Source organism: Cupressus sempervirens, chromosome 11 (genome assembly GCF_028749045.1).
Source record: "Cupressus sempervirens isolate cs-2001-9-10 chromosome 11, ASM2874904v1, whole genome shotgun sequence".
NCBI classification, from domain to species: domain Eukaryota; kingdom Viridiplantae; phylum Streptophyta; class Pinopsida; order Cupressales; family Cupressaceae; genus Cupressus; species Cupressus sempervirens.
In genome coordinates, this window is record NC_143128.1 from 713,479,184 (window position 1) to 713,623,362 (window position 144,179).

At 35.3% G+C, this 144,179-nt stretch overlaps 1 protein-coding gene across 3 annotated transcripts; it reads left to right on the forward strand.

Moving 5' to 3' along the window:
• The first annotated feature begins 17,149 nt into the window (after positions 1-17,149).
• LOC149531673 (lysine--tRNA ligase, cytoplasmic-like) lies at positions 17,150-102,108 on the forward strand. Of its 3 annotated transcripts, none has more exons than XM_089810282.1 (17): positions 17,150-17,469; positions 17,597-17,672; positions 18,883-18,957; positions 19,534-19,699; positions 19,809-19,902; positions 49,394-49,479; positions 62,403-62,527; positions 62,612-62,692; positions 62,983-63,108; positions 63,218-63,500; positions 63,682-63,778; positions 63,903-64,059; positions 64,777-64,920; positions 65,190-65,258; positions 75,700-75,843; positions 75,923-75,974; positions 101,593-102,108. In XM_089810282.1, the coding sequence occupies exons 1-17, from the start codon at positions 17,390-17,392 to the stop codon at positions 101,595-101,597; spliced, it is 1,860 nt and encodes a 619-aa protein (XP_089666408.1). In that variant the 5' UTR covers positions 17,150-17,389; the 3' UTR covers positions 101,598-102,108. The 3 variants fall into 3 exon arrangements, with proteins under 3 accessions (XP_089666408.1, XP_089666407.1, XP_089666410.1); XM_089810281.1 differs by having other exon boundaries at positions 17,216-17,469; positions 101,051-101,748; XM_089810284.1 differs by lacking the exons at positions 17,150-17,469; positions 17,597-17,672; positions 18,883-18,957; positions 19,534-19,699; positions 19,809-19,902 and adding an exon at positions 48,763-48,987 and having other exon boundaries at positions 101,051-101,748.
• The last annotated feature ends 42,071 nt before the right edge of the window (positions 102,109-144,179 follow it).

Sequence of the window (144,179 nt, forward strand, 5' to 3'; positions counted from 1 at the left end):
TAACCAAAGAATCAATTCATCCAATTAATTTTGTTGTTAACCAACTATATTGAAAATTAGAAATCCAATCCAAAGGGTGTTATTGTATGATCAACTTAAACACATTTTAGGATAGCCACATGCATGTTATTATGAAATTTGTGGTAATCAAAGTACTTAAGAAGATGTTTGAACTTGCAGAAAAGAACGTGTGTGGCATAAGGTGGACCACATGGAAAGGACCCTACCAAATATGCATAAATACAAACCAATCTAAACGGTCAACAAGGAAAATCAGATGAATATAAAATAGACACACATTAGCATTGACCTAAAAGGATGATCAAACAAATGGAAATATGAAGCAAACAATCAAAAAAATAGTGAAAAATGAGATAATGATATATAAGAGGAAAATATAAAATATGTCATGGTGAAAAAGGTAGAATATAGTATAGAAATGATTACATGGATAATGTGTTAGATGTCACCCAAGGAAAAGTCATGGGTCCACATGGAAGTGGTGTGTGTTAACCAAGAATGATCAGGTAATTGTGGAATGTATTGTATTATACAAGCACAATTTAGTCTAAATCACTAAGAGGCATGCCTACATGGATGTGTGAGGCATGATAAATCTTCTAGAGTTATGTTTGTAATTGTAACACCCCACTCAAGAACCCAAAAGAAATAAACCTAATATGTTACAAAGTTTACCGAACTATTTTATTTTTTTCTAAAGTTTATACATCATGAAAATACCAATTCAAAAGCAATATACACATACACATCAAGTACACATAAGCAATTACAAATGTAATTCACATTCCTCAAGGGTTTCTTTAGGTTGAGTCACATTTAAGAAGTTTTGTATTAATTAGTTTAAGTCTCAAGTACATTGTCATTATAACAAGGAAATAACGAATACATCATCTCATAATAAAATACATAAAAATAGCTGATAAAATAAAATACATCTAATGATTAGCATCGACTGCACATGTCACAAGATATGCAAGAATATATACAAATACATCAAGAATATAAGATAATGATAACATTTACATATTAACTGAATATACGTCTCCAAGATAGGAATAAGAATGATAAAGGTACAATTGCATCATTGACCTTCCAACATCTATAAATCTTAGGGGGACCCAAATGGTAAGAAGTCACTATCTCCCAATTGTGTGGTTACCTAGTCAGGTTTCCACTCCCACCGTACAGGAAAGATAATGAACAATTTGCATACAACTAATCAAACCATAAAACATTCCTAGGTAAGGAATCCTAATAGTCAAATCTACCTCAAGAGTAAAACAAACTACTCAAGAAGAAAAGAAAACCAAAGTTGCAAGAACACTCATCCAATATCAACACCACATACCAAGTCAACATACATATACCACGTATATATCGAGTACCAAAATCATGATATAAAGTCTACAAAAGATATTCACCTCAAGTCAAAAGACGTGTCAAAATTACAATCACTAAGAATCACCAATAACCAACATGGAAGTAAACACCAATAATAAATACATTTAATCACCATTAATGGAAATAAATACCAACAATAAATACATCTAACAATAAGTACAACACGAATAACTACATCACTAGAGACAAATACAAAATCTATAGAGGAGACTCAGACTACATACTAGGGAGAGTCATCACATGGTCAACCTACTTGAGTTACCTTGGATTGGTCTCTTATTAGACCCCAAACCCTCGAGTGTTGAGTTACCCTGGACTAGTCACTCTAGACCCTAGACCATCGATGTGACACATGCAGAACCATAATACCCACTTATGAAGATGAGGAAAATTAGTCATACCTCTCACTAGGTATCATCCCATTCCCATCCCTATCCTAAAGAAGAACTCAAGGCATGGGCGAGGCACATCTCTAACTTGTCTTCTTAATGTATCTCAATGAAAATAGCTAGGAAAGCTATTTTAATTACTATATTATCACTTATTACACAACTTACAATAGGTTACTCTATTACTGACCACTTTGAGCCACATACCCCTATTGCAAGCCACTCCTAAAGAAATATACCTAGACAATCTCCCCTAAGCACATAAACCACAATTGTGTCTCATATCGCAACACTCATCATGATGGAATTTAGTTCCTTAATAGATAACCCAAAAATAGTTTGGCTCTCAAAACCCAAGTCATCATATATGCTCACTAAAAAAATATCATAAATACAAGCCTCAATTTTGAATCATAAAATACATCCTGACATCTAGTCAAATAACAACCATAAAAGAAATCTTAAAAGATGCCTCTAGTGCACATCCTAATTTGGTCAGCTAAATAGTTCACATAAAATCCATCACAAAATAAAACATCACATTAAAAGTTTCAAAACCCATTGCAAAACAAATACCATGAAACCTCAAATAAACACACATCAAATAATACAAGGTTCCATTGAAAGTTGGATTAGATTGTTTTCAAAAGTTTTGTTTGATTATATAAAGGGTATATAAGTGTAGATACATTTAGTATGTTAATTATCCAATAAGTTTAGAATTAATAATAATAATTTTTTTAATCAATAATATTTAACAATAAAGATAAAACATTTTCAGAGTTCATAACATTGAGTTTTTATGTATTTTCTCTATGTAAACTAGCTAGTAATTTAAATGTTATAATCTCATATGGAATGATAGAGATTAGCAACCTATATTGATAGAAAGATAATTTAATTTGACACATTTTATCGTTATTACCAATCCAAAATAAAATGTCATTTGAATGATGTAAAATGTAAGTCTTCTTAAAAACACTATTTAGATTTGAAGGTTACCAGTTTAGAAAGAAGGAGCATAACTTTTGTTTGAACTATTGGATCTTCGTGAAAATCAAGAAAATTATTCATAGTAGATTTATTTACAATCACAAAGAATATTTTCTCATAACTATATATTTAGCAAAAGTTATAAGTGATTATTCATGTGTCTAATTGAAAAATCAAGCTCAAATAGGCCTAGTTTTAGCATGACAGTCAATATTTGACCATGTACGTACAAAACAATCATATATGATTTTTATATATGATAAATAAAATTCAAATGGATGTCTGGAAGTATCTTTACATTTTTTATAAAATATATAAAATAAAATGTATAGCAAGATCACATGTTTCAAATCCTCAAACTGACACATAAGTAACTACAAACAATTTTTTTCATAATCAAGAATATAACTATAAATTTTAATTATATTTATATAAAAGAGTAAAAAATTATTATAAAATTCCAACACCATAATTTATTTTAAACCTTCTCTCCTAAGGTTTCCAAACAAACTTTCTCAAAATATCAATTGTGTCATAAACACAATTTGTAATAAAATTCTATTAATCTCTATTTGTTAGAAAATCAAAGGTCCTCATTCAAATTCAAAATTATTTTCATAATAAAAAAAAGACAAAGAATATAATCTTTCCAATAGAAATTGCAAAGAGATTTGAAAACCCCTACCTTCAAAGATCAAGTTGATTTGTTAAGAAGATAAATAAAACCCAATTGTAGACTTCACTCTTAAGCTTTGAAAAAAATCTTTTAGTTCAAGATTAGAATGCATAACTTGTAACTTGTCTTCTAAAATCTATAATTTGTAACTTGTCTTCTAAAATCTATGTTCTAAATTATCTTATTGTTATCTAAATTTCTTCTCACTCAAAAAGACTAGAATGACCTCTTAGTAAAGGAAAAAAAAAACTAAACTAATATAACTAAAGTTTCTAAAATGAATAAACTTACGAAAGAAGGTATTTCAACTAAAATAAAATAATAGTTTTTCTTTGTTTTCTTATATTTTTAAAAATAAACTAAATCACTTTACTTTTTTTTAAGAAATGAAATACATAATTTCAATTTTTGTTTCTTTTAATAATAAATAAATAAATATTATTTATTTATTTACTTTCTCTTCACAAAATAGATTTATCCTTTTATAATAAAATAAATAAATATGCCAATAGTGGCATGTTGTGATGGTTAAGTTGTTGAGTTGTTATCCTTGCCATCAAGGTTCAAATCTAATGGGGATGAGGTCCCCCGTTTGTGGCCTTACTAGTTCATAGCTCCAGGTCAAAGCGTTTACCCCTCTTTAAAAAAATAAATAAATAAATAAATATCATTTCTTTTTAATTAAATAACTTGTTCTCTACTCACAAATCTTATTTCAAATTTATTAATTAACAAGCAATTACATTGTATGTAATTAGTTTAATCGTTATTAATAATTAAAGCCCACTAATTATGCGCAACTCTAATTTTATTATCATTGATATAATATTCAAGATAAATCAATACTTAGTCTTTAATATTTTAATTTATCCTTTTTCCAACTTTCATATTTAAACTTTTTAAATAAGTCTTTTAAATAAAAAATTAAAATTTAATTAATTTAATTTCCTAATTAATTAAATATCATGATATTATGATTCTTCCTTTTATTTAAATAATATATAATAATTATAATATTATGTGATTGATCTAAATATCATAATTAGACCTTTTACCAAATAAATAACATAGTCAAATCTACATAAGCAAAACCATTCAAAGCCCAAACTCAACAACACACTAAAAAATAAACTCAAGGGTTTAAAAAGGGGTAGAGAGTCAGATACGAGTCCTTAAAGGACATGTGTTTAGGTTATAGTTGAGATTGGACCTAATCATTATCTTCTCATTCTTATCATTGATTTATTGTGATAGAGCACGTTCGTCATGGCAATTCAAGGAAGTTGATGCCTAGTACCTACAATCTGCATAAAAGATGAGCATGTAATATGCGTATATATAACTAACCTAGACGTGCAATGACTGAGAGTGGTATATCGTGTAGATCCCAACAACTAGGTGACTACAACTCCCTCCCTTGACCACATCAGACATGTCGAACAAAAGTAAAATAGTCGCACACACCATACACATGCAAGTATGGGGTAAGTACCATAATGAATTATGAGTCAACTCATCAAATGCTCAAATATAACAATGTATTACTATGAATGTAAAATAATCATCATTAAAGACATATCATCTGCCATCATTATCAAAGTAATCACATTTACTAACTAAGAATCATCGAAGTAACATTGACACGTAAGTAATCATAATCATTAGACAAAACGCAAAATATAATCAACCATGCAATCATAAATGATATTTTGAAGTCATGAAATAACATCATACCATATATCTTTGAAACTAAAACATGTATGAAATAGGCCTAAAAGAGTTCAACGTATATAATATAAAGCAAACTATGGGTGAGCATTACAACAATGCTATCCTATTCATTTTTAAACCTTGGAACATACGTATAATATATTAAATAAGCAAGGTAAAGCTAGATATGCAAATAATACATATCTAATAAATCATGATATATGTGTGTAGAATAAATAGTATAATCATACCTTAATTTAAATGATATTATACACTCAACATAATTATTCAATCTAAAATAGGATCTCTCTCTCTCTCTCTCTCTCTCTCTCTCTCTCTCTCTCTCTCTATATATATATATATATATATATATATATATATATATATATGTATGTATGTATGTATGTATGTATGTATGTATGTATGTAATGTCTTCTAGGTCATCTAAAATTATTTGGTAAGCTCAAAGATATCATTATTAATATAGATCATACAAGAGTTCGTTTTTGTCTTATTGCATAATGGATAGGGAGTGTGCACATGGGGAGGAGTAAATCAATCATGCTAGGGCAAGAGAATCCCAACATGGATAGAGATACGAGGGAGCCCCAAGCTGAGTATGTCTAAACTCAAGCAACTATAAATCCACCATCTATTACATGATTTGACACATAATGAGAAACCGCCTTATTCAATGTCACTAGTAATATTAAATGATAGAAATGTAAGTTTCTCCAAGCTGTTAGGCTTCTCCTGGTGAGAACCTAAGCTCTGATACCAATTGTTGAAATGTTCAAATAGAAAGAGTAATTTTGAGAGGGGAGAGGGGGGTGAATAAGAAGTAACTAGTTTTTATCCTTTTAAACCCTTATTAATACATAACTAAAAACAATTTACATGCATGTAAACATATAAGCAAACATGAAATGAAAGCATGCATCAACACATAACACAAGAGATTTGGTAACACAGAAACCCTCCAGGAATAAGAAGGTAAAAATGAGGTGGGGATGACACCCACAAAAATTACTGCAACAATATGTTCAACTACTTCTGATGGTCTACCCTGTGAAAGGCCTGCCCTATTAAAGGCTTTACACTGTGTCAATAGTGACCTCATTAGAGGATTTACAAACACTTTACATGAAGTGCCACCCTGTTAAAAGATTTACAATAGGTTGTTAAATTCACCTAATACATAGGATTTTCAATCACCTTCTCCAAAGGATCTCCTGCCTAGCTGTTAAACTAACCTATCAATATAGGATTTCAACATCTAATACAATGGTAAGAAAGTATTAGAACATTTGACCTGATAGTATGCAGTCTCTATTTGCTAGATTCAGGCACTTGATCTGCTCTCTTCTGATCTTGATCCTCTGAGATCTGATATCTGATCTTGTCCCTTGTCTCTTGTGCTATTCTGATCAACTGGATATGAAATTGTTGCTTTGTTCCTCTAAGTCTTTCCTTCTTCTCTTGAAATTTTGCTATAATCTCCCCATACACTGTTCTCTTTTTCTCCTAAAAATGAGTTTTCGACCTCCTTTTAAAGATTGTAAAGACTTAGGGTTAGGTATGGATCTACGATCCACATTGAATCTCAAATTCCCGCTCATACCTTGCATTTTTCTCATTGGTTGCATGCCTTCTCCATTTTTCTGATTGGCTGCATGCAAATCATATAGGGAATGTAAATGATTTGTCCTTATCCTTTTTCTCCTTCAAAATCTCTCTATGTCAGCTACAAAAACGGTTTCATCTTAGTTTGTGAAGGCACAAACTAATATGTTGATTCTGTCTTACTCGGCACATATTATATTGCTGATGCTCACCACTTGAATGTTCCTGTATTGCACGACACATGTTATATTACTAGTTTGCTCGACACCTATTATACTCTGTGTTGCTCGGCACATGAGTCTTCTTGAATCACTTGGCACATACTACGCTCTGTCTTGCTCGACATCTATTACTTGCTCGACACCTGAAGTCACTTGGCACCTATTAAGATTCTGACTCGGCATCTACTATTATTCACTCAACATACATAGTGACTCAACATATATTGTGGAATTGGTTAAGTGTGTTGACACTCGAATGTCAAGACCATTCTAAGACCAACAATGAAGACTTAAAGTTGAATCTTGGAAGAGATAACTTTAAAAATAAGTTGAAAACATGAAAGTCGGTGTATAGAGTTATGAAGGAGTTGCGCAATACAAGTGGGTTTGCTTGGAATGAGATAATGCAATGCATGGATGCCAAGGATAGTGTATGGGATGAACTTCTGAAGGTAACACCCTCTTCAAAGTCATGTCTCGCTCTAATTTCAAACAAATATCTAATTATTTAAATTTTCCAATGTATGGAGAAATGAATTCATGGTTGCAAAAGTGTATAGGAAGCAACCATTCACCTATTTTAATGATCTAGTGGTCATTGTGGGAAATGACATTGCGAAAGGAAATGTAGCTACAATGGCCCAAGATGCTGAAAATGGTAACCTCTTTGATGAGGTTGTTGATTTGGGTGATGACGAGGAAATTAATACGCCTTTGAATGTGGCTGATGATTTAGATGAAGATTACCTTTAGTCAAATTAGTCCACCACATCCACTAGAAACAATCCTTCCCCATCAATGTCAAGGAGGACAAAGAGATAGAAGGCAAGTGTGGCCTCTTCTTTGGATGTAATATATGCAAACATCCATGAGATACAAGAGGGAATCAATAAGTTGCACACCATCAAATTTGATAAAGAGGATACTAAGAAAGATGCTGCAAATTTGTTTTCTACCTTGAAAGCCATCCTTGGAATCAGTCGACAAACTATGCTTGTCACATCTGATAATTTTATGCAAGAACCAACAAGAGCTATTTGGTTCTTAGAGATGGATGGCTTAGCGAGGGAAGATTATATTGGATATAAATTTGGAGGAGTGTAATGGTTTTATTCAAAAAAAACATTTAAATGTCAGCTTTTTTTTCTTCTTTCGAGCTAAAAGATGTTGTCATACTTTTGTATTGAACTGCTCCTTTTCTTTCTTAATTGGATTCCATTAAGAGGGGCACCTTTCTTATGATGTCTACTAAAATATAGAAAGAAATGATAATTGCTATAGAATTTTTGTCCATTGACTTCATTTTTTAAAGCTTTGGTTGATGGCTATATTGTTTAGAAACTCCATAAAGATAATTTCAGTCTTTGTGAAAGTTTTTTTATTTGTGGAAACTTTTCAATGTTAACAAATAGAAAAAGAAAACTGCACTTAATACTCTAGTACATGTAACATCCTTGTATGACAACATGCCATATATTAGTTGACAAGTGTTATTTTCTCTTCACCTGCCTTCCATTGCTGTTAATCTTCACTATTGTTGTTTCACTATTGGAATAGTTGTGATTGTAACAATAAACCTTTTGTCGAAGTGTTTTGATTGTTTTTAATGTGTTCTACTTGTTGCTCCATAAAATATGTGAATATATTAGCTATTGAGCAGAGTTTGTAGTGTTATGTTCTATTTGTTGAATAGGTAAAAATTGAAGGAAGCAACTGGAAACTTTGCTGCTATTTCACAGGTATTGGACAATATGGCCAAGTAGATTTATAAATACCTTTTTCTTTGTGGGTTTTCTTCTAGCTATTGTGATGCTAAATTGACTTTTTAATAGCTTTTTAGATATACATGAAGCTTAACTCATGGTACCGTTAAAATACATATGGACTACAACTTGTAATCAGTTAGATACAAGTTGAAAGATTATTGTTTTTGAGCATAATATGAATATTATGTACTTCCAGAATTATATTCTCATTCTTGTATGTATTCTCTATGATGGTGGGAATATTTGTCTTCGAAAAGTTAATTATATATGTGGTTCTGATTCATTTTCAATTGCATGCATAATTTACTAGAAAACTTTCATTTTAATAAGAAAAATAGTGTTTTGTACTCAAGCTGTAGTAGTTATACTAATTCTGCCTTTTTTTACATTACTTTTCCTCCATGTATAAAGAAAGCATTTTCCATACATTCCATCATTTTGAGGTAGAAGCATTTCAATGCTTTGAACATGGGCCCAGGACTCGATATTATCTAAATTATACTATCTTGACGAAGTTGATATTTCATTTTTGGTACTATATGCTTGTTGACATTATTGTTGTAGGTTGAAAACCAGATTATTAATCAAAGAGGTTTAATAAAACCATACTCTCCATAGTAAGGCCTGGTACAAACATTTTGTTGGACTATTGATGGTCTCTCATCACTTCATAGGTAGTATGTGTATATATGAATTTGTTTGATAGTATTTCATTTTTGGTACTATATGCTTGTTGACATTATTGTTGTAGGTTGAAAACCAGATTATTAATCAAAGAGGTTTAATAAAACCATACTCTCCATAGTAAGGCCTGGTACAAACATTTTGTTGGACTATTGATGGTCTCTCATCACTTCATAGGTAGTATGTGTATATATGAATTTGTTTGATAGTTATTCTTTTGTAAATAGACATGGCTTTTTGTATAGAAATAATAGTTTTAATTAAATAAGAAAAGATCTTTTTGTTGCTGATACATTATTATTATCTTAGAAAAGTTGTGAAGGTTGTAGTTATTATTAAGATTTAAACTTTATATCTTTCATTTACAAGCTTCATAGATGACATGGTAGGCTCTAATGGCTCTTATATCCATAGGCTCTAATGTTTTAATAATCTGCTCTGTTTCAGAATTTGTAAACAGAAATTGTGTATAATTTATGAAACAATTGCATTCTTTCCTTTGAAACAATTGTATTTTTTCCTTTTCTTGTATATGTATTAGCTTGAATGATATACGGTACAACTTTACATTTCAAAAATGTTTTAACTATCAATTGTTTCTTTATCCCAGTCGGTAATGATGTCTATGAACAGTCACTATAAGAAATTACATAGACTGAATGGTTTATTTTCATTTTATATATAATACGATGTGCTTATATGCTGATGTTGTGACCTGCTCATTAATGAAAGGGATCTCTTGCTTTGTTTTGAGTACCTTTCTATAAACTGTGATTGAAATGATGAACTTAAATTTATCTTCTCCACAAAGTGGCTTTCCAGTGTCATGTATGCTGAAATTGTTCAGAACATCTTTATTTTCTCTGTTACCACTTTTACCTTCATATTTAACAAACATGTTAAATAAAAATGGTTCTTTTTGGATTCTTGTTCTTTGATATAACTGAAAGTGCACTTGCTGATTTGTTTCTGAAGTCATGTTCTTTTCTTATCATGAATAATGTAATTGAATGTAATAATTCAACTGTTTATACCATGCAGAGTATGTAATTGAATGTAATAATTCCATGTTCTTTAAAATTATTTATTTTTCAACTGATATGTACAATTGAAAACATCAAAGCTAAATAGTCAATAATAAGTTTTTTGTTTTTTCACTTGATTCTATTGATGGATCATGAATATGATTTATATACATTGCATATATTTGAATATCAAAGAGATCCATCTTAGAACCTTGGAGAATTCATCTACTTGTAGATGTTTGTTTGGGGTTTCAATGTTCTTTTGAATTATCTGGACTTTTTGTTTGATTTCTGTATTGATTTGCATATTTCCCTTTTTACAGGTTTTTTGTATTGGTCTTTTTAGAGTCATATTTTATATAGGTTTGATGGATTTAAATTTGCCAATGTATGAGTGTGGTGCTGGCCATGTAGTACTGAAGACCTCGCACACAAAGGATAACCCGGAATGTAAATTTTATTGTTGTCCAAATGCAAGAAAGGTTATTACTAATTTTTGTTGTATGAAGTTACATTTTTGTACGAACTAATTGTTTTGGACACTACTAATTTATAATTCGTATTGCAGGGGGATAGTGGTTGTAATTTCTTTCAGTGGGTCGATGATGTCCCCCCAACATCTGTCATAGCTAAATCCGTAGCACATGAAAGTACTGATTGCAAGTTGTGCAGGATCCAAGAGAGTGAAAACATGTTTCTTCAAGGCATGTTGGAAATTATAATTATTTCAATCATACTAGTCTTTTGGGGCCATACGCGTAAATGCAGTTAAAAGCCAAAGCAACTATTGTAATTTATTTTATGATTTTGAATAGAAATGGTGGACATATTTAATAACGATTTGACTATTTTGTTGTTTGAAACTTGTTTCTGATCGTATTGTGGTGACTAATTCTATTAAAATGATGACTAAATTATACTAGTTTCATTACTATTTCAATTGATTGACTAATTAATTTTTATTTATTTTTTCCATATTTTAACTTGTGTAGTGTCTGCCCCTAAGTCGCATTTCAGTCATCCTTGCCAAACTCTTTTAGGCCAATTTTATGTTTGATGATTAGTATTATTATTTTAGAGATTATCAGATGTTGTTTTACACTCAGTTTATTATATGATGATATTACTTGGTATTCTATATTTCATGCATGTATGATGATTATTCAATGTTTTCAATTATCGATGATGATTAGTTAGATGGTTTATTATCACATGTGCTTTCTTATGGATACTTACCCCATACTACATGTGTATGGTGTGCGTGTTTGTTTTCTTTATGTATGGTGTTTCTGATGTGGTTAAGGAAGGGAGTCGTAGTCACTTGCTAGTCGGGATCTACACGATGCACCACTTCCTGCCATTGTTTATTTAGCTTAGAATATTGTGTTTGTACATGCGTGAATTTTATGCAGGTTGCAGGTACCGGGTATCGACTTCCCTGAATTGCCAGGATGAGCATACCCTATCGCATTATCTCAATGGTAAGAGAGGGGAGATAAACTCTTAAGTCCAAATCCTAAACCCTTTAGCTGATTGTCCTAATTGATAATTAGGACAAGTATCTGAGTTTAGTACCCTCCGAATGCATCAAATGATGTAATTTTGTGATTATAACCCTTTTGTTTGATTTAGTATGTGTTTTTCTATGATGGGTTTTAGTATGTTGTTTTATGAGTCCTTGGTGTACTTTCTATTAATTAAGTTTAATTAAAAAGATTAAATTAATGATTTAATTTAATGTGAATTATTATGACACTTAATATTTAATGGCATTTAATTAATTGAGATATTAATTAAATAATAAGGAATTAAATTTGGAGATAACAGCTTTAAGTCTAAATTTAGAATGTGATAATATTTAGTTAATTTAATAATAATATATTTAGAGTTCATTTTTAAATAAATGCTAAATATTATTATTATTTGAGTTAATAAATATTTTATCAATTAAGTTTCTAAAATAATTTAAAAAGTGAAAATATAATTATTTAATAAAAGATTCTAGTTCGCATGACTTGTGCATAAGATTAAATATAAGAAATAAATAAAAAAGATAAACTAAGAGAAAATTATAATGTTATTTTAATTTCATAAAGTGCACATGAGATTAAAGTAATTAATTAATTTAAAATAGAAGTCAAGTGGAATATTAAATAAAGTTATTTAATAATTCAACTTAATGTGCATGATAAGATGAATGCAAAATAAAAGAAAAGATAATAAGGGTTAATTGGGGAGTTAACTTAGTGGTGCAAAGAGTCTTCTCGGGTGAACGCACAATTAGTGCCCCGATTTGAGGAGAAGACTCCTTATCACAACTTTGGGGGGGTTCATTTTTTTTGGGGACACGATTTTGGACAGGAATTTGGAGACGAATTTGGGGGGGAGAAAATTTTGGAAAGGGAAATTTTGGGAAAGACTATTAGAAAGAAGTTCTTGGATAGAAGCAAATTCTTCCGCAAATCTTCTGGGTGTTGCAATTTTAGCATCAAAACCAGGTAGGTTCTTATGTTTTGAATCGCACAGTTAATTACGCTATTTAAATAATTCTGTCTTCTTCGTGCCTGTGGATTGTAAATCTAAATTCTCTGTGATAAAACCCTTAAAATGTTTCAATATTGTAAATTGTTAAATACTAGCCAATGTCTTCTGCATGCGTAGAAATTGGATAAGTAATCAGGAACCCTTGTTACGTAGATTAAAGAAATTAGAAATTTGATTTGGAAAGGGATTGAAATTGGAAATAAAAATCTTAGATTGAAAATTCGAATAATTGAAAGTGTCTCCTCCATCAGACTATATTTGCAAATTATATTAAAAAAATTAAAATCAAAATCAAAATAAAGAAATAAGTTAATTAATTAAAATAAAATATAATTATATATATATATATATAGAAAATTATTTGTAAAAGAGATTTGTTGTGGGAATGAAAATTTAATATAATAAAATAAAAGTTATTTATATTTTACACACATTTTTATTGAGGGAAATTTTGTTTTTTTAAAGTTTCTATAATAAATAAAATCTAAAGTAATAAAATTAAATAATATTTATACATATCCTTATACATTTAGGGGTGAAAATTGTTTAAAGTTTTAATTTAAAACAAATTTCTTTTAAAAAAAAATTAAATATAATAATATAAGACACACAAAACTTACCTCCCATTGGTCGGCGGTGGGCTTGTAATCACAGGGTATGTACCTGCAATGCGTACCATTAAATGGCCGAACGGCTATGTTATTAAGTCGGCAGCCTGCGATTTCATTAAATCGCATTTGTTTTTTTTAATTTTAAAAAGTGCTTTATATTTCAAAAGTGCTTTATACGTATAAGATATTTTGGAATGTTTAAAGTTTTCTTTTTTAAAAAAAAAACTTATAAACTTATTACGATTGTTATGTATTATTAATGTTTTAAAAGTCATATAATATAACTTTTTAATTAATATGATTTATTTATAAACTTTATTATTATTTAATAATTTTTATTAATAGATTTTAAATTTAAATTTATTATTAATTAATAATACTTTATTAATAAGTAAATCTTATTATTATTTAATAATAGTTATTGATAGATTTTATTATTATTTGTTAATTTAAATATTAATGCACTTTAATATAGTTTTTGTAATTATTAATTTATTAATAATTTTTGGTCAAATATTAATAAATTGATAATTAATGGAGATAGTAATATAAGTTTTTAGATCAATAATTATTAATTAATTTAATTAGTTTAATTAAAGTTAATTAATAATGGATATTATTTAATAAAATTGTAGAGTTATTGTATTGTTTTAGATTAGGCTGGAATTTCTTATAAAAGAAAATAACCAATAGTTATTATTTTGATAAGTTAAGTGAATAATTATCTTGTGGTTAATTGTAGAAAATTGATTTACAACACGATGGGAGGATAATTTTAGTTTCATTCGAACAAGTGAATGTGTCAACTTGTAGAGTTTTATAGAAATCTTTTGAACTTGAATCATACCTGGAAACTAAAACTAAAACATTACATTAACTCAATAGTATATTATCAATCAAACCAAAACTTGATACTTATGTTATGTTTTATGTATGTTGTTTGTGTTTTGGGGTTCTTGGGGTTGTATTAGCTTGACCAGTCCTAGGTCGTTACCAGAGGCTCGGGGGTTTGTGAATGTGAGGTTATGATGATTTGTTCTCGATCTTTTCAAACCAACCAAGGTAATGTAATAGTATGCTCTATGATGGATGTATTTACTGTTTGTTATTACTTTCCAATTTCTTGATGTGAAGCTGAAGTGTATGTATATAAGATACTTGACTTAACCATTTTTGAGTCATCGATCAGTTATATTGGATAACCATTTTTGAGTCTCGGTCAGTTATAGTTGGATTGCTTTTCAGTCGCTTGAGAGGACTGAAGTGTTTGTTATGTTCTTGATGATGTCATGTTGTGACATGTCTTGACTTGACCATTCTGGAGTCTTTGATCAATATTGTGATCTATTATTGGGATACCTGTTGGTTGCTCATTGGAGAACCATTAGATATTGTGACTTATCATAGATGCCTTCACTTGCTGATAGAGAACTGTTGTGATCATTATGATTATCATTTGATGCTTCCCAGTCGCTTGTATAGGGCTGAGGTGATATTTTGTGTTTTGTGATTTCATGAGCCTAGGGTAGGTTATCTATGTGTAGTGTTGGGAAGTGGCTTGCAATGAGGGACGAGAGACCCGAAGTGGCTCTGGGGATGACTCATTGTAAGTTGTTTGTTTTAATAAGTGAAAACATCTCACCTAAATACTGACTTAAATGAACCTAATAAGATAATTGTATGTTCTCTCCCATGCCTTGAGTGCTACTACAGATTAGGATGGGGTAGAGAGAACGCTTGGTTGCGACCTTGCATTCCATAGTATGCCTCGTCAGTACGAGAGGATACTAATGGCCGCAGGATTACTGGGGACCCGAGATTCTTGAGGGATTGCTCGAGTAACTTCCAATGTGATTCATGTGATGACACTTTCCCGCTTGCATAGTAGGTTTCCTACGTGTCTTTGTGGTGCCTCTGGGTCTAGATGTCTATCTTTGTTGAACCTTTGAGTTAGTATACTTTTAGGATTTCTCAGACTTAGAGAGTATTTGTGTTTTGTGTTTTGATACCTCGTTTGGGACTTGAGACTATCTCCTCAGCGCGGTGGGAGTGGACCATCTAGGTTCCACGCGGTCGGGTGGTAGTGCTTTTACTCTTACCATTGAGATCCATCCGAGACACCGTGGTTGGAGTATTACTATTGGCTTATACCATCATTCTGTTCATGGATTATTATGATGAATGGTTAGATTTTATGGTGGATGTTTTATCTTTTTACGATGGATGGATGTATCATGTATGGTATATAATTTCATTTATTTTACTGTACTTTGTATCATGGAATTGAAGATGATGTATCTTTATCTTTATATATGTATATTCTTTTAAGCCTTTCATACCCTGTGACATGTACAGTGGATGATTGAGCATTCCGAATTAATTTGCCAAGAGGCATTCAGAATAAATGTATATTATGGACATTGGACTTTCTGATTATTCTTTCATATGTATGTGGTAGTTGTTAGACTTAGAATTAATTAAATTTAAATGTGACTCCACGTCTTGGGATCCTTAAGGAATGTAACTTGTGATGTATGTTTGTTGATGATTACATGTTATTGCTTCCGCTACTATGTGTTTGATGTGTATGTTATACATTCTTACTTAAAAAAAAAAAAAAAAAAAAGTTTAGTAAACTTAGTAAAACTTTAGGTTAATTCTTTTGGGTCCCTTGGCGGGGCGTTACAACTTGTTTCGTCATGTTTCCTTATTTTGGACAGTTGAGTTTTGATTAAGAATTTGTTACATTGGAAAGAATGATTTTTTATTAAAAAGAATTTAATGGAGGATTTTATTTTTCATAAGGAACAAAAAGGTTTCACATTGAATTTAATGGAAAAATGGTGTTTTTAAAAATGTTTTATTAATAGAAGAATTTGGTTAAAAATTTCATTGTTTTAATATAATCATGTTTGAATCACCCAAAATGATGTATATGTGATCTTTGTGACTTAAATTTAAAAATTGAAAAACATAAAAACAAAAATTCTGTAAAAATAATCTAACTCATTCAAATGTATAATGAAAAAAATTTAAATAACAATTAAAAAATCTTATTCCAATTCCGCTTTTGCACAACCAAATATAAGTTATACATATTCCCTATCAAATTTTGAGTGAACCAAACAGAAAATAAGTATACGTATTCCATTTTTGTATTCCCGAAATAAAAAACCCGGATAGATTTCTATTCCTATATTCCTATTCCGTATGCTGGGAACCCTATCAAAGCGGAATTTTAGTTAAACGCATGTTTTTCTCCGCTGGTGAGGTGGAGGTAGAAACGCCTATCAAATGTTTAACATGCGGTAACAGCACAGCTGATGACGGCGGAAAACGGCCGGTCAAAATTAAAGCCAAAATAACCCAAAAAGCCGGGAGACAAAATCAACGGAAATGCAAAAAACAGTGAACGAGAAAATAAACGACCAAATTGGACGGTTGAGATAACTTAATATCATCCTGTACTGTCTACAAATTAAATCAACCATTGATTTCCCAGCTTAGCTTGTCTGTCTCACATTAAGGACGCTTTAGGCTCAAGCAATCTCATTCAATTTAATATTGACTCTAAACCCAGGTCTCTTGATGATTAAAACCCTATACTTTTAATGCGACGCGAGAAGAGTTGAAGCGCCATTTTGCAACTCAGGTGTTCTTCACCACACCCATTTGACTGCCGCGGAGGGGAGGCTATCTCCGAGGAAATAACAGGAAAAAACGAGATGGAAACGACGGCAGATTCAGCGGTGCCCCAGCCACCCAGTTCATCAGCACAACCACAAGCAGAAGCTCCCAGCAAAAAGTCAGTCTACATCTCCCCGAATAGTTCTACTCAAAATGTTATAATTTTTCGATTATCTGATTGCAAACATATTATATTGAGAACTTTTTCTGATCTTACCTGTATTCAATTGATTTCGCTTTTTCAGCGCTCTAAAGAGGGAAGCGAAACTCAAGCAGAAGGAGGAAGAAAGGCTCCGGAAGGAAGAGGAGAAGAAGAAGAAGGTAATGTTCTGTATATTTTTGACGACACCGCTTATTAATTGTTTGATATGTATCATTTATGGTAAAACTATGCTTTTTAGAGGTAATGTGCTGCATTTATTTGTCGACGACAATGCTTGTTAGTTGTTTGTTATGTGTATAATAGGTTTGGAAATGATCTCTGCAGGGCATTTTCCTTTTTGGAGAAAATGCGGTTAGCAGCCTTTCTTAAATATTCAAGTTGTCCACTTTGTTGGGTGACATCAAGGGGTTTAGAGTCTCTATTGAGCTCAAGTCGGGTTTTGTAGCTTGATGTAGTTAATCGCAGGACTACGGGCAATTTGAGGATTGACAAGTTTTTACCAATGTTAAGTGGGTGGTGAATTTTTTTATTTAAAAAAAGAGGGAGTGTATGCACTGCATCATATGCTTAGGAGAACGTAGAATTTACAATAATTATATGCATATTTTTAGGGAATCTCATATATTCTGTCACAATTTGTGAAAGAGTAGCAATAGTAAAAAAGCGCCCATAAAAATGCTCTGCGTAGGATCTCTGGAAACATCATAGGCTATCAAAATGGATAACAATCAAAGGTCACATACACATATCCAGCATCTCATGAGACAGGTTTCATCGGTATCTTCTTTCATGCAACCCTTATAAGGTCTCTTCTTTCATCATACACAATTCGTATTGTGTTTTACTCCTGAGATTAGTTATAGATTGGCACTTAGTTATCAGGTTGCACTTCTTCTGTCTGCCTACGCATGGCTTCATCTGCTGAGTTTAGGAGCCCAGTACAACTTTTCTACCCTAGTATATAAGGTCCTATTTAATGTTTCGATTGGTCTTGACATCATAAATCATGTTTACGGATTTATCGTTTTTTGTTAATTCCTGGATTGGCCATGAAACCAAAATGCAGAGTTTGGAAAAAATTGTCAGGTAAATGGAAATAAATCCTTAATTGAATTTCACAAGAGGGGTCTCGTTGGCTTGGCCATGAAAGAAAAAATAGCTTGCACCTTTACTTATTGAATTTCCATCCCATTGCAAAATAAATTTATCCATGGATTGAAAGTCTTTTATTCTATTTTTTTGTTTCTCCATTTGTTTTGTTGTTCTTTCTCTATTTTCATAAAGCTTATGTGTTTTTTTACTAAGACTATTTGAGAAACAAAATTCTACCTGTACTAATTTTAAGGTGTTCTTGCTTCATTAATGCAGGCTGCAGCTGCACAGAGTGTGAATGCACAGAAGCATCAAGTCCTGGACCATGAAGAGGAGGATATGGATCCTACGGTTTGTTTCAATTCCTGAAAAGTAATATTTATAATGTCATTCTACTTACAAAATACTTTTAAAATTCTTGTTCACAGCATATACACACAAAACGCCAGGAAGCAGCCAGAATATTTTACTCTCTTTTTTCTTGAGAAAACCAATCCAAAATTTGAGGAAAAACATTACACACAGGGTGTGCATCCTTATAATGTAATTGAAGGCTCAGATTTTATATGAGCTCCTCATAATTGATACTTGAAGTGCTTTCTGTTGAAAAATTTGGACAATAAATATTAGAATCTTTACAATATTTATGAAGGGAAGATGGAACTGATTAGGTTAAACAATCAATGGGATGAAGAGTTGAAAGAACTGTACATTAGTTGTCAGAACCTTTGAATCTTGGTGAAGAATACCTTATGTGATGTAATTGCAATATGATGAAATTTAGCGAGCAGCCCCAGCATTTCCATGGAGAAGAGCTAACATGGTTACCTCTGTCAATGTTTCGAAGAAATTTTAGGGGAGAACCTTCTTTGTATTTTGCATAAGTGAGAATTACTCACCAAACTGAAATATGTTTTCTCTGTGCAGCAATATCTTGAAAACAGATTGAAAGCTTTGGCTGCACTGAAAAGCACTGGAGTGAATCCTTATCCCCACAAGTTTTGTGCCAATCTTTCAATTCCTGATTTCATAAGAGATTATCAGAATATAGGCAAAGGAGAACATCTTGATAATGTAGAAGTGTCGTTAGCTGGTTGGTAGAGTTGCAATTTTCATTGTTGTCATCCTCTCTTTTGTCATTGTCACTGCCAATCTTAATGATATTTTCTGTGGGTATTATAACAGTACTCTTTCTATTTTAGGGAGAATAATGAGTAAGAGGAGCTCAGGAGCAAAGCTGAATTTCTACGATTTGCATGCTGATGGAGGAAAAGTACAAGTAATGGCTGATTTAAGGTACATAGAGTTTATTAAATTATTTTAGGCCTTAATTTTTTTTTCATAGTTAGTGCTTCTGATTTTATCTTAGGGTAAATGGGTTTGCATACCCGACAAAAATATCGAAGGTTTCTCTAAATGCAGAAACAATTTGAATAGATGATCTATTGCATATTATATATGTTCTTTCAGAATATCAAGTTAGAGCTTCTATTGGGGTCTTACCCTTGAATACCATGGTCATGCACACGTCTGGAAAATACCATTAAAAAGACCTGTTTTTTTATCCCTAAAAAACAGTAAATATAAATTTGAGACAAGCTACAAATAACAGAGCCTAAACACTCTGTCTGAGGTATATTCCATTTGAATAGATCAGAAAATTCTAATCAATGACAAAAGATAGACTAAAAAGCTGAATGGTAGAAACATGCGAGACACACGGGTATGTAAGTTAAACTCTAGCCTGTGCAATTGCTGAATTGAGGAAGGATCAATAAAATAACCTAGTCTGTTATTGTACCAACTCCTCTGAATCAGATTGTACAACATCTGTGAATGCTGTAGCTGCTACCCCCTGGAATTGAATCCTTATCATCTAAAAGGGAAACATCATCTTTTCCATCTGTCACAGCACAAGAAGCTGCTATATGCCGATCCTCCTTATATCCAGAATAATTTGCAGGACAGCCACAAATGAGGCCACCCTGCCACCTGACAGAAGGTATGTGGGGTTTGGATTTGAATTTTTATCACCTAAAATGGAAACATCGTCTTTGTCACCTATCGTAGGACAAGAAGCTGCTATATGTTGACCCTCCTTAGACCCAGAAGAAGACGCAGGACAGCCACAAATGAGGCCACCCTGCCACCTGACAGAATGTATTTGGGGTTTAGAATTGAATCCTTATCATTTAAAAAGGAATCATCATCTTTGCCATCTGTCATAGGACTAGAAGCTGCTATATATTGACACTCCTTAGGTTCAGAAGAAGTTGGAGGACAGCCTCAAATGAGACCACCTGCCACCTGACAGAAGGTAGTTGGGTTTTCTCCATGTGAAATTCTGAATAGGAATGCCCTTTTTATAACCCACTTCTGTGAATAAATGCATCTAAGGAATTGACTACAAGGCATCAATGATACAAGCAATAAGATTTTGAGTAGTCCATACATACAGTCTAAGTCACAGGGTTTGCCAAATTTTGGCCACGAGGTTGGAAATTCAACAACTTGAAAAAACTTTATAAAGAATTTGTTGAAACTTGCCTGGAATTTCTATAGATATATACCTAGTACTGTCTTTTGGAAAATATTTTTAGGAGTTTCTGTATTTTTTCGTTCTTTGGATGTTTTTTGTTGTTGTTGCATTTTTCGGTAGCTAATTGCGTTAATCCTCTTAGTTTGGTGCTTATCATTGTTCCCTGGACAAAGATATGAAGGACTACTCATAGACACATGGAGATCAAAATATTAGGTGACAAAAGATCCATCGAGCAAAGTATTAGCGAGTGCCATGTCATTTAGAGAAAACAAATATGAACTGGCATTTATGTATTTGTTGAGTTGTGCAATGTATATCTGCAATTTAACTTTTATGTTATATATATATATATATATATATATATATATATATATATATATATATATATATATATATATATATATATAGTGTTTTCAATGAATAATTATCGTAGTGCCATGTTGTACATCTCTAATTTTTAATTTTCAGTGTTATTATCACTATCGATTTATAATGTGTTTTATTTATATAATATTATTTTTTAGTTTATTAAATATGTACATTTAATTAATTTATAATTTCTTTTCTAGTTAATAGATTTTTTTATTTTATTAATAAAGTTAAGTGTAATTACATCATCAAGCTAAAGGTTAAAAGTTTCTGCCAACCACCCCAAACTATAACTATCACTCTGTCTCTTGAAGGCTCATTACATTCTTGATCAATATAGAGCATTTAAAAAAGAACCTTAGCCCAAGTCCAATAACTTTCTGAAAACCTTCCTTGCGTCAAGTCGTTAACAACAAAGTTACAAGGAAGACCCTTGGATGCTCCATCAAAATTTGCTTTTCACCTTCCTTTGATCGGTCTTGACCAAACCACCTCACATCTAGCCCCTGTTGATGGTTCAACCCATCGAAGCCCATTTACGAGCATTTTTAAATTTGATAATATATATATATATATACATTGTTAAAATAGACTTTTTAGTCCTCTATTTGAGGAAACAAAAAAATTGTATTTATTTAAGGTTAGTTACTTCTCTCTCTCTCTCTCTCTCTCTATATATATATATATATATATATATATATATATATTTATGAAATTGTGAACTTTTTGCTAGTGCATAACTTCATCCAAATTTAATTGTGTCCAAACGAACTTGAACCTTGTAACCTGGCATACAGTGACCTAAAAACTCTCAACAACTCTGACAAAAATACATACTCAGCAAAAGGCATCAATCAAGAAATCGTTGATTTGATATGAGGTCCCATAGCAATGTGAACTTCATCCATTATAGATCTTATCAACAACTCATAGATAATAGCATATTAATTATGTTAACATTCACATCCATAATGACTATTGGATAGACATATGTTGTTTCTATGTCTATACAATGTTGCACGTATGTGGATACAAATATGGTATCGGATTTGGGTTCATTTGGATTAGAGATTCATAAAAAAATACATATATGTATGTTTAACATAATTTTCTAAGTTTTAGTTTGGGGTTTTAACAATTGTAAATGGAATATGGACAAATAATGGCTGCAAAATTCTAAATACTATATTTAAATAGAAAATATTTATTATTTAAGATAATTTTTTTTTTTATAGAAGTTATATTTGGTAATTAATTTAATAAAAAAGTGTAATTTTAAATTATTAATTGTAACCTATTATAGAGACAAACGTAAATTTAAATACAAAATAAGAACTGTTGAATATTTAAAGATTTACTCAGTGTAGTATATTTTAAATATTTATTAAAATGTCTTCAATTAAATTTTTTTTTCTAAGGCCTACATCATAGACACTGTTAAAGATTTATAAAATATATTTGTTTTAAATTAAAATAATCTTACGTTATAACATTATAAAATATATACACAAGATTATAAACCTAAACTAACCACATTGATAATAATAAAAAATATTATAATGCAACATATACTAAAGAATTGCAGACTACTAATTTTTTAATATTACAGTGTTTGCCAGGCATCAAACATTGCAAATATTACAAATATCAAATACAAATTCAAGACTAAAGCCAACACACATAATTTGGCTTTGCGTATGTCAAACTATGGCATAAATGCAAACATTAAAGAACATTATAAAATTAATAAAAATATACACCCAAATTTTATTAACCTCGTAGAACTAGACAAATGAAAATGAAGAGCCGTACAAAGTGGTTGAAGAATGTGCAGATGATGGAGACTTTAGATGGAAATCAAATGTCAACACAACTTGCAATGAAGTTGTAGATGGAATGCTGTAGAACTCACAATGAGTAAAGCTGCAGTTTAATTGCTCCCTTAAAAACACAAATACTTTTGAATGTTGGTGGAGGTGTTTTAATGACAAAAAATCAATTTCCATTTCATATATTTAGAAATTTCTAATATTTTGTTTTAAATTTTATTGTCATTTTTTTAAAAACGGGTTTTGTTAATTTTAGCAGCATGTCAAGAATCAAACACAATAAACTGTTTTTCTTTTTCCTTACATTGGTCAGCATTGCTAGCCTATATTTTTGTTGTACCATATTTGTATTAGTTTATGGTACAGTGTTTTTTTTCTGTTGGTAATAAGTTTTATATTTTATTGATGTAATTAGATATACAAAAGCATAAAGGTCCGAATTCAACTATCTTAAAGGACCATCATATCAACTACATTTAAATTGCACCTGTACTACCATTACAAAGGGGCCTCTTCAACAGTTTTATAAACTTTAATACACTAAAGCCTTGTAAAGTATTCATTCAATCAACCTGCTACCTAGGTCATGCTGACATCATCTTCCTCGAACATGGTAATCATCCACATAAACAAGACTCTGAAGTATGCCTTCCTTGATTTCGCGCAGGTTTTCAAAACTGCTTCAAACAACCCCCTTTGCTCTTCATCCTTTGTTAGCATTTTCAAACCAATGAGCATAATTCACCATCTGCATTCTCCAAATTGCTCTTGGCTAACTAGCTAACTAGACTACGCATAATCAACACAATGTCTTCCTTGTGGCAACAAAACTCCATTACTTACACCTTTAACTATTACTTTGTTTATGGTACAGTGTAAAGTGTACCAGCATAGGCAAACTATTGTTTTCGGAAGCTCTGTATGTAATGCCCCGCTTGGAGATCCTTGGAACTCAAGGATAAAACATGCACTGAATATATTTTTTTTTAAAAAGATAAGTTACCAACAACAACATTTATACAAGATAATAAAACAGGGAACATGGCTAAGCTCACATGCTCACTTACACCAGCAGAAGTCTAAAAAGCACTTCCAAAGATCCCCAAGCACTATACCAACTCAAAATCAATGATCTCACAAATCATGAGAATACATAAGGAGAGATGTTCTTTTTAAGCCCCAAAGAACAAGTTCCTAGCATGGTTAAACATACAAGTCCATTTCCAACTAACCATAACATAATCAAGATTTACACAGAGACCAACAATGGCCACATACAAGACGAGGGCTCAAAGTTACAACCACTCATCTATTGGACACCATGTTGAATCCTGAAATTTGGCTAAGTCTGAAATCCCGAAGTCCTGAAATTTCTTAGAATCTATAGTGTAACTCGGATAGGTTTGAAACCTATCTCAAATGAATCGTCGCATATATTAAAATATATCTCAAGTAACATACTTAAACAATATATTTTAAACCCCATAGAAAATCTGTTTTGAACTATGAAGGTGTGAAACCCAATAGGGTGTTCAAAACCAACTTCCAAACTTTCCTTCGCCAAGCCCAAATGTCCCACTATTTCTCATGCGAGGAAACAATGGTGTCCAATCTCGCGTGAGACTTTGCACTGCTACGCGTGAGAGAATGCATTACCAGATGTGAGTGAGTGCATTAGTTCGTGAGAGGAACTATATAGGTGTGCGTGAGGAACTACATAGGTGCACACGAGGAAGTGCACATGTTGCCGGAGACTTCGTTTCTCCCCATGAGGAAGTACATGCTGGTGCGAGGAAGTACATTCTTGCGCGAGAAACTGTCCTTCCCATGCGAGAAAACAACTGACATCATGACCAAAAAGTAAAGGAAAAAGCGTAAAAACAAGAAACCTCCTCACCAGGGAGTACTAGATCCACGTAATTTGAGGAATGATCACTCGAGAGCATTGAAGAGATCAAATACATCTAACATCTAATCCACAACATCTAATGTAATCATACGGAAAACAACATCGCAATGAACATACATGTGCATAAACCAAACATCAAATGAAGGAAAGTATAAACATCTAAGCACAACACAATTGAACTTGTGCTCGGTTCCTTCCAACCATAATAACATCATGAGACCTCAAGGGCCCTAGCCATCCCTCGAGTGTAACATCCCAAATTGCCAACTAGATAGTCGAAGCTATCTTATGAGGGTGTTACTACTACAATGTAAGTAACATCATAAGAACAAGAAGATCTAACATGCTAATCCAACAAAACATAAATACTCCAACTAGTAGTGAATCACATCATCTAACCATATGCTATAATATCTAATAAAGGAATGCATCAAATGAAACTAATATCATCTAAACACGATATCCAAGCATTCCATTTAAAGCATAAATCGCAAGGAAACATACTCCGGAAATCCGAAATACCAAGTGAACATCAAGCATCTTTCTCTATTGGAAATAGACTATCTCTATACATTGGTCCCTAGCAATGGTATAGATAGCTACGCCTCCCAACCATGTGGAACCCGTAGGCCCATTTCCGCCATGCTAATGGAGATAATGATCCAACCACAAACACACATAAAACAAACGTCCATGGCTAACACTCACGCCAGACAGTAAAGAGGACTGAAACCAAGATCATGAGAGAATGCAAGTACAACAGGTCTTTTTCAAACACTCTATGGGTCAACTATGTATGGAGTGTAAGTTGCTTGGCATCGGAAAGCCCAAGCTAAATCGGGTGCGGTACAAATCCCTTAGGAAACCATCACATTGGTGCGGAACGAATGCCTCAGGAAACCATCACACCATGCCTTCGGAGACATCGTACAAGCATTCACTTATCTGAGTTAAGTTTTATTACCCATTTATTAATTTAGTTATCACTTGTTAAAACTTCTTCACACTACCTTGTCAGAAAACAACCGGGGTATACGAGAGAAGCCACTCCACACGTCTACCCTACATACCCATGCTCATATCATAATGAGTGCCTAGAGGCAACGCAAGTTCCCAACCTAACCCCAAATGAACAATCCCTCAACCGGCCTATATTCGAAAGTTTGGGTCTTGCAAGATCTCGTCAAACGCACGTGCATGTGCTTGTGTGTGGGCACAACCAACGACATGAAAAAATCAAGACTAAACAAGGGTTGGATGAGAAACAAAAGACGCAAGTAAGCAATCACTCAATTGGCCTATATTCGGGAGTACGGATGTGACACGCATCCCAATGCAAACATAAAGACGCAATAGTGGTCAGATAGAAATCCTACAGATAATCTATCACGATGAACACCATGCCAAGAAAACTCGAGAAAACTGAGTGGCACACAAATCGAGGCAAAAACCTCAAAAACCCAATGTTGTCAAAAACCCACGAAAATAAAACACATTCTACCCTCGCGTAAATGAGCCACAGAAATCCAATAAAAATCAAGTTTGAATCCCATATGAAAAAATGACCAACATAACAGTGCAAAACCCCAAATCCCATTCCGAGAAATAGGAAAATGCTCATACCCGCCCTATTGGGTAGAGCTAGCAATCAAAAACGAAGGGTAACACTATTTCTCAACCTCCTAACAAACGACAAGCAAAAATAGAGTTGAAATAGTAAAACAGGAGAGCCCAACCTGACAACCAAAAGGGCAAATATGATAATCTGAATAGTGAAATAAAAACTTCGCAGAAATTGTCAAAGTCACGGCAATCCAAGGTCTTCTCGAGCTGAATCCAACGAGACCGACCTCCTGACGATCCCACGTCCGTAGCTCCTATAACAAACAAAACAATATTTCCTCTTGAAGAGGATTTGGAATTTGGTCTCAAATTTCTATTTCAAAAAATGAGAAGTGAGGAATAAAATTCCTTTTTGGATATACATTCACTTTTCGAGTGAATAAAGGATTAGGTTAATTAACTAGGTCACCTAGTTAAACCGTAAATCCACCCAAACGAAATTAGGCTATTCCAAGTAATTGGAATTCAACTACGGCAAAGTTGCCGAGAATTAAATTAAATAAGATAAAGCCCAAAATTCCCTTAAACCAAAAATCACAAAATTTCTTAATAACCTTCGTGACAATTGTGAACCTCTAAATGTACATACACACTCACAGGTCTAATCACATAATGCAAATGAGTCTGGATTTATTAAATCACTAACACCATGTGCCATTGTCAGGGACATAAATCCTGCATACTAAACAACATGATCAAGTGAAATTGCATATAATAATGTAGCCGAAGCAATAAATGCATTAAATCACCTAATTTAACCATTAATTTAATTGTACTGAAATAATCCATTTACATCACTCACTTTCGCATAAAACATCACAAAGCAAGAATGAAGTAAATATCTGACAAGTCCAACATATAAACATAAACAGAGTATATGTCCAAATACAGAATAACCAGATATCATCACAAAATATCCTGTCATATCCAAAAGGCATCATCATGCAGATATGATCGAACTGAACAACATAGTAATCTAACATCTATGATACTGGTAATCGAAATATAACATCTGACCATCAGGTCATCTCATATGTAAAATAACATGAGTGATAAAGTATCTCTTGAATAGATATAGGTACAAAATGCAAACACGGGAGGCACTACATTGTATATATGCAATGAATAAATCTATGTTGATTATCATATATCTTTATTAATGACTCAATTGCCTATGTTGACAATTATGTGAAGTGTATGACTATTTGTAACCCACCTTGTGAGAGAGGGCTTGAGGTGTAAGAGAAAGATAGGGAGGGGCTCATAAGAAGATTGTCTTAGTAGGACACGTGCGACCTAGGACAAATAGGGCATTGATAGAGTCATGTAGTCCCTTACAAGCTCTGTTCGTTTCTACAAGATGACAACCATCTGGAGGGAGATGAAACATGATGGTACAAGCTGCCAAGCAAGAGGGTGTAGAATGTTAGAGTAAATAATTATTTATTAATTATTTATTCTATTACTTAAGTTTATTTAGGTTAAATATATTTAGTTGTCATCTAGTTGTAGTTGATGAGTTGTTGACAACACGAGAATTTGTTCCTATCTAAGTCATACTTATCCTCTCACCTTGATCAACGATATTCCACCTTTTGTGGACGTATGTTTAATTGTCACACTTATCTCCTAGCGCTTTCTAGCTTGTCCTAGAAGCTTCCTTGAGTCCTTTATATTCGGGCTCTCTCATTGTAAATTCATCTCATTCACATAGCAATTTCATTTTTCTTATTGTGAAATATCTTTTCTCGCTTTGTTGAATTGCTCTAGGCTCTTGTTCATTCTTCTTCGATTTCTCTTTAGCAAGCTATTTGCATGCAGGTGATCTTGGCGCACTATGAAGTTGGCTTTCATCAACTTCTACATAGGATTGACTTTCAGTGGACTCATTCATGTGTTTCTCCCAACGTGTTTGTAACCCAAGCATGTAATGTAGTTTGACTTATCCTAATGATAAGTTATATATAGATACATATTGCATATGTTCCTTTAATGTTGTGATTGTAGGGTCCAAATCAAGGATCGTATTGTTGAGGAAAGATTAATTGGGTGAGATGTACCCCTAATTGTAAATTGTTACAATTGTGATTTGAGGGCAAATTCTAGGGCAAATGATATCATAGTCTTCCTTTGCCCATAAATTGATGTTATATTCTTCCTTTGTACAAAAATGATGTTCCATAGGGATGCATTACTACAACTAGAGCCCACAAACTTGTTCCACATGCTGTTTCGAGGACTATGGGATGATAGGGGACTACTCCTTTTTGCTTCCCTCACTTGGAAAATGTGCCAAAAATCCAAAACATTTGAAATATTGGAGGGGGACACTTGGTCATGCTTGGGATGAATGTGGATACTTAAGGGAAGGATTAGGTGCCATTGGGACTTTTCTTGATTGGCCCTAAAATTCCCAACTATGGTTTGGATTGTGCTAGGAAATGGAAATTTTAATCATCTACAGTAATGCCCTCAACTGGAATGCTACCAATTCTCAATGATTAACATACATCACAATGCATTTAAATGAGATTAAATTAAGAGACAATTGCTGATTTATAATACATTTAACCATAGTTGGAAAACTCGCCAAATCCAAAAACTCGCCGAGCCCCCCAAAAGTTTAATCGGGAAAAACTTGGCCATTTAAAAAAAAAACTCCGAAAAACTCGGGAACCTAAAAAAACCGCTAAAATTTAATTCAAAATACATTTTTTTGCAAATTTCAATGAGAAGATGCATTTAATGAGTTCATTATAGAGAACACAAAAGAAAGAAGCAAGAGTTTAGATATATATAAATGCATAGTGGGTACAAAATCACATTCTCACGCTGAATGCTGATGGTGAGAAGCATAATAGTAAATAATTTATGTCAAACTAGAAGTAAAAACATCATTACAATGACATTTTCCTCTTCCTAGCTCTACTAGCATATTGTAACTCTCTATCTTACATAATATATATAGGCTTTTTGCCTTTTGTTTTTAACAATTTTTTTTAAAAAAAAAAAAATAAATTTAAAAAAAAAAAAAAAAAAAATTAAAAAAAGAGTTTTTCTGAAAAACTCCCCAATTTTTTGCAAAAACTCGGCGATTTTTCACAAAAACTCGGCGATTAGTAGAAACTTGCCAATTATTCGACGATTATGCCAACTATGCATTTAACAATCAACATACATAAGGGCCCAATCTTGAATTCACTTTTAATCATCCTTCATAAGGAGGATGGGGATTTACTTGTCATACGATGCTTGGAAACCAATCTACAACTAGGCTCCCTCATCGCTTCAGGTTCCCACCCATATCCCATCTTGTAATTCATCTACCTTGTAAGTATTTACATTGCCCCTCCATATACAAAATCAACTTATCCTCATTAGGGCAATAGCAAGTGACTAAGGAACTGTTGATGCGAGTTTTATTCCACTACAACATGCAAAATCAAATATCTAATGTTTCTAAGTGAAACATTAAACATGCAATCCTCTCTTGAATAAAGTATTCTACCATGCTAAGCTTGCATTGTAAGATCATGCAATGACTCCATGATTCCTTCTATTGTGGACATTCACTTGGTGGAATAATGTGATTTTTTGGTAATCATTTAGGGGACTTAACGCTATTTATTCAATGGATATCAACCATTCGCCCTTCTAAATATTTGGCTTCATAGTGTGCAATGAAAATATAGTTTAGATCTTCCAACATCTAGTTCAACTTAAAACTTAAACTTGCTAAGTTTGATTACTTCTACTCCTAGCTATGAATGCAAGGGATCATGGATGCAAACTAAAAATCAATATCAATTGAAGCTAAGTGCTTTCAATCATTAGCTAATCACACAAGACACTCCTACCATCATGATATAGTGCAAGGCAGGAGAATCCCCAAAGGAGATGTCCTAGCCCCCAACAAATAACCACACAGTGGAAACACAACAACAGTGCAAGATTTGATACCAAATCACAACTCTTTATTCATAAAATAACTGATTACATGAAATGTGCTAGGCTGTAAGGCCTTCCTAGTTACGGCCAAATACAAAGCAAGTAATAGTTCTGCAAGATCCCTCAAGATCCAACCCAAACCCCAACTAGTCCATATTCACACTCTGTCAGAAAGCTCCAAGGAAATCTCAACTTCTGCCCGCAAGCCCACCAAGCAATCTTCTGGTTTACGAAGCCTCAACTACTAGCTTTTCAAAGTTCGTTCCTCCACTTCATCCTCTTCTTTAAGTTGGATGACTATTATCACAAAAAGACTCCACAAGAGCCCCTACTTATACCCAACTAAGCCACAAGTCGGCCTAGCCCTTTACAAATTAAAATAAACCCTTACATTAAATACCCCTGCAAGCCACAAGTCGGTTGCAACACAAATTAAATACCCATACACAAATTAAATGCACAAAGTCGGCCCACAGACAACTTGGGCAACATAGTAATCGAGTGTCAGAAACAATCTCTGAGCATCAACAACTTCACCAAGCATAACCGAGCTCTTCATCGATCGAGCCCCTCAGTCAACACAACAATCGAACCAGCTGAGCTCCCTAGTATATGCCGAGTCCTCCAGAAGCAACCAAGCCGCTTCAATAACCGAGCAACTCAAGCAACACCGCAGCCAAGCTTCACTGAGCTCCCAGTGTGTGTCGAGTTCTTGCAAGCATTGCCGAGCTCCTTCGACGACTAAGTGCCCCAAAGCCATTTCGAGCTCCTTCGACAACCGAGCACCTCCAGGAACACCAATACCATCTATCCACTGAGTTCTCAACCAAGAATTGCCAAGAGATGATTGGGTAACCACCTCTACCGAGCATCTCCTCTTCACCAAGTATCAATCCAAGCAACTACCAAGTCTCCTCCCATGAACTCCAAAGTAGCCACCGAGCAAACCCAAGATGCTCTTTTATCACAACAATAAGAGGCTAGTGACTTGAGCTCTTGTTTGAGTCAACAAGTAAACATCCACTTTTACTATCATTGAATCAAGGCAATTTTAAACAATTTGCAATGAAATCCTAATGTAAGTGAGAGATGAAAACAACCATGCAATACTCCAAAATGATTATACATATACACCATGAAGACCAACAACGAATAAATAACAATTTTGGCAACAATTCTCCAACAAACTCCCTTTTACAAATGATGTGAGCAAGCCTTTATGTAGAGGCTTCGATTACAATAAATGACTAAGATAAATTTGAAATCAAGGGCCAAGACCAATCCACATAAGCCCTAATTAGTGTTTCCATAACTATAGCTACAAACATTAAATGCCCACCCAATTACAAATAAGTACTGCCATATGGGCAAACTGAAAAAATACATTGCTGTCATGGTCAAATGAGAAAATTCAAATTCATAACAACTAGATAAGGTGCAATGACAAGTGGGCCAATGAGAAATGTCAAATGCTTCCAAGAGCTAATCAATAAAAGGCCATTTTGTCACCTTATCACCTTAACTTGTAGTGCTAACCACCACTTGTAAATAATCGTGAGATTTTAAATGATAATTTCAACATATCAAGTTAGTAAGACTTGGAAAATCATCACAAACTTGCATTTAATTTCTCATAACAAAATTTAATTCGGTAATGCAAATTGAAATCTTATCTCTTATCTTAAAATTGATTTGCAACCAACAATAATTAATATCATTAATTTTTTTAGCAACTAATTATTTAAAATTAAAGGACTTCTTGAATAAATCAAATTGAATCTCCCTTCACAACTTCATGTTGATAGGTAAATATTTAATTATTGCCAAAATGGTTTATTTTCCATGAATTTCAATTGCCCATTTGTTAAAATCAATGCCATTTGGATAAATTCAATGCCATAATGGATGAATTGATTAATTTATTTTAAAAATTAATTCATATTATGCAAAATGGAGGCAAATTTAATCTCATCCCAATTTAAAGCCCATTTTCATCTTTTCGTTGCACATCTATTATTCTCTAACTTTTTTTGGTGTTATTTGTACCATTGAAATTTGAACATGTTTCCCAATCTCCAAAGAAATTATAAAATTTCAAAGCATTTCATTAGACTTGAGGAGAGGTAGGGTGGTTTTGTGGTTGAGATTGCTTATTGATCTTGGAGTGAGGAAATCACTACCAATGTAGGCAAAACCATCAAATGCCAAGTAGAAACCTCTATTGACTTGGGTAGAGATTAAAAGCCCAAAAGTGGAAACCACTACACACTTGGGCAATATCATTATATGCTAAGTGGTAACCATTAGAGAGTTAGGTAAATTATTAATCAAGTGGAAATCACTATCCAATTAGGCCCAAAGTATACAATTCATTTGGTAGGAATCAAGGGTGACTTTCGTAAGTAGTGTGCAACTAATGTGCAGTGGGAATCAAGGGTGACTAAGAGGAATGCATCCAGTGTGCATCAAAATTGAAGTGGAAATCAATGGTGACTTAGGCAAGTGCATATAGAGTGAAGTGAGATTCACTGTGCACTTAGGCAAGTATATGTAAAGTGAAGTGGAATTGACCATGCACTTTGGCAAGTACATATATTTTGGTGTAATTATAATTTTAACTTCTCAATTTTTGCACTTGGCCAAAAATGAACCATTTTTTAACATTATCGGAATTTTACCAAATTTTCAAGTTCTTCACACTTGACAAAAATTTTGCAACTTGACTTTTTGGAAGGCTTGCAATATTCTTGAATTGTTGTGAAAATTGCTTTACTACTTAAACCTAAAAGCAAAAGGTGGGGAAGGAGGGGTCCCCATTTGCAATGGGCCGATGGTGTGAAAACCTCACAACATCTAGCACCCACCCAAGGAAATGTTCCTGAACATTTCAAGAGTATAACTTAGAATCAAGAACCTTTAGTTAATCTCCTCTTCACCTATCCAATGACTAGGAATTGTACTCAAAATGAGAGGAACCACAAATTGAGCTAAGAACCTTAATCCCAAGCTACTCACGTGTGTGCAAGTGATTTGTTCCCTGCTTGACAAGAACCTAGAAAGCTTCTTAATTTGAATTAGCTATTTTAGTATCCTTACTCCAAAAGCATCTTGGATTCAGCTGGCTGCCACTCATGCATCCATAGCCCTGACGAGGTTATGGCTGTGGTCAACCACAAACATTGCTCTCCGTTTAGTGATTTTTATTGAGTAGTGCCAGCAGAGTTATCCTTGCAAAGTTTCCTTTGCTCTTGATTGATAATGAGGGGCATGAAGTTGTTACATTAAACATGTATAGCACAGCTAGTGAAAGTAGCATTGGTATTACCTGTTTGAATGATTAATTGAGGATCTTGATGCTTTCAATAAAGAGTAAACTGGTGGTTTAATTTGATTTTTCATGCATATTCATACCATTTTGATGAACTTTGAGGACCAACTTTTATTCCATATTGAGCAAATGTTATAAAGATAATGCGAAATCCAATTCTGAGTTTCTTCAAACTGCTATTAAGTTGTCTTAGTTATGGTATTTTTCTTTTGAACAGGTCTGGAAATCTATATAATTCATAGACAGCAAATTATAGAGCATACAACAAAAAAAAAAAATCATAAAAAGTCTGGTATATCAGTGACAGTGCCAGAAGTATAGATTATGGTAGAATTTGCTAACATTAAGAGCAGAAGTCTATAAAGTTCATAAATAAATACAGACTGCAGATTGAGTGAAAAACCATTTAAACTTGGTTTGGATTCTTACTCTGTTGTCCAAGCGGTGAAGGTTTCACATCAGACCAACTCCTTATTTGTTGCAGCAGGCTGCAGCAATGATGCTTCCTTTCAACAATACTGTGGGTTATCACTCAGCTCACAAGGTTTCTGAACTGCTTGCAATGAATGTTTACAGAGTTCCTCGATATGCCGATGTAGGTTCAGCTTCAACTCCAGACAGAAGTAATGGTTGCCAACCATTGCCTAAAATATAATGTATCTGGTAATAGTTGGCCACAGTAATATTTGTGGCAGTCAGGAATATCTGAATTATGAACTTTAGGAGAATCCACAGGTTGCTTTTAGTATAATCCGCCTCCTTTTACTTACTGTGCTCAATAATTGAACAAATAACAACAATTTTTTTTTTCATGGCAAGTATTCTGTTATTTGATGTACAATTGATCTGGCACAAATCAGACATTAACCTTGGCCCAGTAATCTAAGCTGCTAAATATCAAATTTCTTTTTTCTTCATATTCGATGATGGCAGTATGCAACTGTAGTCTTTCGTGCACTGATACAGTGTGGTGATATTATTTAGCATGGTAATAATACTTGTCCCTCTTAAACACTATGTTGCTTGTCACAAAATCTTCTATGATTATAGCACTTTCAGCAGAATAATTAAACCCTCCGCTCTATAAAGTTATCAAGCTCCCTTTGTTTATTCATCATATTCAAGTTAATAATCAAGGCACAGTTTAATAATAAATATTAATAATCTCCAATGTTAAAAGAGAGCCACAAATACGAATCAGTTGCCAGATACATATCTTTAGTGAATGGCAATATTATTCAGAATATATAGTCTTAGTTTCCAAAGCAAATACAGATATAAAATACCTCAGTACTGGAATAGCTTATTTACTTCAAATTTGTCTCCAAGGCACATATGTAGATTCTGTTGTGAATCTACCTCTTGGAAGAACCAGGTTTTTTGTCCAGCTCTTCTATCAAACTCCGGAAAGTTTCCATCTCCAAATATTCCAAATTGTTTTCACCAGATACATTTTTTCAGTGAATGGCAATATTGTTCAGAATATATATAGTCTTAATTTGCAAATCAAATACAGATACAGAAAACTTCGGTTCTGGAATAAGCTTATTTACTGCAAATTTGTCTCACAGATGTAGACTCTGTTGTGAATATAACTCTTTGGAAGGACCAGGTTTTTGTTCAGCTCTTTTATCAAACTCCTGAAGGTTTCCATCTCCAAAAATTCCAAACTGTTTATCAAATCTAAGCATGCCTTATCTCCTCTATTCAGCCTAGTAAATAACTCCAAGAAGCATTTAAAACATTAAGTGGACTTGGCGACTTAAAAACTAATAATATTCTGGAGGACTTTTATTTATTAAAGTGACAATTACTAATGTTTATTATTTTATTTTATTTAATTAAATTAATAAATTTTAAGTCATTATTTAAATATTTTTTGACAACTTGATAACATTTAAAATTAATTTAATTAATTGTCACCTAATAACTAGGGACATCGCAAATTGTTTTGATTTATTGTTTAAGATTTGACTTTCAGTAATCAAAAGGATGGGCTGTTTTGTCAAACAACCTATCCAGGCAGTCATAGAACCACATGAATCTTCATACCACAATTTGCAAGCATATGAAATTGAAATTTAACTTAAAACACAGACTTCTTTGTAAACAATTCTTAAAACCCAGTGTGAGAATGAGATCTTCATTTAATTTAAAAATTCCATTGCAAAATTTACTTCTTGGCAATATAAAATCAGAACTAACTCAAATCAACTTCAGACAGCTGCAAATGCACTTTTGAATGTTTTGCAACAATCAGTTTTGGCGCTGGGATCTTCTTTTCTATCTCTTTCTGCAAATTCATTTCTGAAACTCTTCATCTGATTTTATCCTTTTCCATACTCGGGCATTGAATTTCCTCTTTCCTAGGACTACTATTTATGTATCAAACAGTTGCAGTAATGTTTTTGGATTCCCTCCTTAATGCATTTCTCAAAATTTGGCAGAAGTAATCAATTTCTATGACCTGCATCTTTGTTGTTAGATTTCCGAGGATCTGCCGCAAATGTATTAAGCACTGCCATTGTGTTTGGTATGTGTGTTCCAAATGCAACATCCTCTTAGATTTATATTGAGAATAGGTAATGAATAGACATGTCCCTTGAAGGGACATGTCTATTCGATAATCAGATAATTAATTTAATAATATATATATATATATTTCTTTCATATATTTACATCTCAATTATATCTCATATAATTATATATATGTTTATCCGAAAGAAGCTATCAAACATCAACACTCCCTCTTAGCTAGGAGGATAAACACAAGTCAGATATTACACCATTGGTAATATTAGGAATGACAAATTTTATGGATATCTCATTTGATATCTCAAAAGTATTCCACCATTTGATATCACATTTGATATCACGAGTATTGGTCTTCCAGAATATCAACACATGATATTCGCGAAGTACTCAAATAAGGTTTGATATCACAACTGATATCAAGAGTATTTGCCTCCCAGAATATCGATGATATTCACCAAGTACTCAAAAGGTTTTGATATCACATGCCTCTCAAAATATTAATAATATTCACCAACTACTCTTTGTGTAATGGCCTCCTAAAATGTTGAGATGCAAAACATTCACCATATACTCAATTTGTTTGATCTCATAATACAAGTTATTGCAAGATCGTCACCTTACAGTAACTTCTGCAAATACAAGTGACATCATTTGGAAGTCGTCACTTCCTCATGATGTATATAGGGGGTAGGCCCATTAAAATCATATAGTCACACATTTGGACTTTCAAACTCCCTCTGAATATCAATCTTCAGAGTTCCTCATCCAATGTTGCCTCAGATCCAGTGCCAAAGTCCCTCTGAATCTGATGTCAATTTCCCATCTCCTTATACCACATTAGATGCTTGACGCCTCTTTAACGCTTTATAACCTTGCACTTACGTCACCCTATTTGGATACCAAATGTACTTCTTGTCTTTTGTTTTACTTTGCACAATTCTTGGTTCATTGTCAGTGGGTGTAAAATAAGGTTTGATATTTCCCCTTTGACTATTTTTTTTAGGTGTAGTCTTCTCCACATCGGACTGTTGCAGTATTTACTGATGACTTAATAAGCTCATTGATGGTGGGTTCGTCCTCCATGTGAGTTGTCTTATCTGTTGGGCAGCGGTTGGTCCACTTCCTTACTCAGGTGTACTCAATTTAAATGTCTTCCTTTTTTTTGTATCGTTCTTCCTTCTTGACTTTCGCAGGGGGTTTGTAACTGAAGACTCTTAGAATACTGTATATTTCATATTTTTCACTTGCTCTGCTGCATTTGAGGCCATTCTACAATCTTTATTATGTACACAGTCTCCTAGACTTGACTCCCATTGGGCCTCTCCTCGTTTTACCCATGTCTCAATGGAGGGCATTAGACTCTTTCCCTCGCTCTCTCTATTCCTATTGCCCAGTCATACGTTGATTGGACCTGCCAACAGTGTGTCTTCCAGTGTTGAACACACACAACATTTCAAACTCCTTGCTTGTGCTTCTTCGACTCTGGGTTGTCATCCACAACAGCACCCACAGCCCCAATTCGCTACTGTACAGCTGCCTGTGACTTCTTCTCTGGTGCACATGGGGATCCCTGGTGTGTCTCCAATCACACTCTTACTCATCAGAGGGCAATGTTTTAATTTCTCCTCCTTTCAAAGGATTCTATGTCAATTATTTCCTTTTCTCTTTTCCTCATGTGTTGATCTACCTTCTAGCTGTTAGGCTTTATAGAAGGAACCAAGCTTTGATACCATGTTAGATTTCCGAGGATCTGCTGCAAATGCATTAAGCACTGCCATTGTGTTTGGTATGTGTGTTCCAAATGCAACATCCTCTTAGATTTATATTGAGAATAGGTAATGCATGGGACATGTCTATTCGATAATCAGATAATTAATATAATAATATATATAAATATATCTCTCATATGTTTGTATCTCAATTATATCTCATATAATTATATATGTTTATCCGAAAGAAGCTATCAAACAATAACATCTGTAACTCCTTCAGTAACTCCCAGCATGCTTGACACCCAAAAAATGGTTTATTGCTGTACATGTGTGTTGGAATCCTCTTCAATGCCATTATTCAATATATTATCACTCAGTATTCCCTACTCGCGTGTTGTATTTTCAAATTTAATTCCTTTTTGGCATATAAAAATTTGCATTTTAGAAATCGCCAAATTGCAAATTCTGCGCCAAAGTTTTCATCCTAGGATAACATTAACATTACAAAATACCCAGCCAAATGAATAAATAATTTTTTTAATGCTCTGAGGGGTCCAGAAACCACCTGTGGCTAAAAATCACTAATAAAATATTAAAAGCAGCATAAAATATAATAAACTTTGGTGATGTAAGACTGCCACACAGCCCTTATGCTCCTGTACCAGTTTTGTATATTTTTTCGCAAGTTATAGGTGTCTTCAAAAACTTTTTGTGCTTTCTATATTTGTCCATCTTGCTGTACCTGAATAGTTCATAAATTGGGCAACTTTTATTTTTCTTGATCTGCCATGCCTGAGGTCCAAATCCAAACCTGATTGATAATGTATGTTTTAATTGTTGTTTAACATTTTTGACCATGCAGAACATTTTGTGTTGAGATATTTGTATGCGATTATTTTTTTCATTGCCTCTTATTTTAAGTTGCCGATGCAAATGTCGGTGCAAGAACCGGGTGCATGCAATTTTTTTGGGGTTTTGGATGTATTTATATATATGATATTAGAATAGTTTAGAGACTGAATACAAGAAGTTTAGCTGAAAGTAATCAGCAAAGAGCACCTAACTTAAGCGGTTACTTCAGTATCTAGACCCAGCAGCACTATACATCGGAATACATATGGGAAAAGTATCACATATACCCAAAATGGGAGTACATAAAGTAAACAGACCTCAGAGCACCTGCACATGTTTCAAAAACAAGATCTCAAAATAACAACATATTCAGACATTTGCTAATTATCTCTATTCGGTCCTCATCCATCATTAGACTCCAGTGATTGCAAAATATCCGTATCAAAAGTTCATTGTTCCAGCCTGCAAGCACATATTCTTTAGGAATATTGTCACCAAGTTCTTTGACCTCTTTACTGCCACTAGTAGCAGTAGTAGAATGCTGAACATTACTGGAGATTTGTAGCTCTTCCATTTTCTTCTCAAGTTGATTTAACTCAGCAGGATCCAGCATGTCTTTGAACTGATCCAAATACTGAAAAGCCTTGACCTCGTTTTTGTGAATCAGGAGCATACTATCTTGAACCAACATCATGAATTGAGCCATAGAAATTTCCAAGGAAAGAGAAACCTGTGACATAATTAGAAAACAGGTCAGTTTACATGTAAACCCAGTAAGCCTTCTATCTTTCTGCTGAAAGATCTCTTCATTTCTCGCCATCGAAAGGAACCATAAGATCTCACAAGTAAGTATAGACCAAAACATATCATGTTTAGAATCAAAAGCTTCAACATATCCTGGCTAGAACTTCACTCCAGTAAAGACCTGGTTTAGATTTCCACACAATGGGGCTACCAAAAATATGGACCAGACCATGATGGCAAAATCAAATTGAAAAAATACATGTTCAAAAGACTGAATTGAATCACAAATCTTACAATATCCAGGACTAAGACCCAAGGAATCCATATTGGAACCTAAAGCAAGTTTTTAAAGTAATAGCAACCATCTAAAACACAACTTCTTTGGTTCAGCTTTTGACTGCCAAAAATATTGAAAAAAGAAACACCAATCAGAAAATGGAGAATGAAAACCTCAACCCTGGATTACTCTTTTTATATATATCTGGATCTGAAACAAGCATCTTGTATATTTGCCTTGGAATTACTTCATTGAGCACTGTGCCATCATACCCCAACAGTTGTTTAAAGAAACTATCTAAATCAATAACCTTAGAAAAGTTGCACTTACCAAGTGCCTTGATAATCAGTGTAGAAGTTTTTTTGTGAGTTTGAGGGATGCCAAACATGGCTTTAATCTCTTCCCAGGTACCCAACCGATTATCAATCATTAAATCTCTGATTAATGAAATACCAAGATCGTTCAAATGTTTTGTTGAACAACTTTGTGTAAGTGCCAATGGTGTTCCATATGATATAACCCCCCCCAATCTCATCTATCTGAGACAATATAAGGTGGAGAAGACCAAACAACTTTGACTGGGAGGAATATCTTTTTATGGGTCCAAGCCTTCCACAGGGTAGCAAACACATTAGAACCAAATGTCTTGATTTTAAAGTCCCTCATGAGCATGTCACAGAATGGGATATTCCTCCAATTTTTCCCTTTAGGATAGGGGAGCATTAAATATTATGTCTAATCAGAATTTTCAAAGGCTCATTGCCATGAATAGCCCGTAGTATCCATTTAGAAGCAGGAGCAATATCATGTTTCTTAAGATCCTTCAATCCCAAGCCTCCATATTGTTTGGGTTTGTAGCATCAGCTCCAATTCACACAATGTCTTTTTCTTATTACCCATGTCATCAGACCACAAAAAGTCTCCCAAAATTTTTTCTAGCTTATCTATTTGATAATTTGCCATCAACCAAGTAGAGGCAAAATATAGATGATGAGAGCAAAACACCTTCTGAACAACTTGAATAATACAAGCTAGAGAGAGGTGGTGTGTTTGTCATTTAGTATGTTTCTTCTGGATTTTATCAAATAGCCACTGCCATATGTCTTTAGCTGAAGGGTTAATAGCAAAGGGGATACCAAGGTATCTGACAATTTCATTTGAGCCTTTCCATTGCCAACCCATTGACTGAATCCAAGTAGGGTGAGAGTTAGACCAACCTAGAACAAAAGATTTATGTGGGGCAACTTTAGCACCTGACGCTAAACAAAAAAATTCTAGTCTGTCCAGGGCATTAGAAAAATCTCTTTCGTCGAATTCTAAGAATAAAGCAACATCATCAGCAAACTGAGAATTAAGAAGGGTATCTTCATTAGGAAGGAAGGGGTCTCTAAGGGTATATAATAGAGCACGAGCTGCTATCACAAAGAGGGAAGGGGCAATAGGGAAACCTTGTATAATTGATTTCCCAAGTGGGATGGGATTAGTGAGATTGCCATTCACATCAATTACTGTAGAAAAATCTTTAAACAATACCTCAATCCAATTACAGAAATAATCAGGAAAACCAAATGCTTTCAGCATTCCAATAACAAATGGCCACTCTATTTTGTCATAGCCTTTTTCAAAATCAAGTAGGATCATTGCCACATTCTGATTGCTCTTATGAGCCCAACGCATTGCTTCCCAACTTGTTATTAAGTTCTCCAAAATTTATCTTCCACTAATGAATCCTGTTTGTGTGACTGATATCAACCTATCAAGCATATTCTCACTTCTTTTGGCTAGCAACTTTGTAATGATTTTATAGGAAATGTTTAACAATGTAATCGATCTCCAATTCTTAATTTGAGATTTGTCACCATCTTTTGGGATCAACTTAATCATTCCTTTATTAATCTTCCCACCTAAAGATCCTCTATTGATGGAGTCTTGATATAATGCCAAGAGGTCACTGGATTCCAAACTATATTGGATTTGTAGAACTTTGTAGGAAGTCCATCAAATCCTGGAGATTTGTTGTTGGCTAGGGAGTTAATAGCCCATTTAATCTCTTCTAGAGTGATAAGTTTATGAGTCTAATAGAGTCATCATCTGTGACTTTATAGGAATCAAATGAAGACAATTATAAAGAGCCTCATAATTAATGGAAGTCATTTGAGAAGAAAGAAGCTAAGAGGAGTACTCAATGAAAGCTGATTTCATTGTTTCTGAGTCAGAAGTATATTGATCATTGATATGAATACTTTCAATAAGCTCCCTCCCATTCTTTCCTTTAATGATATTAAAAAATAAATTTAAATCCGATATCTCCTTCAAGGGTCCAATTCAGTTTGGATCGAGTCTTGTGTCCTTATATCTTATAATTTTGGATCTTTCTCAACGAGTTTTTGGTCTTAATCACAGTAGTCTCCAACTCTATGTCCTCAATCCTGACCTGGAGTTCCTTTTCCAACATGTTAAGATAGCTTGAGCCCTTGTTTCTTCAATACTCATATCATGCTTCTCTTATTTCCAATTATTTGAAATATTTTTTGCCATGATTCAACCAACTCATCCCAAATTTCTCTAGGTGAGGTGTTTAAACTAGTCGTTTTAACTAGAGAGGTCATATGTTGAAGTGCACCGGGTGTATCCTGATCCTTAAGAAGAGATAGATTTAACTTAGAGGATTTGCAAGAAGACATCCTAGGAGTTGGCTCCCCATCTTGAACACAAATCATAGCAGAAATAGGGAAATGATCTAAGAGAGAAGCACGATTAACGACAATGGGAGAGTGACCAAGTTCAGATTGAAAATAAAAGAAGGTAGATTCAACATAGATTCTATCAAGTCTACAGTAGACCCTATGAGACCCTTTTTGGTTACTACACCAAGTGTACCAAATGTCTTGGAAGTTCGCTTTCCTTCTTTCTATAGGGTCTAGAACATTAAATCTTCTCTTGAATTTATTCCAAAAGAATAATTCATTACCTTTCCAACTAAAGCAGTTACCACCTCCTTTATCTTCTCTACACTCAACCATGTTGAAGCCACCAATAAAAATCCAGTGGGTGTTGGGTAAATTAGTTATGGCCCATTCCCATAATGAAGCTCTATCTCTATAATTTAGGTGCATAAAAGTTGCAAATCCCAAAAGTTAGTCCATTCTTACTAATCACAATCCAAAGAGCTTCGTGACAAGGAGAGACCCCTCTATTCACAATAAAATCAGCACAGTTTGGTCCAACTAACATAGCCACCCCACCTACCTCTTTCATGATTAGTATAGAAGGCAATAGCTTGGTCCCATATCATTTTCAAAATGGTATGAGCCTGAAAGCCAACCACTTTAATTTCTTGAAGGAAAAGGAAATCCTTTTGTTTAACTTTATTACACCATCTTCTAACAATATATTTTCTATCAACCATCTCTAATCATCTAACATTCCAGCTATGGATGTTGATCATGTTCATGGTTTTTAGAGATGTTTTTACAATTATTATACAATCTGTTAAAACAATCAGAGATATCCTCGTTTATTCTTAAAACCATTAGAACTAGTGAAGCTTTGAATTATCATGTCTTTTCCTTTTTTTACTTCTTTTATTAATGACTTCAACAAAGGGGGGATCTTTCTTCTTCTCAGGAGATATCTCCATCACTGTAGGCTTCGAATTATCCAAATGCATATTCTTCATAGTCAAATATCGGTTGGCAATCTTAACCATCTTTGTCCTTTGAGTTAGAGTATTAAGTGCTAGTTGTTGGGCATTAAGTTTAGTATGAGTTTCAACCAAAGGCATTTGCTCAACATTTTCTTTTTGGCAAATAATGGATTGTAATCGATTGGGAACGATAGGGATGACCTCAGAGCCAAAAATGATGTTATTGAGAGGAGGGATAAGCTTTGAATCATACAAGGGATCGTTGGCAACTATAACAAATTCTTCTTCAAGGGGAGGAGAAGCACCCTTATTAGTATGAGATCTATGTGGCTCAATAGGCACAAAATTAGATTAAGTGTTAAAAGAATGTGCTTTTGTAATTCTTTTTTTTCCAACAATAGGAACTTTACTAACATTACCCTTTGAAACATCAAAATTTGATATCTGAGTTCTAATTAAATTTGGGCAATCTTTCCTAGCATGCCCATTCCTTTTGCAATGAAAACAAGCACCTAAATTAACAAGTCGAGATATACTCCATGAAAAACTTTAGAATCAATGGAAAGAGTTATAACATCTGTAAATAAAATTCTTGGTTCAAGAGCAACCAAGACCCTAGCATTCAAATGAAGAAGGGTAGTTTTAGTCTGTTCAATCTGCAAAATAGAGCTGATAGGCATTGACAATTGGTGAATAAAGGGCCAAAATTCCACATCCAATTTTTTGATTTCAACCCAATTAGGTGAAGCCCTAGCAGAGACCTCTACATTTCCAATAGGAGACCAAAGGAAGGCTCAAAAGAGGGATATACTCACATTCCAAAATTTCTTATTAAGAATTCTTTCTTGCATATTGTGGTTTTTAACAAAAAGCACAAAAGCCCATTTTGAATCATTTTACAAAATGAGACATGAATTCCAAGTTTCTTTCCTCAAACATTAGGTATCCATTCATCAGAACCTCTACATTTCCAATAGGAGACCAAACGAAGGCTCAAAAGAGGGATTTACTCACATTCCAAAATTTCTTATTAAGAATCCTTTCTTGCATATTGTGGTTTTTAACAAAAAGCACAAAAAGCCATTTTGAATCGTTTTACAAAATGAGACATGAATTCCAAATTTCTTTCCCCAAACATTAGGTATCCATTTATTAGAAAACTTACTCGAGGGTAAAAATTCCTTATCCAAACAAGTAACAAACACTGCAACATTTTTTAAATGTGATTGTTCTGCCCTAATGGCTATTACCATATCCTTATTCGGTGAGAGAGAAAGGCTCTTCGGTTCATGGGAAAAAGACTTACCTTCCTCCTCGACTACACACTCACCAGTTGTGACATGTCCTCCACCTCTGAGTCCACTTCCATTGATTGGGGGTTCATCGTTTCGACTTCCATCTGCAAAGATTTTACAAACTTTCCTAGAAAACCAAGCAGAAGGCGGGCAAGAAGCTCTTTGTTCCTTAGTAACAACGATCTTGTAAGACAACGTCACAATTTCATCCTTTGCCTTACTCTGCAAAACATCTTGAGCGCTAACATTGTTTATATTCCCATCCTCATTCATCATTTCAACAGATTTATCTCCTCCTCTGCTATCATTCGTGATTTCAGCCATCAAATCTCCCACGAGTGATCTATGGTGGGAGAATAATGGCAGAATAAGGGTATACCAATATGCGGAAAGGAGACCCAAGCGACACAAGACATACAAAGGCACAAAGATAGGCAATAAAGCAAGCCCAAAAAATGAAAGCATTAAAACCAAAAAAACAATAATGGCACAAAGAGTGATAAAATGTAGATATGCTAAATTGCAAGGTAAGGGAATTGAGGCATATAGGTCTTCGGCTTCCATACTTGATTACAAAGCGCTGAAATGTTATCCAAGCCTTATATATATATATATATATATTATATACATAAATATTTATTTACGGAAAGAAATGCAAGAAATCTACAAAATTAAATCATTTGATTGTATGGTACTTCACCATTGATCAATATATTTGTAATATGATAGTTCACAAATATTCAAATTGAAATAAGTAATAAGCCATTTCATATACATCTATGTTCACAATTCCAATGCAAATCAAGAAATCATTACAATTACAAAATAAAAAATTAGTTCATGATTTAATGTTTATCAATCAAGATTCACTAATAATATTTAGAATCGTAAGGATTCTCAAGAAAATTCACATCCTCATTATCTCCAACTGCTTCTTTGAACCCAAAACAGTTTCACTTATGCTAGATGCACAATGTGTCAACATCATCATCTATGATTGTTGTAAGATCCTTAAACATTGCATCCAAGTTGGCACACTCAAGGGCTATATCCCAAAGCTTGGATTCCCCTGTTTTGTAGTGATTCTCCTTATGTAACAAAAGATGCAATTTTGTATGAATGTAAAACAAGTCCGCTTTTTTTGAGCCCAACTAATTAGGCTTCACTGAGCGGATAAATAAGTTTGTACTTCAATTCCGTTCAACAACATAAGAACTTATAGTGTTAACAGAATTAAACATTCAACTGGAAAGCAAATTAAAGAAACAAAAACTATAAAAGTGTACTTGTGAGAGGATCTTGATTGCAACGAGTTGTAGATTCTTAAATGGTTGACATAGAGGTACCACCATGTGATAGGTCCCATGTCATTTTGGTCTTCTATTGTAATTGAACTAAGTTTTGCCTTGGTGGTAAATAAGCCAAATTTTAGCCCTAATTTTTTGTGCATTTCATTTTCTTGGAAGTCTTTCAAAAGCTCTGTAGCAACCATTAGCAACTTCTTCATACGCATTCAGAGTTACTCTATCTAGCATAGCATGATTTTCCTCGCTATAGTACTTCAAAGATAAAGAATATGCAAGGAGGTGCAAGGTGTTAATGTTTTGCTAAAAAATAATGATAAATAAAATAGGTACAAATGACAATGACTTAGCCAAAAAAAACCTCTCCAAATAAAGGGAAAAACCCAACCACACTAGAGAAATATCTCTTTTATTAATCATAGATGTTTAAATACAATGCTTTCAACTTGATGCCATATACAGAAAACAATCACATATATATATTGAATAGAGAGACTCTTTATATCACAACTCAAGGTCTCTTCAATTTCCAAAAAGAAGTCTCTTCATTTTTCCAAACACATGGCTTAGCATTTTGTATGCCATGCACACGTTCAATGACACATTGTGCTCACTTAATAACAACATAAATGTCTCCTTTAGCTGATGACACAATACAAAGGTATTGTCCCAATTTTAACATATGGCAAAATCAGAGATAAAGATCTCTATTGCAAGTACAATCTTCAATGCTCCCTCTTAGCAAAAGAGAGATCTTTAGTATGGCAGGCATAAATAGCTGCAATGAAAGATGTCAATAATAAATTTTCATCGCATAGAAAGCAATGTTATCTCAGCGTAAGATTATTCACCATAGTTACTTCATAGGAGCATAAAATTAAAGTCATGGAGTTGCACACAGGACTTCCACTGTGCCTACTCGTAGAGGGTTTTTGACCATACCTACTTGCAGTGGGTTGAACAAGGGCTTTCACCTTAGAGTTCTCCTAGAGAATGCAATTCAACAATGCCTACTCATAGAGGTTACTTATGACTCTTAAGGCCCTTTGGGGGACATTACATTCACATTAATTAGTGGTCATTTCTTGTATCTTTCCATCCATTAGACACAATAGAAACACCTGTTGTTTTCAAAGAATTTCCAATTGGTTGAAGAGATCTCCCTAGAGAAGTCTTCTCTTTTTGCAATAGGATGGTAGTCAGTTCTTTATTGATGGCTTCCACCATATTCTTCCAATATGTTATCTCACCAAGTTGAAAGGAAGACCATTGGCATATAGGCAATGTGCAATGGCTTGATCAACGATCTCTCTTGCCTCCATCTTAAATGTTGTGTCTAATGGATCTCTTTTACGGGGGCTAATTTATACTTCGTCCTCTTCTTCTTGTGGGACATGTACTTGCAAGAATGGATGTATTGAGGATAGAATTGGTCTAGTGTGTATTTACACTTTTTTTCTTTTTGGTTAAAAACTTTTTTTTTGATCTTTTAGCCAATTTATCAACAACTTCTTGTTCTTTTATACATCTTGCTATTTGTGATTAGACATCCCCTTGCCATCTTTGCCTTTGCACATTCCCATTCCTTGGCCAGCAAAACCCATAAAGTGAAGTTTGACTTGGGAATATGAGCTATTGAATGGTTTGCTTTTGCTACTTCAAACATTACACTTCGAAAGAAATGAGCCACCCCCTAAAACCTATGATAATCTTGTGGTATGTCTCCATAATGTAGATCCTACATCAATTTTTAAACTATCAACTCCTTGTTCTCCCATTGAACTTTGACTACTCGTGGCAGCCATTCATGCACAATACAATCTAATTTCTTGCTATAATAAGAAATTAAATAAATTTAAATTAGAAAAAAAAAAAAGAACATCAAGCATACAAGTGCGAGAAAATGATACAAAAATATTAAAAAAACAATGAAAAAAAGAGAAAAAATTCTTCCCAAACTTGAAAGAATTCATCAAGATCTCAAAAAATTCATTGAAGGGCTCAAGAATGGGATAAAATGCTTACCTTAGATGCTTACAACTCCTATGTGGAAGCTATCTCGCACTCCATAAACAATCCTCTTCGAGAATAATCACCTCATCTTCAAAATGCCAAACTGGAGCCCAAATGAGAAGAGAGAGCCTAGCTGCAAACAAAATGAGATGAAAAATGAATGAATGACCCCTACATGGCTGTTTTAGGGTTTTGAAACAAAAAAGGAATTAAATATGTTATGCACATGTTTGAATGAGCTTTAAATTGTATTTTGTTTGAAAATCACGTTTTTGCCAAATGGGACCTGCAGATGCTAGCGGAAGTGCCTGGGTGCCCTATGGATGCTCCCCGAGAGGAGCCTCTGGATATGCTGTGGATGCACAGTTCAGATCAGAATCAGCATCCTTGCCCATCTGCTTCTGCTTCCCCTTCCGCCTCCACCTTGCTAGGGCGCTGTATCCAAGCTCTTATCTGTACAGTGATATTGAGTCTTGTATTATCAGATTGCTTTGTCCTTCACAAATTTGATGTGCCAAATGTATTGCTGAAAAGTCAACCAGAGCTTATTGGAATGAATAAGCTTTTGTGATTATGTTTACACAAATAATGGTCCAGGTTCTTATGTCCTAGAAAATTTTAGTTTGACCATATTCTAGTTCATCTATGGTTAATCTATTTCATCTCAAAGATATTGGAGATTCCACATATGGGATTTCTCATATTTTAATCAGCATTGATTTTTTGTTCAATATTTTTTTCAAGTAATTGATTGATTGTGAATTCAATCTTGAAATTAAAATTTCTATCTTCGAATTCATCTTAGCATTGGATATACCCCTTCATTTTGTATTGACACACATAACGTGTTACTGTTTTCAGGAATTCAGGAATGGAAGAGGCTCAATTTGTTAAGCTCCATGCTGGTGTAAAGCGTGGTGATATTGTTGGCATTCATGGATTTCCAGGTGTGTGGTTCTCCTTAGTTAATTGAGTCACATTTTATTGAGGCCAATATTTTGGTTGAATTTTCATCATTGCAATAAACTTTCTGTGCCTATGTGAAAATTTTAGACAACAATAAAGTAGGGTTTCTGCTTTAGTGACATTAAATGTGATAGGAGTATTACAATCACAGCTTTTTACATTTTCAATTAAAGGAACGATGACAGAATCTCATCTATATGCATTCAGTTGCACAGCCCATTTTGTTTTTGTAAGCCACAGATTCGTACTCTAGTATGTATTTTTTCAACATGGTTCAATACACAATGGTTTTTATTGACTTGTATATTTTTATCAGGCATATTTGCCATATGGTTTATTTAAAGAAAGCTGGAGTAAATAATGACAAAAAACCATATGAAGGTATATGTAACATACCCACGAGGGAACTGTAATGTCGCCTGCTAAGTGAAAGCGCAGTCACTACCAGATTTTCATTTAAGTTAATTTAGCAAATATTGTTTATAGTCATACAACATATGAAATTGGCAATGAATTATAAAATTGACCATTTTTTAACGTATATTATGGGACAGAACTAATAATCCTTCAATTCTCGAGAAGGGATAAGACATTGGAGGCAGTTCCTGAAGTGGTTAAAGACCATTGATAGGCTCCCTAAAAGTTTATAGATTCAGCCTTGAACCTGTTTTGGGATTAAGCCCTCAGGGCTAAAGATAACGCTAATCCCTACCCTATCTTGGGAGCTACCCTATTGGATTTAGACTGCCCCTCTTTCCCCTCTCATAAGTCGAGCTATAATAGCATCTGAGTCTAATTATATGTTATAGTTCCATTAACAATTCAGATTGTAGATTCACATAATTGTGTGTATATGTATGTGTGTGAGAGACTGCTATTAAATGATTACTAGCCACATTAATATCAAATGGTACTGCTGTATTTGGATCGCACTGTTCCGTTATCATGCTAACAGCTTGGCTTGTTAGGATCAAGCAACACTGGCGGGGGGAATCAGTGTTGCAACACTTTTAATCAAATTAAACTTTTCGCCACAATACCTTACAATAACGGAAATGACAAAGCATGAAAGTAAAGCATATACAACAAGAGAATTCATTACACCATGATTTGTTCTTGAGGAAACCTTGGGCAAGGGAAAACCCCAATGGGGATTGAACTCACAAGATAATGCACCAATCTGAAAATGTCCCTGTTATTAGACTGAACCTATTAAGAAACTAGATTCTGTTAAAGGTCTGCAATCCTGTTAGGAGTTGAGAGAACAAAAAGGGAGCTCACTGCTTGAGGATGAAGGTTATAGCCACTTTCAAGGACCTACTGTCCAATACAATAAAGTATTATATCAAAAGCTTGAACTATACATAGCATCTCAATGCTTGATTAGTTCCAATGAAGTTCACATGTTCTCTGTTTTGACATCCAGCATCAAGGCTGGCACATCACAATAGTATTACATTTGTATCTCATATTCTCAGATACAAATTGCTTTCCTTTATACCACTTGATTTTCTATTCTAGTTATCTTTGACAAGGCTTTACAAAACATGTTCATACACTCATCGATATACAATATTAAACTGTGCCATCCAAGAGAAGTCCTGATATGTCGTCCCAATAATGCCGAGTAATTGAATTGCCAAGTCAATTCAATTTACTACGCCAAATTGCCCGATCAACAAAACTGTCCTGTAACATTTTCTTCTCAAACACGTGCCAATTTACACCATTGTAACTCAGTGCATCACATACTAACACAAACTATCTTCTAGAAGTTATAGACCCATCTGAAAAAATCCTTTTTCGTCACTGAATGAGACTGCCCAACTGTGCTCTATATTCCTTTCCCGTACTCATGCATTTTTCACATTCTTGACATACTAAAACTTATTGCCAACACTGGTGACTATACCAATGATGTATATTGCCATCAATGACAAAATCTGTACAATCGCCTTGGATTCACTTGCCAACATGATCTTCTTACTAAATCTATATTAGTCGATATTAGAGTGCTCTTATCATTGTACTACAACTGATTTAGATTATTGATTACTTGGGTAATATCAATTACGATTTCCTTAATGAATATCAATAGTGTCGTTCACATCAGCAATTGAATTGCATTTGTTTCATTTTTATTAACTCTCTAGAATAATTGTGTTTGCATGGTCTACCTCCTATGTGGCCTTGCAGAGTCATCAGACTGTGCAAGAGTCTCATTGCTATTGTCAACGATATACATAGCTAGTGTCGACGGTATAGATAGTTATCTATTTATTAATTATTATTTAGTAACTAATAATTATTAGCTTTATATAATTAAAAATTATTTGTTTATTTGAATATATATAGATATACAATATAATCATTTAATATTTGTTTTACTTATTTAGTTATTCTATTAATGACACATTGATGTTGGATAAAATATATATTTAATTAATATATTCCGTGAATTGGTTTATTTATTAAATACTTAGTACAAGTAAGGGCTATTACAGTCCGCCACTCCTAATTATGCTTGTCCTTGAGCAATTTAAGGTTTGGGTGCTAAAAAATATTTGCTCCTTCCCAAGTTGCATTTTACCTCAAGCAAGCCTTTCTATTTAATGAGATATTCTAAATTGGTCTTATTTCTCCACTTATTCTCCCTCATGTTGAGGACCCTTTTTGGTTTTAGGACGAGTTTACCCTCATCATCAAGTAGGGGTAATTCTTTACATGGATTAATTTGTTGGCCATGTATTTCTTTAGCCATGATACATAGTAGACATGTGGATCCTACTGTTGATGCAGAGCTTCATGGGATTCCAACAAAGATCCCCTAATAAACCATAGAGTTCAATCAACACATTGTCTTCAATATTATAGAGACATTAATATATGTTTCCCAATACAACATCAATCAAATTACCATAATCAAAAACAAATCAATCTTGAAAATATATTCTTCAATTATGCCATTCTAGATAGATCTACACACAGAGATTCACAACTTTCAAACCCAATCTTATTTATTCAATCCAACCATCCAATTTAGGCACAGTTTGGTCCCCAACAACATATCCAAAACTCAGAAACATCCAACGGTAGAATCCAAAGTTATGGTCTCTACATCGAGACCTATTTTTCTGTGACTCCATTGAAGAGGGTTAAAAACCAGTTTTCACTAAAACTATCATAACTTTTACAAAACTTAACAAAAACATATCAAACCAATTGCATTAGAAAGCTCATTCATCCCTGTTTCCAGAAATATAAGGTTCATCCCTTTAAGATCCATTAACTAATCGTAAACATTGCTTCAATATGATTGTATTCTGAAAATCTGAAAATTATTATCCATAGAATGCTCACAACTTTCTCAAATCTGCATGAAATTAACTCAAACCGAAAGAAATGGAAGGATTATTCATTTTCCTACTTAACCATATCAATAATACATCGTTTCCAGGCTGTACATGGCCGTACAGAGGCTGGAAATGATAAAAGAACTAGAAAAACCAATCAAAATAACAAGTACAAAGTGCTCCAAAAGATCTTAACTTTTCTTCCCTTTCTTGCTTGGTTCGAACTTACAATGAATTTTATAGTTTCTTCGTCAATTTAGACCTTACAAATGCCACCCTTGACGTTTGGACTTCCTTTTACAATTTTAATGCAATTTTGCATTGCTGCATTTTTTGTAACTCTTCATCTTCTTGATAACTTTTGAGACTTTTTACAAATGTGATGCCATGACTTTGCATAAACCTTCAAGACATATCCAAATGACCATTTAATAACCTTGTACATGGTCTTTACCCTTTCAAGGATTATTTTACAATTTTTGACATATTAAATCAATTGGGACCTCAACTATGACAATATGGACAACACACATTTTTGTTACAACTTTTCTTTTCAATTGTATTCCATTACATGAAATGACGTTGCAACATATAAGAATTAACATAGATCATTAAAATTTCCATTATGATCTCATGTAGTTATATGATGGCTAGGTGTTCCTGCACCAACTGTTATCGTGTAACTTGATTTCACAAGCTACCCCACCAATTTTTCTTAAATCTTTGTAGGTCCCATAGAATCATGGCTTAAATTTTTATGCGCCACTAGGTTTTATTGATAATTGTAAATAGGGTTGTAACCTCAAGAAAACCCAATTCCCCAAACTCAAATGCTTGTTCAGTTTGGTTCTATGCTGGTTTTGTGCATGGTGTAGGTTATCTCTAGTAACTCTCATAATGTTTATGTTTTGTTTGTTCAAAATGACCAGCTCCTGGTACCTTACTTTTTGGAAGAATCAAACTCCAAAAAGAATCGGCTTCATAACTATATAATGCCTTGAATGGGCTCATTCCAATGCATAGATGGTGTGTAGCATTGTAATAGTACTCACCAAGGTGTAGCCACTTTACTGATGCATTCAGTTGACTTGTAATGTAATTCCTCAAATATCCTTCTATCCTTGTATTAACTATTTTTGTTTGTCCATCGGGTTGAGGATGATAACTTGAGCTTGGTGTCAATTTAGTGCTTGCCAAATGTAAAAATTCCTGTCAAAACATGCTAAAGAATCGGCTAGCTTTGTCGATAACAATGTTTCGTGGAAACCTATGTAACTTGAACACTTTGGAAAAAATCCTCTGTAACTTGAGGTGCTCTATATTCTATAGATTTGGCCGTGAAGTGTGTATTTGGTTAATCAATCCATCGCTACGTGTATACAATCTTTCCTGGTACTTTGGGAAGGTTTACTATGAAGTCCATGAAGATTCTCTACCATTTGTGGCTTGATATTGGTAAGGGTTGAAGTAATTCGATTGCGTGTGTTTGCTTTATTTTTTGGGCATTTCGTACATTCTTAGACTTGCTTAACTATGTCTTTCTCATGTCCCTTCCAAGAATATTTTTTCTTATGTCCTTTCTTACATCTTGCTATGAGGCTGCCACGAAACTCTTTAATAGTGTTAACCTTCATTTTTGAACCGGATGAAAGATAGTTTATGCTTTTATAAAGGATATTTACCTCAACTATTTTATAATCTTCATTTGGTATGTGTCCTTCGATGATCTCATTGGCATGTGATAACATTATTGCAATTTTGCATTTTGAATGAAAGAAACAATGCCAAACAAATATTGCAGAAATTGAAGGAGGAGATTTGCTGATTAATTTGAAGAAATGTTCATTTACGAAGAAAGAGATTGTGTACCTAGGTTTTCTTATTTCAATGGATGGTTTGAAGATGGATCTTGAAAAGCTAAAACTTATTCTTGATTGGCCTACACCAGAGAATGTTAGAGAGGTAAGATCATTTCATGGGTTGACAAATTTCTATAGAAGTTCATAAACAAATTCAGTTCTATTTGCAATATTATGACTGAGACTATCAGTGGAGATAATAAGGATTTCAAGTGGACACATGGAGCATAGAAGAGCTTTGAACCATTGAGACAAAAGATTGGAGAATTGCCTCAGTAAAGTTTTTCAAGTTCATTGTGATGCTAGTGGAAGTGCTATTGGAGTTGTTTTGAGTCAAGAGGGAAAACTTGTGGCTTTCTTTAGTGAGAAGTTGAATGATGCTAAAAGAAAATATTCAATTTATGATCAAGACTTCGTTGCTATTATTCAAGCTTTGAAGAAATGGAGACATTATTTGATGCCTAAAGATTTTGTGTTGTATAATTTCCATAAAGCTTTGCAGTGTTTGGGGGATTAGAATAAGTTGAATTAGAGACATATGAAGTGGGTTGAGTTTTTGCAGAACTTCTCTTTCTTTTTGAAACATAAGAGTGGACAGTCAAATATTTTGTTGATGTAGTAAGTAGAAGGAATTTATTGACAGAGATGAGAGTTAAGTATGTGGCTTTGATGATTTGAAGTATTTGTATGACATTGATCTTGATTTTGTAGATCCTTGGAAAGTTTGTAAAGAACAGATGATAAGTGATAAGTTGATTGATTATTTCATTTAGGAAGATATGTTGATTAAGGGAATTCAGTTGTGCATACCTAGAGGATCTATGAGAGAGAACATCATGAAGGAGAAGCATAGTGGCAAACTTGCTAGACATTTTGGGATTGATAAGACAATAAAGTTGATTTTTGGTAGATTCTTTTGGCCGCATATCTATAAGGTTGTGCAAACAATGGTTAGGAGTTGCAGAGTTTGTCAAACAAAAGGAACTAGTTAGATTTTGAGAATGTTTTAACTATTGCCTGACCCTGATAAGTCTTGGGAAGACATCAGTATGAACTTTGTTCTTGGTTTGTCTAGAACTCCAAGAGGTAATGATTCTATTTTTGTAGTAGTTGACAAATTTTAAAAGATGGTTCATTTCATACCTTGTAAGAAGACATCTGATGTAGTACATACGGATGAATTATTCTTTAAGTAGGTAGTAAGATTGAAAGGTTTGCCTAAAAATATTGTTTTAAACAGAGATACTAAGTTTATTGGTTATTTTTGGAAGACACTTTGGAAGATGATGAATAATGGGCTGAAGTTTAGTTCTACATTTCAACCACAAACAGATGGGCAAACTAAGGTTGTGAACAAGAGTTTGGGTAATTTGTTGAGATGTGTTTAGTTGGAGATGTTAATGCTTGTAGCTTCAGTAGGATAAATCTATTATATATGTGTTTTTTTAATATATTTGAGATATAAGGTTATATATATATATATGATTAATTTTTTTATTATATTATTTATCTGATTCATGAATAGACATGTCGCATGAAGGGACATGTCTATTTGTGTCCCACTCTCAATATAAATCTAAGAGGTTGCATTTGAAACACACATACCAAAAAGCATGGTAGTGCTATTACATTTGCAAGTGATCCTCGGAATTCAATGTGTTATCAGAGCCTAATTGCAGATGTAAACAAAATGAAGAGTATAATAAAGGGATCATACTCTGTATAATAAGAAGGCACCAGTGAAGGAGGACATCCAGAAGTTGAGGGAGGATGGAGAACATCCATTGGAAGAGTTTCCTAAGAAACCCGTGGTACTTATACCACTTGTGTTAAGGTCATGGATCTTCTGCAAATATTTACATTTGTATAGGTGATTCTAATCGGGCAGATTGCTAGAAGAGAAAAATTATAGATTTCGGTGTGTCTTCTAATCTGCCATTTGGCCCCCCTTATACCTAACTCAAGGGGCATGTTCATTGAATGGACATGTCCCTCTCTAGGTTGGCCTATTTAACAACATAATGGTTTCCTCAAGATTGGCGCCCATTCCAAGATTACTAATGGTTAGTAACTAACTAACCGCATTAGTAAATAAGAAGGCTTATAAAAGCCACAAGGAAAATGCCAATCTGTCTAGAGGGGACAATATGTTCTAGTGACCAATACTTAGGGGAACTCATGCATCTAGATCAGATTGATCTGAAAATCAGAACACTTGTTTTGTCAAAGTTACAAGGAATTAACAACTTGCGCAGAGCAACCAAAATGAACATAGAATCTAAAGATTATGTGGCACACATCGGACAACGAGTATGGACATTCTTTAATGAAGAATGATTACTGTTAGATTGATTGTCAATAAGTTTGACTTCCATTCAGACCATGTATGCTATTAGCAGCGGCTAGACACATAAAGCTCCTTGACGTGGAATGGATACAGGAAAATAAATTTGAATGGTCTTTCATCATCCATCTAAAAAAAATAGCTCCAAAGGATTAATGGGTATTGCAGATTAGGACGGCATGGCCACAACATTGTCAAAATGAACCTGGCCAAGTATAGGCTTTTCGGGTAAGTAGATTGGATAGCTCTGAGCTTGACCCAACATCAACTAGTGTTGATTGGTAACAAATAAAAGAATGGCAAACAAAGTTTAGTTAGTGTGCCTTACATATTGTCGAGGATCAAACGTGGAGTTTAAAAGAACATTTTTAGTGTGCGTATACATTATTGCAAGATAACCACACTAACATTGATAGCAATTCTCCTTGCCAACGAATAGAAACAAAGGACACTTATCAGTCAATGTCTCGTATCTAAGGTGACAGAAAAAGACACAACGATTCACAAAAAAAATAAGGTGATCTTTTTATAGCGTTGCAAGATCCAAGCGAAACAAGCCACGTGGTTGGCAAGGGTCACACACTGCAAGTAAGACAAGCCAGTTTAGCACTGAGACATATCAAGGAGGTTGTTTAGGACACCGGGTCCCGATCCCATCAATGAAAGTATGGGGTGTATTATTTAAAGTCTTTTTTTATATTTTTTCAAGTTCCTTACATTATGGATATGTTATAGATATATGTAAGTATATAATTAAATATGAAAACATATGTAGATGCAAATATTTAAGGATAATATTTTAATTCACTAATCAGATTAAACAATTTGACATTGACAAATAGAAAGGAATAATTGATGTATAGAAATATATATAGATACATATTTGTATATATGTATTTATATATATACATTCAGTCAAATATGATATTTAGTAACCTGACAAATATAAAGAGATTCATTATGAGAGAACGAAAGGTAAGATGTGTTATCTTATTTCAATAAATGAAAATATAAAAATCTCCTTTAATTTAACGATTTGACTTTATTGAATGTAAGAGGATTAATTGATGTGCAACAAGATGGTAATATAATCTCTTATGAATATAGGTTACTATAGATTAAAGTGTATCATCAAATAAGATATTTATCTATATTGCATTGGACTGATCTTATACTATTATACATAATTATTTATTATCCTTGATTATTTAATTTAATCAATGAAGTCTCTTATCTTATTTGTATTTTGTATATACTATAAGAGCCATGTGCCTTGATCTTTTCCTTCGAGAATGTCCTTGCAGGAAAAAGAGAGAGATTGAGATTCAGAAGGAGACTGACATTTCATTAGAGGCAACCTTGAAAGAGAGGGAGCATATATAGGCTATGATTAAGTCAACCTTCGGTGATCTCGACCATATTGATTCAGATGGAGTCAACCATGATGAGATTGATTATTTAGCGATCAAATAAATTATAGTGGTCAAGAGGATTGTGATTCATGAATATACCTTATGACTATGTGATTTTAATGGGCCTACCCCTCGCCTACATCATGAGGAAGTGACGACTTCCAAATGATGTCACTTGTATTTGCAGAAGTTATTGTAAGGTGACGAGCTTACAATAACTTGTATTATGAGATCAAACAAATCGAGTATATGGTGAATTTCTTGCATCTCAACATTTTGGGAGGCCATCACTCAAAGAGTATTTGGCGAATATCATTGTTATTTGAAGAGGCCAATACTCTTGTTATCAGATGTGATATCGAACCTTATTTTGATTATTTGGCAAATATCATTGATATTCTGGGAGGCCAATACTCTTGATATCATTTTTTTGAGTATTTGGCGAATATCATTGATATACTGGGAGGCCAATACTCTTGATATCAGATGTGATATCAAACCTTATTCTGAGTATTTGATGAATATCATTGATATTCTCGGAGGTCAATACTCTTGATATCATATGTGATATCAAACCTTAAAACTTTTTGAGTACTTGGTGAATATCAATGATATTCTGGGAGGCCAATATTCTTGATATCGAATGCGATATCAAATGGTGGAAATGTTTTGAGATATCCTCAAAATTGTTATTTGTAATATTACGTTGAAGTAATATTTATTCTTATGTGGATATCCTTCTAAGCTAAGACAGAGTGCTAATGCTTATAGCTTTAGTCAGATAAACTTGTTATATATCCGTGTTATTTATATTTGAGATATAAGGTTATTGTTATATATATATATATATATATATATATATATATATATATGATTAATTTTTTTATTAGATTATTTATCTGATTAATGAATAGACATGTCCCATGAAGGGACATGTCTATTCATGGCCTACTCTCAATATAAATCTAAGAGGAGGTTGCATTTGAAATACACATACCAAAAAGCATGGCAATGGTATTACATCTGCAAGTGATCCTCAGAATTCAATAGAAGATAAGCTTGCTAATTGGGATTTGGTTTTGGCACAAGCGGAGTTTGCATATAATAATTCTTCAAATAGAAGCACTAAGAGGACACCCTTCGAAATTGTTACTGGATTGCATCCTAAGGGAACCACATAGTGAAGAGATTTACCTACTGAGACAAAAATAAGTGGTGAAGCTAATGAATTCACAAATTTTATGAAGACATTGCATGATGAAGTAAAAGGGAATTTGGAGGACAGTAATTTGAGATATAAACAAAAAGTAGATAAGAGGAAGAGACAAATATTTTGAGGTTGGAGATGAAGTTATGATCCATTTGAAGAAGAACAAGTTTCCAATTGGTAGATACAACAAGTTGAAGTTGAAGAAGTTTGGTCTTTGTAAGATTCTGAGAAAGTTTGACAGTGGAAATGCTTTTGAAGTTCAATTATAAGAAGACATGGATATTTCACCTATATTCAACATTGTAGATACCTTTGAGTATTTTGAATTAGACGATGAATCGACAGACAACTTGGATTATCCTAAGAACAAGGCAAATAGCATTGAGATGATCTTGAATAGTAGAATAAACAAGAGTACGAGAGGAAAAGACTACATGGAATACCTAGTTCAGTGGAAAGATAAGCCCGCTGAAGACAATTCATGGATTACACAAGCTGAGTTGGATTTTTATGATTCAAGTCAGAATATTAGGGATGCCTAATGTGGACACCAGTTCTTTATTAATCCCAAGTGTCTAATGTAGGAGCATCTTGGGTCTTTGAGCAATCTTGTATCAAGTAAAAGTATTTCTTATTTTTTGTACTAGTCTGCTGTTCGCGGAGTAGCTGTTGCTACTTCTGGTTTCATGTTTGGGCAGTTGATGTCATGTTGAAGACCTATCCTCGATCCTTGTTCTAAGTGCGCAAGTTCTAATGTTTTACATCTCTCAAGTTTTGTGTCGTTCTTTGCGATCTTTGTTTCAAACAGTTTTCTTCCAGCAAGGCATTCCGTTTCATTTGGCACAATTACCTATGCTTGCGTGCATCTTGCGCATTTTGGGCCCAACTCCTAACATACGTGTGGACCCCTTAAGTGCGTGTGATCTTATGTTCTCCTTTGCTTGGGTTTTGATTTACTCCTTATGGCTGGACCTAAATTGTAATTAAATGCTTGACTAGCAGACTTGTGCCTTAGATGTAGGAAGGTAGCATTCCTAGAGAAAGACTAGAAGATTGAAGATGCAAGCTTGGACTCTAAATTGTAATTCTTATTGTGTATAAGGCTGCAACCTGGAAGGCCTCACAGTCGGGCGTGCTGCTGTTTTGTATGCAATGTTAAATAATTACACCTATGAATATGCTGCATCTGGCCTCGTGTTCACTGTTGTTTAATTGAATTTTTGTATGATGCTTCTATGTGTAACTCTGAGGAGGGGTTTATTGGAAGGTTCAAGTTGAGTTTATTCCACCTCGTTCCCTTCCTTTCATTTTCCTTGTGTCAGGTTGTATTAGAGCGAGTTCTTTATTGCAGAATGGATCGGGGAGAACCTTATTGGATTGGTTGTAAGGTGGCAGATCTGAAATCTGACCTATAACTTGAAGAAGGTTACAATCTTGTAGGAACTATTGTCAAGATGGGTTGTGGTAGAGGAAATGCAGATAATGCTATGATGATATGTTGAGGCAGATTGCATATCTTGTAGGCAATGTCACACTAGGATGCAAACTCTCCAATGGATATCCCTGTCTTTTCGGTTTGCCCCTCCATATGCAATCTATATGTCTCAATCTTTTTCAGATGGGTTATAGCTTCATAACTATTCAACATTTTACTACCTATAAATGAAATATAACAATAATCTCAAGGATAGCTGCCCTTATATCCTTTGGGGGACATTTGTTATTTGTTATGCTTATCAACTCGTGTTATGAATTGCTATAGAGGTTTCTAGGGGTTACATGGTATTTTGCATAGGTTTTAAGCAGTTTGGAAAAAAATTTAAATGGATTTGAACTAGCTGGCCTTGGTACACTCCTTCGTTGAGGAACCTTCAGTGGCTGCCATATTTCTTATGAGTTCTACCTCTAAGTTCTAGGTCTATCTCTTTCTTCCATTTTAATCTCAACCTCCTCATTTTCAGTATTCTAACTGCATACTATGATTTTTGTTGGTTGAGAGTTTCAAAGAAAGCTGCAAGTTATAAAAGGAAAAGTAAATTCAATTTGCCCTTCCCATGTCTTAATTTTTTTGATTTAATCGAAGATAACTAAAGTATGACAAAGAAAACTTATCTTTAATGTAGTGGATTTGACGCCCTAACTCCTCTTATCAACTGTTGTATTTCACTTGCTGCTCATCAACAAAGTTTGTAAATGTCAAAATGAGAAATAGGTTTAGGTTTTGTTTGAAGGGGTGTGGAGGCCCAACCATCCCTGTGTTGAATCATGACTGGGCTGCTGGGGAGGACTGCATTTTTTTTGCATTTTGGGGATGATCTCAATTTTGGGGACTGATAGGGTATGGAGATGTTTCTGGTGTGTCCTGGAGTCCCCAGAATGTTCTTTGTAAGGGACAAAGCTAAAAACACAGGGGATGTGTCCCTGTGAAGCATTACTTTATATTTATGTATGGGATCTTCATGAATCTGATTGTAATGATTATAGAGTTTTTTCTTCTCCATTTTGCTTAGTTCTTTGATCATAAGAAGTATCATATATACTTAGAATTTAATCTAGGATACACAGTATGAATTTCAAAATATTGGAAAGTATTGAAATTTTACATTAATATTTAACATTTATTTTCCTGACTTTCTTGATTCCAAGTATAATATCATACAATGTGTTTCAGTGTGATTCTATTGATAATAGTCTTGGTAAGATGGATTGTTGATGTTGTGCTTCAGGCAAAAGTAAAATGGGTGAGCTTAGTATATTTCCTAAGTCTTTGGAGGTTCTATCACCTTGCTTACACATGATGCCAAGACAAAGAGCTCAGGAGAGGGTTAAGGATGATCGTGCTCAGGAAAAGGTTTAATAATTACTCCAAGGATTTTATTACCTACAAATCAAGAGGCTTTCACCCCCAAATCTAATGTTCTTGATCAACATGCAGGAAAGTGAGGGAGATAAAATTGTTGGCGTATGGTGTCCTGGTCAGACCAGAAACCCTGAAAAATATGTCCTGAAAGATCAGGTATCTTATTTCTGTTTATGTGAATTTGCTTGAGAACCTGTAATTGCTTGAATACATATTCACACTGCTAGAGGTTGTTTCTTATGAGCTAGTAGGTTGTTGGAATGACACACACTCTAATTTCTTATTGTTCTGTTTGGCTTCTTATTTAAAGTCCTTGAAAACCAATAAATATTGTCTTATGTTCTGATTGATCCACATGAAGAGAACTACAAAAATCCCACTATTCTCAAAAGTTGCAGTGTTCTGGTGAAGTTGTCTCTTGATTATCTTTTAATTTTGAGTGACAGGAAACAAGATATCGGCAACGCTATCTAGATTTGATGGTTAATTCAGAGGTTAGAAATATATTCATAACAAGATCAAGGATAATATCTTATGTACGGCAGTTTCTTGACAGGCTTAACTTTCTGGAGGTATTGATCTTGCCTAATTTGCTGATATTAGTTATATAAATTTTTTATTTATTTCATTACTGTTGTTTATTGCTTGATTTTGCCACCTGAAGCCAAATTTGATATTCAGGTGGAGACACCTATGATGAATATGATAGCTGGTGGAGCTGCGGCAAGGCCGTTTGTTACTTACATTAATGAACTTGATATGAGGTTATACATGCGTATTGCTCCAGAGCTTTACTTGAAACAACTTATTGTGGGTGGCTTGGATCGAGTATATGAAATTGGAAAGCAATTTCGAAACGAGGGCATAGATCTGACTCATAACCCTGAGTTCACCACCTGTGAATTCTACATGGCTTATGCGGACTATAATGACTTGATGAAACTCACAGAGCAATTGCTATCTGGTTAGGACAACAATGTTATTTATCAAACTAACCAACCATCAATTTAATGGTTTTCTGAAATGTTTTTCTTCACATAAAGTGAATTGAACATGATGAGTAGGGGATAGTCAGTTTCTACTTTCATATACAATCAAATCTTCGATATCTTCAGATAAATTGTTTCTTGTTTTCCAATTATCAGGAATGGTCAAGGAATTAACTGGTGGCTATAAAATCAAATATCATGCTAATGGTGTGGATAAGGATCCCATTGAAATTGATTTCACTCCTCCCTTCAAGTGAGTTTTTGGTTGTGATATTATCTAATGATTTGTTTTGTGGTATATATATTGGTTATTGTTTAGACTATTTACTTGAGATGATTTGATACTTTGAAAGCAAGCCTTATCTTTTTAACTTCAGGAGGATGGATATGATCGAGGGGTTAGAAGAAGTTGCTGGTCTCAACATTCCTAAAGACCTGTCATCTGATGAGGCAGTCAAGTATCTTATAGCTGCTTGTGAGAAGTTTGATGTGAAATGTCCCCCTCCACTAACAACGACTCGTTTGCTTGACAAGGTCAGTTGATGCATTGAATATAATCCTTTGAAAGTTCTATGGTATTTATTCAGATTCTGATCTTGCTATTTCTATGTTATGTTTTCCTTTCTTATTCTTATTTAATGAAAATTATTCTTATTTGATCAATTGAAGTTGTCTCAAACTCAGTTCTAGGATTAGGAATTAATTGTTTATAATGTTCTAAAACTGAACTTTTGCAAGAAAAGTTATGCTAATTGCAATAATGGAATGCACATATTTATTTGTTTAAGGTTAACAATGGTTTACTATTCTGTACAAGAACAATAATGCTCATTATTAATCCCAAGAGTGCCATTACAGGCTTTTAAGATATTTCAATCGGACAAGGAAAACTTGAAATGCTAATTTTCCTTTTTGATTTTCATACCTATTAATACCTCTCATAAATGTCGTTCTTATTATATGATTTTTAAGACGATCTAGACTGTTATGGATTTTGTGGATCAGTTCAGTCTTGTCTGTCTCACATAAGTTGGTTTCTTGGGTATACAGTAAATTTTAGTTGCATGTAATAAGGTTGTTATAATTCAATTATGGAATATTGAGCTTTGTGATAGTGCTATCAGGATTTAACTGTGTAGCAATATCACAATTTGACTTGCTGTGGAAAATATCTCCTACTTATCAATGTTAAGCTTTGCTATAATCATGGGTGCACCAGAAATTTTGATCCGTTTATAAATGAATTGGCAGCTTGTTGGACATTTCTTGGAGGAAATGTGTGTGAATCCTTCATTCATCATCAATCATCCCCAGATCATGAGTCCCCTTGCAAAGTGGCACAGAGACAGACCGGAATTGACTGAGCGATTTGAACTGTTTGTGAATAAGCACGAGGTATTTCAGCCAGCTGCTTAGTTTGAATTTTGGTTCAATAATTAATAGATTTCATTGATAGTGTGTGGATGGTCATCAGGTGCTATAAATGAGATGAGAAAAAAATTAATTCTCGAAGTACACAAGAATTAATGGTCATACTTTTGCATTTTGTTTAACCCTTGCATGTTTATCTAATGACGGAATTCTACAAACTAGCTGCATATGCGTAGGTTTGAAGCTTGCTTTTATGTCTTTGCTATAAGAAATGTTATATTTGTCTTTTGCAGTTGTGCAATGCATATACTGAACTGAATGACCCTGTTGTCCAGCGTCAGCGCTTCGCAGATCAGTTGAAGGTAAACAAGTTTTCTCCGACCAGCTTGCTTCTGTAATCATTGCCTTAATTTACTACGTTACCTTGAGAATCATTGATTTTTTGACTTATACTCTGTGTTGGTGAATACCAGTAAAATTTGGCTGCATATTTATTTTGCTTGACAATGTTGGGATTGCATGATAATATAAGCTATCAATTCCAATTCTCTCTTGCTCTGTATATTATTTAGTAGTATTTGTCTTTTAATTACTCTTAGAGTGCGTTAATTTTTATATACAATGAGAATATATTTCTCATTCTAGATTGTAACCTAATTTTGAAGGAAGGCATAGATACTTGTCAATTAATTGTCAAATACCATTGTCTATCATCTAAAGCAAGTTTCTGCAAAGTCTTTAGGCAGCTGGAGTGATTTGATTTTTTCACTTGCAATGTTTTAACATATCTACCTTTCAATATGCACATCTTGCGACAGGTTGATTTGCAATCTCTCTAGCATCATTCTTAAATGCTCTCTCTGACAGCCCATTGCCTCTCTTCGTAGTAATAGGTTCTTCAATTCTGTCCAAGAATGGGTGGCTATCTGCAACATCAGAAAAATCACTATGAGATGGAGAAGTTGGGGGCCTTTATCTACCTCCTTTTCCTTTCAACAAAGGATTGCTTGTGTCACGTGGGGCTCTTGCATATGCTTCCTCTTTCTCTAATAAATCCTGCTTTTTGATGAGGTGGTAATCCTTTCTTATCTGGTCCTACATGTATTTTGATTCTGTGCTGGAAAATGACATAGAATGGGCATTTAAACTGCTGTAGGTGCTAGTTTTCTTCCACTTACAAAAACTGCATGTCCAAATCAATGTTCCACTCCCTTTATTTGTCCTGTTACTGTTAACTTATTATCATAATGGCGAATTTGGTTCGTGGGTCGAGCAATAAAACCAACACTTCTTGCCTGTTTTCCCTCGTGGGTTAACAGAGATTAATTGCACACATAAGTAAGGTACTCAACAATGGATATAAAGAGAATATAACAGCATTGTATTCGTCAACTCCTTGCTACATACAAGTTTTCTTCATACAAGTGTGTCGCATTTTGAGAGAGTACATATCTATAGTGCCCAAGGGGATGCGAGACAAACCGTCACATCCATGTAACTTCCTCGGACAGACCAACTGTCTAGCTACCCGTTTTCCCGAAAACATAATCCTCCTAAAAAGAAAAGTCGTCTCTTGGTGACTCAAACTTACAAAATAGAAGACAGCTATATGAATATATCAAGAAAACTTACAAAATAGGAGACATCTATACAAATATATCAAGAAAATAGAGACTAATAGGGAGGTTGCGTCCCTGGGGTGTTCAGCAATTGGTGCTACTCGTAGACCTGATCCGTGTGGATGCGCAAATCCTTTTGAGTCCTTGTGTTGACCTCTACGACCTCTTCCAATAAGAGTCCGACTTCCATGGCCTGAGCTTCCCTTTGTTTACAGGCTGCTTTAGCCTCTTCTAACCCCTTTTCTGCTTGCTCCTTATCTTGTAACAGCATTGCTCGCTTTGCGGCCCAAGGTGCCTGTTGGCTAGCCAAATGAGTAGCTAGCTCCTCTCGAGCCTTTGCCTCAATCTCTTTGGACCTCTTAGCTACCACTCCGTCAGCCTTTGCACGCCGCTGAGCATAGTAGGTGTCCTTGTATGCTGCTACTAACTCATGTGCGAGCCTCTCCATTGTGTTGGTGACTGGTCCCAACTCGGGTTCTGTGGCCCAATTTGCCAGCATCTCTGGTGTCTCTACTGTTGGTCATCCTCTTGCCTCAAAGCAAGAGTGGAATTGCTCGGGGCATGTTTGCCTGATGTAGGCTTGGATCAGCTGTAGTTCCCGTGTTCTAGTCAAGGTATGATGTCCAATCATCCGTCCTCTTTCCAACACATTCTTCAGAGCTCTGATGTATGCCTTGGATCTCTCCTCATCCGACCCATAGGAAAATCTGTCCTCATCCACTGCCCAATCTGCTGATCTGACTCAACTTCCATACCTCCTACGACAACAACTTACACTTTTGGTGCAGCCTCCTCATCGGGTGCATCCTCAGATAGTGGACTCTCCTTCTAAGTTGTTGTTGCTGGTGCTTTGCTCAAACCCACTTCCCGTCATGGGGACTGACGTCAGCAAGAGTGAGTCGGAATTGGTGTCACAGGAACATACTGGCCTGGTCCATCACTTGGACATCCGCCATCTCTGGTTGGGTTGATTGCGCCATGCTCTCTAGTTCAGACAATAGGGGAGAAGCAATGGTCACGACCGCCTTGGTGCCAATGACCTCTAATCTGTCCTAGGGCTCAGAAAACCTCTCTCATTTGCCTTTGCCTGGTGGATTTCCATCTCACCTTTTGCTAGATCTAGTCTCGTCTGGTCAAGGACAAGGTTGACTATCTGACTCTAAGCTACCTGGGAGGGCACTTCAACTATCTCTGTCCCCATCACCTGCTCAATCTTTGTGGTCGGCTCCGGAGTAGGTGTCATAACAATTTGTGGCCTCCTTTGTCCGAATGGTGGAATGGAAGGAGTGGCAGTGGTAGGTGTCAAGTGTGCTGTCGTTGGTAATAAAGGTGGTGCAAACAATGACTTAGGCGGAGACATGCTTTGGATCACCTTTGTCTCATCCTCGGCTTGAGAGTTGTCACTCTTTGAAGTAGTCTCCTCACTCTTTGTAGTATTTTCGCGGCCCAGGGCAACTGAAATAGAGTCAAAACTTAAAAAAATAGAAAGCTGCAAAATCATTGCCCTAGAATGCGTATCACCAATAAAAAAGACATTTGTCTATTTAATACATTATTAGGCATTTTTTTATGCTTATGCATGATAGTCAGGCAAATGAGACTTCACAAGCTGATGATCAATATTAGATTTGCATTTGATCAAAACTGTTGATGTCGGTTTTGTACCACTACATAACATATAGCAATTGAATACTTGATATGGGATATCAAACACTCAATTCCTCTATTCTGTATTGGTTTCAAATGTGAAGGGCACCAGTGATTTAACAAATAATTGATTATGTCTTGATACCATTCATCTGGGTGCACATCTTCCAATTCATAAACTTGCTGCACAAGTCCAGGCCCCTCTGATGCCATGGTCTGCGCCAACCGTTGCCCTCTGACCAATTTCATTGGTTGAATTTCTATGTCATATTCCTGGATAGTGGTGACCCACTCGCCTCTTCTTTCTCCAATTTCGTTTTGCATTAAGAGAGTCTTCACTGCTATGTCAGCCACAATTGCATGTACTTTGCTTCTCAAGATGTAATGCTTGAACTTCTTCATTGCTTTTACCAAGGCATAAGCTTGTTTCTCCACATTTGGATAATTCAATTCGGCCTCCTTGAAAGGTGCACTCATGAATGCTATCGGGTGCTCTTCATCTACTTCATTCTTCTGTGTTAAAATGGCCGCACACGCATGATCAGAGGCAAAAGAGTATATATAGAATGGCCTCTCATAATCCGGGCTTACTAGAATTGGTGCATTAACGATAGCATGCTTTATTTCTTCAAATGCCTTCTTTGCTGCTGGAGTCCAATCCATCTTTGCATCTTTCTTTAACATATCATTCATTGGCTTTACAATCTCGGCGAATGCAGATATGAACTTTCTCATGAAGTTGATCTTTCCAAAGAATGATTTGAGCTCTTTCTTGCTAGCTGGGACGCCAAGTTTGAAAATTGCCTGCACTCTCTCTGGATCTATCATGATACCCTTTTCTGAAATAACATGTCCCAAAAGTTTCCCTTCGGTGACTCCAAACATACATTTCATCAGATTCAAAGAAACTCCAAACCTTCTACATCTCGTGAAAACTTTCCTCAAATCCAAAATGTGATCCTCTCCGTTCTTTTAAAATACTGTTATGTCGTCCATGTAAATGATAATGCACTTGTCTTTTAAGTCCTTGAAAGCATAAACCATGGCTCTTTGAAATGTTGCACCGACTCAGGGCAAAGGGCATCCTCCAGTATGCAAATGTTCCCCACTTCGTGGTGAAAGTTGTCTTCAATCTATCTTCAACAATTACTTGATTGTACCTCGAATATGCATCCATAAATGACATCATTTGTGCTCCATGGACAATTTGCAGGACCTCATCTAGTGTTGTCAATGGATAATTATCCTTTTTTGATGCTCTGTTCAAATTCTTGAAATCAACACAACCTTATTTCTCCGTTTTTCTTCCTAACCGGGACAAGATTGGCGACCCACATTGAATGCCTTACTGGGAAGATGATCTACACATTTAGCAACTTCTTTACTTCTTGGAATATCAATGGTTCTAACAAAGGATTGACTGGTCTTTATCGCTGCCTGAATGGCTTACTTCCTTCCTTCAGTGGAATTTTATGTGTGATGATGGAAGGATCATACGTTTTCAAATCTTTATATCCCCAAGCAATTACATTTGGGATTCCTTCATCAAACTCAGTATATCTGCCTTCTCCTTGGGTGTGCAAACTTTCCCAATATAAACTATTTTGGGACAATCCTCTTTTCCCAAATTTACTTTTTTGCATTCATCATCCCCAGTGGGTTGATATTGCACTTTGGTGAATTGGTCCATGTCGAATATTCTTTTTAGCTCAATCATTCCCTATGGAATAGTATTTGTCTTCAAGCTCATAACTCCTAAGTCGATTTTTGCTTCTTCATCCACTTCACCATCGATGATTTGTGCTGCAAAGACATTTGAATTAGTCAAGAATTTGAGGATATGTCTATCATCTTCAAACACCTGGAAGTTTTTGACATTATCTAGTATTGATGGGACCGATGCTAACTCAACTCTGAATTTCTTCAAGCCATCCAACTTAGTTGGTGCTAGTGAGCTTGCAGTTTGTGCAAGGGCATTAGCCACCTAATTATTTTCTCTATAGCTAAACTTGATATTGAAGGCATCGAAGTCCTCTATCAAATCCCAAACTCTGTTTCTATATCTCTTCAATCGCTTGTCATGGCAAGTGAACTTCTGCTTTATCTGCTCAATTACTAAATACGAATCTCCAAGTGCATGAAGTATCTTGGGGCCTTTCTTGATAGCACACAACAAGCCTAAAATGAAAGCTTCATATTCTGCCATGGGAATTGCAATCTATGTGCCTCCAAATATGTTGCCCTTGTCAGGCTAACTAACAAGCCTAAAATCAAAGCTTCATATTCTGCCATGGGAATTGCAATCTATGTGCCTCCAAATATGTTGCCCTTGTCAGGCTAACTAACTCAAATCCGGCTCTAGCCCCTTGCTTAGTTTTGGAACCATCGAATCTTAGAGTCCATACTCCATCACTTTCTTGATACTCCTTTTGGGAATTCTTGGACTTGTCTGTTTCAATACCTTTCTTCATTTCCGAGTTGGGTGGTGTAATTTGCTTCTTTGTTTCACCCATCATGCTACTTTTTGCTTCATCAACTTGTAAATTTTCAACCCTCTGTTTGCCATGTTGATCATCTTGTTTTAGTGCCCCTAGGATTCTCTTCTCTACTTGTTCTAAGGCAACTGTGCACAAGGAGCAAGATAATTCTGAATGGAAAGCACTGTGGATTCTGCACCTGTTGGGCAATAATAAGTCTCTCACTGATTTCGATTACCCAACTCTCCTCCTTGCTGTACAGTTCTAGTCACAAAGTTCTTAAAATTCTCGAACATGACTTCACTATAGTTTGATGAAGTGTTTGGATCCGACTCAATCAAGATCTCTGTGGAATCCCCCCCTTCACTTATGATATTCATTATCAATACTTCTGTCTTCTTTGGTCTATAGGTGTTCATATTTGTTTCTACAAACAATATTTCATTTGGTTCCCCATACTTAGTAACCATCAATCTCATCCTTGGGGTGCTATCGATTCTGATTTGGTTGGCCAGTCCTCTCCATGGAAGCCGCATGTGAGAAAAGTCAGTTGCCATGTATCCGTTCAACCTTCTGGCCCAATCTCTACTTGGGATCAATCCATAGGTATTGGCCACATCTACCACGGAAGTATCTACGATGTGTTCCATCCTCGGATTAGATGCCAACTGCATATGTATGTTGTGTAGCTCACCTACCACTGGCACTTCTGTCTTATCCAATTGAGTTACCTTTCTGTTTGATCCCAAAGGCGTGATTCCCAAACTTCTACAAATATTCAAAGGCATGACATTACTCGATGCTCTTGAATCCATCAAACAATTATGGAGAAGCTTTCCGAATATCCTCATTGATAGCAGGAATGGGGCTGGCTCATCTTTCCCTTGATAATATACCATTGGTGTCTTATGTACTTGCTTCGGCTTCACTTCGAAATCTGTCGGTTGCACTACTTCTTCTTTCTTCACCCTTTCCTTATTATTTACTGAGTCTTGACTTTTTTGAGCTTGTGGTTTTGCCGGGCTTAATCGTTGAGCCACATAAATTGGTTGAGGCCCTGGCTGTCTGTTGAACTCACTAATGTCGCCATATGCAATCCCTTGTGTATAGTTCTCTATTTCTCCATATGAAATCTCTTGAGATGAATTCATCATGTTCCCTCTTGGAATGTCTTGGATTACATGCATTGAGTTAGGAGGAGGCCTCCCTTGAGTATGCGTTATTGCACTTTGATTGTGAGTCCCTTGTGATTTGTTATCCTCAAGTTGTCAAGGAATGTATCTCTAATCTCCATTATCTTCAACAATTCAAACAAAGGGAGATTGATTTTGATCTTCTTCATCTCCTTTGTTACACTTTGTCCTAATCTTATCAACTCATCATTAATCACGACATTGTTCACTGTTCTTCCTTTATTTGCTCCTTGTGTTGATTGGACACTCTGTGATCCTCAAACATCTTGATTATTTTGTTGCGTACTTTGTTGGGAACTCTGTGTTCCACTTCTGTTGTTATGGTTACCATGTCTGTACTCGGGTGCATCCCTTGAAGAATTTGGTACGTTACTTGCATTGGGGTGTGGAGGTGTATTGAAATTGTTTGGAGGTATGGAGGACGTGAAGGGTCCATCATTCCTCTTATTGTTTCTCTGATAAAACCTTTCATTGCTAGCCGGTTGTTGAAATGTTTGGTTCCCACCTGTCTCTTGAACTAGAATGACGTCACTCAAAGGTGGGAAAGAATCTGACCCATTGTTATACCCATTTTGGTCTATTGCCTCACTAACTAGCTTGTTGGTTGACGCAGGAGGAAATCTTCCTTGGTGTTCTTCATATGATTCAAATTCTGATGGAAATGAAATCTCCTCAAAAGTCAAGCATTGATCATATCCCAAGGACGAGACAATTTCATACCCTGTGACCTTAATATCTTCTTGGTTGTTTGACTCATCTATTATGTTCTGAAACAGGTTGGATGCCCTCTTGAACTCAGCACATCCTAACTTCGAATGTTGATTGGGGAATCTGCAATATTTGGACACGACAGACTCAACTAGAAATATTCTATCCACCGGCCTACTATCCACTGAGGCTTGATTATCTAGTGGCAACACCACATTTCCATTGTTTGGGCCTGTGTTCCACGTCCTCTTTTGGTTAGACTGATTGTTATATCCTTGGTCCTGTGGTTGGCTATTACCTTGGTAATTGTTATTTTGATAGTTCCTTTGATAACCACCACTTTGGTTGTTTCTTTGATAGTCTCTGCCCTGATAGTTCCTTTGGTATCTGCTTTCTTGATTATTTCTTTGATTCCCTCCTTGATAACCTCTGCCATGATTTTGATAATTGCTTCCTTGATTACCTCCTTGATTGTTCCTCTGGAAAGATTGGAGTTGATTGTTTTGATTTCTCAAATAAGTAACTTCTGTAGATAGCTTCTTGACTTGCTCGATCAATTCCTTCATTTCATCCTTTTCCTCTTGCATTCTTGTGGATGAACTTGCACTTTGCAGATAAACTGGCGTTGATGGTGGTGACTAAGACAACAGAGGTCTCGGATGTACCATCAACTGATTTGTAGGTGCTTGGAATGCAAGCTGTGGAACTGGATTATTCGGATACCTAGCACTTGGAGGTTCCATTCGTTGTTGGCCCAATTGCTTCCCTAATTCAATTGCTTTAATGTAAGCCTCATTCAACGTTGTGGGAGCAGGATTTGCCATCCTTGTAAACATAGCTGTTTGACTATCTAAGGCACTGTAATATGCTTCTAAAGCGCCTACCTTCGTCATTGTGTAAGGGGCTTGCAATCTCGTGTAGGCCTTGTGGAAACGGTTGTTGAAGGAACTTATTGACTCTTTATCTTGTCTCCTAATATCCACAAAAATCCTATGCAACTCCAATGGTGTGATGGGCATGCCAAATTTTGCAATAAAAGCTTCTCTGAGCTGAACCCATCCTCTTATAGATGACGCCGGCAGATTAACGAACCAGTAGTAAGGGTCTTCCCCCAACGAATAAGGGAAAAGCCTGCATGCTACATCCTCATTTTGAATCTTTCTGTTGCACAATGCATCTTCGAACACTTTGATATGCTCTTTTGCTATACGATTAGGGTCATTAACAAAGAACTTGGAGCAGAATACTGCTGGATTCTTTGGTAAATCATGATATTGTTGGAATGAAATGGGTGAGGCATTGTTCTGAATCCATGATGGTTGAGCCATCATTGGTTGATTGGCTTGAGCTTGACCCAATTGACTACTTGAGGGGCTAGCTAAATTTGAGGTATCAGCTACCCAGCGGATTATTGATTTCTTATGGAATTCTAACACAAGTAGATCCTCTTCTTGGTGTGGTGTAGACCTCAGTATCCTCTACCTATTATCAGATTGCAGTTTCTCAAACCTTTTGGGGGAAAAAAATCCAATTCTTCTATCCAGCTTGACTACAATTCAGACCTGATTGATTTTCTAATTTGAGTTTTCCTCAACAGTAGCCCGAGCTTGTCTTCGTGCTTTCCTTTCTCTTTCAAGCTTCCTTTCTAGTTCTCTTTGGCGTTCCAACCTTTTTTGAATTCTCCTTTCAATAGCTCGTGCTTTCCTTTCTTCTTGATTCAATACGTCAATAGTGTCCAGATACTCTCTAGTGCTTTCACTTTCTTCCCAAGCAGTTGAGCACAAACTGGCTACAATATGGTCTTGGAGTGCTCCCCAAGTTGCTCTAGGTTGATTCGATCTAGGAAGCACCATTCTTCCTCATAGTTAAATACCAACGAGTCCTTAAATGAAACACTTTCAGGCCCTCCTTCTAGCGCCAGATAATGTTGATGTGGGTTTTGTACCACTACATAACATATAGCAATTGAGTGTTTGATACCCCATATCAAGTATTCAATTGCTATATGTTATGTAGTGGTACAAAACCAACATCAACAAAAACTTGGCAATATAATTACTCAGACTTTTTTTACAGATATAATGTTTCAGTATCATGACCGTGGTCTGGTATATAACCAAACATTAGAATAAAATGAATTGAATTTCAATTGCTTGGTATAAACAATTCATGGCTGCATGAATTCTAATTGCTTGCTTTGTGTGAGATCTGGCAATTATTGGGAGAAGAGGCCCAAAATGTAATTTTATATTCAGATATAGTACAAGGAATATTTTTACCTGCTTGCTGTAAAACTGTAAATCTTAAATAACCACTGATTCTTTTGACTGATTGACTCAAGGATCCACTTTTCTTGATAAGACATTTTGCTCCAGGGACCTGCTTACCCTCCAAGGAGTGCAGTGGTTTCCTATCTTGCTTCTATCTTAGCATTCGTTGTAATCCTCACTGGATTCTATATGGAAGTTCGTGGAACAATCTTTGCTTATTTAATTGATTTGAACCAGCAAGTTTTGTTCTTCACTTCAAAAACTTCATTTTGGTAAAACAAAATTAAAATACCAACTGCTTATTGTTAAAGGGATTATATTGACTGTCAGTGTCTGCCTATTAGCTTCTTGTTTAAATATCTATCTTCTGGCATATACCAGCTGTTTTTTCACATTAGAAAAGCTTATGAACTACTTAGAATTGATCAGAGAAGTTGGCTTCTCAAATGTGATGGACTTCAAGGGAGAACCTTAGAAACATTTATCTCAGATATTAATTTGGGCTTTGGCAGAAGCAACTAATACTTTTGTGACACCTTTCTCCTCAACTAATGCCAATAATTGCATCACATTTAACTTATTGCAGTAATAATACAGTAAATATTCATCTAACAATATTATTACTGCAATTATTAGTCAAAGAATTCCAATTAGTGATTTATAAATGTCAACATTTTAATATTATTATTACAATTTACAAAAATGTCAACTTTAAAACAAAGCACTATGGCAGGAACATGATGTAGCTGTATCCTCGTGTTAAAAATTTAAGATGAGGGATTAAACTCTGAGAAACTGTTCCAAAGCCGCATGTTTGGTTGCTGTAGATGAATATTTTATCTAAATGTTTTCTAATACTTTTCATTTTGCACGTTTTTAAATATTTCAGGACAGGCAATCTGGTGATGATGAAGCAATGGCTTTAGATGAAACATTTTGTACTGCATTAGAGTATGGGTTGCCACCAACTGGTGGATGGGGAATGGGAATAGATCGTCTTGCTATGATTTTGACAGACTCCCAGAATATTAAGGTCAGTTCTGTTTGCTTCATTGTTCATTTCTGAAGATACATAATTGATAGAAGAACTAATAACTGTACACCATTTTCAGGAAGTTCTGCTCTTCCCTGCAATGAAACCTCAAGAAGATAATTCCTCGAAAGGTTAGTTTTTGTTTATAAATCGTGGTGAAGCTACTGAGGCTTTACTAATTGTTTCTGAACATGAAAGCGAATTTATTGTTCAGTGTGTTGGATGCCAATTTATTTGTAAACTTACAATTGGAAGAACTTTTGGCTCCAATATAAGTTCTGTAGTGGAAAGTTGGCTTTCTTTTGGTTTGTGGTAATTCTTACTTTTAATTGAATGGCATTCCTGTAGTGCTGCTAAAGTGATGATTGAATGCTATATAGAATTTGTTCCTGTCTTAAGGGTGAAAGCAATTGGAATACAAGGTGAAATATAAAGGAAGCTCTTTAGATTGATGCCGTCTAGACAATAGTTCTTTAACTTGGACTTAGCTCGGACTTGGCAAGGCCGACTTGACGTGTGACTCAACCACACAAGCATATCAGAATGTGATAAATGTCATTTTCTTTTTCGATTGAGATTGCAAATACTCATGGAAAGGCCTATGTGAAGGCAAATTTGCTTCTGGAGGTGTAGGACAGTAGCTCCATTGATAGTGACTAGGATGTTTGACCGTCATTCAACTGCTATGCCGAATCAAATGTATCTAGGATTGTGTTGGGTTTAATCCCTTGAAAGTCATGGATTACTTTCCTCATTCTGTCAGGCAGCAAAGGTTTTTGTAAAAGTTTCATTCATATATGTTAATGGCTGCTTTTACCTATCTATAATGTATAGTGAACCCAGGGAAAACTCATATCCAAACTGACAACTTAGGTTTTAGTGTGTGTGTATATATATATATATATATATCTGTATATATATATTGGTAGGACCTAACCTATATGCATTTTAATATTCAAAGTGACAGTTAGCAGTTCAATAAATAAGAATATATTCGAATTCTAAGTGATGTGAATTTGAGTAAACTACGGAGAAAACTCCATAGTTAAGTGTGCTCAACTGGAGTTAGTACTGGGGGGGGTGACCTCTTGGGAAGTCTCGGTGCTTCACCTCTGCGAGCATCACCTAGATCCAAGGAGTGCTAAGTGTTCCATTTATTCTCATGATAGATGGATTCGTATGAATTACTATTCCTGAAACATGAGTCAGTGAGTTTGACTCGAAAACTACACAGTTAAATCCTGATAGCAATATAACAATGTCAAACCAGTTAGTCTGGTGGAACTTGTGCCCAATGCTCTACCCAAATGTAATAGACATGGGAAACAATTGATTTTGATCATACAAGTTCACAGAGTGGCCTTTGAATCTAATCCTGATTTTAATCTAGGTTGTAACACCAACGTGGGGGTATGTCGGACCTTGGGACAACTTTCAGGTGTGGGAAAAAATGGCCTCAATTTTGGGACGGTGGGGGTACGGGGTCATTGCATACTATACATAAATAGTTCTTGAAATGGTAATTATGAAATGACATGTCAACTTTCTGTCATGCCCAAAAATTGGGGCAAAAACACAAACAATTTATTTTATTTTTAAACTTAATAAACACATGATTAACACCTACTAAATTGAATATGTTACGGCAAGTTGAAAAAGAGACTGAAGTGAGTTTCGGTTGTATTTTATAATGATGCAGAGTCTACATCTCAACCATATCACACCATGACGAAACCTTAGGTTTTAGTGACTACAGGAACACTTAGTTCGAGTTACACAATTTGGTTGACTAAACCATGTTTAAGATGTGACATCAAATTCGAGGGGACATTAGGGTTCCATAGTTCTTGGATTAAAGTTGAATCAATATGTTTGACGAATTACCCAAGACACATTAGGTTTGACATGATTCCATAAATTCATTTCATTATGTCGGACAATTACCCTAGGTGAACTAATTCTGCACCTCCTAGGAAGTGATTCAGAATCTTAATACTGGTTCCCAATTAATCATAATTTAATGATAAAACTAATTAATACATTTAAATATTCATCATGCAAATACCTACGTTGCACATTTCATCTCTATAACACCTTCCTATTTCACTATCCCGATCTAACTCTAACTTTACACCTAAAGTTTGAAATCCTATAATAATTTTACATCTCATTTAAAAAATAAATTATATTCTAAATATAAATCTGAACTTTCAAATGTCGCATAAAAAGAAATATTTAAAAAAAATTAATGAACAAACTATAACATTAATCTCCTAACTATCTAACTAACCTTACTAACTAGAATTACTTTATATCCTAACACTTTCATTTTAATTCAATTTAATATGTAAATAGGAACACAATCATTTTTTATAAAAACCTATTTACTAACACTAAAGATCTTACACACATGGTAAAGGATAATGAGCAAGTGGGTGGAATAAGGATAAAGGAAGGAGTGTAAAACAATTTTTTTTAAAAACCCTTTTCAACTTCTGCCAAGTCAACATACCAGGTATGCATGGCAAGGACGATGTCATCAAATCTTCACCAAGGACAACGAGGATGAGAGGCCCAATGGGAGAGCTGCTCCAAAATGCATTTAATGTGGATTGTGTTGGAAGGTAGAGATATTTGCAAGATGGGGTCTTTGCCTTTTTTGGTAAAGTGAAGGGCATGTCGCCACATGCATATACTTAGGGTATTTTAAGGTTAAAGTGGTGAGGTGGAGGTGGGACCCATCGGGTGTCCCTTTCCCATTCACTTACTTTTTAAGAGTTTAATTCGTTAATTGTTTTAATTAAAATTGGTGTCCACTAATTTATGTCTACCCCTTCTTACTTAGCATTTGGGTTTGCACTAACAATACAATATGATAGGTGAAATATCCTAATGAGAGGAATATTGAAAGAATATTCTCTGTCACAAAAGAGAATTAAAATCTCCCCCATACATTCTCCAGAGAGCATTTTGGCTCTCCCAAATAGATGGAAATGATAAGTTTTCCATCTTTAATAGTATTAGATTTCCTCTTAGAAATTTTATAGTGTCATAGGGTATAATGTTTTGTTCATTCTATTGAGTGGATTGTAGGTATAATTTTGATGTTTAATTTTGTATCCAAGTTGGGAGTATTTTTAGGTAGTTTACATATTATGCACCATAAGGTAAAATTCATTGATTTAATAAAACTTATACAAACTGAGGTTTTAATATGCAAGTAAGATGGATGTATCTAAATCAAACATCCACATCATTGCACAATAAATTAAATCCAAGATTTTGTGGAGAAAGTAGAGAGTTTTCAACTTGAACTTTATGCAAAGCGATATAATTGAAAGTAAGGTATGATTTACAATCTAATAACACTTAGATCACATAACTTGCTTATTTCATACAATATGTGAATTCCTATTTATCAATATTGAAGATACAACATTTAATCCATTTCTTTCGTAATCATTCTCAACATGGATATACAATACAATAGGTGGTATTACAATGGAGAATCCTCCAATAACATGACATCAAGAACACCAATAGTGCCCCAAGAAAACCAGGATTGTTCCATCATGAGAACCTATCCAGACAATTTGCAAAATAGAAAGAACAACTATGGAGAGCTTACCTCCCATCCTAGGTCTCGAAAGGCCACCCACCGAGTTAGGAGAACTAGTAATCGACCAGGTGACATTCAAAGACCAATCACAATGACATAACTCATCATATAATTACCATCCAAGGTATGCACAACAGGTTTCATAATGAGGCTATGACTGGGGAGAAGGTGGATTTTTCTAGGTAGGAGATGTCACTCAAGAGCACAAATCATATGCCTTCTTTCAAGGCTACCAAACCACATAAACTTCAATTTGTTTCTCTCCTTATTTCCCAAAAACAAACTTAGTTTTGCACTGACAGGCAAGGGCCCATAACACCTTGCTTTCTCCCTCTCCTCAACATGGGAAGAGACTTTGCATTGACTTGAGATCCAACTAAGCCCTTCCCTCGTACATGACCACTTATGCCCTATCCGAGGGTGAGTAATGCCAACACACCCTTCATAGTTTTCCCAACAAAACAAGAGAAGAAACATGAAACAAAGCAAGTAAAATCCCACAATGCCCATCCCTTACATGATACAACACACACATACTATAGTATGCAAGAATTTTATACATACAAGCAATGAACAAAAAGGCATAACCATGGCAATGCAGAACCTACGTTCACAAAGGTTATGTCAATGAATTTTGAGTCTCCTTGCAAATTCCAAACTTGACTTCTCTAATATAGAGAATGAGTGAACAACCCTCAACTCTTCAAAGGGACTTTAAATAGCCTCTAAACTTATCTACCCAAAATAACAGTAACTCCAAACTTGACTTTAAGCCTCCTATGGTCTTCTCACTTCCCCCTATCATCAAGACAACCTTTTGAAAGAGTGAAAACTTGGCTAACCTTATGAAGATGATCCATTTTTGCAACAAAGAGAAATTGGGATATTTTAGGGGTCATAAATGTTTTTGATTAAGGAAAACAGGGTTACAGGGACCTGAAACTTGAAAGTTTTACAGCATAAAAGATAAGACAATAAAGTCCAGCAAAACACGAAACAACAACCAACAGCCAAAAAGAAACAAAAGGCTAGAGGCCAGGAGGCAAAAGCCAACCGCTAGACCGACAAGGAAAACCAAACCTAATGGTTCTCCTTATCTAGATCTTGCAGAGTTTGTACAGCTTCATTATCCTTTTGGTTGTCTGCTCCTTCCTGTTTGAAGTTCTAGGCTTCCTCTTGGTCCAAATGATCCACGTGGTCCCTGCCTGCATTTTGATCGGCCTCTTCCTTACCAATGTTCTGGCTAGTCAGCTTCCCCGTGTTCCCCCCCGACGCCAATTCTCATTAGAGTATCCCCCAGGTTGACAATGTTCTCGTTCAAAGTGTGCAGAGTGTCCACAATTTGATTAGTTAGAATCTGGATGATGTTGTCTAACCTATAGACTTTTTGTTCAACCCGGGAAAATCTATCCTCCTGATCATTTTTTGAGTCCTGGCCACTGCAGTGCTTCTGGATGTCATCTTGGTCGTTCATCCTTTCGGTGTTCTCTTGGACTCTGTGGGAGCTCTGGTTGCTATCTTGGATAATCTTTTCCTTTAGAGCCTCGATTTCCTGAAACAAGAATTTGATAGATCGGAAATTATCTATCAAGCCGTTCTTCGCGTTGTTTAGAAGGTCGAAGCCGGATTCCCGCGTGTTATCAAACAAGACCAGAAGAGCGTGGTCGATGAGCTCATCATAATGGGTTGTGCTGTCAAGGTCCTCCATCACCTGGATGTTCATTGGCTCTCTAACAATTCCCAGCCTAACAATATCCATGTTAAAATTCCTCCAAGCCCTCCTGTCCTTTGTTATCACCTCCCCACTTTTTACCACAGTCTTCGCCTCAGGCAGGGAAGAGGGCGAGACAGGACCAAGGGTCTCGGAGGTCAGGGCGATGGGGTCTTCTTGAAGTAGGGCTTGTTTTGCTTTTCTTTTTCTGGGGTTATTCGGGGGAGCAACGAGGGTATCGAGGGTTTCCTCCCTGTCTCTCCCCCACCCCTTTTCCCCATCCTTCACAGTGTCCTTCCCCTTCACGTTGTCCTCATCCTCTGACTCAGTCGCAGTCTCCTCTTCTTCTTCACTGTCATCTTTCACCTCTTGGGGCTCAAGCTTGGGAAGAATGGGGGGGAGACCTCTAGGGGTCTTTCTGCTAGGAAAGCGGGGGTTGAGGGCAACAGAGATGGCTTTGGTGAAAAAATCCCTGTCCTCCGATTTAACAACTTGAACATCCTCAGAGTCCGAACTGGCAGTGTCCTCCGAAGCATTCCCAGGGTCACCAAGGGTTTTTCCCTTGGTTTGAGCTTTCAGAAACTCATAAACCAAGAGGAGAAGGCCTTCGTGGAGGGCGGGATTAGTGATGGGTTTTCTCTTGAAACCCTCAATATTCTTAGACATGGAGGTGAAAAGAAAGAAAGGAAAAGAAATTTTAACAGCATGCCTAAAGTGGTTAAGCAACACAAAATGGTGCGTTCTTATCCTATCGAACCTAGAGTCAAGAGTGATATACTCAATGAGAATCTTGAGAACATACCTCCATAATTTTTTGATGGATTCCATCTCATAGTAAGTGTCTATCTTGATAAGATTGTTCCTCTCAGCATTGTCCTTGACAAATTCACTAATAGCATTGGCTGACATCTTTTTATCCCTGAAGAAGTTTATGCCAACCTGAGGGATTTCCGTCACCTTTGCTATCAATCCCTTAGTGATTTGGTGGGTGACCATCAATTTTAACTTTCCTGTTGTTCCATGTTTCGACCATCCCCTTGGTAACCCCAGCGTCAAAGCCATGAAGGTTCTCCATGAATTTGGTTATACCCCCTTTTTCGGGCTTGTGCCAAACCTTCCCCTTCCCCTTCCACTTCTCCATTTCCCCCCAAGGCTCTCTTCTGATCCTTTCCCCAACCATGGCAGACTTCAGCTCTATAAACCCTATTCCTCTAGCAGAAATGTTGAGCTCGGTTTTCCTTGAGACGCTGAAAAAAAATCGTAATTACGATTTTTGGTGGTTCTGTTCACACTAGCCCTCAAAGTGTGCCATCCGTCCGCGTGATTATGACTTGAAAAGAGCTCTGCATGACTTGTAATTACTCCCCTTTCGACATGCGATTTGGCGTATCTTTCCATAATTAAAAAGGGGTGATATTAGTACCCTAGATTTGATCATGCCGGAGTAACTCAATTGCCGTTGGCAGGATTTCGTCTCCGTTCGTCCATGTCATCACTGAGTTTCTGGTAACAGCGTCATTGGCGAACCAGTCAGCAACTGAGTTGGCTTCACGGTAAGTGTGGCTAATGAAAGTCCTTTTGAACTTTCCCAAGTCAGATCTAAGGTCCTCAATGATGTTAGCAATCGTTGAAGAGGGCGGGGCATGTCCTTTAATACAATTGATAATGTTTAGGGAGTCGCCCTAGCCATAGGCTCTCGATCCCTGACACCAGGGCGAGCTTAACAATCTGTTTGGCCGCACTGGCTTCAACAAAGTGATTGGTCTGGTGACCAAGAGGGAAAGAAACAGCCGCAATTCCTCCTTTCGAACAATTTCTGATGATGCCACCGCTACCGGCCGGTCTAGGATTCCCCTTAGCCACCCCATCAAAGTTGGCTTTGTGCCAGTCCTCAGGGCGGAAGGACCATCTTGCTTCCTGTCTTCTCTTGTCCCTGTCTTTCTTCCTGGCTTTACTATTCCCTCCTTCCTTCATGTTTCCTCCCTTTGTGATGGCAAAGTTCTCCATAGTTAGACCTTCAATTTTCTCAGCAATTATGAACTTAGGAACCTCTCTGTCTCTGAAGATTCGGTTGTTGCGCTCTTTCCAGATTCCCCAACAAAAGTGTGGGAGAATCTAGGAGCTAAAACGCTGAGTATTCAAAACAGAGTGGTGGCTTCTCCACTGGCAGAAGAAGTCCTAGATGTTGTCAGGAGGACACCAGCTGAAGCCAAGATACTTGGTCAAAAGATTTCGCACCTTAGAGGAATAGGGGTAGAGGATGAATAGGTGATTTACCGATTCTAGGTTAAGCTTGCAAAGGCTGCACCTATTGGGGATGAATTGGCCTTTCTTGGCTAAATTGTCCAGGTAAGAATTTTGTCTTGCAGTAGTAGCTAGAAAAAAGATATTAATTTTGGGAGTGAGGCCAGAAATCCAGGCACTGGCCCACAATGGCTTCGCCATTCTGGCCCATAAGGAGAAGTAGCCAGAGGCTACAGAGAAAAGCCCATCCAAGTTATCACCCTAAATGACAGAGTCCCTGTTGTTGTTGATGGGGGTGGCATTCAGTAAAATCATCAGAGGGATAAGGTCTAGGAATAGCTCAGTGAGGTCCTGCCAACCTTGACCAGTTCTGTAATCATTGACTTGCCTACCATAACTTTCAATGCACTGTTTTGCCCATCTTCCATAAATGGGGTGGTTGATAAGAGGTCCCTCACTAGTCCAGTTGTCTTGCTAGAATAAGATATTATCCCCTTTGCCAACTTTCCATTTGGCCTTTGACTTGGCCGGGGTCTAGCCTTTGAGATCCCATTCTAGATATAGGACCCCTGGGGAATCTCGGTCTCTTTTATCAGGAAGTTAAAGGGTTGACTTCTCATATATTTCTCGGTCAGGATATCCCTCCAAACACCGGTGCTTTGAAAGATACGCCATAGCTGTTTGGCCAAAAGGGCGTTGTTGAGGTGTTTAATCTTTCTGATGCCTAGACGTCCATAGCATTTAGGGAGACAGACAAGATCCCAGGCGACAAGGTGATATCTCTTATGGTCATCAACCTCTGACCAAAGGAAGTCCCTCTGAATCTTCTCCATTCTATCCGCATGTTTGGCAGGGATTCCAAAGAGGCTTAAAGCATAAGTGGGGAGGTTCTGGAAAATTGATTTCACCAGGGTACACTTGCCAGCTTGGCTAAGGGTAGCCCCTTTCCATCCAGCAAGTTTCTTATTGAATCTATCAATGATGCCGTTCCAGAAGGAGTTCGGGGGTCTGAAGCCCAAGGGCAGGCCAAGATAATTGGCTGGCAGGGATCCAATGCCGCTTCCCAAAATTTGAGCAATTTTCCTCTTTCTCTCCAAAGGGGTGTTGATGAAGAAAACTGAGCTCTTCTCCTAGTTAATAGCTTGGCCTGAACCCCTGGTGTAGGTGTTCAGAATGCCCTTGAAAGCTCTGGCTTCACGGATAGTAGCTTCTCCCCCCAAGATGGTGTCATCCACGAATTGCTGCTGAGAGAAGGTAGAGGGGCCCGAAGAGGGCTTGAGACCCTGCAAACTCCTGTCCTTACGTTTCCTCTGGATGAGTCTTCCTAGGCATTCAGCCAGAATGATAAAGAGAACAGTTACCCTGGCTCAGTCCTCTCGAAGGGAAGAAGAAAAGAGAGGGGAAGCCATTGACCAAAACAGATAAAGACGGAGAGGAGACAAGTTGAGAGATAATCTTACATACTTGAGCATCAAAACCAAATGCCTGAAGGACCGCCAAGAGAAAATTCCAATCCACCCTATCATAGGCTTTAGACATATCCAACATTAGCAGAAAGCCTTCCTTCTTGCCAGCCTCCAGAGAGTGGATGACCTCGTGAATCGTGACAATAGAGTCAAGAATCTGCTTGCCAAGGACAAAACCAGTCTGTTGGGGGGAGATAAATAGGGGGAGAATGTTGAGGAGTTTGGTGGTAAGAACCTTAGAGATGATTTTGTAAAAGGAATTGCAAAGACTAATAGGCCTGAACTTGTCCAGCATATCAGCCCCCAGAATCTTAGGAATGAGAACCAGGAAAGTGGCGTTGAGCTCTTTCAAAAGGTTTTTGGCCCCAAAGAATTCTTGGACAAGAGGGATGAGAAGAACTGAACAGCTTCATCCGCAATCTCATCTTCCTTGGAAAGGTGGTCCTGGCCTTTCTTAATGCTTGCGATCTTGTTGTTTGTGCGATGTTTGAGCATGGTCAAATGGAAGAAACAAGAGTTCTGGTCACCTTCTTTCAGCCAGCTGACTCTAGATCTTTGTTTCCAATAATGTTCTTCCTTAGATAGTATGTTGTGGAGGTCAGAGAGGATGGCCCGTTCTTCCTGCCTGTTCTTGTCATTATATCCATTGTGCTGAATTTCTTCCTGAATGATACAGAGCTGGTCTGTCTTTTCGTCTTTATCCTGGAAAATGTGACCAAAGTCAGACTTGTTCCAAACTTTAATGTTTCTTTTCACATTCTTCAATTTTTGGGCAACCTTGAACATTGCGGTGCCTTCAACCTCAATATCCCACTAGGAAGATAGATTCCAGATCCGGGTGGGAAATCCTCATTTTCTCAAAATGGAAGGGGAAAGACCTTTTCACTGCCAGGGGGCTAACAGAGAGAGAAATAGGAGAGTGGTCGGAGCCAACTCTGGGGAGAAGGGAGAGTCTACAAGAGTGAGTCTGTAGCCACCCAGGAGAGATGAGAGCTCTGTTGGATGCATTCCCCACCAACTCTTCTGTTAGACCAAGTGAATCTTACCCCCAAGAGTTCCAGATCCATGAAAGCCAGGTTGAGGATGAAGTTGGAGAGGTCGAGCTTGCTGTTCTGATCCAGGGCAAGACCTTTGCTTTTTTCGCCATCTGTGAGGGGAGAGTTAAAATCTCCCATAACTATCCCTTTGTTAATATTGTAGTTGGCAAAGAACACTGAGATCTTGTCCCAGTAAGCTTTCCTTTCCCTTACTGAATTAGGGGCGTACAGGTTTAAAATGAACCAAGAGTCATCACTATGGATATGGGACACCTTGCAAAGGAGAACATTCTTTGCAACAAAAATGGGGGACAACTTGAACGCCCTACTGTTATAAAGAATCATCACCCCTCCCGAGGCTCCTTCTGAATCCGTGGCTTCACTATTCATGGATTTACTAAAAGAAATCTTATTAACTAGATCCCTTTTCATCTTAGTTTCCTGGATTAGCAAAAAATCGGGTCTTTGATCTCTGATCAAATTTCTGATAAGTTCCTGTTTATGGCCCCCATTAAGGCCCCTAATGTTCCAAGAAATGACCTTCATTTCTTGCTTCCTGAGAATTCCTTGATGGTTCTCTGGCTCCTGTCTGCCAAGTTTCTTTTGGTTTCTTCTTGCAATAGCTGGTTTGATTTCTTCCTACCAGGTTGCTTGGGAGTTATCCCAACATCAGCCTTTACCTTGCTCCTGGTTGTCGTTGGGGACAACGGGGGGAGGTCACGAGGTTGGTGCTTCCTATGATATTTTTTTTTCATACACCAGCCATCTAGATTGTCCAGAGAGCAGCTGTCTATCCACTCTTCCCAATGAGCAACCTGGTTAGGGGAAGAGTTGTTGATAAGTTGAAGGAGTTTTGCCTCCAATCCTTTAAGAGCTAGCATAGTCTCCGCCTAATCAGAACCCGAACCTGGAGGTCGGGTCAGGGGGACCATAGGCCTTGGGGAGATCTTCTGAGGAGAGTCCAGCCTACCATCTGAACAGGGGGGCTCAATCCTCTGACCAACGTTCTCTTTAGAGCAAGGTGTTTCGTTTCTCTAGCCGTTTTGCTCTGACCCTACCACCTCAGGACCGTCCTCTGCATCAGGGGATTCCACCACAGGATCAATGTGGGCTTGATCCTCCAAAATGGTGTCAATCTGCCTGGGGGTAATCTGCTTAACTACCTTGCTAATCCACGTCTCTGAAGACCTAGATGGTTTACGCCTCCAGATCAGTTTCTTCTTCCCCTTGGCTGCTGGGCGAAGGGGAGGAGGAAGCTTCTTGGAATTGTTTGAGGTAACAGGGACCATTGTCTTCTGCTTGACCACCGTAGGGCACTGGTTGGCCTTGTGACCTGCCTTCAGGCAGAGAAAGCAGGCGAAAGGAATAGTTTCATAAACCAGTTTCTAAATGAGCACTCCAAGTTTAGAGTGAAAGGCCACAAACGTAGGCATGTCTGTGCCTTCCCTGACTCCAATATAGATGCGAGCATAGTTGAGGTGGCGCTTGGAGGCAGTGATCGGATCTGTAGATAGGAGTTCACCAAAAGTCCTTGCAAGCCCCACAAAAACATCTTTGTTCCAAAACTCTAAAGGCAACTCGGGTAATCTAACCTAGATAGGGGCTTGGACAAAAAAAGAGTCGTTCAAGTTCAGATTGGAGGTCCACTTCTGGAGCACCAGGGTAGAGCGACCAATAGCCCACTGTCCCTCACAGAGGATGTTGGACATATCTTCCATGCATGAAAAAGCAAAAGACAAGAGACCCTTCGCCATTGCCGTGACTGAGACATGACCTTTCAGAGCTCGATTCTTCTTGATAAAGGACCTTACATTGTCTATGTTAGGTCTCGGCCCTAGAAATTTGCCAACCAGAGTAGAGGCCATGGATCGAATGCTATGATCCACGATTTCGTTTGGGATGGCGATAGCACAGGTACCTTTCTCAGATTCCAGAATAGTATTAACAGGCGGGAAAGATGATTTACCTAAAGGTTTGACCCTGAATAGAGAAGACCATTTTGTTGGCAGCTCTGCTTTGGGAAGCGGAGGAATCTTGACCACCTCCTTGGGGGGGATAACTGGGTCCCCATCCAGGATCTCCGACTGGTCCCTAGTGCCAGAAGATGCCTGTCTGTCCCCCGCCTGTGACCCGTGTTCTAGACTAGGGATCCGATCTCGACATTCCTTCAGAGTCCCGCCCTTACCTAAATTCAATTTTTGAAAAACACCGCTTCCTTTGCTCTCGCTCACCATTTTGCTAAGAAGTTCTAGAAGGGTTGAAAAAGTTCCTAGCCCATACACATACCACTTGGGCACTTGAATTGCATTAATTTTGGCTTTTAGGATTAATTTATGACCTATACGAGTGGCTTGAAATATTTGATCTTCAAAAACCCTAAGGATGTAACCTTTCCACTAAACCCTAATTAAGGGGAACTAATTTAGGTTACTAACTAATCAGTCTTAGATTGATGGGTTACTTAGGTTACTAACTAATCAGTCTTAGATTGATGGGTTACTTTGCTAACCCTAAATTGATATGTTAGTCCACATATGCATATGATGGGTGTCAAGTGACACCATAAGATTTATTTTTACATAACATTTGACATGTCACAAAATACAGAATGATGCATACAATCCGATTATGATACAAATTAAACACTAGACAACGAGGTTCGAATCACTTTATTGGATTCAACCTTAGTGTTACAGTTTGCACATAGGGTCAATTACCGATACTCCGATTAATTCCATGGTTAATTATCCTGCACACTCAATTCGAATATCAGTAGTTCGATAACATCACATTCATATTTTAAAACTACATTTGCATAATCACATTGGTTAAAACATTAAAATTTTCATTTAAATAACTATTTCTCATTTCTGCACACATATTTAATCATCACTAATTGCATAATTAAGGTATTAACACATTAGTGTCTCAAACACATTGAGTCATAATATGTCAAAAATAAAATGTATCAGATGTGATACGATGGATCAGAGCAAGGCCTCACACTTACAGTATAATAGACCAAATGCTTGAGATAGAAAAATTTGAACACAAACCAAAACTTTTGAATAACCAAAAGAGTAACAATGTAACATAATGATGAAAGTGTTGGACTAAACACTGACGTTCCCCTTAGGGTTTCGTCACATGGCTTAACTGCTTTCTGTTTTCTATAAGTATAGTGGTATCAGGCACTGACAGGGTCTTTTGGTGCAATGACAACTCTAGCTTGTAACAAGAAGTAAGTTAGTTTTGTTGGTTCCCAAAACAATAGATTGGAAATCCAAGAGCCTGCTACTTCTCCAATAGGATTCCACAATTAGTTCAGGCCAACAAACAAGAATCACCTTGATTCCCTTGCACTTCAAGCTCTGCTACACTAGGCAGGTAGATCTTCTCCTCGAACCTGATCACTTGGTTTAGAGCTTTTCTATAGAAAATTTAAGCTTTGGGAGTTCTTCGACTGGCAAGGTCGTTGTACTCGATTAACATGGAGTTACATTATAGTTTTGAAATGAATGTTTTGTATAAGTTTTTTAACAATGGATTTGAGGCATGTAACAAGGAAGTTATAGATTTTACGACTTCAAATATAAATCCAATACTTCAATGATAAAAAGACTAGTGCTTTGGCTTATTCGGGCAACAAAGTCAACTACAATGAAGATTATAACGTACAACTTTATGATGTTCTATGCACATAAACTATAAATAGTTTAATAATCAAGAGGTGACAGATCAAATATATATACACAATTCTAAACTAGTCCAGATTGTGCTTTAATTCCTAAGGTCGGGGAGACAGATTGGACACAGATTCAGAAACAATTAAATGTTTCACAATATTTGTGATGATCGAGTTTAAAATGCCATAGATAACCTTGTCCACTTATCTGACCAAAATTGTTTATAGAATTCAAAAATGATTATAAAGGACGAATCAACTGCACTTTAAATCTCCTCGCCTTTTAGAAAATAAATAAATGGCCTTCTATTTTATTACAAATATTTGACTTCATATTACAAAGCCATATTTTTGCTCCTTATTCCTTCCTACAAATATTTATAAATGGTTCTTTTTCGAATAATGTGGTTTATAATCTCTGCCCCTATATATATCCTATTTTTCTAAAATTGTGACCTTTCAAAAAGTCATATTACTCTTCTTATTAATTAATCCCACCTCTTCATAACATAAACTATTATGTCTTTTGCGTTATAATGCATAATCCATATGTTTGGTTGATAATTGGTTATGTTGTTTATAGCGACCACAAAAGACGAACCACACTTAAAGCGTTGCTATATTGCCTTTGTTACTTGCTTCCAATCACCTCTGAAGATTTTATACATTCGCAGATGTTTGAGTTGCAATGATCCCGCACTGTATGCACAGCTACATATTTGGACTTGGAGAAGATGCTTTTGATAGCCTTATGATGCCGTAAATATCCAAACCTTTCTGCCACCGGTCATTGTTCATGTGCAATGTCTTCATAATGATAATACTGGATACGCCAAACCTCTTTATCGCTGATTGGTACTCTTAAATCTGGGTTTTTATCGTTACTTTTCTTTCAACCATATTGATGTTGCATACAGGTTTTAAGCATTATTTGGACCCTCATATTCCCTCGTCCTGTCTGGACTCGTATTTCCTGCTGATGTCAACGCTTGTATGCTGCTTAATTATATTTTTATTGAATCCTCCAATTAGGTGCGGTTGTCATGTTTGATGTGGATGTTATCTTTTGGTATATACAGTCAAATTATTTATCATTACCTTCTTAGATCAGAATGATGATCGATACCTTGTATGGTTCATATAGACTTCTATCATAACCATTTTATGCTTGTATTCAAACACCTCATTCCAGTTGTCTCTGTTTATTCTTTAGAACTATATGTTTGACTGTATATTTTGACGTTAATAAATTTCCACCAGTAAGGATGTGTATTTCTGAAGCCTTGAGGGACTGCAGGGGTAGGCTGAGAAAGTGGATGTTGAATTCTATTTCCATACTTTTCAAACCAGCTAGTAATCAGAGTTTAGATACAGTAGTTGGAAGTGACTGAATAATTATTTGCCAGGTTTTCTTGTCTGAAATAATTATTGACTGGATATATATAATCGCCAAACTTTGTTGATAGGATCAGACCTTTTACCCTGCTACTTGCTATGTATGAATTTTTAAAAAGCTTTGTTCTGCTTTCCACACTCATTTTTCCAATTCAACTGACCCGGTCACAATTATGTCACCATTCAGTAATGACACTCTATTAATCTATTTGTTCAAAATTCATTGTTCAAATATGAAATATAGTAATTCATGAAGATGATCATGATAATGAGTAGAGTAGCATGATATGAAATAATGAATCATAATCAATACCAAAATGCTAGGTTGCACGGGTACCTCCCTGCCCCCCCCCCCCCCTCCGAACCACGATCTGGTTCGAACCGGTTCCAAGTTCGGGTCCGGTTCAAACTTGGTTCGACCAGGGTTCTCTTTTAAGTGTTTTATTTGCAATTTTGTATAATGTTTTGGCGTCCATGGAACCTAAAAAGGTGTTATTAATAGATAGATCATTAGATAAATTTTAATGTCCAACAAGAGGCCTAAGGGACTGCCAATGAAAGAGCAGAAATCCAGCAAACAGCGGGAACACATAATAGTGTCCAGACAAAGACAAAACAACAAACAAAGCAAAGCATACTATAGATTCTAAAGCATTCACTTCTCAGAAGACTTTCTCAAGGAGAATTTACACCCATCATTTCCCTGACATCTTGCCAATAAATACATCAGTACATAACTTACAAGCGAAATAAGGCAACACAGAATCAATTGATTCCCCATTTTGGGTCAACCTTCAACTTAGATTACATGACAAAGGAGTATCTCTTCCATCAAAGTCATCTGTGACTTGCATCTGGCCTTGATGATTGAGACAACTCTACACCTTGTGTGTTTATGTTACTTTATCCAAACTCATCTTTTGGCCTCAGCCTTTGCTTTGAAAGCCCTTTTACATGTTCAGTGCATCCTGATTGGCATTATTTTCTCGAGACTTGAATGTTTAGTGATTTGTTTCCATCATTAACCACCTGTGAAAATCTAAGAGAAGCTAAAAACTAGGTATAAAATTGCAAAATGGAAAGATTAAACAAGATCTAAAATAAGTTCATTTTCTCAGTTTCAATCATTTAAACCAACCGACCCTTCGACCCCACCCTTTTTGAATGGACAAGGAATCACACTACAATTCTATGGGGGGGGCCTACCCCTACTATTTAAGGGTAAGGCAGTGAGTAGGAATCAGAGATGGGTCCAACTGGCTCATTTACCATAATAGGGGAGGGGCGATAAGAAATTAAGTTAGAGCCCTGCGTTGCTTTGACAATAGATTTTCATTCCATTAGTTAAACCATGAATGTGAAACAATGATTACTTGAACTTGATATTTTAAATGTTTTGAATATTTGATGTTGAAGTTGATTGAACTATGTTACTATATGATGGTATGATCACTATGATATGTTATTGTTTACAGTGTTTTAAAGTTTTTGTTGTTTAAATGTGTTTATGCTTCTATGCTACATTCTAATTTTAACTCATGCTTCATAAAAATGTATATATATATATATATATAAATAATTTTTACATGTTTTTGTACTAACAAACCCAAACGAACCCAAAACCCTTTCCAAAATTTTTTCAAACCAGCGAACCGGTTTTTAAATTTCGAACTTGGAACTGAACCCAAACCGGCAACTTAGCCAAAATGAGTACAAAATCATGTCAAAATGTAAGAAAGGGAGGCCTCTAATCATCACCCCAAGCCGAAGTCCTCTACACTAGAACTATTGGACTCCTCATGGTCAAGTTCTGGTAAAAAAACACTAACTAGCACTTCATTGACTTATGCTGCAATCTCATCCTCATCAATTTGAGATAGCAAACCAATGGTTCTTGTGAGAAAATCAGAAAAGTACGATTCTTTAACTTAAAATTAAAAATGATAAAATTTAGAACTTGAATAGGTTCTAAAAATGAGGAACTACAAACCTGAGATAGCAATCGATTGGCTAGATTGGTAATCTTTGCCCTCTGTGGTATATGATATTTCCATCACAAAATTGAGTGCTTGTATGCTATTGTTCTAACGCCCATCTGTGCCAAATCCGAGTAAAACCTAGAATGTTAAACCTAGAATGTAATAAGTTTGAACATAATGCCATAAATACACTTAATAGAAAAACTGAAGTTACTAAACTAGAGATAGTAAATATTAGTAATGAATATTGAATTAGCAATTACTTGTAAGAGTGTCAAATTCCGTCTACTCTGAACAAATCTCACCAGCAATCTCAACATTAGACGTCTTACAATGCACCTAAGGAACCTGGTCTTCACCTCATCATCCTGCTGTGGTGTATCTCTTCTAGGCCTAGGCATGTACCACTTAGGATTCAATGCATAGGCAACCATGTGCAAAGGATTGTTCAACTTCTTCTATCTGCAGTGAATGATAGGCCAAATGTGCTCATTGTACAATGCTAAATTGGGGTCCCTCTCACGCTCAACCGCCCTTATCTGGCCAAGCATGGAATCAATGCACTCAGAAACCTCCCCAAGGGAGTATCATTGGGGCGTTTAACCACCGAACCATGGATCAACCTGAACCTCCTTTGTACACTTCTAGTTGGAGTGTGCCTGGTCCTTTGCAAGGGAAAAGTACGTGGTAAGGGATCGAGTCATTTGGAACTGGTGTTACCCTACAACCTTAGTCGGTAACACCCTAAAGCTTCTGCTAACTTGGCATAACTCCTGACGAAGTTGTATCTGGGAATTAGAGATTGACAAGCACCGACAAGTTCTGTTGTAACTTGGCCAAAGATTTATACTCATGGCAAGCATGGAATCAGTCCACACATTATCGACTTGCACCATCTAAATTCAATTGTCTAAACTACAATTATTAGGTATCCACTGAGCTTGGATCACTAGCATTACTCTTATTAGGTTAGATTGCAGCTATGAATAATTTGAGACTTTTCTTTTACATCTGACTCACATAGATCAACTTTTACAGCGTATGTGAAGTGACTGACTTGTTTATGGTTGGTTTTCCCAGGGTGTCCTAACTTGGGCTTAGTGCTTACATTGTGCATGACCTTTCTAATGTTGTAGGTTTGTAAGGTTGCTCTCTACAAGTGTTGATAGGTATTCTCTAACCTGGAGTACCGTCCATAAACTGCATGTTCTTAGTACATCATTGCTATTGTATCATGCTTTAGATATTGGTCAAATCGAACCTATTGTTACAGTTCCTACTTGTCTGCTGCTATGTTGGACTGCCTATACTGAACCAGTTCACACATGGCACGTGAAGCAGTCTCAGTTATTGTTAAGGCATTAAAGGTTATTGTTTCCATTCTTTCAGGTTGCATCGGTTCTGTCTGAACATTAACAGCTTAGTCACCCTTCATATTACTTTTCTTTTGGCTTAAGTCCTTTCTGTTGAGAGTTGAGACATAAAAATGATCAAGAGAATGCCTTAAATGCATGCAACGTAAGTTTGCATGTCTAAAAGTTTATATGCTATTGAAATAGCTGAGCGGCACTTTGGGCATGCTGCCCAGCACCAGATCAAGATTTGGTTCAATTTCTCTCTGCTAATTTCATCTTCAAAGATTCTTTTAATTTGAACTATGCAACACCTAACTGTACTTCTATTTTTCCATTCATGTTTAAGCATAAAACTAGAACTTCAGATATAAACAAGACAAAATAGCAGAAACGTTCCATTCTTTTGGGATGTGATTATCAGAACCTTTTTGAACAGGAAACTACGATGGCAACTTGACTTTTCTAGTTCATTCAATTCAAAAGAAAGTAATAAAGCGATTGCAATTTCACGTGCCTGGACATGCTGGCTGAGAGACTGCAAGGTCTGTATTAGCTCTTCCTCATAAAAGGCTCGGCAAGTATCTCATCCCCACCTGAGTCCCAAGCTACCCAAAGTGCAATGTTTATTTTTCCTAGGTTCATGATAGTGTGCAGTTGCAAAGAATGCAAAACTACAAACATAGAAAGAAGAGTTGCTGCTCAAAGCTGTTTTCTCATCCTCATTATATTGGCAGGAGGTGCATCCCTAACTCACAATGAGTGGGCACACTATTTCCACTACCACCCTTCGTGCTTCAAGAATGTATTTGCATGCTAGGGATCATTTTTGTTTTTGGAAGTTCCAAAATCAGATTCCCTCTCTCCCGATAAAATCCTTTACCTTCATGTTTTCCAAAAATATTTCAATATATGGAGCCAAGCTTTCCTGACAACTCACCCATTAACCAAAGAATTAAATTAAATAGGATTATTGAAAGGTGACGACTTGGACATGATCAAGTTGGACTTAACTAAGCATTAATAAATATGGCTGTACAATTTCTCATCAACATTACTTAGTGCGTCGTTATGCATTACACCGGAATGCCTTAGTGCTAGCAAGTGGTAATATAAAACATGTATGTTCATATAGTCAAAGCATTCACATAACACATATTTACTTGTGTGGGTAATTCTATTTACTATGTATGTTTGGGTAATTCTATTGTGACATTTACTTGTGTGGGCAACATAACTTGTGCTCGCAAGCCCACCAAGCAATCTCCTAGTTTTCAAGCCTCAACCACTAGCCCTTCAAAGTTTGCATCCTCTTCTCCAAGATGGATCACTTAATCTTCTCTTTCTAAAAGACTCCACAACACCCTTTACTTATACCCAACTAAGCCACAAGTTGGCCCAATTCATTACAAATTAAATTAAATCCCTTACATTAAATATATGTTGAACCACAAATCGGCTACAACACAAATTAAATGCCCAAAATTGGCTACAACACGAATTAAATACCAAAAGTCAGCTCACAGACAACTCGGCACCAACAGGGACCAAGACCAAGCCGAGCATCAGTAAACTCCCAAGCACTGCCGAGCTCCCAGTGCATGCCGAGCACACAGAGAAATATGGGTAAATATGTTCATATAGCTGACATATTTACCCAAACATACATATTTTAAATTGGCACATATTAAATTTTGCTTTGGGATAACCCTAATAATGTTTTTAGAACCCCTTACAAGCTATACCTGGTCAACATATCCTATATGGTGCAAGTGGGGGTAACAATTTGACTCAAGAGTCATGCACATTAATCAAAGCTAAAGATGAACATATCCATTTCAATTTCTTACCAGAAATTTGATCTACGAAGGTGACCAAACATCTTTCCCGATGATACCTTTCCCATCCTTTGGAGGCTGCATCGATCCTGCACCCACTTGCAGTACAATAGCATTCAGTCTGTTATCATATTATGGTAAATTTAGAGACATACATAATGCAAAATAATAATTAAATGTACTAGACTTGATTAACCATAACATCTTAAAATTAAATTAAATTCATTATACAAATAAGGATAATTCAAAATCATAAATTATTTCATGCAGAACCACCTGTGGCATAATTCACAAAACCATTTAAAATTAAACCAGAAACCACTTCAAGCACAACCTACAAAACCACAGTTCACTCCAAATAAAACCATTTAGGGCACAATTTCCAAAACCATTGTTTAATGTAAAGCCAAAACCATTTAGAGCTCAATTTACAAAACCATTGTTTAATTTAAAGCTAAAACCATTTAGAGCTCAATTTACAAAACCACTGTTTAATATAAAGTATCTTGGAGGGGTGTGATAGTGGCACAAATGATGGTCCTTTCTCCATCGCCACCAAGGACATCAACTCCTTATAATAAGGAGATCAAGCTGCATGCAAAGGGATGCCATTGGTAAAGAAGAATGTACCAATGGCATTGTCTAACCATCTTGTGGACATTAAACAAATCGGCAATGGGCTTCCTACAACTTCCTACCTTACTTTCCCCTGCCCTACCCTTCCTTGCTAAACTGTGAATGGATGAAGTTCTCGAAGCTGATTCTGACATAGTCCTTACTTTCTAATGCAAGATACACGTAGAAGTAACATGCTACCCCCGTAACTGCTGAATTGTGTGCACCTATTGCATACTAGCCAAAGACAGGCATTGGAACTACACTACCATTAGGAATTCCCCACATTTTGTTTATTTCAATTCTAAACTTGCCATTTTCAGCACCTGACAAGATTTTGCATGTACTCACACAATTTCTAGTCCAAAAGAGGTGGTGTGAATTAACTCTAATAATGCTTCAAAACTATTTTGTGCCACAAAAATTACATTTCCATTTTTGTGTGCCACAACTTGTAGGTGTTGATGGTGAAACTCTTATTGGAACTGTTTCATAGGTTTCACAGGAGACTTTGGATCATAAAGACCCCATACAAATGGTGCTAAAATTTGAGACGGACAATCAACATCCCTTACTTATACCCAACTAAGCAGTCGGCCCAGTTCATTACAAATTAAATTAAATCCCTTACATTAAATTTATGTTGAGCCACAAGTGGGCTACAACACAAATTAAATACCCAAAGTTGGCTACAACACAAATTAAATACCAGAAGTGAGCTCATAGACAACTCGGCACCAAGTGTAACCAAGAGCAAGCTGAGCGTGAGAAAGACTAAGCCGAGCATTAGTAAACTCCCAAGCACTGCCTAGCTCCCAGTGTATGCTGAGCACATAGAGAGTGCTGAGCAACCAACATATGTCGAGCACACAGAGTGCTGAGCAACCAACATAAGCCGAGCACCACAGAAGGTGCCGAGCTCCATTAACGATCGAGCACCTCGGCCACAACTAGACCCTTCAGCGACTAAGCACCACTATTTGATGACTGAGTCCACAATACTTCGCCAAAACACCTCCAACATGCAAGATTGCAAGCAAGCCCATAATGCTCTTGCATCAAACACCCCAAGTGCGAAAAGATGTTCTCAGTAGCTGGAAGAACATCTTCTAGGATTCAACACATAAATCCCAAACTTGTTCTTCACATACATATCCTCCAACTCTTCAACTTGCACACTCTTTCCCTTCTTCTTCTGCTTCTTCTCATCCATCCTAGGTGTGATACATGTCTACTTTCAATGCTGATCACCCAACTCAACTCGGTTGCCAATACTCAGGTTTCTCGTAGTGAACTTTTCATTCTGCAAAGGAATCAGGGAATGCTTCCTACCACCTTTCACAATAGTAAACAGATTCTTGACACAATCATGCACAAATCTGCAATCGTACTGCCAAGGTCTGACAAGCAACACATGACAACTGTTCATGTCCACAATATCACACAACACTTGATCCTTATACTGCCCAATCTGGAAATCAACAAGGCACTGCTCCCTCACTTCCAAAGCATGCTCACCGTGCAACCAGCCAATCCTATAAGGATAAAGGTGTCTCACTCTCTTCAAACCAAGTTTTTGAACCATCTCCTCAGCAATAAAGTTATCAGTACTACCACCATCCACAGTCATCTTGCAGATTTTACCACCAGACTTGCAACAAGCCCTGAACAAATTAGTCCTTTGACAAGAATCCAATGTCCTTTGACCAACTAGTACTCGCCGAGTTAGTAAACTCTCTCCTTGCGTAGGTTGACTATCTTGGACTACAACCTCATTCACAACAACTCCTCTCCTACCACGAGGACATTCAAAAGATCTATGCCCTTCCTCACCACATCTAAAACAATTACTTTTGAACTCACCTCCACCTGTCCTTCTAACAAATTTGGCTCACCTTCTGCACTAATTTAGCCTTTGCCAAGCTATCTTGCTTCACCTTCCCTCTAGCATTCCCTTGACTTTTCCTCTTCAACTTAACTTCTTCCTTCAGAGCATACTGATAAGCATCCTCAACCGAAGAAATATTCAGCATACCAACCACATCCTGAATAATGAATCTCAAACCATTAATGTACCGAGCTACTTTCTTCTTTGACAATTCTCTATGCCCAGACCAAATAGTCAACCTGTAGAACTCCTCAATATAATCTTTCACAGTCATATCCTCTTGTTTCATATTCTGCAACCTCTTAAGCAACTCAAGTTCATAATCAACAAGAATGAACTTAGCCTTTAACTTAGTCACCATCAACCTCTATCTAGTGATCTTCATTTCACTTTCCTCCTCTCTGTCTCTTTGTAATTCTTTCCACCAAAGAGCAACATGTCCTTTCAGCTTAGTTTGTGCCAACCTCACTCTAAGTGGATCTTCAATATCCTCAAGTTCAAAGTAGTTTTCCAATTCGCCAATCTAATCAATCAGGTCTTCATGAGTCAAAGTACCTGAGAAATTAAAAACCTCCATCTTATGCTTCAGCTTCAATTGAGATCCAGGTCTAGCAAACTGACCAACCCTAGTTCCAGTGGGTCTCTCCACATGATCAGTTCTGTCCTCACCACTAGATCCAGTAACTTCAAAGTCTTCAACAACTTCTTCATAACCATCTTCAGTAACCACATGCCTAGGTACACCACCTAAATCACTCACAATTTCAGCAATCATGTCACTCTTCATCAATGCAATCTCAGATCTGAATTCTGCTCTAATCTTCTCTGAGATCCTTTCCTCCACAACATCACTAAGATGATCAATTGCCCCAGGGTCCAGTCTTCTTAGAGGCATCTTCCAAAATCTTTGCAAACCCTAATCAATAGATACACAATCAAGAAGATCAATCAGCTCCACTAGATCAACCATCTCTCCAGCCTTCACCAATGTCTTGGTGCAAATTGCCTCGACTTTGGCGATTTGTCTACCACTTAGGAAAACTTTGGCTCTGATACCATTTGATGTAGTACAAGGCAGGAGAATCCTTAAAGGAGATGTCCAAGCCCCTAACAAATAACCACACAGCGGAAACACCAAAACAATGCAACAATAATGCAAGATGTGATACCAAATCACAACTCTTCATTCATAAAACAACTGATTACATGCAATATGCTTGGTTGTAAGGCCTTCTGGGTTAGGGCCAACAATTACAATAATAGTTTTGCAAGATCCCCCAAGATCCAATCCAAACACTACTCCCAGCTAGTCCATATTTGAACTCTGGAAGAAAATCACCAAGGAAATCTTAACTTGTGCTCGCAAGCCCACCAAACATTCTCCTAGTTTTCAAGCCTCAGCCACTAGCCTTTCAAAGTTCGCATCCTCTTCTCCAAGATGGATCACTTACTCTCCTCTTTCTAAAAGACTCCCCAACATCCCTTACTTATACCCAATTAAGCCACAAGTTGGCTTAGTTCATTACAAATTAAATTAAATCCCTTACATTAAATATATGTTGAGCCACAAGTCGGCTACAACACAATTTAAATACCCGAAGTCGATTACAACACGAATTAAATACCAAAAGTGAGCTCATGGACAACTTGGCACCATCAGGAACCAAGACCAAGCCGAGTGTCAGAAAGACCAAGCCGAGCATCAGTTAACTCCCAAGCACTGTGGAGCTCCCAGTGCATGCCGAGCACACAGAGTGCCGAGCAACCAACTTATGCCGAGCACACAGAGAGTGTCGAGCAACCAACATAAATCGAGCACCACAAAATGCATTGAGCTCCAACGACGATCGAGCATCTCGGCCATAACTAGACCCTTCAGTGACCAAGCACCATTATTTGGTGATCGAGTCCACAATACTTCGCCAAAACACCTCCAACATGCAGGATTGCAAGCAAGCCCAAGATGCTCCTCCATCAGAAGCCAAGCAGGTTGGTTCCTTTGGGTCAAACCTAGGTTGAACTAGGGCAGACCCAAGTAGACTGAGTGCGAACCAGGTACAATTTCATTGGGAACATTCTTTAATTTAGTTCAGAAAACAATTATTACAGAATTTGAGTAAAGATTTTTCGCATTACAAATAAAATTTTCTGAAGTTCAAATATTTATTACATCAAAATAAACTAGGCCTCAAGATTTCTTGGAGTGAAATTTTTATATCCAATTGTTGATAATGGCCCGTCCAAATAATTGGTAGCTTTGTATGGTGATAAATCATATTTGAAACATTAAACAATATCTTCAATAGGTGAAGGGAGTTGCAAGCTACTTATATAACACTTTTCAAGTAGGATGTTAAAGTACTTTTTCATTCCCGCAGATGACCTCACCTCGTCACATTCATGGTGCTGTTGAGGGACTGTTGGAGTCTAAAAGTCCCCAAGCACCATCACACCACACTGGAGTTTCAGAGCACCCACGCGGAATGGTGGGAGCTCCAGCGGTGGCGGGGGTACTTGGGTATGCGGAGTACTCGTCCTGGAGATGTCCCAACACCCGGTACTCTGGGGTTTTGGGTTGGGTGTGTGTCCCTGGGTTTTATTGAGAAAGAATGACATATAGGCCAATATTGATTCCTAATAGTATGTCTTCTATACCACTATGCCCTTGTTTGACTACAGAAATTGGTTGCTTCATCCTGTATCATAGAAAAAATTTGCTGCTAACAGATATTGTAGTTACTGATGCCATTTTTTTGTCTTTAAGGCTGAATTGTGCAGAAGTTCAGAATAATTAACTTGGGAGACTAAAAAACTTTTTTTGTGTCTAAGTTTGTATGGAATATGTGGTTCCTTTACAAAGAAATGTAATTTTGCTTAATGTATAACTTGATTGTAACTATACATTGCATTCTTTTCACAGCTTGAAGTGTTCCAAGAAAGGTCGAAAGTCAAACAAAATGCTGATTTGCTATCATGCTGCGCAGAAGTATTGGATGAATTTTTGTATTTTCTTTGGCATCCTAACTGCATTATAATGCACATCTCAAATGATAAATGAGCAGCACAATTATTATTATGTTCGTTGTAATAGATGAACTGGAATTTGTTGTTGATTTATCTCTCTATTGTTGACAATCCAATTTGCTAAATTAACTATTTGCAATTGACTCGACTGTTACTAAATACTTTTTCTTGGCGATGGCAATGATGTAAATCTGCTGGCAGATTAATTTTTGGAATTTTTTTGGTTGTGCTCGGCAAAAGAGGTTCAATTTCTTTAATGCCTTGTTTTTGTTATTGTCAAAAGACACGTGAACTATTCAAGTTCAGAAATATTGTTGTAAAACTGCCATGTTCCACGATGTTTCCAAGGCGGGGGCAGCAGTTCATATATATTAATATAGGAACTGTTTTGAGTTCCTGGAATTTCATAGAATGATTGCCTTGTTCAAATGACATAAAAATCTAAAATATCTATGCAGTCTTTGTAAATGGTGAGCGAGTTCCATTTGGGATGTTAAGGGTTTCAGAAGGGGAGTGAGATGGCTTGTGAGTTCCCCATGCACTTTTTTGTCTGCTTTTCTAATGAAAGTGAGTGATTAAAAGTAAAGAAAAGAAGGGATGCACCTGTACCCATTTCCCTTACAGAACAGGGGATCACTGGGTGACATCCTCGTGTCCGTGGGAGGTGAGGTTGGAGAGTGGCGGGACACATACACTTGCATCCCCATGTAATGATTGTATATCGAGGCTTTGTATAGATGGCTGGTTTGTTTTTCCCTAAATAAAAGTAGGAATGGTAAGAGATTGGATGTGCTGATTTTTGTCTGTAACCATGTCGATTAGAAAAGTCATTTTTATATCTTTGAGAGCCTTAAATAACATTTTTTCAAGTGTCTTTTGATTTTAGTAAACTATATTTGTACTCACGTGAGTTTCCTCCATTGTGATAGGCACCATATATACCAGGGAAAAAAATCTTAACTGATGTTAAGTTGCTTATTATTATATACTTGAGCATGGGAATGATGAATTGTAAAGATACAATGAATTGCACTCGTTTGTTCTCAGTGTTTGTAAAATGTTATTCTATGATATTGCTGTCCAGATTGCAACCCAAGTGAGCTTATTCTTGTGGAAACTGTGGTTAGGTGTGTTTGAGCTGGAGTAATACTGAGATGCAATGAGTGTTTAGTGTTCCATTCATTCATAGAAGACGAGTTCTTATGAATTGCTGCATATAGAACATGTGTCAATGAGTTCGACTCAAAATCTACCAAATCAAATTTTAATAACAATGTCGCAATTTAATTTGATATAGAAAAATATCTTCTTATCAAATATTATTATCACCTATTTTTTCACATTCTCAACTTTTGGCTAAACAATATTATCATATATATATATATATATATATATATATATATATATATATATATTCCAGTGAACTAAAACTGTTGTGGAGTGTATTTGATGGGTTGTGGGTTTCCCTATAATGATAAATTACATAAGATAATTTTCTAGAATTTTGGTTGTGTGTGAGTTTTTAACATCAATATATCTGGCCATAAAGTTACTCATTGATGAAGGAGAGTGAAGAGAATAGAAAACTCATGTTTAAAGTTCAGACACAGTAGAAAAAACTGTCTTATGCATTTCTAATGGATTGTAAAAATCTGATGACAATAAATGGGGAAAAAGGAGAAAAAACAAAACAAAACATTTATTTGACATTGAGAACTCGAACATTGTGCTCTGTTATTTATGACGTGTTGAAGAAATGAAAAATCTGGTGAAGGAAGGAAACTTACTTCAAGTTACTATAGTAGCTACTATAGTAGTTGGGGAGCACATCACAATCAAAGATTGTCTCAAGGTCTGATTTTGGTGGAGGGCGGGGAATGAAGTTACTACTAGAAGCGTACAACCATGCATTCCAACACAAGCCCTTAGAAATGCCGATCGATGGAAATATTTCACCAGTTATTGCACGTACAACATTCCGTTTACTACGGGGCATTGTGTTTAAAAGAGTGTAAAACTTAACAAAATAAAAAAAATGAGGCTGGTGCCTTGCAAAATAATTGGAGAAAATCACACCACTTATAGAATAATTTGTAGCATATTTGAAAAGGAAAGGATATTTCTTATTCTTAACTAGAATGTACAGGGTGGGGTTATTTAGAAGGGAGCATCCTCAAAAGTAGAGATGAATAACTAGCTTTTTTTTTTTTTAGGGAATATTTGAAAGCTAGCATTACCATGAATTATGTACTCTTATCTTAACCTAAAAAGATTAATTACAAAATTTAAATAAGGCGTGGCGTAACTTTGCCTATAAAAAATAAGTTAAAAAATTAATTTTCTTTTAATTTTTGATATTTTTGAATATGAAATTTTAATATTTGATTAATGAAAAAAAAATATTACTAAAAAAATAAGAGCTATTATTTTCTAGGAGATTCAAAATTGTCCTATGGCAAAATAATGTTTTGATCATGGGACCACCTTCTTCCTCAAAAATAGAGCTGAAGCTCTGTGTCATATGCCTTATAGCCCATTTATGTGATAGACTAATAATTAGTGACCTCTGGATCTTTATTTAATGTTTTGTTTTAACATTATTTCGTTTTATATAGATAGTGTTTTTTTCATTCTAAAGAGCTATCATTTATTAATATTAGTATTATTTCCATTTTATAAAGAAGTTTGTCTTAAATATTAGTTGTTTGTAAGATTATTCCACAATTTATAAAAGTTTCAAATGGTATACTTCAATATAAAGGAGATGGTTGCTATATTTTCCTCATCTTTTTGTTAAGTGTATGCAATTTAATTTGAATTTGTGTTTTAAAGATTCTACATTTCATTCTAATCTGAAATACCCAAGCTACAAATTCACTTTGTTGTCATGCATATGAAAATCTTATTGAAAATATATGACTTGTAACCTTTCCAATTTTTAATATGTTAGTTCTTATTTTACATCTATAATTTATTTTTAAAAATATAATTATGCTAGTTAATAATATTGGTATAATTTTAGATATAATTTAGTCTTCTAAATTTCTTTTAGATGAGGGTATACATGTAATGGAATAATATAATATTATGTTTTCAACATTAAAGTGAGAAAATATTGGATAGATCTATCAAAAAGTCAACAATGATGTTTGATCATTCATAATAACAAATTTAGTTTTGTTAATTTAGTTTTTGCCTTCTTATTTTGAAGGAATACAACTATGAAGAAGTATTAGTTAAAAAATTCAATTTATATTATTATCAACAATTTTTAATATTTTAATAAAAGTATTTTTTTAAAACTAAATTATTTTGAGATTGATTAAGATATTATCTCAATTTTTTTTTCATATTGATAGAATTGATATATGTCTACCCACAAATTCATTGTATGTTAAAAATATTTTGTTTTACTTGTAACTATCAAACATGTTTTATTTTACTTCGAACATACATATACATGAGTGCCATTCTCTAAGTGGACACAAATGGGTTTGACAAAAAAGAACTCATTATTTGTGCTTTAGTAACTAAATCTTCTTGGAGAATCTATGGAGGTATAATATGGGACATGTTTTTAACCACTTATTTTCTAGGGGCTAATATTCATTAATTAACTAATTATTTTATACAGTATAAATTGCAAGTGCCTAACATGTGTGTACAATTTCACAATTATTTAGCACCCACCTTAGTGTGTTTTCATAAGAGGATTTTAAATTTATCTTCACAGACACTTAAATTTACACATAGGTCTTCTATTATATCAATCTTGTTTGAAATCATGGTAAGCTCTTATTTCGAAGTGTTCTACTCAACCTTTTCCTCCAAGACAATAATTTATATCATAAACTAGGCCCTATGTTACCATTGTGGCATCATGTTATGTCTTGATCTCAAAATCAACCATGCTCTATAATCTGGCATCTCCTAATTGTCTGCAACTTGTGGCCTTGCTATGAGCTCTGGTTGAGTGAAAGACATTATGTTCTTGGGAACATATCCATTGACACTTTGTTCCTTGAAGATTAGGCAGTTTACTAGAATATATGGATTTACACTAAACCTAATTTAGTTATAACCCTGGAGTTGTTTTAAGAGGTATATAAACACCTTATCTCATCAATTTAAGAGGTGTTAACATTATTACCAAGCATGTATTATTGTCAAGTGCAATAATCTAAAATCAAGGTTTGTAAGGAAGCATTCAAGCATTACAGATCTAGATTTCTTCTCAATAATTCAAGGTGGTATTCTCTATGGATCAATCTTCTTTCTCTCATTGAATGCCTAGAAAATGAGTGTTCTATCCAAGAGATAAACCCACATCTACATTTTTCTTCTTTTCAATCAAATTTTGGGGTGAATTAGAGCATCCATCGTATAACTTTATCTTTCATGTTTTCCTTTTGGGGTTGTTGTGTTAAGTCAACTATTACATCAACATATTTAAAGAGACATTTGCATAGCCAAGGTATGACATATTTTTCTTTTCAAATCTAGCCGTGTTATATGAAAACATGCTTTCATTTCTTCCAATAATCTCAAGGTTGATTTCAATTAGGGGATTTTCTCTATCAAATTGTCATTTTTCTTTCATATGCAGTTATAGGTGGCACACTTGTCTAGAGTTGCTATGACAAGCACAAGATTTGTAAAAAAAACTACGACTAGATTATGGAAAAACACTTGGGTAAAGAGTGCCTTAGGCTTTGTATTTCTAGGAACAAAAAATCCAAGGAATTTCATACCTAGAAAGTCTATTTTCTCCAAGTCTATTTTGTAATTTTGTCAATATTTTCTTATTCATCATTCTATTCTCCATCATCATATCATCTCTATCAGTGAAGTATCACTGGATCTCTTATAGCTTAAGACTTAAACCTATTGAGACGTCTTCCTTCCAATTGTAAATCAAGATTAGGGGAACAATCACATTGCTAAATCCATTTTGATTTTAGTGTTACCTCTTTTTTGTATAACTGGATCTAATACATTTCATTTATACGTCTAAGTTGGGCAATTTTTGTTATGGAATTTACTAAGTTAGATTGGTGTGTGATAAGTTATGTAGTTATATTTTTCCTTCTCTTTATTAATCACATGGTGAAAAATATACCATTTGCACTTAATGATGTTTATAATCCACGATTTTATTGCATATGGTGTTATGAGACTTTCAAATATCTTTCTTCCTTATGAGGGATGTCTTTAAGACTTTTATCAGTATTCTAATTTTTTCACAAGATCTTTAACAAAATGCGTATAATATATTGATTACACAAGTCTATTTGTTGATGATTACACTAGAATTAACCAACATCATCAAAGCATTTATCATAATTATGATGTTACACATTTTATTAATGATTCATCTCCAAGAATAACGTTGAGTATCTATGTGAAGATCTTGATAAACCATCTTCTTCTTCTCCACCTAATAAAGAAAGGAATAGCGATAGGAATCCTGATCTACCTAAAGAGATTATTTCCCTTCATATTCCTCTTTATACTACCCATGTTCATAGTCAACAAGGCTATAGTGAACAATGACTTGATATTAATGAGCAAGGTCTTCAAGGTATTAATGAGCAAGGTATAAACATTCCTATAGATCCTACTACACAAGTTACTTCAATCACCCTAAAATTGATAGAATTTTTAAATCATGGTGTTATTAAATAAACAATGACAAAGTCAAACTTAAATCAAATCAAGGTCATTTAATCAAAACAAATTAAATTAAAGTGATCAAAATAGTTAAATATTAAATCATTATGAGAAGAATATAGATTTATTCATTGTTAAAGTAAAAATAATTAAATCAAATCAAAGCTGTTAAGTAATTATGTAATTGATTTTAATTATTTACACAGTTCACTTAATTAATTAAATATTAATTCCAACCCATTCCATGGGAAAATTTCGCTAAAATAAATAAAATAAATAAATTAGTAATTCTAACATCCCTCCCAAACCACATGGGATGGGAACTGAGGACATTACTCATATGGATCACCAAAATCTTTACAATCTTAATTGATCACTAATTTCAAATGGTTTTCCCCTCATTTGAAACCATTTAAATGAAGTCACTCAACCATGAGTAATTGACTTAACTTTGACTCTACCCCTAAGCATTGGAAAAATCTATAAATACTAAGCCATTTTACAACAAATCATCCATTGTATTTCCATTACATTACTATAATCAATTTGATCACATCGAGTCATTTAGCTCAATTATTAATTTTATAGTTTGATTAGATCAATTTTAGTTCAATTGTGCATCTAGAATCATGTTAATATTTAATTTTCCATTCTAGAAGTTGTTGCTATTGTGCTTAGTTAAGAACTTTCTTAGTCATTTTAGTTACGAAAACATAAAATGGTTTTGATTAAGCTTAATTTGATAATTGTTCATATTGTTCTTCATTTTAGTTATCAAATTGAGTCTCAAGTTAATGTTTCATGAATATGCAATTTAGTGTATCCAAAATAACACCCACCGTGGGCACTAGCTTCAAGTTTGATCGATTTTCATCTTTAAACTAGATTTTGAAGTCGTAATTTACAATAACGTCTCCACATAGTCTTCTAGCGCATTTGAATCTTCTTATGACACATCTAAATTATCTTGCAACACTTTCAAATTATTTTACAACTCATTTGCAAAACACTTACAGTACTTTTGATTTTCTTTCAGCACATTTGTGGAAAATTCTTTATTCCTTTTGTCTATCTATCAAAATTTTGCACTAAAAAATCTTTTAGCGTGATTTGTCCTTTCTTCCAGTACCTTTAATTTTCCTTACAATGCTTGGTTTCATAATTATTTACAACACCTTTAAATTTTATTATAATGTTTTTGTTAAATATTACAAAATTTTAAATTTTGTAAACTTAATGTCAAATTTCATGTTGTTTGTAGATGACAAGACCTAAAAAGGTGCAGAAGTCGAGGCTTAAATTGCCAAGACACTACAAGGAGAATAAAGGAAGCAATTATCAAGCTATGAGAATTTTTTTAGTAATGCTAATTTTCTAGAAGATTTATTGGAGTAAGAAGAAGCACATTTGGGTTATCTTAGGGTTGTATCAACTTACAAGTTGAAATATTATTCTTTAAATTAGATCTTTACTCCTTGGATTTTGAAGTTTCATTAAATAGGAGCATTTTCCTTTTGATTTTGGACTTACATAACTTTTTCTTGGAGTTTTTTTTGGACTAACATTTGTGGAAGGGCATGGGAAGGAACAAGAACTATTGTTGAGGTATGAAAATAAATGCACAATATAAATAAAAACTTCACCTAGCCTAGCTACATTAAATTGAGGCAAGTAGTTAAACAGGCTTGAATATGATCAAGTTGTGGCATTTCATTGAAAAATCTAGTTTGATTAGGAAGTGTTAAGGTCCTTGACGACAAATTAGTGATATGCTCTTTCTTTTCTTAAAGTCATTGAATTCCAAAATATGTGGATTTGGAGATGATAAAATGCTTTGGACAAACAAACACCCCTAAAGAAAGCCTAATTTGTTTGTGAACAAAAGGTATTAGGTATACTCTTTCAACTCTTTGAGGTGATTAAACTCCCAAACATACCCTAGTTCTACTTGGATTAGAGGCTTGTAAATTAACAATTATCAGTTGTGTTTGGAAGATTGAAATAATAGGAATATACACTTACCCTTTTAGGGTGATCTAACCCCTTGACCTATTTTCCCTCACATTTCATGCTTTGATGAACATGTTATCTTTCATAGAGTCATAGAAAGGAACATCTCCCAAGGACTATAATATAGTCATAAGAGAACTGACCTTAAGTGATATAAAATTAGCTTTGTCGTGGTTGATCCAACTCACTCAATAACACAATGATTACATCCTTATGGAGTGTGAGACATAGTTGCTTGTAACAACCTTCATCTAGTAGTCCTAAGCATACAACGTGAATCTTCCCAATGCTAGTGGGGAGATCTCAAAAGAGAGGTAAAAGCAAGCAACTTTGAATGCATTATTGACTAATACCATCTTAAATTAGTTACCTACCTATTAGATACATGTTTAAAAACCAATTTGACCTTAGGTAGGTGAATACAATATTTGATTTGTTCAAAATCCATGAAAATCAAAAGAAGATACACATTTTATTTAACGACATAGTTGAGAAAAAATATGTAGTGCCTACCTCATAGTTTTCTTTTAAATTCATTTTGCCAAACTCTTTTGGGCCACTTTCATTTGTGTGTTGGTTAGTTCAGTAACATTGGAAATTATTAATGTATGACCTTATATTGGGATTTTATTTTATATCAAGATCTATAGGATAGTGTGAGATATCATGTGTGGATAGTTATGTGTTCATGATGATGATTCTTTATGATTCTGGATTGGTTGACCCATACTTGCATGTTTATGATGTGTGTGTCTGTTTTACATTTTCTCTTGATGTGTCTGATGTAGATGATGGAGGAAGTCATAGTTACAATCTATATGATGTACCACTCCCCATCATTATCTATTATATAAACATATATTTGTACATGCTCTTCTTTTATACAAGTTTGTAGGTACTAGACATCGACTTTCTTGAATTGTTAGGATAAGCGTGCCCTATCATAGTATCTCAATCATAAAAGGGGAGATAATATACATACTCAATCCCATCCTAACTCATCATTGTCCTAAAATACAAACATACATCTAATTGACTACCTATCCAAATTCATCAAGGTGACATGAATTTGTGAACCTAACTATGAGCTTGATAGTCTATTGGAGTTATTTTCATGTTGCTAAGTCGTGAGTTTTGTCATATGTTTACTTGGTGAAATGAATTTATTAAGATATATTATGACTTGGGAATAATTAAATCTTATGAATATTTGAATATTAGAGTAATAAATATTAAAATAATTAGGTGTGATGAATTAATTAAATACCTTTATTTAATTAAACATATGTAATTAAAAGGCAAGAGCCTACAACACAATAGTGAATTGGGAGCCTCTTATGTGAGAAGTCTTGGGTTCAAGTATACTTGAGCTTAATAAAATAATAATAATGAATCACAACACATAATAATAATGAATCTTGGCTTCAACCTCTTAAAAAAAGACTTAATTAAAAAATTAGCTATGGAATTAAAGATTTAATTAATGATTAAAGAAAAACTTAAATTAAAGTTGCACAAATAATGTGAGTTAATTTTAAAGTCATGTTGCATCTTATATTGTTTAAATTTATTAAATATAATTAAACTATAATTTTTCATATAGTAGTGTGCTAAAAATATTAAATTTTAAATAAATATTAATATGTTTTCGATTAATTCAAAAATAGGTTTTGAAGTGACTTAAAACCCTTCACAACAACATTACAAAAATATCATAAAAAGAGATGTCTTATTAGACCAAAGTCGTTCAACACCAAGACGACTATAATAAAATTAAAGCTGCACTTTAATTGAGTAAAATTGAATTATGATTTAAGTTAAAAGTTTAGTGATTTGAGTTAAGTGATTAGTTGAGTTGCTTAATTTAAATTAGACAATGCAACTAAAAAAATACTTTATTCTAAAATTATAACTTAATCTTTTAAAAATTAAGTGACTTAACTAAAGAAATTAATTTATTAATATTTTTTTTTGCATAATTGAGTCTCTTATTTTGGAAAACCTATCCAATCTTCTATATTAGAGGGTTTTGGGTTATTATTTCATGATGTTTTGCCACATACCTTGTCTGGATTTTGAGAGTTTTAAGAATTTGTTCATAGCTTTAAGGTTTTTAATAGTTTTGAAATTATTCTTCATGATTGTAAATTAATTTTTGTGGATTAATGTAGGGTTTTGAAATCCTTTTTTAAAAATTTGTTTTAAAAATATTGTTTACATCATGTTTGCTAGATCTATTTTTTGGTCGAATAAGTTTAGGTTTGTTGCCCGGTTATAAAATTCTTTAAATTTTATAAGCCTCTGTTAATTTTAAAACTTGCCTAGTTTTAAAACATCAAATTGGCCATTCTATCTTTGAAATTTGCGAGTCTTTAAGCCTCCGTGTCTCTGGCTCGTTCTCAGCTTCGCACAGCACTTGAGATCATCAAAATCCAGCTTCTGAGCCTCAAGATATTAAAGGTTAATGATTGCCTTCAAAAACGTGTATTTCTTAACCTTTAACTTCTTAAAAGGTTAATGATTGCCATCAAAAACATGTTTTTCTTAACCTCCAAGTAATAGGTTAATGTTAACCACTAAAAATACGTTTTTCTTAACCTCTCCAATAGGTTAATGATAGCGTTCAAAAATACGTTTTTCTTAACCTCCAAAGAAAAGGTTAATGTTAACACCCAAAAATACGTTTTTCCTAACCATTAACCTCTCAAAAAGTTAATGATCGCCTCCAAAAACAGGTTTTTCTTAACTTGTTTGAGACAATCATTAACCTATCTGTTGAATTGATTAAGGCCAAAAATTGAAAGTAAAAAAAAAAAATTTCATCATGTTGAACATCAAATGGAGTTGGATGAGAAGATGGATTAATTGCTGAGAAGGTTCAACTGAAAAAGTTGAAGAAAACACACCTGCACAGATATATTGCGCGGAACTTGAAAATGGTAGAGGATTCAATGCGGGACAGTACGATGCAAGTTGTACTCATGTCATTACACATTATCTTTCCTATGATGATCCTATTTGTCTTACTGCAAGAAAGGACAAGAAGATATTAGTAATCGATTGGTGGGTTGCAGATAGCCTGGATATTGGCTCGCCGACCAGCCCTGCACGGATTTTGGAGGCATCCTAGGAGAAGGCTACATTAGAAGAAAAGCTCGAGTTCAATTCAAAGACTACACCATTGGATGTTTTTTTTAATTGGAATAGATTTTTGCCGATCTTTCTTGACCTTGAAATGATCACGCTACTGTCAACTTTGGGTGTTTCAGATGAGAACTTTGAATGCATGTAGAAAAGGCAATGTTCCATTTAGATCAAATGTTGGTTAGCAAAGAAATGCCTATTAAATACTTTGCAGATGATGTTCTCTGGTGATGATCATGTGTCTGATTGAGATGCTAATGGGTTAATATAGTCCAAATACTGAACCTTATCTTTCAATGATTCTCCAAGCATTTAGAGAATGTCAATTGGCAGAGTTAAGAACCAAGAGCCGAATATATGTCTCAAAAGGCCGCACCTGATGGGATGTTTGGACGAAACTAGGACCTTAAACTATGGTCAGGTATTTATTCAAGTATCTAGGGTCAACACCAAGCTTTTAGATGATGGGATTTCTGATTCCGGATCCAAAGAAATGGACAAGAATTGTATATTACAAGGCAAAGTTATTGTTGCAAAATAATCCATGCCTAAACCCGGGTGACAGAAGAGTATTGCATGCTGTTGATGTTCCTACGCTTCATCATATGATGGACTGCTTAGTTTTTCCGCAAAAGGAAGAAAGGCCTCATCCAAATGAATGTTTTGGGAATGACTTGGATGGCAACTTATACTTTATAAGTTGGGATGAATTGCTCATTCCACCTGAGCAAGATCCTCCAATAGATTATGTTGGTCGAACACCTATTCAACTAGATCATGAAAGGACGAATTGGGAATGGTGGAACACCATGAGAGAAGTCAATTAGTTGTGGAAGATAAAGAATTTGTTCATAGAAAAACTGGGATTGAATCCGAGGATTGCTTTGTTAGATTCTTGATGGAAAAATTGAAAGAAATTAAAAGAACAATTTTGCAGCAGGAGCCTAACATGAAATGTACTCTTTTATGCTCCAAATTACCACCAAAACTTATTATTGAAGCGGCTAAGAGATTCTCAGGAGACCCATGACAAAGCTGTTCCATTATCCATAGATGTCACTGCAATGGGTTTCCATGATCTTCCAATAAGATGAATCATTTTAACAGTGATTGAGAAATAAGACAACCAAGAATTCTCCAATTGTCAAGTGAAAATTAAGTTCATGAAACATATCGCAGGAAGAGAGGATTATTTCAGCGCACTCATACACACCACATGCTCTTGATCTCTTCATGAGGAGGATATACATTCATTAATAAAGTAATATAACTTGAATGAATCATCCAGATATCAAAAGGAGATCAACAAAGATTACTTATTCAGTCTTCCTCTTAGAAGGTGTGAGGTCGAAGTATCAAGTCATTCAAGGTTAATTTTATAGAGGTTAATTAACCTCACCCAAATCACGTATTTGGGAGGTAGTTATTAACCAAATAAGGGTAGTTATTAACCTCTATGTCTATATAAGGGCTCTTTTGGGCTTTGTAAATGGACTTTTTGGTTGAAAGAAGAAGGGAACACTATGCTAAAATTTTGATCCAGGGATAAAATTTGGAAAGTATGTACACTTTTTATTTTCTGAATTGAAAAATCTCTATTGCTTTCTTGGTGCAAGAAAATAATGGAAGGTGCAGTTTGAGTTCCCTCTTTTCGAATCTAAATTGTTTCAAATGTTGATTCTCTTTGTAGTGGGCATTCTCACGGTATGGTGTAGATGTTTATGAATCTGTGGATCAACATGGTGCTAGTAATAGTTTTCAAGCGTAGATCTTGATTGTTGTTATTAGCGGTTTTAATTTAGTAGTTTGGGAAAGCCTTGAAGTCGTGTGGTGCATTCGTCATCATGAGCTTTCTCCCCTTTCAATTTTAATTTTATATCTATTTGAAAAGCTTCAAAATTATATCATACGAGGGAGCTGCCCCTCTAAACGCAGAGGAAGGCCGCATATCAAGGGCCTATCCAACTGTTGTGAACGGTTTGCCACACACTCCGTTGGGCCAATTCTTCTGTGACAAATCTGTTTACCAACAATGTTTTATTAATATGAAAATAAATTACATCAACAAAATAGGTCCATTGACATCTGCCTAAAAGGACCATAATCTCCTCTGGACACAACTTACATGTAATGCCCACCCATTGTCTGCTTTTATGTTCTGATTGCCAAACTCTTTTAGGCTGATTTTATGCATTGATTAGTTTTAGAGATACCGGATTTACAGTTTTATGATATCATTTCATGACTTGGATTAAAGATGTATCAATGATGATTACTTGACTATATTTCATGTGTTGTTTAATGATTATGGTTACTGTTAGCAACTTCTGCCCTCTCCCCAAAATTTGAGTTTTGCCTATCAAGCATGGTCAAGGGTAATATCTTTTCAAATATTCAAGATATTCAAATATTCTAGTGTTATAGGGATACATTAAAAAATCTTTAACTTATCCTTATATCCCTAAGTTTCAAGCCTTTTCATGATATGTCCCCGTGAATGTTTCAAGTCATGACCATGCGACTACCTTCCATCGTCTGGTCACAAGATATCATGTCCTAACCATCAAATAGGTCACGAATGTGCAACATGGTCTTCTCAGCAGTAAGCGCAGTGTCGTCATTTAGAAGGCTAACATCTAGTTAAGAGTGATGATGTTGTGATCACCCTTTGGATCACACAGTCGCAATGCGTTAAGGGAAAATCATGCTCAATACCATGAAAGTGAAAAACCCTTTGTTCGCATTGTCGTGGGGTTAAACGCCAAGCCCTAGTTCCAGGTTGTGAGCCAACAATAGGTGGACACGTGGAAGTGGTAGGACTGGCCATATAGGGAGTTGTCAAAGGTTTTCTGCCATAAATGAGGTTCCAACTGACAAGTTTTTATTCGCCATAAATATAAACACAATTGAAGGGAGTTTTTTTGTCATAGTTGTCTGATCTTTTCAGGATCAACAAATGTCGCTTTATTGTTAATGAAATTTGCATAGAATAGTCATAGAGAGATAGAGAAAACAAGACATGTATACCAGTGGGCTCGAGGTCACGGAAGCAACAATTAAAATTATTTTGTAGCATGGTTGCAATGAGTTTAACTTTATCTTGAGTCAATGTGTCCACTGAGTGGTGACAATTAAGGTTCACAGTTTCGCATGGTCGCAAAGGGTTAGGTCTAACTAGAGTCTACATGGTGACATTGCGAACAATTACAATCATGCAATCATTGGGTTACAATAGTTAGTGAAGTGAAGAGAAGGCAAGAAACGAAGCAATGATAACTGTTAGATTTGATGGTGTCGTGGTTTCACAAGGGTAAAAAAGTTAATGAATATAAAGGTGGTGAAGCTGCGACTAAGGCAAAGGCATGGGTCAACATAGATTTCAATGCTAGGGTGAGGTGGAAGAATGTTGTAATGTCATTGGCCCACATGGTAGGATTGACGATTAATTTTTGTTTGACTTGCTAACATATCCGATTTGGAAGTGATCAAAAATGCATAACTAGTGGCTCTTTAATCACCAGATTGATCTTTTGATCATCTGCAACTACTATTTTGTGTTCCCCATGCATGGTGAATAAATTTTCTATCTTCTTACTACTTTGGGTTATCCATCTACCCAATTTTTCAGTTATGGTTGTCGTTTCTGTCCCTTCAAAGGTCAAATATGCACATAGGGATCAAATTTCTACATATGGATATGCACCTAATCAAATCCTTCTGTATCTGCATTAATGTCCTTGCAACTTGGTGGTAGTGGTTAATTTTCTTGGCTTCTAGTAGAATTTTCTCAATTATGCTTAAACTATAAAAGCAAGTTTTTAAACCCTTCTTAGGGTCAATCTTTTCTTTGATTTTGTAGCATTGTATGTCTATGCTCTACTAGAGAAAATTCCTTTGCCTCTGAGTTAATATACTCCTTTGTTGTATCTCTTTCTTTCATTAATACATTGTGCAATACCTTCTTGCCTTGTGTTAATGTATTGTCTTCATTTCTCAACTGTATGATTGTATCTACTTGGCTTTTGGAATGATATAAAGTAAGGTCTCTTCCTTATAGCATTCTTTTGGTTTTTGATCTACATACGGTTGTTGGATTAAGAAAGGATTGAATTTGTATACTTTGAGTCTATATTGATGAACTATGCATTCTTGGGGAGAGATAAGGTTGAACATACTGTTTTGGTGTATCACCCCTTTTATATTAGATTAGGTAGTTTTCTTTCATGCAATCCTTCTCCCTTTTCCTCTCAAAAGAATAGTTAGGTGCATCCTGATAGTGAGGAAGTTGACCTTCTCTAGAGATTCAATCTCATAGTTCAAGCCCTGCAAATTGGAGATTGTTTCCATGTTTCATAAGGTTGCCTTTAGGTAAAAACTTTAGGCAAGGGTGAAAGCTTTTGTGATAATAGTTTTTGGCATGCTTGGTGGAACACTCATATTGAAGCATTCTAAGTTCACTGGTGTCAAAGAAGAAAAATTCAGATTCATGCGAGAAGATAGTGCTGCTCTCAGTATTTCAGGCCTTCAAGAGGCTCATTTACAAGTACTTGGTGACTCCACTCTACTAATACATCTGGTTTCAAACCAAGTTTCTGTGATTCATGCCCGAGGCTCACACAAGAGTATCTTCTAGAGGTAATTTTCAATAGACTAAGATTTCATTTTCAAACCCTAGAAGAAAGAGAAATAGGGTATCTCTATCACCAGTTAAGAGTGCAACAACAACAAATACACTTGCAAGATCTCTCTCTTCTCTTCCTATTGATAGATCACATGCTAGGTTGCCATATTTTCATTTGAATAGGTCATTATTCTATATGGCCCAACCTAGAGCCCATGTTTTTTCCACCTTCAATGGTGGAAGCTCTCTTCTCCTAGCTCATAGACATGACATTCTAGTTGCTGCACTTAAAAGTATACCTGAATTTACTGGTGAAACTTCCATTTCTCCCTTCGAACACATTCAAGAAGTTTCAAACGTCTGCAATATACATGGTATTGTGAAGATGACGTTGCTATTAGGCTCTTAGCTTCATCTCTAAAAGGGAAATCCTTGTAGTGGTATAAAGGTTTGGCTCCTAATTCTATTATTGATTGGAATGGGTTGGGAGTAGGACTTTGCAAGCATTTTGAAGACAAAAGTGATCACCTATCACTTTTAGAACAATTAATAACTATCAAAAGGGCACCCCATGAATATATGATTGATTTTAATTATAGATTTTAAAAGACATGGGATATAATAGCTACTAAAGTAAAGCCTTCTCATGGTAATGCTTTCTTATATTACCTCAGAGCCTTTAACAGTGATATTTCTACCACCCTGCAATCCATGCAAGGAGATACTTTGCTTGATGCCTATGAAATTGCTATAAGGGAAAAAAGTATCTTGATACAAGGAGGAAAATTAGCTCCAAGGCCTCCTATGCCTTTCTTCCGAAATATGCCTAATCATCAGCCCACAGTAGCCCCTATCCCTACTACCTCCACAAGCCAACCTCTTGTTGTAGAGCAAGTGGGCTCCACATCTTCTAGTGAGTTTGGAAAGCTAAAGGACATGATGCAAGACCTTATGTTAAGTAATAAAAAATTGCAAGATCAGGGCTCTAAGATTGGCAAGAAGCTACAAGATCGAGAAAAGAAGCTGGATGACAAATTTCTCAGTGGTCCAAAAGATGAGCAACAAGGTGGTGACCTTGGAAAAGCAGCAAGCCCATAATACTACGCCTCCCCAACCTTATTTTCAAAACCCTACATATAATAGGCCTATTGGCACTACCCTTGTAGCAAATGTAAACCCAAATCCAATGAGGAAATTAGTTCCTCAAAACAATCTTGCTTAGGACCAGGAATTCTGTCCCTCCTACAATTATTCTTATGGTCATTGCATGTGCCTAAAAGTAGAATCATACTTAGTTCTAACCACTCAAGACCAAGCACTAGGACAACAAGATGATGCCCTTCAAGCTACCAATACTGCCCATTTGTGGCACCAAGGTGATTATTCTTTCATGAACCATCAACCAGGAGAATGTTGCCATACCAATTAGGATGCCATAGCTCACAACACCAAAAGTAAGAGAAGAGCTATAGAGGATACTATCCCTCTTCCACCTAATCAAGCTTTAACTTTAGGAGTTGCTCCTTCTATTCCAATCATGAGTACACAACCAAGTGTCGCTACTCAACATCAACAAGACACAAATAGAGGAAAGTCTTTTGAATCTCAGGTTGTTCCTGTTTGATTATCAGCCCCTATAGTTCCCAAAGCTTCAATCAAAGTAGTCGGTACTCCTCTTAACATCGTGGATTAGATGAAGAAGACCAATATTAGTGTCCCTATGTGGGATGTTGTTACTGCTATGCCATCATAAAGGGTGCTACTGTGGCCGGAGCTAGAAACCATAAGAGTGGAAGATCAGTCAACTACTCCAAAGGATGCTACAAGCCTAGTGTAGCCAAGCAAAGAAGGAGAATCAAGTAAGAAAGGAAAGCCTCCTCCTTTCTATGTCTCTTTAATTATAGGAGATAAACTAGTCCATAATTGCACGATTGATTCAGGGGCTAGTAGTTCTGTAATGCCTAGGTGTGTAGTTGACCTCATAGGTATTAAATATGAGCCAATGGTTAGGGATGTGCTCCAATCATATGGTAGTTCTATCAAGATAGTGGGAGTCTTAAAGAATGTAGAAATGGAATTGCATTCTTGCCCTGGTTGTACTATTACACAAGACATATCAGTAGTAGAGGTCAAACCACATTTTACCATTTGTCTTTCCAGAGATTTTACTGCACAAATAGCTAGCTATATTTCTTCTAACTGGTATTATATGGTTTTTAGAACAAGGCATGGAACAAAAGCCTCCATTAAAGCAGAGCCTCTAGCCCTTAATCATATAGAGACCTATACTCCAAATCCCATAAACATGAATTGTGCTATTCTTCAGATAGATGATAATGACATGGCACAAGGACATGCTACTTCTTTGCAAAAAGTTCCTGCCTATCTCTTGGATGAGTGGGCAACCACTTATCAATTTGACTTAGTACAAGAAGCCCTAGAGATAGGCCTTGGGACATATTGTATATCAAAAAAGGATGCTCCTATTCCTAGTCTCATGAAGAAGGAAGAAAATAGAGATGGATTGTGAAGCATATTTTTTGATGGCTCAAGGAATAAATATGGTTTAGGGGCAGATGTCATGCTCATTTCCCTTGAATTGGAGAAATACTATTTCTCTTATAGGCTACATTCAGCTGTACCAATAATGTAGCAGAGTATGAAGCTTTCATCCAAGGTCTCCAACTTGTACAAAAGAGAGGAATCAAGGCTCTAAAGGTATTTGGAGATAGTGAGTTGGTTTTTAATCAAGTAAGAAGCCAAAATATCACAAAGAACAACCTCCTCAAATCATATAAACATAGAGTGTGGGACTTGCTTGAAAGTTTTCAAGAATTCAACATTCAAAGTGTTCCCAGGAGAGAGAATAGACAAACAAATAATTTTGCAGCAATTGGTGCTTCTTATGATGTACCAGAGTCTGTTAAATATGAGAAGGAGCAACACATTATAGTGATGGTAAGACTTGCAATCCTAGACAATAATACCAATTGGTAGGTTTTTGATTCTGATGCACAAATTATCAACTTTTTGCAAAGTGAAGTAGAATTCTCTAAGAGGATCCAATCTAAATTGCAAGGTCAGTATGGTGATCAAATCATGAACCTCAGTTCAAACAAGTTACCAAAAGGCCTAATCAGTTTGGAGATTATTTTTAACCCTAATGATCAAGCAAGGAGCAGAAGTTGGAATCTAGCTGCAAATAAAGATGATCACACACAAGTTACAATTGCTTATGGAAAGACTCTCAATTTGGGAAAGGTATGCTCTAAAGTTGAACAAGAAATTTTTATTCATTTATGTCAAGAATAAAATGATGTATTTTCATGGACATATGATGATTTAAATGGTTTTGACCCAAGTTTGTTTCAACATACTATAGACTTGCATGACAATGTCAAACATGTTAGACAAAAGAAAAGTCCACTCAACACTAAGATTGAGCCTATAATGAGAAAAGAGTTATCCAAGCTAATAGAGGATAATATAATTTTTTCCTATTAAAATATAATTTTTTCCTATTAAGCATTCTTTTTGGGTAGCCAACCTTTTTCCCGTTAGAAAGAAAAATGAGGAAATTAGATTGTGTGTAGATTTTAGGGACCTTAATAGGGCTTCTCTTAAAGATCACCATCCTCTCCCTTCCATGGAACAAATCTTGTCCAAATTTAGTGGTTGAAAAAGATTTTATTTCTTAGAGGGGTTCTCTAGTTATAATCAAGTGTTAGTCCAAGAATCTAATAGATACAAGACTTCTTTCACCACTAAATGAGGAACTTATGCCTATAACAAGATTCCTTTAGGACTAACTAATGTAGGTGCTACTTTTCAAAAGGTAACAGAGATGGTCTTCAAGAATATGATTGAGATATTTGTCTTGGTTTACCTTGATGATATCACAATCTACTCTAGGAATGTGGCAGATTATTTTGGTCATTTGAGGTAGGTATTCATCAAATGTAGGGAGTATGGTGTATCCCTAAATCTAAGCAATTGTGTGTTTGCTACTAATCAAGGAAATTTTCTTGGACATATTTTGTCTAAGGAGGGTTTGGATATTGATCTAGAGAGAACAAAGACAATTCTTGCTCTCCCACTTCCTAGTCATAAGAAGGGGTTGCAGAGCCTCCTTGGTAGAATTAACTTTGTAAGGAGATTTATCCCTAATCTTGCTACCATGGTTAAGCCCCTTACAAACATGCTAAAAAAGGATATGGTATTCACTTGGACAAAGGAAGGGAGAGCTAGTTTTGAAGAGATTAAGGTAACAATAACATCAACTCCTACGCTCATCAATCCCAATTTTGATAAGGATTTCATTCTCTATACCCTAGGGGGTGAGTCAAGCATCTCAGCTATCTTGACACAGCTTAATGGTACAAATGAAGGACAACCCATAGCCTTTTTTAGTGAAGGGATAAAGCACTATGAAGCTAAGTACAACTATGTAGAAAAATAGGTCCTCCTTGTCATAAGAGTCTTAAAGAAGTCCAAAAATATTTTGTCACATAAAAGGATCCAGCTCTTAGTCCCTCATGCAAGTGTGAAGGACTTTCTTTTAAATAAGGATGTCAATGAGAGAAGGGTTGGATGGATCACTAAGGCCATGGAGTATGACATAGACATCAAGATCACCAAGCTGGTTAGAGGTAAAGGACTATGTGAACAAATGATTTCATCCTAGGAGTCTACTAACGAGGTTTCTCTAGTTACAAAAGATATAAAACCAATAGGGAATGGAAATCTGAATGATTGGATGCAAGACATGACAACCTTCTTGTTGGGAGAAGGATATCCACAAGGGTTCAACAGAGCTAAAAGAAGACAATTCAGATTGCAGTCTATCCCTTTTGTCCTAGTGGATCAATTTCTCTTCAGAAAGGATATTAATGGAGCATTATTAAGATGTATCAACCTTGATCAAACTGATAAGATGATCAAAGAGTTCATGATGGTCTTGATGGTGGCCATTTCTTAGCTAGACCAACAACTAGTAAGATCATGAGAGTTGGTTACACTAGTAAATTTAGGCCTAAATTTCAACGCGAAAAGGTCAAAATTTTGACAAGAGTAGGTTGGTCGGTCTTTTTTGGTCGATTTTTCATGACATACATTTTGCGTTGAAATTTCAACTTCATAAAGGTGGACTTACTAGCGCAAATTTTGTCAATTTTCCTAGTCCAACCTAAACTATTATTTCCTCATTTGAGGGCACTGCTGGTCAAATTTTTGATCCAAACCTACACCAATTTGGCGTCTAAATTGTGACCAAAACCCCTTACTTTTCTACGCCGGTGCCATACAAGCGATGTCAAAGGTGACCAATTTGGTGTCGAAATTACGACCAAAAGACCTTACCGTTCTACACATTTGCATCGAAATTAAGACCAAGATATGTAGAAATTTTGACGAGCTATCCCAGTTATTGTAAAAGATTTGCTCTCATAGGAGCCTTCTAAACTAAACAAAACTTGATTCTAAAGTGTAATTGCTCGGTGCATGAGAGTTAGGGTATCATGCACATTTCTACTTGCACACTATTATTTCGTTCGTCACATGATTTATTTCATACAAAACAATGAGAAGGAGGAAGAAATGTGCACAATATCCTAAGTCTCCACCAAGAAATTATGCTTTACAACTAAAATTTTGTGTAGTTTAGAAGGCTCCTATGAGAGCAAAGCCTTTGCAATAATTGGCACAAGACATCTAAATTTTGGTTCCTGTAGGGAAGAATAAAATTAGGAAAGAATTATTTATTAGGAATGAAAGCCAATAATTTCATCTATTTTTCAAACAGATAAATGTGACAAAAAAACTTGTAGTCGCAATCACATCATCATAAGAGTGCATATATAACTATAACTATAACTATGTCTAAAACCAACATAATTTATAAATATCCACAATTCAAATATTATCCCTTGATGTTTTCTTTAATGCAAAGTTTTAAGTCAACTATGTTATCGCCTTGGATGTAATACCAAGCTGTCATTAGGCTAAACACGGCAACAAGATTTACGATTTAAAAATGCAAGGAGAACTACCCAACCAAAGTAGAAAATGACATGAAAAGTTAACAATCTATCAATTAAAAATCTAGATGAAATATTTCTAGCAATTGAACTATACATTATAGAAACAAAAAATTGCCTTAAAATTGACACCTCATTAGTTGTTCATTTGCATCCGTAATGGCTTCACAAAAGTTGAAAGCTTACGATTTGTCAAGAACACAAAAGGCACTCATAGTTCAGTTGCATCAATAAAACTAAAGTAGTTCAGTTGCACGGTGAGGGAACGAGACTATCAATATCGATTGTGGAGTTGCAGATAGGTAAGTGATAAACATAAAAATGTAGTACAAGATTTTAATAGCAATTGTGACCTTCACAGTTTTTCTCAGTAGATTTGGGTCATTGCATTGGATAGAAAATTGATAGTAAAATGTGAAAGAGAAGACACATAATGTCACATCAAAATAAGTTTGCATCCTACATATGAGTATGCATCAAAACTAAAGTTTTACCTCCTCAATCTATCTATATCAATAAAGAAATAAGATGTTTTTGTAATACAAAATTCTTGAACCCTATTCCACTGTAATTTTTCAAACCTGCAAAATAAAAAAAAGCCATAAGAACTAAAATAAAAGGATTTATTTCTAACAAACTATCATAGATGCTTTGTATATACCTTAGGACATGATACAAGCTATTTCACAAGCAACACTTAGATTCTAGTTTTTTTCTCATTTACTAGAGTGATGATAAACTATATGCAAAGTAGAAATAGTGTAGCATAATAGATGATTAGTATCTACAATTTTTAATACTGAAAATTATAAAGAATGTGATACTCACAAGTGTCACAACCTAAGAGAATGCAACCCAAGTTTATCATGATCTCTGCAACATTCATTGCATTGGGAATATCCTACTTATTTGCAAACACCAGTAACACTGTATCTCGTAGTTCATCTTGCAAGAGCAACAAAATTAAATGATAAAAAAATTTCTACGGATAACATGAAAATAATTGTTAAAAGAATGAGGCCAATTTTACACTATTATTAATAACCAAAGTTTCCATGAGAAAGACATTAAATTTTCTTGATGCATTTTCATGGACAATATTTTTCAGGACAATTTCTAGCAAATAACAATTACATGTGGCAATCACAATACCACATAGGGGAAATATGTGGATAGATTACCTGACCCAATGATGAAGAACATGCATTGATAAAACTGAAAAAAAAAAACAACCATTTTATGGTTTCTTGTATTATAAGAAAGCTTGTAGATTAATGAAGAGCATAGAAGCATAATCCCTCAGTATCAATGTGAGCATCATTAACTTTTTAGATATCTTGATATCTATTTGTAGAGAAATGAGAGCACAAATTTGGTAACTGAAGTTGAGAAATGCATGTTTTTCTTTTTAAAATCATTTGCAAGATAGATTACTCATGAGTTAACTAGATAAAAGAGTTTGATAACTAAAAATGGTTGATCTAGTTATGGTAGTGAAGGATGTAAATAGTAAGTACAAGATATCAGTAAATTTTGATGTTTATTTTTTGATTGATAAGAGGTCGAAGCTAAGATTAATTATTATTATATGTTTTTATTAATTACTATTATTATTATTTATTAAATTCTAGTAGATTTGAACCCAAAATCATAAGAGGCTCGCAATTTTATCCTTGTGTTGTAGGTTCTTGCCTAAGTTATGAAAATAGTATATCCACATATATGACCATATATTTATTTTCTCTAACAAATACTAGCTAACAGAAAAAATTAGTATCCTAAATCCTTCTTTCATGAAGTTATTGTTCGATATTACAATAATTATAACAATAAGTAATGTTGATATAATGTGCCAACAGATACATCAAGCAAATATAAAACAATAATAAATTGTGAAAACATTATATATCTGAATGATATAAGTTTTAAGTAAAATCATAGTAAGGCACAACACAAATTCTCAAATATAAATAATAGTCAACTGTCATTTTACTTAGATCCCTATGAAAATGTAGCACTAAAATACAATATACATTGGAGTTAGGAATTTGGTTGACAACCAAAATTAATTGAATTGAAATAAGAAACTTCACCAAAGAATCAATTAAATATGTATCTTTAAGCATATTTTTCTACTCAAAATCTTGCGACGTCTTCCTTCTTGACCTCAAACTCGTGACATTTTCTAGTTTTACAGGGGAAACATGATCTCTCCAACTATTAGTTCTAAATGGCTTCCACCTTAGGCACATAGAGTCTTTGAACTAGATAGATAAAATACACAACCATGCTGAAGACCATGGAAATAGAGGATAACATGGAAAATACCGAACAACAAGTTGGATGATGATGAAGACTACAATGAAGGTAGAAGATCCCATACATCATCAATTAATACCAAACTACCAAATGGAGTATACAAACTTGAAATGATAAGACACACCTTAAAACTAAATGAAACTCTAGAAGCTACCATCAAATGGCATGACATTGAATCATTACCAATAAATGAATACAACATAGAGAAGCTACTAGATATGGTATTTCTATTCATTTTTCCAATGAAAGAGTGCAGTAGGTATGCAACCACGACTAAGGAAAGTGCAATTTCACACCATTTTCCATCTTCTAATATGATGATGGCAGATGCCCAATACCCTAATATAACAGTATTATATTGTCACCCAAAACAAAAAAGTAAATGATAACAGATGCCCAATACCCTCTTTCAATTTGCGCTCTTCCCTTAAATCAATATTTAATTCTAGCAATCAATCATAGGAAAATGTTTTTTTTGTTATTGAAATTTGTTGGTCATTAACTCTTGCCATGGTATATGCTTTAGAAATTGCACTTGCACATGCAATCCTAATATGTGTCTAATTTCTCACAAACAAAAACCATTTGTTATAGTTTTTGATGTTATCTTTATTATGTAAGACTTTCGTTAAGCACAAGTGCTTCCCTGGAAAAATAATTATACAAGGCTTTATGCATTCAAGAATCAAAACAATAAAAGAACTTGAAAGCATGGTTTTATTAGGAACTTAGCCACTTACTTGTCAATGAACTGGAAAAAATATAAAAGAAAGTAGTTTTGGCTTCTCCTGCCATAGCGTATCTAATCATCATTTTCCTAGTACCCTAAGAGCAAATTAAATGTACTTTATTGTAAACAAAAATGAATTTCCAACATATAAAGAACAGAGAATAAATCAGACTAACTTATAGGAGGGCCAAATAAAAGATGCCCTTTTCTTGGAGAGCGACAACCTTGAAAGATGTCAGGTCACAATAGAGGCCATATGACCATTTTCGTCACACACTTTTTGGCATGCTCTAAACCAACTTCAGTATAATTTTGGTAAAATAAATATTAATGTTAATGGGTACATAGAAATAAACATGAATAATATTATCATCAATTCATTTAGCCATATTAAATTTACCAATATCATCCCACTGAACATTGGGATCCTGGTCCATTATCTCATTTCTAACATGCTCTATCAGATGTGGTTCCAAGTTATGCAGCTTATCAGGAAGCTCACCATCAGGACCAACAAGCATTTCTAAACTAAAAATATAGGACATAAAAGAAACAACTGTTAGCATGCTTCAGACCAAAACTGCTAGAGATGGTTATTTATTTGGTTAAAATCAAAATCAACTGATCCTATTAAAAAACAATGGCTATGAGTTATTGTCAAACTACCTTTAGATTTGCAATACTTCTCTTGGCACAAGATATTTTTATAACCAAACAGTTTGAAGGATTGTGACCAGAGCAAAAAGCCCAAGAAACCAAGGTTACCGAAGAGAAGAAAAGGTAGTCTGCTATGGAATATGCATGTGGATAGAGTATTTCCCAACCTGTTTGAACATTTGAATTGCAAAAAGATGTTGATTATATACTTTACACTACAAAAAATTAGTATACACGAACAAGGTTGAATAGGCACTATAGCAACATATTTAGTACTAGTAAAAAATCCAAATCACCATTAAAGAAAGGAATCATACATGAATAACTCTGCTGCTATCTTAAGATGAAACATAGTTGTCTCATCTTTTGGCTTAGAAGAATCGCTATCGTTGCCTAACCACAAAATTATTGTAGTATTCAACTATGTTCTTCAGAGCCTATAAAAGCTGACTAAGGTTGCAACGTTTATAATGACTATAGACATAAATATAAATTAGAACAAGAAATATCATCATCAATGTTTTTAAATGTAGAATGAAATGGTTGTAAGTATGCATTTCTACTACATGCAAATGATGTTGAGATACATACCTGTGCAATCCAATCTCCCAAGGAATAGACAACACCACTTATCACCATCTTTTCCAAAACATGATTTTTCATAAAGAGATGTTAGAATGGTTACTAAAATGGTCATTAATTATGTTGTAGTAGTAAAAGAATACTTTAACTTAAGAAAAAAAAACTATACAATATTAAAACATGACATCGTGCTTTAAAAACTAAAAAGGTACCTGTAACGAAGAACTTCATTTCGACTTGCTAATTGGTTGTCACTATTAACTATAAGATTATCTTTAAAGTTTGAGCTTCACTTGGTTTCGAGAATAGTTAAATATTCTCTACTTAATAGGGCCAACCACATGAAGGTGGAAGCTCATTTGGCCCCTCCCCCCCGCCCTAACATCACTCTAAATTCCCCATTAACATTTAATAACATTCAATTCATCCATTTTTGAAATATAACATTCAATCATTATAATCACATGATAACATTCATTAACACATAAAATTCATAAACACACAACATTCATGAAAATTCATTAACACACAACATTCAAGAGTAAGTCATTCATGAATAATTCATTAACACAATATTCATTAGCACCCAACATTAATGAATAATATTCATTAACAATATTCAAGAGTAAGTCATTCATGAATAATCATATCTTTTTTTCTTTCTTGCCATTTCTTTTTTTCATAAAATTTATAAGAGGAATATCAATGTCCTTGTCATCCCCCTCCTCTACTAGTTCTAACACATGTCTCCTCCTCATCCGTTCAAGAACATCATGAGGCCGCTGCACCAAAGAGGGTTCCGCTGCAATAACAAGTACTTCATGAGTTAAATTCACACTATTTTATATTAGTGAATTACAAGTTTTTATTTAAGTAAAAGAACTATAAATTAAAAAATTAATTTAAAAGAACAAAACATAGATTTTTTTTAGTTGAATGTGTGACATGATCTACCTGTTGATTAGTTTGAACATCCTCCGACACTTGTTCAACACGACATGATTCTATATCCTCAACACAAAAAGGTTACACCAAGTTCAATTAAAGATTTTAAATTGTATTAATAATTACATAATTAGTTTTAAATAAAAAATGAGCACCTCCATTGATAGTATGATGCACATTAGGGGCTTCATGATGCTACGTATGATCTGTGTCATGATTAACAGGCTGCATTGCAATGTCATGCACATTACTATCAAATAAATTGTTGCTCAAGTATTCAATTTCTAATATATATTTTGGAATATTTACCTGTGCACATGATGCAGGAGACTGTTCGGTTGGGGCAATGGAAGCTTGTCGTAGGCGTTCAACCATTACTGCATAGCCTTGCTTGAAGGCAAATTTTGTGTGTTCTTCCATGGCCTCCAGATTAAAATCAGTACCCTGCATTTTTTTATTAATTAACAAAATTATTTTTATTTTATAAATAATTTTTCTTTACAATTCATTTATTGCTACTTACAACACGTGCTTTGATTTTTGAATATCCCCCAGAGCCAAGTCTGTGCTGCCCAACCTTTTCCAGCCTCGCCTTTTTTGTCTTTGATGTGTCCTGCAACCTATGAAAAGTTTGAAATATGTTAGATGATATAGATATAAAGATCAATACTAATTAGTCAATTATTATATATTGGTATGAAGGTTTTAGCATAAAGTAGCATGTTCCACCAAAAATATGAAAAAAGGGAAGAAATTATAGCATCATACCTTTAATTGACATGTGTAATCATGCTATTTATCCATGGAGTTCGTAACATATAGGGGATAATTTTTGGAACAATCTATAATAAACAAATAAAAAAAATTGATCCAATCTCTTGCAATTGCATGACTTGTAGATTGTAGTTTAATTTAGGAAGTCTTGGAGGTTCAACCACTACAAAGGATAAGTATCTTTTGAGAGCTCAAATCGTACAATACACTCAGAAACACAATCATTGGATTTCAATTAATTATAAGATTGTAGTTTAATTTAGGAAGTCTTGGAGGTTCCTATTTGTATTGTGATGATTGAGTAGGATCTTGCCGTAGTCAAATCACCACTTTGGTGTTCCCACCTCCATGGACAACGAAGATAGATGGAGATACCAAATAAAAGGAAAGGTATTATCACCTAAGAAAGCTTCAAATGTGCAAATTACTAATCCTTTAGAAGAGGAAGACCAAGTGTCCAAGGACAGAGTTGCCTTCACAGAAATGCTGCAAGAAAGAAAGGGCGATCTCAAAACTTCAACAATAATCTCAATGTGGCAATAAGAATTCTAATACACTGCTACATGTGGGACATGAGCAACAATGTAGATAAATGCTAGAGCAGTTGTGAAGGAGCTTTAGAGAGTCTCAATCAACAATTGAATAGAAAACAAATAGAGGTTTTACCATCAATATAGTAGGTCTAGAATTTGTGATGCCTGGGAGCGTTAACAGAGGTGTTACACTGCCAAAACACTTGAAAGTTGAATGTTTCAAAATTCAACCTAGTTGCGGATTTTTCGCGAGATGCTAGTGCCACATGCAGATGTTTGTATGTGGTACATTTGTCCAGGAAATAATTGGGCTAAGAGGTTGGGGAGTAAAACATATTTTGATTGAATTAAGGAATATTCATCAAAGGGTTTTTATAGTATGGTTTATGAGAACATAAACAAAACAAAACAAACATATAAATAGAAAATTAACAACTACCATCTACATATCATTTCTTGTCTTGATAATGAATTTGATAGATCACAAAAAGTGAACCAAAACATTCATGCCAAAATCATATTCAGTTATTTTTTGATAGTGTTTTTGCCACCATATGTATTACAAACAATGTTAGTTCTTCTCTTGCCATCTACCTTGATGATGAACTATAGAATTTGATCCAAAACATAGGCAACAAAAAATCCAGGTGGTCTAATACAAAAGGGAAAAAAATCTTGAAATCATAAGGACTGTGGAAACTTCACGAATTTGATATTAACTCTCACCCATTATTTATCTTTGTTGCACGTAACTATATGATTGATAGACCATCAATTAGATAGTATGCATCTTAGTAGATATCAGGTACTAGTGTAGTCGAACAAAATACATCTTAGACACCTACAGGTACAATACCAGTTTAGCATCCTATAACTTAACTACACCATACTGTCAGGAGAGTGCTCAGTTGTCATTAACTTGTGTTTCTGACATTGAACGTGATGCTTATTACTTTTAGGAGAGTGACCATTAGTAAATTCTTGCAAAGTTTTTCAAAAAAATTGTACTTGTCATTACACTGACTGAATAACATTTATCACCTATACTGCTAACACATACAACTATGGTACATGTAGTTGAGCATTACTATATTTTCAAGACATAATATAGCTATATGTGAAGTTATAAGCGCACTATTTATATCTTATGTAGGATTTATGCCCATATTGAGATATATACAGTTGTATACGGGCATTCTATGTGCAATCAACCACCACAGTTTATTAGATGCCCAAATTTTAGAGAGCATTCATAATAGGGTGAAAGCAATTGTGTCAGCATATGAATTACATACCTTTCATCAATAGATAGATTAAATTGAGCTAGTTGAAACTGTTGATATTGAAGTTGAACCCTAAATTTTCTCATTAATGTACTAGTAGTTAATACTATTGCATACCTTTTTGGATTTGCTAATGTACTTTCTTTTGGACATTCCCCTTTCTTCTTTGCATCCAAAATGAACTCATTCTAGTCCCTCACTGAAACAAAGGGAGGATGCTCATACTTCAAGTTTAGGACGAGACTCTTTCTATATGTGTCCCTCACAACCTTAAGATGTCTGGAAGCTTTTTGTAACAATTTCTTATGATAAAAAATATTACTACCAAACTCATGCTCTATATCTTTGATGAGATCATCTTTTGATTTTTTATCTTGGTAGTTCCACCTTTGAAGAAAAAACACAAAATTATTAGATATAGCTAGTATAAGAAAAGACTCGAATGAAAGGAAAAATGTTGCTCCAATTAATGATATGAAAAAAAATAGTGCGATAAAATTAGTTTAGTTATGATGTTCCACCTTTTACGTATGGTGGGCCTGAATCTTTGCAGCGTGAGTTCATAAAGCCTCCTATAAAATGTATCGTTTCCTACAAAAAATGTCATGGGATAATTAATAGTAAGAACCATTAAAATGAATCATGCGAAGAATAATTTTCATAGTGAATAAAAAATACATAAAATGAGATACATTTCATCTTTTTAGTGATCTATTTTAGGTTTGGAGGATCAACTTGACCAAAATTGACCAAAAAAGAAGTTTGGAAAAAATTAAAAAATGTCTAAAACTAGTCAAACTCTACCAGGGTTCTATTGTTGATGTTCTAAAACTAAAAAATGTATCGTGACTATATTAATCAGTATACCTTGAAAAAAAATATAGTTCATAATACATATAACTTGCCATGACCTTCATTTTTTGTCATTCTTAATTGATGTTGTCACTGATCATACCTGGGATATTATGGAAAACTGTTGGTGTAAATAAGTATTTACTTATTACACTTACTTAAGTTTACTTAGGTTAGATCATTATTTAATTATTTTGCATTATTTTATTTGTGAGACACTTAGGAGTTTGTGCACTCTTGTGAGTTGTCTTGATGACATGACAGGGGTCCGCACCTCTTTTAAGCACATGGTGTCTACAACATAGGAATATTCTACACACATATGACAATCTGTCATTCTTATCCATTCATCTAGAATGGTGGATAAGGTGCTTAGTTGTCTTATCTTCTGGTTGTTTCTAGAGACATTCTAGGTGCTTCCTAAGAGGCCTTTATATACAAGCACTCCTAGTGTGTTGAACATCACATTCTAAATACATTTTTATTCTAATCATACTCTCTCTCCTTGGTCTACTGTGTGCTTGTGTTTGATTTCTTAGTTCCTAGGTGAATTTTTCCCTTAGGAAAATTCTTACATGGTATCAGAGCATAAATTTATAGCATTTAATCCCCACATAACATAAAGTAAATGAAACCATTAACATACATGATACATCCATCCATCAATAAGGATATAACAATCATTGTAAAAGATAAACATCCATCATACAACACAATTAATCTAAGTGCGCAGTTCCTCCCAATTGTCAATAGCATCATTAGACCATTGTGGGCCCTAGCCATCCCTCCGCACATAACATCCCAAGCCATCAAAGAAATCATCAGTATTATAGTAAATAGGGATGTCACTCCTAAAACATACTAAATCATATGTAGAAAGAAATATAACATGTTACAACATATGCATACAGAAATCTAACATGCAAGAATAAAGCATAAGATGATCCTACAAAGTAGATAACATCATCTATCACATGCTAATCATCAATATAAAGAAACATGTCAGTAATTACATCCTTCATAAGATATAACATCCATCCTAAGCTATAACATCCATCACAATGATCCAAGAACATAATGAAGATAAATGCCAACAAAGATAGTGCTGGAGGAGATAGGCTCAAGTCAAAATCCAAATGTCAAGAGTACATCAACCAAAAATCGCCAATCATCATCAATGAAAGTAAATAACCACAATAAGCACATCCAATAATAAGTACACCACTAGAGGTACACACAAAATCTACAGAGGAGACTTAGGCTACATACTATGGAGTTTCATCACATGACTGCTTGAGTTACCCTGGACTGGTCTCTCAGTAGACCCCGAACCTTCAAGCGTTGAGTTACCCTGGACTAGTTACTCTAAACCCCGAACCCTCAACATGGCACATGTGGAACTAGAAAACATATCTCTAACTTATCTTTTTAATGTGTTTCCCTAAAATTATTAATTACTAGATTATCACTTATTACACAATTTGCAATAGGTTACTCTGGTACTGACCACTTTGGGCCCCAGACCCCTACTGCAAGCCACTCCCAAAGACATGTACCTAGACAACCTCTCTTAAGAACATAATACATAGTTGTGTCCCATACCACAACATTCATAATCAAACTCAGTTCCTTAACAGGCAACCTAGCAATAAGGTGGTACTTCCATCCAAATGCACATAAATGCTCCACAAAGTAACCCTCATAAACATAATTTTCAATTTAAATCACAAGACGTATCATGACATCTAGCCACATGAATAGTATGAAAGAAACTCACAAAACCTCTAGCATATGCTTATGAAATCACAAATCAAGAATCATATAAATCACCGTAGTCTTAAACAAATGACTGGTAAACATCAAAAGATAATCCAAAATAAGAACATCAAATCTCCATGAGTGACTAAAAAGCATCCATTGATCATCATGACCACAACAATTATCTATTGGCAACTGAAGGTATCAATGATAATCACAATATCCATATCAATGATAAATCACAACATCCATCGGTTCTCAACAAGCAACCATAAGGAATATCAAAATAAATCACAATATCCATTGGTTCTCAACAAGCAACCAAAAAGGCATCTCAGAGAAAATAATACTGATCGAAGACTCCAAAAATGGTTGAGGCAAAACATGTCACAACATGACATCGTCAAGATCAAAACAAACACTTCAGTCCCATTAAGGTGACTGAAAAGTAACCTAAGTATAACTAATCGATGACTCAAAAATGGTTAAGTCAAGTATATCAAATACTTACACCTTAGCTTTACATAAGAAGATTGGAAAGCAATAACAATCAGTAAATACAAACATCTCATAGAGCATACCATCACATTACCATGGTTGGGTTTTAAAAAGAATCGAGACCAAATAAGATCAACATGCATCACATCTCATAACTCCCGAGCCTCTAGTAGACATCCTATGACTGGTCAACAATCTAGTCAACCCCAAAAAACCCCAAAACACAAACTTCATAGAAGAACAAGATACAAACACATATTTTAGTGAGGTTTCAATTTTTGTTTCAAGTATATTTCAAGTGTATAAGATTCTTCGTTTAATCTCCAAGTCAACCCATAGAATTATCCGTCCATTATTTTAAAACAATTTTCTAAAAATAACTGAAGAATAATTATTTACTTATTTAAATCATTGAACTAGTTCCCATTGACTTTCCATAAAATCATTCACATTATTTTACTAAAATCCATGTTACTAATAATTGCAAAAAGCATCTCCCATTATTCAAATTATTAGAATAAGACTTATCAATTTTCAAATAAATAATTTACAATTTCCTTAGAATACTTCAAGGACAAACATTTATTTAAAATAGTCTTCATTGATTTTAAGTAAAATCAATCTCATTAATAATTCAATTATTTAATTCCACTCAACACTATTATTATCTCTTTTCTTTTAATTTTCCCTCATTTAAAAATCCATTTACTAAAATTGACTAATAATTAATTACACTTCTTTCTACTATTAACTAATCCTAATTAAATTAAATTAAATTAGATTAGTTAATAAATCATATAAAACTAATGCATAATAACAAGATTCTATTTTAATTTGAACCCAAACCCAAATCAATTTCCAAATCTTGATTCTACTAAGAGAAGATTGCAATAATATTTTTAATTCCTCAATCTAGATGAAACAACATGCATACCTAAATTTTCACAATATAGAACATTCATCACAAGAATTATCCAATCAGTCATCTAGCAAACACGATGAGGACAGAAAGAGAGAAAGCATAATAGAGTATGCGAAATAATCACGAGTGCCTACCTAGACACTGATGCTAATTCACTACGCCTCAGAAAATCATAGAGAAGCTCCTAACTTCAAAACCTTCCTCTTTTCGAAAATTCCTTCCTTCTCCAACATTCACAATTTCTCCAAGAACCAAAATCTTCCAAGTGACCAAGAGTGCTTGTAGAAGCATATGAGGATGTCCATACACACTAGGAGAGCCTCTATATAAAGGCCTCTAAGATGCATCTAGAATGTGTCTAGAAAGAACTAAGAGATAAGCATGACAACTAAGCACATAACTTTCACGATAAGAAGATAAACATGATGAGGTGTATAGAATGTTGTAGACACCATGTGCTCAAATAATATGCTAACTCCTAAGTGTAGACAACATATGCATAATTAGAGTGCAGACTCCTGTGTTGTCAACATGACAACTCACGAGAGTTCACATACTCCCATGTGAATAAATATTAAAATAATGCACATTACTTTATTTAATTAATTTTTTTAATTTAATATTCACTTGACTCCTTTTAAAATTAATTTATTAATTTTAAATCTCATGCACTCACTTTATTAAATCCACTTGTTTTATCTTAATATATTTTAATCACATGCATGCATCATGTGATCTAGAATCTTTTAATAATTTTAATATCTTTTCCATTTTTAAATTTATTTTTGAAACTTAATTGATAAAATATTTATAATATTATTATTTAGTATTTATTTTAAAATGAACTCTAAATATATTATTATTAAATTAAATAAATATTATCACGTTCCAACTTTTAAACTTATAACTTGTATCTTTTATCTAATTCTTTTTATTTAATTAATTTCCCAATTAATTAAATAAAATTAAATATTAAAATATCATCTTAATTTTCTATTTAATTAAGTCATTAATTAAATCTTTTAATTAGACTTAACTAATAGAAAATACACCAAGGACTCACAAAGTAAAATACAAAAATATATCTTAGCAAACTGTAAACTAGGGTAGGCACTAAATCCACCCCCCCAAGAATTAGGCTTACTCTTGGAAGCTTGGAAGAATGACAAAATTAAGGTACTCCCTATGTGACCCCATCACAAAGAGACATGAATTGAACTCAAAATACTAAACTCAATATGCGTCTTTCTCCACTGAATACTAGAATTCTGCAGGCCTCTCACTCAAAGCTAAGGTGCACACTCAGGGTAGTTGATAGCTCTATGACCTCGTTGTCCACAAGAGTAGAAATCTCCAATAAAGCCTTCCTGAGCTCTAGATGCCTGCGACTAATGAAAACTACCAACACCAGCATCCTGAATGTAGCCTTGAGAAACTTAATCCAACCTATTGCGCATACTACGCTTCCAGTTGTGATAGTTTCTTGACTATGAACCACCACTTTTCCAATAAAGCCTTCCTGAGCTCTAGATGCATGCGACTAACGAAAAATACCAACACCAACATCCTGAATGTGGCCTTGAGAAAATTGATCCAACCTATTGTGCATACTACGCTTCCATTTGTGATAGTTTCTTGATTGTGAACCACCACTTTTACCATGAAAGAACTTTCTTCTCGGCTTCTCCTGATTACCCTTAAAGAAGTTAGGAGAATTTCTAGAACTTCCAGCTCCTTGAGACCGGTTATCCCTAGATATTTCTAAATAAGGTGACCCTTTACCCTGTGCACCTGGTAGTCCACCTTGACCTAAAGTCACACTCATCTCAACCAAAGTAGCTCGCAATATTGCCTCCTTAAGGGTTTTAGGTTGGAACACCTTAATACCCCCAATGATGTTAGCATTAAGTCCTCTAATGAAATGTTGGACCATGAATGGTGAACTATCATTGATTCCTGCATAAGACATGAGCTCAAAGAACTTATGTTCATACTCTACCACAGTCTTGGTACCTTGTTTCAAATCATGAAACTCATCTGCCCTTTGTTGTTGCCACCACTTCAATAGAAATCGCTCATGAAAGTGTTCGAGGAACAACTCCCATGTGATAGTCTGCATATTTACCCCAAGTTTCTTCTCCTCTATTTTCCACCAAACCGCTATAAATTTCTCTAAGTGGGTGATGGATTTAGAACAAGATTTAGTATGCAAAGAACATTAACAAATAAAGTAAACATTCACAAACCAAAAACTAAATTCACATATATGCTTAGACAAAGAAAGCAAACAAGAAGTGCAAACTTCACAAGAGAAAACACTCCATGCTTTCTTGATTCTATAGATGTGTCCTTTTTCTGTGGATGTATGCTCAAGATGCTCAAAAGCTGCTTCAATGGAGATGGGTAATGGAAAATTGGTAGCTTTGTGAGCTCTCAATTTGGCATTATAAGGGTAAGATTGATGGCTTTGGTTCTCAAAATAGCATGGTAACTTTAGCTCAAAGATTGTTGATGAAATGGCTCAGGATGAGATTCAATTTATAGGCTAAGGGGTAGAGGGATGGAGGGCTTAGATGCAAGGATGGATGAAGGCTTAAGGAGGGCTAAGATACACTCAAAGGGGAGCACATGGATTGTGCTTGTTTAGCACCAATAGGAAGGTGACACTTGTCACAAGGAGGATGAATGTGAGAGGGTAGGGTAAAGGGTTGGTTAAAGGCATGATGAGTGGGGTTGAGTATGTAAGAGGGATGTAAGAGGAATGAGTGTGGAAGAGGGAAGAGTGTGGAAGATGGGCGTAAGAGTCATGAGTGGGCTTGTAAGAGTCTTTTATGTTTTGTAAGAGCACTCATGACTTAGTGGTTGGGCTTTTTGAGGGGAGACTTTGGTTTGAATTAGGAAAGTCTTAAACTTGTTTAGGGAATGTGACAACATTAGGGGGTGGATTAGGCTTGGGTTTAGGATTAGATTAGGGATGTTAGAGATGTGCAAGTGGATGGCATTAATGAGGGTGGGTGAGTTAGTGGCTAAGCTTGGTTAGTATGGGTGGATGGGGTGGATTAGGCTAAATGGAGGATTAGAGATAGGTTAGGGGTTTTTGAATTTGAGGATTTCATTTATCAAATAGATTTATTTAATAAATGGGGATTTTTGGAATTAGATAGGAGAAAAGGATTTAATTGATAAATAATAGATTATTTGATTTATCAATTAGGACTATAGATGATTAATTAAATTAATCAACTAGGGATGGCAAAGGATTAATTAAATAAGAATTTAATTAATGATGCCTTTAGAGATGGCTAAATTAGATTACCAAAGTAGTGTAATCAAATTTAGGTGTCTACAATGGCATATTTTGCTTTGACATTGGAGTCAAATTCTTGCATTGAGAAACATATATCTAGTGCGATCAACCAATTCTTAGCATCATATCCAGTACCTTCTCCGTTGAAAGGTTTAACCCTGACCTGTAGTAGGTCCTTCATCTAGATGGACTAGCTAGACCACCTACTGCTCTCTAGGTACCTTCCCCCAGGACTCATGGACCTTTCTCTATCTCCATGCTCTGAATGATGAGCTCTATCTTGCAAAGGTAGGTGTGCTAGGATCTCCTTGACCAAGTCTCTAGTGGCCGATTCTTCTATCTTGGCATTTTTCTCAACACTATTGTCCCCTTTGGCCTCTTCCTGAATAGGGTCCCCTAAATGGACCAAGGAAGGGGTAGATTGATTAGTTCTCCCATGACTTCTACCACGTCAGAGCTATGACCCCTAGCAATGGATCTAGAACCAGAAGTCATCTCTCCTAAAACACCCAATACAAGAACAACATCTAAGAATCCAACATAAACATGAAGCAATAATCCAAAAAAGTTTTATAAGTTTTCTAGTTCCATGATCAAAGCAGTTTGGTTTCAAGTTTGATGAAAATAAAAGTTTGTCTTTTAAATTAGTTGCAAGTTTACTAATTACTCAAGTGATGGTGCACATTATGCCCAGAGTTCCCAATGTTGAAACTCAGTCTTGTAAGAATTTAGCTTAGGCCAAAATTCACCCAAGAACTAAAAAACTCAACACAAGCACATAGTAGACCAAAATGGACAATGATCAGAATGATGATATTCATTCAATAATTTCATTCAAGAGTACACTAGGAGTGCCTGAATATAAAGGCCTTAGGAGAGCTTCTAGAATGCATAAAGTTACCATCAAGATATGTCATACAACCAGGCACATGTCCACCAGATATGGATTATCCTCCATTAAGCACGAGATTAAGTGTGATGATGTGAGGATAAGCCTACAATGGTGTAGCATGCAAATTAGTGGTGTAGACAACATGTGCTAAATGAGGAGTGCTGATAACTGTGTTGTCATTGTGACAACTCAGTGAATGATGCATACTCCTATGTTGTAGACACCATGTGCATAATTAGAGTTACGTAACTCAATGAGAGTACAAAAACTCCTAAGTGTCTCACCTAAAATAATAATAAAATAATGTAAAATAATTAAATAATGCATTAACCTAAGTAAAACTTAAGTAAGTGTAATAAGTAAATATTTATTTACACCAACACCCCCCCTTAAGTGCAACTTAGGGGAATGCCCTTAAGCTTACAAAATTTAGGATGAAATGTAATATGGGTCCCGAATACTAGGCCATGTTAGGTACCCCTGTACATAATGATATGTAATCTCCCATAAAGCGAGGAAAGAGGGAAAACCTCATGGGAAAAACCCTCCCCCAAAAAGAGAGATAAAGAAGGATGCATGGATGGATGGAGTAATCAAGACCTCCCATTACAACATACATCTAGTATATACACAAGAGAATGATGAGAAGAGGAAGAGAGATAGGATGGGCTCCCCCCCCAAAGAAGAATGCTGAACAATGACTGCTCCAATGAAGAAGCTGATCCAAGACTGCAGAATGGTGTTCCTCCCCTTAGGAAGAAACAATGCCAAGGGTACAAAAGAGACACTTCTGCTATGTGTGACAAGAATCCCATGAATAAGTGATGTCTCTAAAACTTTCTCAACTGGCTGAAGAACTTGTCCCAAAGAATTGTCTGACCTTGCAACTGATGAAGAACCCTCCTACAACTGCTGATCATAAGTATCCACAATCACTTCAACCTGTAAGGATTGATCATGTAGAGAATGAACAAGAGAGTTTGGAACCCTTGTGACAATTGAAGAAGGAACTTCTACATCAATAAAAAGAGGCAGATCATGAATACTGTCCCTCAAATCTGTCACTGAAGCTGTATCTGGAAGACTAGATGTACCTTGCTGTTCTAGACCTATCACTGTGGCAATGTATGCATGTGGACTGAACTGATGAAGTGACCTCTCATTGTATCTGTCGATAAAACCCCACGTGTATGAAGTTGTTGAAGCACCATCACTGGAATCACTATTAGTTTCCACACTATATGATGTACGAAGAGGAGTAGAGGACAAGTTTGAAGAACTTTCCTCAAAATGTACATCCTTCTCCATAAAAAATTGATGTGTCTCAGGATCTAGAAGTCTACATGCCTTCACATCGTCTTCATAACCAATGAAGGTACAAGGTCGAGATGACTGTGCCTTGCATCTCCTGGAAGATGTCTTTGCCCATGCAAGACAACTGAAGACTTTGAAGTGTGTCACAATAGGTTTCCTGCCACACCATGCCTCAAAAGGAGTTTTGTCATCTAAGGCTGGATGAAGAGAATGATTAAGAATGTGAGTGGCACTTGATATTGCTTCAACTTCTAATGATGGATTGAGAGACTTGGCATGAATCATACAACTCGCCATAGACTTAAGAGTGCAGATCCTCAAAGCTGCAACATTTGTCTTATGCGGACTGAATGCTGAAGGAGTCTGAAGATCAATGCCCTCATGTCTACAAAAGTCCTTAAGTCTTCTATTCACATCCATGCTACCATTGTCCATTTAGAGAACTTTGATGGCTTTCCTGGATTTCTGTTCTACATGAGTCTTGAAGTCTAGAAACTTGTCCAACACTTCATTCTTACTATGCAAAAAGTAGAACCAAGTGAACCTTGAAAAGTCATCAACTAAGGTGAGTATATAGTGACCCTAGCTGAATGCAAAAGGACCTGTTAATACCATGTGAACCATCTATAGAACACCTGTTTCTCTTGAAGACTTCCCTCTCTGTAACTTCCCTTCTAGATGCATATCCACTAAATCTGTTGAACATTCACCCTTAGAAAAATTGATTTGAGGTAGACCTTTCACCATTTGGTATGTGCAAATTTGCTAAAGATAGTGATAGTCAAGATGACCATACTGCTCATGCCATAATTGCATGTCTGAATTTTATTGAGTTAACAAGGCTTTTGAAGAAGACTTGGGCACAAAATGTGAGAAAGAATACAACCTCTTGTGATCATTCACTTTCCCCACTGCAACCAAGGAATCATCTTTAAGATTGTGCACTTTTACTAAGTCTAGAAGGAACTTAACTCTATGTCCATCTCCAAAGTGAGTGACTTGGTAGATTGATAGGAGATTTGAACTTAGGTTTGGAACATAGAGAACCTCTTGAAACTCTCCATTTTCCATCTTCTCGTTTCCTTTCCCTTCAACTTCCATTTTGCTATCATTTCTCATGAAGATGTGTGGTACCTTTGAGTGATTCAATGAAGAAAAATCCTCCCTTGAAGAACCCATATGATATGAGGCACCTGAGTGAAATATTCATTCTTTTGAAGAGTTCGAATTAGCCATGAGTGCTTGCCCTTTTCCCTTTGAATTTGAAGATGATCCTTTATCCTTATAAGCATTAGGCAATGGAACATTATGTTTCTTCATGATGTTGGTCAATTCATCAATCTTTTTGAGATAACACTCATGCTCTTCATGACCCGATTTCTTGCAATAAGCACACTTTTTCTCCTTATTGTTGTCCCCTTTCTTGTTGGAATTCGAGGACTTGCCTTGTTGATTGGATTGTGGTGTTGTCTTTTCTGCATCCTTAGATTTATCTTTCTTCCATTTCTTCTTACCCTTTCCTTGACTTGAAGACTGTCCAGCTGAATGTTGAGAACCCTCATTGGCCACCAATGCTTTGGACTGAGGTGATTTGAGAATCCCCATTGATTTCAACTTATTTTCTTCATCATCCAATAGTTTTTCATATTCATCAAAAGTGACTTTCTTGTAGGCAGACCCTAAGGTAGTCTTTAAGGTGTTAAAAGAAGATAAACATGTGGAATACTCCGATGGTAGCTTGTTATGTATGAGATAGATTAGTTTGTCATCTTTTATAGAACTTCCACAATCAGTAAGCTTTGTCCTTAATTCATTCACCTTAATGATGAAGTCCTGTATGGAGTCATATGACTTAGGATCTAAGGATACAAGCTCATCTTCAATTTTGAACACATCCTCTTTAGACACTTTACCATAAAGGCTTTCGAGGGTATCCCAAGCTTCCTTGGATGTAGTACATTTCTTGATTTGATACATGATTTTATCATCTACCCCCAAACATATATCACCTAGGGCTTTCCTATCCATTGCTACCCAATTTAAAATATCACTTGCAAAAACATTATCACTTGCTGGTTTAGGAAGAGTACCATCTACATATTGTGAAAGTCCATTATGCATTAAGTGATACAACATTTTGATTGACCACGAAGCATAGTTATGAGGAGTTAATTTAGCAAACTTAAAGTTGCCCATAATGCAGAAAATGAAAGAAAATTGCAAAAAAGAGAGAACACAACACCAAGAACACCCCCCCTTTTCACTAAATCAAGAAACCCCCCCAAAATAGATGCTTTGGGCACTTTATTAGTAGTGTGATTAAAATGGGCCACTTGCCAATTTTTGCCTTCGTGGACTTCTAATTTTTCTTGTTACAACCTCTTAATGGAGTACAAATCTGAAACTTTACAATGTGTTACAATTCTGAAGCATTACAAAGCTAAGAAAGGCCCTATTCTAAAAGTGACAATTTTGTCCACACAAACCTATAATCTGATGCCAGATCTAGAAAGTAGACAAAAAAAATGCACTTTCAAAAAAAATGAAACCTGTTTTCGACTACAGATGTGCCCGTACGGAGCGTTTGAAGTTGCAAAATGCAAGATTATCTAGGTATAGTTGCCAAAAAATGCAATTTTTGAACAATCCATGAACCAAAACCAGAAATTAGTTACACCTCTAAAAAATTTAGAAAATTCTACCCAATTTCAAAAAAAATTGCACTTGATTTGGAGTCCAGATGTGCAAGTTATGGCCTCCTAAAGTTGAAAAACAAAATCCAAAATCAATTTGGATAGGGGTTGCATTAGCGAATGACAGGGTTAAATTTTAATTTCATTTGGCTATCACAACAATTGTAAATCACCCTGACTGATGTCCAAATGGTTCTCAATTTTAGGATAGCAAATTGATGACATCAATAGAAATGCAGACCCACTAGATGATGTGGCAGCTTGTGCGATCTTTCATACTTTATGGATCTGTACGTAAATGTACAGAAAGTCCACGTGTGACTAACTCAGTAGATTGATAAGATGCTTGCATTGACTATGGGTATGAAATGCTGACAGGGACTATACAGTTAGATGCTAATTAGGTTGTGAGGTGGGCATCACGTGTAGATGCGTGTTCTCGCAGGATTGGATGCACGGAGGCTATGCGTTAGGTACATCATGACATGGTGACAAGTGTCTCTTGCTAACTCTACATCCACATGGATTACAGACTGTGACACATGGTAGAAGTGGATTGAGTAGTGGGTCTGTACACAGGATTGCCGCATGTTTCGCTTCTGTTGCCAGGATGTGTAGGGAATATTTGAGAGATTCACTGCTAGATTATGTCACCTAAATCCATTTTGCCGTTGAAACTTTGAAGTCTTAGTCCCACATTCATGGGATGTGGAGACTGAATATTGTTTAAAATAAATGCCGTAGATTGTAAAGGCAAAGAAGTCCATCATGGGCAGGACTTGGTCGACAACGATGATTTGACTGTCAAATTTCATAGTACAGTCCGGTTGGGGGTAACTTTGTGATTCTAGATTATGCAGAGACATGCAGTTTGACTCTGCATGGGGATTATGGTCAGGTCGTGTGGATTAAACATCTGGTATCAGAGACTGATCATACCTGGG

Coding starts and splice junctions, on each gene's coding strand:
- LOC149531673 (XM_089810281.1), top strand. CDS start 17,390: ATGGAAACGACGGCAGATTCAGCGGTGCCCCAGCCACCCAGTTCATCA. Junction 63,109..63,217: donor ACAGGCTTAACTTTCTGGAG/GTATTGATCTTG, acceptor TTTGATATTCAG/GTGGAGACACCTATGATGAA. Junction 65,259..75,699: donor GCTTCGCAGATCAGTTGAAG/GTAAACAAGTTT, acceptor TAAATATTTCAG/GACAGGCAATCTGGTGATGA.